Source organism: Ailuropoda melanoleuca, chromosome 7, assembly GCF_002007445.2.
Source record: "Ailuropoda melanoleuca isolate Jingjing chromosome 7, ASM200744v2, whole genome shotgun sequence".
NCBI classification, from domain to species: Eukaryota; Metazoa; Chordata; class Mammalia; order Carnivora; family Ursidae; genus Ailuropoda; species Ailuropoda melanoleuca.
This window is the reverse complement of record NC_048224.1, coordinates 5,007,354-5,151,532: the sequence shown is the minus strand read 5'-3', so window position 1 is coordinate 5,151,532 and position 144,179 is coordinate 5,007,354.

Below are 144,179 nucleotides of genomic sequence, written 5' to 3'. Positions count from 1 at the left end.
AGTTACTTATTTAACACTGTCAAACCTAGTTAAGAATTATTTACATTAAGTTATCTTCTTAAATAACTGAATTGTACAGGCACCTTCTGAGGAATAATACTGCTACATATTCTGTAAACATGGGCCCTGTGAGTTCATGTTCTTAAGCTAATCAGTACTAACTTGCTATCAGCCACCAAAAGCATAAAATCAGTAATCAGACCCAATCAGAAAATTTGAAATTGTCAATGCTTATGATCCTATTTGCCTTCTGTAGCTCCATATCTGAACACTCCAACAGAGAATATTAATATCATCACCTCTAAATTTTCCTGTCTGCAAAATCTTATCTTTTTAGCTTCATTGTTTTGGTAACTCTTTTAAAATTGTTCCTTGATCACTTTTGCCCTCTTTGAGGTCTTAATCACAAGCAAATATATAATCCCAGGAAAATAGATCCCATTGACAGGGCATTGGCTTTATCCACAATATCCACCTTCCTAATATCCAATATTTATTTTCTTTCTATTTTTACTCGTCATGCAGAATATAACAATTGCAATGGTAAATTTAATATAATAAATATATAGAACTGTAAGGCATTAACTGCTCTCATATTATGGTTTATTTCCAGATACCTTTCTATTTTAATTGGTAAAATCTATTGTTTCATCTAGTTCTTTTACCTAATATATCAAAAATAATTATCTATTTTCATATAAATCTCTACAATGATCACTTACATGACTAATAATAACTTGTTAATTTAGTTTGTAAATATTTATGTAAATATTTAGTATGTAAATATTTAGCTACAGTCCAGCTTCTGAGCATTTAGTTTAGTTTAGTTTCAGATTATTTTTTTAATGTTTTTTTATTATATTATGTTAGTCACCATACAGTACATCCCCGGTTTCTGATGTAAAGTTTGATGATTCTTTAGTTGCGTATAACACCCAGTGCACAATGCAATATGTGCCCTCCTTACTACCCATCACCAGTCTATCCCATTCCCCCATCCCCTCCCCTCTGAAGCCCTCACTTTGTTTCTCATAGTCCATAGTCGCTCATGCTTCATTCCCCCTTCTGATTACCCTGCTTTCTTTATCCCTTTCTTCCCCTACCGATCTTCCTAGTTCTTATGTTCCATAGATGAGAGAAATCATAGGATAATTGTCTTTCTCTGCTTGACTTATCTCACTTAGCATTATCTCCTCCAGTGCCGTCCATGTTGCAGCAAATGTTGAGAATTCGTTCTTTCTGATAGCTGAGTAATATTCCATTGTATAAATGGACCACAACTTCTTAATCCAGTCATCTGTTGAAGGGCATCTCGGCTCCTTCCACGATTTGGCTATTGTGAACAATGCTGTTATGAACTTTGGGGTGCATATGGCCCATTTCTTCACTATGCCTGCATCTTTGGGGTAAATACCCAGTAGTGCAATGGCTGGGTCATAGGGTAGTTCAATTTTTAACTTTTTAAGGGCCCTCCACACTGTTTTCCAGAGTGGCTGTACCAACTTGCATTCCCACCAACAATGTAGGAGGGATCCCCTTTCTCCACATCCTCTCCAACAATTGTTGTTTCTTGCCTTGTCTATCTTTGCCATTCTAACTGGCGTAAGGTGGTATCTCAGTGTGGTTTTGATTTGAATTTCCCTGATGGCTAATGATTTTGAACATTTTTTCATGTGTCTGTTAGCCATTTGTATGTCATCACTGGAAAAGTGTCTGTTCATATCTTCTGCCCATTTTATAATTGTTTGTTTCTCGCATATTGAATTTGAGAAGTTCTTCGTAGATCTTGGATGCCAGTCTTGTCCTTTATCTGTGGTGTCCTTTGCAAATATATTCTCCCATTCCGTGGGCTGTCTCTTAGTTTTTTTGACTGTTTCCTTGGCTGTGCAGAAGCTCTTTATCCTGATAAAGTCCCATAAGTTCATTTTATCTTTTATTTCTCTTGCCTTTGGAGATGTGTCGTGAAAAAGGTTGCTCTGGCCGATGTCATAGAAGTTGTTGCCTATGTTCTCCTCTAGAATTTTGATGGATTCCTGTCTCACATTGAGGTCTTTCATCCATTTGGAGTTTATTTTTGTGTATGGTGTGAGAGAGTGGTCAAGTTTCATTCTTTTGCATGTAGCTGTCCAATTTTCCCAGCACCATTTATTGAAGAGACTGTCTTTTTTCCACCGGATGTTTTTTCCTGCTTTATCAAAGATTAGTTGCCCAAAGAGCCGAGGGTCCATTTCTGGGTTCTCTATTCTGTTCCATTGGTCGATGTGTCTGTTTTTGTGCCAGTACCATGCNTTCTCCCATTCCGTGGGCTGCCTCTTAGTTTTTTTGACTGTTTCCTTGGCTGTGCAAAAGCTTTTTATCTTGATGAAGTACCACAAGTTCATTTTATATTTTGTTTCANTTTGTTTATTTGTTTCTCGCATATTGAATTTGAGAAGTTCTTCGTAGATCTTGGATGCCAGTCTTTGTAGCATCATTTGCAAATATCTTCTCCCATTCCGTGGGCTGCCTCTTAGTTTTTTTGACTGTTTCCTTGGCTGTGCAAAAGCTTTTTATCTTGATGAAGTACCACAAGTTCATTTTATATTTTGTTTCACTTGCCTTTGGAGATGTGTCATGAAAAAGGTTGCTTTGGCCGATATCGTAGAGGTTGCTGCCTATGTTCTCCTTTAAGATTTTGATGGATTCCTGTCTCACATCGAGGTCTTTCATCCATTTGGAGTTTATCTTTGTGTATGGTGTGAGAGAGTGGTCAAGTTTCATTGTTTTGCATGTAGCTGTCCAATTTTCCAGCACCATTTATTGAAGAGACTGTCTTTTTTCCACCAGATGTTTATTCCTGCTTTGTCAAAGATTAGTTGCCCAAAGAGCTGAGGGTCCATTTCTGGGTTCTCTATTCTGTTCCATTGGTCTATGTGTCTGTTTTTGTGCTAGTACCACGCTGTCTTTGTGATCACAGCTTTGTAATACAGCTTGAAATCCGACATTGTGATGCCCCCAGCTTTGTTTTTCCTTTTCAACAGTTCCTTGGAAATTCAGGGCCTTTTCTGGTTCCATACAAATTTAAGGACAATTTGTTCCAGTTCTTTGAAAAAAGTCATCAGTATTTTGATCGGGATGGCATTGAAAGTGTAGATTGCTCTGGGTAGCATGGACATTTGAACTATGTTAATTCTTCCGATCCATGATCATGGAATATTTTTCCATCTTTTGTGTCTTCCTCAATGTTTTTCAAGAGTGATTTATAGTTTCTAGAATATAGATCCTTTACATCTCTGGTGAAGTTAATTCCAAGGTAAGGTTTGGTTTTTGGTGCTATTGTAAATAGGATGGATTCCCTAATTTCTCTTTCTTCAGTCTCATTATTCATGTATAGAAATGCAACTTTTTTCTGAGCATTGATTTTGTATCCCAGCACATTACTGAATTGCTCTATAACTTCTAATAGTTTGGGAATGGATTCTTTTGGGTTTTCCATTTAGATTATCATGTCATCTGCGAAGAGAGACATTTTGACTTTTTCTTTGCCAATTTGGATACCTTTTATCCCTTTTTGTTGTCTGATTGCTGTTGCAAGGACTTCTAGTACTATGTTGAATAATAGTGGCGAAAGGGGGCATCCTTGTCGTGTTCCTGATCTTAAGGGAAAGGCTTCCAGCTTTTCACCATTAAGAATGATATTTCCTGTAGGCTTTTCATAGATGGTTTTTATGAGATTGAGGGATGTACCCTTTATCCCTACGCTCTGAAGGGTTTTAATCAGGAAAGGATGCTGTATTTTGTCAAATGCTTTTTCTGCATCAATTGAGAGGTTCATATGGTTCCTGAGTCTCTTCTTGTTGATATGATGTATCACGCTGATCGATTTGCGAATGTTGAACCACACTTGCATCCCCGGTATGAATCTACTTGGTCATGAAGGATGGTCCTTTTAAGGTACTGTTGGATTCTATTAGCAAGGATCTTGTTGAGGATTTTGGCATCCATATTCATTAGGGAAATCAGTCTGTAATTCTCCTTTTTGATGGGGTATTTGCCTGGTTTGGGGATCAAGGTAATATTGGCCTCATACAATGAGTTTGGTAGCTTTCCTTCTGTTTCATTTTTTGAAATAGCTTTAGGAGAATAGGTATTATTTCTTCTTTGAATGTTTGGTAGAATTCCCCAGGAAAACCATCTGGGCCTGTAGTTTTGTTATTTGGAAGGTTGTTTATCACTGACTTAATCTCTTCATAATTAATTGGCCTGTTGAAAAAATCAATATCTTCCTGTTTCAGTCTTGGTAGTGTATAGGTTTCCAGGAAGGCCTCCATCTCTTCCAGATTGCTTAATTTATTGGCATAAAGCTATTGATAAAAGTTTCTAATAATCCTTCCAATTTCATTGGTATTGGTTGTGACTTCTCCTTTTCATTCATAATTTTATTAATTTGGGTCCTTTCTCTATTCTTTTGGATAAGTCTTGCCAGCAGTTTGTCAATTTTATTGATTCTCTCAATGAACCAGCTTTTAGTTCTGTTGATCTGCTCTACTGTAGTCCTGGTTTCTAATTCACTGATTTCTGCTCTAATCTTGATCAACTGCTTTTTCGTGCATGGATTAGGCCTGTCCCTCTGTTGCTGTTCCAGCTTCTTGAGGTAAGAATATAAAAACTGCATTTTAGATTTTTCTATTCTTTTGAGTGAGGCTTGGATGGCTATATATTTCCCCCTTAGGAATGCCTTTGCAGTATTCCATAGGTTTTGGACCATTGTGTTTTCACTCTGGGTGGTCTCCAGAAATTGTTTAAATTGATTTTTGATTTCCTCGTTTATCAAGTCATTCCTGAGCCGGAGGGTTCTTAGTATCCAAGTGTTTGAGTTTCTTCCAAATTTTTCCTTGTGGTTGAGTTCCAATTTCAGAGCGTTGTGTTCTGAGAATATGCAGGGAATAATTTCAGTCTTTTGGTTTCAGTTGAGAACTCTTTTGTGACCCAGAACATGATCTATTTTTGAGAATGTTCCATGGGCATTAGAATAGAATGATTATTCTTTGGTTCTGGGGTGTAGTGTTCTATATATATCTATGAGGTCCAACTTGTGGTGTATGGCATTCAAAGCTCTTGTTTCTTTGCTGATTTCTTGCTTAGGTGACCTGTCTATTGCTGATAGTGGAGTGTTGAGGTCCCCTACTATTAATGTATTTTTATCTATATGTCTCTTTATTGTGGTTAAGAGTTGGCTTGTTTATCTTGCTGCTCCCCTGTTGGGGGCATATGTATTTATAATTGTCATATCCACTTGTTGGGTACATCCTTTAAGAATGATATAGTGCCCTTTGTGTCTCTAACTATAGTCTTTAGTTTAAAATCCAATCTGTCTGATATGAGAATTGCTATCCCAGCTTTCTTTTAGGTCCATTGGCGTGAAAGATGGTTTTCCATCCCTTTACTTTCAGTCTGAGTGTATCTTTAGGTTCAAAATGAGTCTCTTGTGGACAGCAAAAGGATGGGTCATGTCTTTTTATCCAATCTGCAACCTTGTGTTGTTTTATGGGAGTATTTAGGTCATTTACATTGAGACTGATTATTGAGAGATATGATTTTAATGATGCCATGTTGCCAGTAAAGTCTTTGTTTCTATCGATTGTGACTTTCTGTTCTGTATCACTCTTGGGGCCTTTTTACTTTTATAGAACCCCCCTTAATATCTCCTGTAGGGCTGATTTCGTGGTTACGAAATTTTTCAATGACTGGCAAGGTTGGAAGGTCTTTATCTCTCCATCAATTCTGAATGACAGCCTTGCTAGATAGAGGATCCTTAGCTGCGTGCTTTTCTCTGAAAGAGCTTTAAAAATAATCCCCCAGCCCTTTCTCTCATTGCAGGTCTGTGTAGACAGATCTGACGTAATTCTGATACCTTTGTCTTGGTACATGAGAAATTTCTTTGCCCTGGCCGCTTTCAATATTGTATACTTGGATCTAATATTTGCGAATTGCACTATGACGTGATGTGGCGTAGGTTTGTCGTGTTTGAGCTTGGGAGGGATCCTCTCTGTCTCTTGAACATGAATGCTTGTTTCCCTTGCTAGATTAGGGAAGTTTTCAGCTACAATTTGTTCAAATATCTCTTCTAGACCTCTGTTTTTCTCCACCCCCTCTGGATGCCGATGATTCTGACATTGGAAAGTTTCATTGAGTCAGTAATCTCCTGTAACATACATTCCTGAGCTTGGATTTTTTTGAGCCAAGATTCTATTTTAGCTTTTTCTTCTACTAACCCATCCTCCAATTCGCTGATACATTCTTCTGCCTCATTCACCCTGACCGTCAGAGCCTCTAGTTTTGACTGCATTTGGCTCATAGACTTTTTAATTTCTGCCAGATTCACTCTCATTTCTGCCCTTAGAGATTCTATATTCTCATTAACGTTTTTGTTAATACTTTTTTCAAGTCTACACATCATCTCGACCATTGTTACTCTGTTCCATTTCTGATAATTTGGTTATATCCATATCCATTAGTTCTGTGGCAGAGGCCACAGACTCATTGTCTTTTCTTGTGGGGGCGTTTTCTCCTTCTGTCATTCTGATAAGGAGAATTTGCAGTATTGTCCAGGGTCCAAATTATTGACCGGGACCCAGTCCCATTTTATAGGGTGCACCCTTGTTTTGTAGGGATCTTAGGGATGTCGGCTTCTTGATTTTTCAGCCTGCCTCTGGGGGAGGGGCCTGCCGCACCGATACTCAGGCAACCCTCTTTGGGTAGAGTCTCCGGGGTGAGAGCGGGGATGAGGATGGGCACACTGTGAGCCTGTATTTCCAGGCTTTAGTTCTCTGGTGGCTTTCTCTGGTAGTTTGCTGTGCCTCTTCTGAGAGTCAGAGCAGCAGTAGCCAAACGTCAACCTCTGTCTCAGAACAGAGGGATCGCGGACCGTTCTCCACTGATGTTCTGGCCATTTTAACTCTGTTTCTGTTGGTGCTGCTCAACCCGCAGCATCCCAGGATGTGCGCCCTACAGCTGGCGTCCCAGCCCTCACTTCCAAGGCTGGCGCCTCTCTGTCCTTTTTGTTTCTAATACTGCCAGCCGCCAGCCGCCCCCGTGCGCCCCGAAGCTCTGGCCCTCAGTCTTGTGGCGCGTGTTCCCCGGCTCATGGTCTCAGTCTGCACTCTTGCGGTGCCGGTCCACGAGTCTGCCTGCTCCCTGTGCAGGTAGCTACTGCTTCCTGGCGCCCGAACATGGTGACTCCCTCCCCCTTCCATTTATCTTCCAATATCTGTGCGCGGTTTCACGGCTCCCTGCTCCTACCCCAATACTCAGCGCTGGAGATGTTCATTTGTAGAGATCCTGATGTATCTTCCTGGGTCTCAGGCTGATTCCGTGGGTGTTCAGGCCGGTCTGGTGCCTATCCAGCTCGACTCAGGGGACCAGCTGAAAAAGGGTCCCCTACTCCTCTGCCATCCCAAGTCCACCACAAGGTAATGAAGAAAAAAACTTTTGAGAGGCATCACCTAGGAGTGTCCTGGGGTCCAGCTTCTGTCCATCCAAGGGGTTGGTGCCATACAACAGTGAGTTGTGTTCAGAATGAATAAGCTGTATTTCCTCCAGGCTGGCTTTTCAACCTTGAATTTGCTACCATTGGCTCACAGCTTCTAGAGGTCGGTGGATTGAAATCAGAAACTGGCTGCCACACACGGAGGGGAAGAAGTCTTTCAGGGTTGCATCCTGCTTGAAGTGGTCCCCGCTGTGGAAATGGTAAGCGGAGAGGTTCATTCCCTAGTTTCAGATTTTGTCCGTACTACACCATGATAAATTTATTTGCTGATATGTTTATATCTATTTTTACCTTGGAGTATGTCCTTAGTGAAAATACCTAGTTTTGGAAATACTGAGTTTGAGAGATGAAATCATATGCCTGTACTAAAGCAAGACAAAATCTGCTATCTTGATGGTTTACTTCTTTTTTTTTTTTAAGATTTTATTTATTTATTTATGTGACAGAGAGACAGCCAGCGAGAGAGGGAACACAGCAGGGGAGTGGGAGAGGAAGAAGCAGGCTCCCAGTGAAGGAGCCCGATGTGGGACTCAATCCCAGAACACTGGGATCATGCCCTGAGCCAAAGGCAGATGCTTAACGACTGCGCTACCCAGGCGCCCCACATCATTATATTCTTTTTTTTTTAATATTATGTTAGTCACCATACAGTGCATCCCCAGATTCCGATGCAAAGTTTGATGCTTCATTAGTTGTGTATAACACCCAATGCACCATGCAATACGTGCCCTCCTTACTACCCATCACCAGTCTATCCCATTCCCCCACCCCCCTCCCCTCTGAAGTCTTCAGTTTGTTTCTCATAGTCCATAGTTGATGGTTTACTTCTAGGCTCATCCACAACAGGGAAGTCAAAGCAGTCTTTTCCTAGGTGGCCGGAAGATTTTGCATCAAAACTAGTACTAAGAAATTGAGGACTATATTTTTCATGGAAAGCTTATTTGTTAGTATTGGTTTTTCAGGTGTTTGCTAAGTGGGAAAAGGAGACCAGTCATATAGTCTAGTAAGTTATTAAGTTATTTTTGACTCTGAATCTGCAAGTGCAAGAAGGTTGATGAGAGAAAAAGTTGAAGATTCTCAAAAACACTCTAATTTTACCATTCAGACTTAGACTTGATAGTCTATTGAGACAGGGTGCATTATTATCAGAGTGAAATTGTAGACACTCCATCTTCTGAGCACATTGCTGGTTTGGTCTTCCTCACTCCCCCTGAAATACAAGCAGAAATAATAGGTTCAAAAACTTAGGTCAGAACAGAGAAAGATGAAAATGTGCCTGGTGTGTGAAAATAAATTAGGAGGAAAAATAGAGGATGTAGAGAAGAGTAATTCAAAAAAGAGCAGAGGTTAGAAGAATTAAGTTGTAATGAAAAAGTAAAAAAGGAGCAGATCCAAAATATATATTCTTGAAAAATTAGTAAGGCAAAGCTGTTGGAAGAGAATTTTCAGTGGTGTGATGTGAATGAGAACTAGATTGGAGCAGGATTTGAGAACATGGTTATAGATGATTGGGACTGCTTTTTCCAGAAGTTTGTTCGTAAAGAAAATGAAAGAAATAAAGTAATAATTGCAAAGAGTAATGAGATCAATGGGAGGGGATTAAATTTTTTGTTTTATTTTTTGCCTTCAAGACAAGGTTACTTCTATATGTTTTACTGTTGATGAGACAACAATGTATAAGTGATTATTATTGCATTTGCAAACTGTGCAATTTTTTTAAGGATATCATGTGTAAGAAATTCATACATGCAACTAGTAGAATTGGTAGGAAAAACGGAAGCAGAATCTTCAATAAAACCCAGAGAGAGATGCAAGAAGCTGAATAAATGGTTTTATTTCATGAATAAATTTTGGGTTGAATATAAAGTGTTTTAAGTTGTGATTATATACATAGTAATAGCAATAATGGGGGTGGATAATACTGCCAAAAGAATATGCAGAGTAAGAAGAGAAGAGAAAGGAAGGGAAGAGAAAAAAACAGATGGAGAGAAATCAGGGACACTTTAGAAATATCCTTGAGTTTTTTACAGATTAGAATGCTTTTGTTTATAAATGGACATATTCATGAGATTTTCATATGTCATTACCTATATTCTATATATCTATATTTATATCTATATCGATGTATGTGTTTTTATTTGTCTATATATCTATATTCTGGAAACTACAAATATAGAAAAACAGAAAAACTTTGTCTTTGCACATCCACTGTTTGACAAAGATCTCAAATATATTCATAAAATTTTGAAATAGTTTATTGTGTGGTATTGTTAGAATTTGCTTTTGTGCTTTTCTTAATAGATTTTCAGTATCCAAATGTAAGCTCACTAAGATGAATAAACAGAGCATTGCCTGAAAATTATATTTGTAATTTTTATGGATAGCAAAAAACTACATGTAGCCAATAATAATATGATATTGAGGTTTTACTCCCCCCAAAGTAGGCTGCAGAAATACAGTGCCTGATTTTTTGTTAGCTATATAATTGCTGCTTAATTGTAATACATTATGAGAATCAAAATTAATTTATGTCTGGTAGTTGTGTATTTTACTAATTTTATTAATAATTTTGAACATTTTAAAATTAGAGCACTGCATAATCAGTCATTTTCCATCATAATTATTTGGAGTGGCCATTACTCCTACCCCAAAATATGAGAAAACATAATCAATGGGAATGAAGCAATGGGATCTTCATATGTAACAAGGATTTCAGAAAATCATTGTGTTGGCCTCTGAAATGCCTCTCAATGATTTCCATGGCCTTGTAATTCAACCTTTGTAGAATCATTTCCCTTCAAGTGTGGACTGGATCTAATGATTTGATTCTAACAAACAGAGTACTCCAATGTGATAAAAAGCCCTTCCAGGATTAGGTTGTAAATCATTGTGACTTCTTTCTTGTTCACATTCACTTTCTCTTTCTTGTTTGCTTCCACTTGCTCAAATTGATGAAACCAACTGCCATGTTCTAAGATGCCTTATGAACAGCCCTGTATTACAAGGAGTTGAGGACAGTCTCTGGTAAATAGCCCCCAAGGAACTGAAGTCCCCAATCCAAAAACTTGCAAGGAATTGAGTGCTGCCAACAACTACCAATTGAACTTGAGTGGATTTTGAATCCTATCAATATCAAATATTGACAAAACTACATCTTGGATGACACTTTGAAAACAGGTTTTTGAGAGTCCCTGAGTCTGAGAACCCAAATAAACCACATGCAGATATTATAACATGGTAAATATGTGTTGTTGTAAAATTCTAATTTTTGGACAATTTGTTATGCAGCAATCAGTAACTGTTAGAATAATACTGCACACTAAGACCAAGAACCACCATTAGAAAAATAAACAGTAGCAAAACCATGGTTAAGAAGGCAAAGGTTTTCTGCTTGAACACCTTAAATATTTACTATTAGAACTTGAATGTTCTAACATTATATACACACTAAAAAAAAAAATGCAGAAAAGAAATACTCTGGGAATCACTCATCCGATATAATGAAGAGATCTCAAAGTATAGTGTCCTAAATAAGATATATATTATTTCCTTTCACATACTTTTTAAAAATAAACAAGCTGTCCAGAGCTGAAACTCAGGCAGTACAAGCAATAACAATAGGACCCAGACACTATCTATTTTGTTCTCCTACCACACTGAGAGTGCTGACTTAATACACATGATTCAAATTGGCTTACCATCATTATATCTACATTTTTCACTGTTAGAAGAGAGAAGAGGATATATAGAATGAGTTTTCTTTTACTGAAATGGCACTGAAATTGTGTATACACATTTTTTTTCTTTTGACACCCCCTTAGCCAGAATTTATTCATGTGACACACAAAAGTTTTAAAGGAAGCCAGGAAAGGTAGTTTCTAGCAGACAAGCCATATGTCCAATAAAACGCTGAAAGCAGATTTGGATTTGGGGGATGCATGAGTATTATCAGTTACAGAAATCAATTTTGCATCAAAGACATTGGATATTCTTAAAGGAAAGAATAACATAGCACATTAGGCAAGCAAAACACATAAGCAAAATATGAGGTATGACAGAAGCTGGCATTTTCAAGAGGTTGAAGATGATACATTATGGCTTTAGTGTAGGATTCTAGAGGGGTTTGAATGAGTTTATTGAAAATGAACTTATTGAAAAAGGTAAGGGCAGAAAGGTAGCTTGGTATCTTAGCAGAAGGTCTAAAAGCCCTACCGAGGATTTTTTTTTTCCTAAGAAGAATGGAAACATGGGGCCCATGGGTATCTCAGTTGGTTGAGTGACCAACTCTTGATTTTGGCCCAGGTTATGTATGATCTCAGGATCCTGGGATCGAGCCACCCATCACGCTCCTTGCTCAGGAGGAAGTCTGCCAGAGATCTTTCTCTCCCTTTCCTTTTGCCCTTCCCCACCCAAAATAAATAAATAAATCTTTTTTAAAAAGAAGAAGAAGAAAAGTGGAAACATTTATTTATTTTGAGTAAAATAGTAAAAGAATGGTTTGTGTTAAGAAGCCTCTTAGGAAGCAGAGATTAGGGACAGCTGTACATAAAGAGACTTTTAACCCATGTTAATTTGTAGTTACATTTCAAAAGGCACATAAGAAATAGAGCAATGGAAGTGAGAAAGAAGAGATGATATTTTAAAGAATACACTTGAAATAGAATAAAGTAGGATAGATTAGGGTAGGATAGGATCAAATAGACCAGAACATCATAAATAAAATAATATAACATACAAATTGATAATAAATTGAATGTAAAGAATGAGCCAGAGTGAACATTTGATTATAACTTCAAAGTTCTCAGGCTAAAATTCTCCCTGAACAGCATCTCTTCTGGGAGGAAGTAGTACAGTAGAAATGATTGAGTTTTTTTGTTTTGTTTTGTTTTTTGGAAAAAAAATTAATGAATTCTGTTCTGCATATGTAGAGTTTCAAGTACCTATGAGATGATCTGATAGAAATTTGTGACTTACATCATAAGTTATATTTTAGTTTGCCCATGTTCACTGCCTTGGCTTTATTAGAACACAACGCTTTTGTTGTGCTGAGTTGATTGATCTAGTAGTTTGTCACCAAGCCAGTATTTCCAGAACCTATTACCCAGTTAATGCCTTTCACATGCTTTTTTTTTCTCTCCATCAGCATGTGTTGGGCAATGAAGCACAAAAAATTGCATATGGTGCCTTAATTTTAATACACAAATATATACTGCTTTACTAGTGCTTTATTGTCTTTCTTTTTCTTAAAAGGCTCTAATTGAGAAGACCGAAATAAATCAGTTTTTGCCTTGGATAGTGATTTTCCAGTACCTGTTCTTCTTTAATAATATGAGCTCTATACCTAATGAGAAAGAAATTAAATTTATTTGGGAGATTCTGAACAATACTGTTAGGATTTATTTTCTTTAAATAATAACTTTAAATACCAATAAAGAAAAAAACCAGAAAGAAAGTGTATATTGTAATAATAATGAGTTTCCTAAGAAATTACTTCAGATTTGTGACTTCTTGATTTATTCCATCAACAAACTCTTATACTGCCCTGTTAGACAAGGTCTTTAAACCAATTATATAAGGTTAATTGTATAAATTAGCATACCTAATATGATAGCAACAGCACTAAGCAGGTGAATAATGAGTGTTACTTAACTGAATGTATTAAATTCATCTGCGTTCATCTACTAACAAAAGCAATAATCTCTTAAACATTAAATGGACTAACCATTATTAACAAGTATTTGTTTTTAGAGAATGAGGGAAGTATATATGAATTATGCTACTTGCTTTTTATTTCTAATTTTGCGTACTATAATGATGTTCTCACAGATCACAATACTTGAATATATTTCAAAAATAAAATCACTATCCAATGATTAAATAGAGATGGAGAAAGTTAGCATAAAGGATTGCAAATTACATTTAGAAATCTCTTTATATAGTATATTGTGCCCTTAAAAATGGCTTGCTTGATTTTGGCAAACCTAACAGAACCATATTAAAATCTGTCAAATGCCACAAAAGGACATTCAAGATATTTCCCAGCTGGCCTCCAAAATTGTTTCTACTCTGTACCCCTTGTGGTCCAGCCACAGCTACTTCCCATTGGTTGAAAGTGCCTTGTTCTTTCAGGACTATGATTTGTTGATTTTCTTTTCTTTCCCAAGTTGCCGTTATCTCCATATCTCTCCTTTCTCCATGTTGAGTTCTTACCCTCTCCTCCTTTCCCATGCCATATCTCTATTACTTTTCTTCTTTTTTTCCTTCTCATCTTCATCCTTCTCCTCCTCTTTCTTCATCTCAACAGAGTTATTATCTTTTTTGCATACCTAATTCGTTTCCTAAAAGACCACCTCATCACAAATAATTTTGTACCTCTACATGCAAATGTAAGGCTGTGTTTGTATTTTTCTTATGGCATAAATCACGTCTTCCTTGTGTTATGATTTCTTAAATAGACATGTGCTTCTTGCACAAGATGATGAAGATTTGATATTTCACATTTTTCCCCTTAGTATCTAGTGTTGAAACTTACACATGTTTAACTCATAAAAATACATTCTGAAATACACTAAATATGCATGGTAGTTACTGGCAAGGTACCCATTGAATTAAAAATTGACACTTTTTAAATAAAATAAATGAATTTGAATGTTTCTATTTATAAAGAAAAGAAATTAAACAGGGAAATGGAAGTATTTGCTAAAATTATGTTTCCACAGTGGATTCTAAAAGCTTGGGAACTGCAGTGAATTTTTTTTTTTTTTTTTTTTGGACAAAGTGTGTTCAAAAGAGTCCAAGAGCTCCCAGGGAGAAAAAAAAAGTTTCCATATGGATAAAACAAAACAAATAAACAAACAAAAAACCTAACAGTGAAATTATTCGTAGATGTAGGAAGGGGGAAAACAACAACAACAACAGCAACAACAAAAACAGTGGAGAGAAGATCATAGTGGAAGATTACAAGTAAGAGGCAGAGTAATTATGTTAATAAAGGAAATCATAAAGACTACAAATTAAAAGGTAAGATGAAATGATATCACAAAGCATTGAGAGAAAGTAAATTAAAAAGCACAAAGGGAATGTTATATTGTTTTTAGTAAATGACTGAAATGAGACAAAATTATAAATATCCAATATTTTGTTTCTGTTCTTTTAGTCTACAATAAAAACTGCCTAATATAAGAGAAAGATAAGAACATAAATAGGAAGAAAGATTATTCATAATTATAGTGCCATATTTAAAATTTTTAATCTTGGTAGAAACATTAGAAACTGTGGGATAGAAGACTACTGGCCAACTAGTATCATTTGACTCACCATCATTCACTTTAGTATTTCCTTGCCCTTAACTATGATTTCCCAACTCACTCCACCAAAATACTCTTGGGCTGTATCTCTTGGAAGTGCCACTCTATGAGTAGCAAATTTTCTTTTATTCTAAAACCTTCTTGAAACAATATGATCACTTCCATGTCTTTTCTGAACCTGTCATTTCCATCATTTTCCTCTTAAATTGAAGCTTCTATTATCCAACACTTTTTATCCTTCAGAGTTAACAGAGGTGTCCTTGTTCCCCGTTGTTTTTATAATTTATTATTTCCCCCTTTTTACTGAAAATAATTTTGCTTCCTTTTATGCTCATGCTCATTCCTCTGACACCCATTCGGCTATACCAATCTTCCTCTTTCTAGCAATTAGTATTTGTATCTTGATTATTCTCTTTCATCAAAATCCTCACATTTGACTTTAAACATTTCAACCACACTTTTCATTTCTCAACTCAAGCCATATTTTTATCCTGGATACATTCAATGATCACATGGATAATTATCTAATATGCTTCCTATTGGATTATCTATCTCCTTAGTCCAAGGGATCTTTTCCAAGTAGAAGATATGTTTTGATCTTTAAATAAACATTGCTGGAATCCTAAACAATGGCTTCCCTTTACATATCTTTAGTTAAATGCATCACAAGATCACATTTAACAACAATAAAATCATGGGAGATGAGTACTTTAACTGGGAACATCATCATGCTGAAAAATCTAAGAATCTGGTTGTGTAGAAGAGAATGGATATTGGATAAGTAACGAGCAGAGTCTGCAAAACCATGCACTTTCATATCTCAAAGAGTTTATACTGCTGTTATTCTTTCCCTCTTACATTTACCTCAGCTGTCTAATTGAATCTTCCCATTGTCTTTTATTTTTTATATTTTTTAATTTGAGTATAGTTGATACACAATGTTACTTTCATTTTGTGTATACAACAGTGATTCAACATCTCTATACATTATGCTATGCTCACGATTGTGGCTGTAGCTACCATCTGTCACATGCAAAATTATTACAATATTATTGACTATAGTCCCTATGCAGTGTCTTTTATTCTCATGACCTAATCATTCCATAACTGTAAGCCTGCATCTCCCACTCCCCCTCACTCATTTTGTCCACCTACCATCCCCTCCCCTCTGGCAACCATCAGTTTGTTCTCTGTATTTATAGGTCTGATTCTGCTTTTTGTTTATTGTCTTATTTTTTGTGTTACACAAATGAATGAAATTATACGGTATTTGTCTTTCTTAGTCTGACTTATTTCACTCAGTGTAATACTCTCTAGATCCATCCATGTTGTCACAAGTGGCAAGTTCTCATCCTTGTTATGGGTGCATAATATTCCATTATACATGTGGAGAAAAAGGAACTCTCCTATACTGTTGGTGAGAGTGTAAACTGTTAAATTACTTTTGAAAATAGTATAGGGTTATTCAAAAATTTAAAAATAGAAATATCATATGATCCAGTAATTCCACCAGTGGGTATTTATCTAAAGAAACAAAAACACTAATACAAAAAAGAGATATGTATCACTAAGGTTATTGCAACATCATTTAGAATAGCCAAGATATGGAGGAGTCCCACTGTCTTTTAAATATTCCCATAACTGTCCCATTTGTATCAAATAAATCCCACACTCAGGCACTTACTCTTCTGAAGCTACATTTCTTGCCTCCATTTGAATTCAAACATCCCTGAAAGTTTTGTTGAATTTGAATCTCCACTTCTTGGACTCTCATTTATTCACAAGCCTAATTCATCATGTTTTACAACAGTTCTAAATACAGCAGCTCCCACTGAATTTTTCAGTGATATTGATGTCACAAATTCACACATGATATTTCATTAATGCTCTTTCTTGACACTTTTACCTCTTGACACTATTGACCTCTATCTTCTTAAAATAATCTCTTCCCTTGGCTTCCCTAACAGAATAATTCTCTGAGTTTTCAGCCCACATGCCTGACTTCTGTATCTCTTTTTTGGAAGCTGTTACTCTTTTATACAACCCTTATATTTCCTTTTCCTTAGAGGTTACACTTTTATTTCCAACTGTATTATCTTCCTAAGCCATCTAATACATTCACTTTTTCATTACACAAACACTTATTTAACTACCTATTCTGTACCAACCACTCTTTCAGGTGCTAGAGATTGAACTAAGCCTATTAAAATGCATGATCTCATGAGGTTTCATTTTAGTGTGGAAAATGGCCAATAAACAAAGTAAATAAATATATAGTCTATTACAAAGTGACAAGCACCAGGAAGTAAGAAGAAAGTAGAGATTTGGAATAGGTATTGTCAGGGTGGAAGAACTGAATTTCAAAGAGTAAAAAATGCCTCAAAGGAAAGGTGATACTTGAGAAATTTGAAGGAGGTAAGAGAATGTTGTTATGTGAATATCTAGGAGAAGATCATCTGGAAGGAGGAAACCTGGAGGACATATGAAAAAAAAAAACATATACAGAGCTTTAATTGTGTAAATACATGATTGACTAAATTAATACATTTATTCTTGAATGAATAAATGAAACTTGATGATTATTATCTTCATTAGAAGATATATATTTACTATTTTAAAATCAGTGAAATGTATTTTATTTATATTATTTTCAGTCCTTTCATTGCTAATAGTCATTCTCCTTTTGTGCTATAAATTGAATCTAAAATATAATTAGTAAGTATATTACTATGGCATAAATATGCATATAAATATGAAATAAATAAAATATAAAATACATATAAAATACTAATAAGTACTAAATATACTAATAAAACATAATTGATAATTCAGTTTATTAGCACTCTTCTATACTTCAGAATTAAAAGGAGAAAACTAGGAAAACCATAGTAGTTTATAGGATGTATCTAAATACTTGACCAAATGGTATAAATATACTCCAGAAATTTGGAAAAGTCATTTTGAATTCTTATTATGGTCTGGTCACTCTGTTTTCTCTATCCTCTCCCTTTACTATCTAGGAAGTATGTTTGGTGACCACAGAAATAACCTTAGCTTTTAAATTGAATGAGGTTATTGTTTTCTCAGATGTTCTGCTCTTAATAATAAATAATTTTAATCTCAACTTTATATGCTCCTGATGATTTCAGCCAATGCTAAGGTTGGAGCATGTTGGCCTAGACATATCTTGCTCCCTGAATCAAACAACAGCTTATTTTATCATCTCTTATTTACTAAATTCCAGATCAGTTGTGGCCTGATTAGTCAGTCAATGGCCTGGGTTATTTTTGTGAGAAACTTCTGTCATGAAACTAACAAAGTTGTGAGCCCTACCAGCTGGAAATCAATCTGGTCTTTTTCTGTCTTTTAACATATTTTCTATGTTTGATCCTTGATCCACAGTGACTGGGTAGTAGAAAGAGAATAGGGAACCCTCAGAGACTTATCTACTGAAAGCAAGACTAAGATCTCATCTGACATATAATTTTATTATTTTAGTTTAAAAGAAAATATATCTTCTTATTTAGGAGCAATGTTTTGTGATTTTGCCTATAGTTAAAAAGGAAACAGAAAAGTTGGTGGAAATGGATTAAATACATAAAACCACAAAAGTGGTAAGAGTTAGGGGAGAAGGTCTATACATTAAATAAAGTACACTTAAAGAAGAATATCAAGATAGATGTATACATACATACATATATATGTCATACTGCCACCTTCTCACATTCTCTAGACTGATAAAGCCACCAAATCTGCACACAGTTCACTTCTAATATCTTGTTCTGTGCATTCACATGATTTTTAACCATAGTTTTATGCTGGTATCAAGAACTAATTCTTGTTGGTATTAAGGGATTTTAAAATGTTTTTAAACTGTTATGTTTCAACATTCAAGAGGACTTTTTCTATTTCCATTGTAATATTCTGGACACATCTTCCTGAATGCTCTGAAAACTTTGCTAAAATATTCCCTCTTATTTGCCACAAGACACTTTGGACATATTGTTTCTGCTATGGTTTTATTGTTTCCATTCAGTGTTCTTAGTAACATGTGGTCCCGGTCCTTTCAATTCTTCTTCATATTGCATAGTTTCATTACCTTTTCCATAACTATTATGCCAATCTCATCTACTTTGCCATATATTAATTATCCTACACAACAGTTTGCAACTACCACAGTGCCAAAAGTACCCTAAAAAAAGATATATGGTGTATTGTAGACTGTAAGAAATATTGTTCATTGAAAATTATCACTATTTTGATAACTAAGTCACAGAAATAACAGGTTTGGGATTTGACAATCAAATCAAATCTTTCTGTTTAAAAAGTCAATTATGTTTCCTTTGTATTTCTGACTTCATGTTTGTTAATCCTCTATTTTCCCTTCCCTTTACTTTATTAGACTCCTACAGCTAATATAACAAATTACTGCCAGCATTCTTTGGCTTATCATTGCATAATTCTAATCTCTGCTTCCATAATCATATCACTGTAACCTCTTTTGCCTATGTCAAATCTCTCTTTGCCTCTGTCTTTTCTTCTAGTAATTCATATAACAGCATTTGATCCCCAACTTATCATCCAGGATAATCTCCCCATTTCAAGATCTTTACTTAATCACATCTCTAAAGTCCTTTTTGTCATATAAGATAACATCCATAGGTTCCAGGACTAAAAACACAGATATATTTTGGGGAAAGGGCATTATTTAGTCTCTTATACTCTCTATCCTTCTCCACTCTTCTCCTTCCCCAGCTTCTGGTAATCACACCTTTCCCTCATTCCTTCTTTTTTTTTTTATTAGTTTTTTATTTTGTTTTGTTAGTCACCATACAGTACATCATTAGTTTTTGATGTAGTGTTCCATGATTCATTTTTTGTGTATAACACCCAGTGCTCATGCAATACATGCCCTCCTTAATACCCATCACCAGACTAGCCCAATCCCCCACCCCCTCCCCTCTGAAACCCTCTGTTTGTTTCCCAGAGTCCAGTCTCCATGGTTCATTCCCCCTTCTGATTACCCCCCCATTCATTCTTCCCTTCCTTCTCCTACTGATCCCGCTGCTATTCCTTATGTTCCATAAATGAGTGAAACCATATGATAATTGTCTTTCTCTGACTTTATTTCACTTACCATAATCTCTTCCAGTCCTGTCCATGTTGCTGCAAATGTTGGGTAATCGTTCTTTCTGATGGCTGTGTAATATTCCCTTGTATATATGGACCACATCTTCTTAACCCAGTCATCTGTTGAAGGGCATCTCAGCTCCTTCCACAGTTTGGCTATTGTGGACATGGCTTCTATGAATATTGGGGTGCATATGGCCCTTCTCTTCACTACGTCTGCATCTTTGAGGTAAATACTCAGTACTGCAATTGCTGGATCATAGGGTAGCTTTATTTTTTATTTTTGAGGGACCTCCACACTGTTTTCCAAAGTGGCTGTACCAACTTGCATTCCAACCAATAGTGTGAGGGGGTTCCCCTTTCTCCACATCCTCTCCAAGATTTGTTGTTTCTTGCCTTGTCAATTTTTGCCATTCTAACTGGTGTATGTGGTATCTCAATGTGGTTTTGATTTGAATTTCCCTGATGGCTAATGATTTTGAACATTTTTTCATGTGTGTGTTAGCCATTTGTATGTCTTTATTGGAAAAGTGTTCATATCTTCTGCCTATTTTTTTGATTTGATTATTTGTTTCTTGGGTATTGAGTTTGAGAAGTTCTTTATACACCTTGGATACCAACCTTTTATCTGTAGTTTCATTTGCAAATATCTTCTCCCATTCTGTGGGTTGCCTCTTTGTTTTGATGACTGTTTCCTTTGCTGTGCAGAAACTTTTTATTTGGATGAAGTCCCAAAAGTTCATTTTTCCTTTTGTTTCTCTTGCTTTTGGAGATGTGTCATGAAAGAAGTTGCTGTGGCCAATGTTGAAGAAGTTATGGCCTATGTTCTCCTCTCATTTATTTTCTACATTCATACTGTAATTTTTGGTCTTCCCTTACATTCAAAGAGTCCATTTTAATATCCCTTGCAGAGCTGGTTTAGTAGTTATGAACTCTTTTATTTTTTGTTGTCCTGAGAACCACTTTTTCTCCTTCTATTCTTAATGAGAGACTTGCTATATAGAGTATTCTTGGCTGCAGATTTTTGTCTTTCAATTCTTTGTATATATCATGCCACTCTCTTCTGGCTTGCAAAGTTTCTGCTGAAAAAATCTCCTGGTAGCCTTATGGGTTTTCCCTTATAAGTTACTGTCTTCTTTTGTGTTACTGCTTTTAAATGTTTTTACCACTACATTTTATAAATTTAATTAACAATATATCTTGGCGAGGATCTGATTTTGTTGATTTTGATAGGACTTCTCTGTGCCTCCTGGATCTGAGTATCTGTTTCCTTCCCCAGATTAGGGAAGTTTTCAGCTATTGTTTCCTCAAATAAATTGCTGTCCCTTTTTCTCTCTCTTACTCTGGGACTCCTTTAATACAAATGTTATTACATTTGATGGAATCGCTGAGCTTCCTATGTCTATTCTCATTTTGAATAATTATTTTCTCTTTCTTTTGTTTAGCTTGATTACTTTTCAGAACTCTGTCTTTTTGGCCACTAATTTATTCCTCTGCTTCTTCGATTCTACTGTCTGTTCCATTAAGCTTGTTTCTCATTTCATTGTTTGAGCCCTTTATCTCTTCCATAGTATTCCTTATCTCTGCATTAAGGCTCTCACTAGTATCTTCCTCTCTGTTCTCAAGTCCAGTGAGTATTCATATGATCATTGACTTAAATTCTCCATCAGGCATGTTGTGTACATCTGTTTCACTTAGCTCTCTGGCAGTGGCCTTGTCCTGTTCTTTCATTTGTGATTAATTTCTCTCTCCTAATTTTGTCTGCATCTTTGAGTTGGTTTCTATGTGTTGGGAAAGTCAGCTATGTCTTCTGCTTTTGAAAATAGTGACTTTATGGAGAAGACTTCCTGTAGTGCCCTGCAGTGTAATGTCCCCTATTTACCAAAACCTGGCACTTTGGGTTAGTATCCTGTGTGTGCTGTTTATGCCTTCTATTGTGTCTAAGTCACTTTTCCATTTAGTGCAATTATCTACACTGACTCTCTGCCTGTTTTGGTTGGTGTTTGTTCTCTGTGGTGTTAGTGGAACCCAGACAGGCCAGCTCTGAAGGGGTGTGCCTGCAGGAGAACTTGGTAGCAAGGTGGAGGTGTTAGCAGAATTAGCACTGGGCCACTAGTCCCATGCCCAATCCCTCAAAGGGCTGTGCTGGCTGGGGGCTGTGCCCTGGTCAAAATTCATTTTAGAGTTAGTTTTTAAGCAATTATGAATGGAAACCTATTTCTAAAATTCAGAAGATAAAATTATAATTTTCCATAAAAATGTCTGCAAGATAAATTATATATTTTTGTAATCAAAATTTGTTTCTTACTTAAGATTACCTTATTATAATGATTTAAGACCATGCTATTTCTAAACATAATAACTGCCATGGTAGAAATGCTGGGGACTATCTGTATATGTAGATTATAAAATAACTATTTATTAAAGAAAACTCTTTGAATAACTAATGTTTGATGTCTGTATAAACAAAGGCACTATAGAACTTTTCAAATAGACCCAAAATTTGTGTTGGCCCAATATTCAGAAAGCCAAAGAAAAATGAAAGTAAGCTAAGTTTGAGATTTTTGAGTAAAGAATTTAATAATTAATATACTTTAACTAGAATTGATTGAACTTCATTTTTGTATGCATTTTCTGAAAAAAGATTTTTTTCAGATCTTGTTCACCTCTGCTGATTTTCCACTAGCCCCCAATAGTACTGCTATTATTTGAGATAATTATCTTCGGTTAAATAATAAGTGAGCTGCTGTGCATTAATCTCTATAAGTATAATGCAACACTGAAGTTTCCATTTTGGGGAAAGATTTATCTAATAATGTAGATTTGAGTTGCTGGTTATACATTTTCAATTGAAAAGTGAATAATCATTACATTCACATTTCTAATGTAAAGGTGAATAAATTGGTACTGTTGAGCTTCAAAGTCTGAACAGGAATGATTCTTCAGATACTAAATGGGAAAGACAAAAAAAATGGAGCTACAGATGTCTCAACTTTATCATAAGGAAGCCCTAATATTAGAATGCAACATATAAAATGTACATTATTGATTTTGAAAGTACTCCTTTTAGACCAGCCTGTGGGTTGATTTTCTAATCCAATTAAAAAATGGAAATATCATTTGAAAATGTAATTAACAAATAGCCTCTCTTAAGGGAAATATATTTGACAGTTCCTTAGGCTATTTTATTTCTGACTTATTGATCAATGAAATGTAAGTTTCTTAGAAACTAGACAATTTTAGAAACAGAGGGGAGAATTAAACCCGGAAGTTATCTTGTCTACCACATCTACCCAGAAGCCTAGCCATGTGAAGAAATATTCCTTGAGTGAAGAAACGTGTCTTATTAAACTGTTACTGCTCATATGAATGAATGTCTTCACAAAAGTCAATGACAAATGTAGAATATTTATCTTGAATTTATCCTCTTCTAACCTAACAGTTTAATTACTTTAAACACATGCCTTAATTTTGTGGGTCATTTTTGCCTTTAGCTTATAAATGTATGTTGTAAAGGGCTTAACTTGTCTTTCAATGTAAAGCCAAACTTTATAAATTACAGAGCTAATATAAATGCATAATAATATAATAAATATACATAAAGTTCAAACTGATCAAAAAGCTATATAGTGAAAATAGACCTCTCCTGGTAACCAAATTTCTTCAACAGTCCTCAGAGATAATCACTATTAACTGCATCTAATATGTTTTACTAAAAATAGTGTACAGATACATAGGTATACGTGTGGTCAATCTACCATGAAACTATTTTTTACTTAAAAGTTACTGCAAGGCTTTTCCTCTGTTAGGACATATTACTTGATTTCATTTTCTAACATAAAAATAATTCTATCAGAGAAATGAGGTTTCATATTGAAGCTATATTCTACTGGTAGACATATGTTCTTTTAATGTGCATACAATTGTAAGCTATTCTATATAGCACTCCTTTGTACTCCTGATTGTGTCTTCTATAACCTGTGATTGCACAAGATAAATTCCTATAAATGGAGCTGTTTAATCGAAAGTAATGTGAATTTGTTATATAATATATTGGCAATAGCCTTTAAAAATTACAATTTACAAAAATATCAATAGTATATGATAACCATTTTCCCATAATCTTGACAAACATATTATTAATCATTTTAATGTTTACTAATTTAATTTGTAATAAAAATAATCTAGTTTTATTACTGCCTTTTAAATAGTTGTGAAGCCCAAAGTATTTTCATATGTATGATATCCATTTTTATTTATTTTTCATGAACTGTCAGTTTATTTCTCTTTACCCTCATTTCTTTGGTTGTTTTTCACTTAATTCTTTTTGAGATATTAAGAAAAGTATCTTTTTTCTTTGAATTTTACAACTCAATGTTTTTACTTGATATTACATATTATTGATCCAACCTTACATTTCTTGAATTAACTCCATTAAATAATGTAGAATTACATTTATAATAGTTTTCAGATAATTTACTTATAATACCTGCATCACTACTTATAGTAAAAGTGGCCTCTTTCTTTAATTTTTATTTTTGTGCTTGTGCTACATCTCTCCACACGAGATGCAGCAAAAATCAGAGTTAAATCAGAGATCATGTGAGGTACAGCACAATAAACATCTGAAACACAAGATCCTTTATTGTTGAGATTATTTGTGTCCCATTATAAATCTTCTCTGTGACTGGGTTTTCACTGGGTTGCTACAACTGGTACTGAGTCCATAACTGATTGCATTGCTTTGATTGATTTTCATTATCTCCCTACTCTAGAACCCTTTCTAGGTTCCCTTCATTTCTGGTCAATTCTTCAGCATATCTAGTGAGTTTGCCTGATAGAGTGATCCATACCCATCATTCCAGAAGAGTCTGAGACTTTTTTTTTCTTGATATTTATTGGGAAATGGTTCCATAGAGTACACATTCAATAGTATCATGGATCATGAAAACACCAAGAGATTTCCCAGTGAAAATTGAGTTCTAGAGATGCTTGAGGTCCTTTTTTATAACACTATATATAGATACTCATAATAATGTAAATTTATTACCTATGCCAGTATTATAACTCATTTTTCTTCTTTTTAATATACCAGTTTATTATACTGAAAGTGACCAGAAAAAAAGGTCATTATTTTAGGTTTAGTACAAACTTTACTGTGTCTCTTGGGGGAAGTGTTCTGCCTAGAAAGTGGGACATCTAATTCATTAAGACTTAAAACACCAAGAATGGAAAACATGTAAGAAGAGAATCAATGTGAGTGAGAAGGAAGACAATCTTACTTCCATTTCCCCCCCAAATATACATCTTTAAGTTAAACATCACATATCTACACTTGACTGTGTTTACTACAAGAGAGTCCCAATCTCTCAAGGTGTTTTCCCTTGAGGTGGCAATTTAGGTGAGCCTTCAAGAAGCATTTCTACTTTTTTTTTTTTTTTTTTTTTTTTTTTTTTAGTATGATTGCTTCTAGTGATGTGTTATATGGTGGGAATAGTCATCCACAGCCATATGCTAATGGCAGCACTAGTTTTGTCATTAAATAAGCACATTGATCAGAGACAATATTATGTGACCTTCTATGTCAGTAAATGTAATTTTCAATAAGCCTTTAGCTACTGCTCTTGGCAAAGACACTGCAGGCAGGAAAGGCAAAACCATATTTGCAGTAGTTGTCAATTCTAGTGAATACAAAGAATTAACTTTGTCGAGGTAGAAGGGATATAATCAAATTAAACTGAAACCAAGGAACTCTCACCACCTGGAAGAATGATACAAAAAGAAGAATTTGTAGAAACTTTTCCAGTATAGACATCATATAAGTAGCTGTAAATACCATTTGACTAAGTTTACTGCATTTTTTTTTCAAGGAGGGGTGGACAACCAAGTGAAATAAAAGAAATGTAATGGGAATCACAAACCTCTGTATCTTTTAAATTCATAGATTGCATTGAAAATTTCAACAGTTTCTCCCAGGATGAAATATTACTTATGATTATTTATGATTTACTATGATTTAGTAAGGAGAGATGGGGAGCAGTTTTGGGGGCTTCAACTTGGTTTTTCCTTTTCCTTTTTTTTTTTTTTAAGATTTTATTTATTTACTTGAGAGAGAGAGACAGAACATAAGCTGGAGGAAGATGGATCTCAGGACTGTGAGATCATGACCTGAGCCTAAACCAAGAACCGGCTGCTTAACCAACTGAGCCACCCAGGCACCGCTCTACCTTGCTTTTTCTAATGTCATCTTTCTACATCTCAGGTTAGGAAACCACTGTGAGAACTATTCCACCAGGTAAGTATGTCCATTCTTTTTTTTTAATAATATATTTTTTTAAAGCTTTTATTCATTTATTTGACAGAGAGAGAGAGCCAGCGAGAGAGGGAACACAAGCAGGGGGAGTGGGAGAGAGAGAAGCAGCCTTCCAGCAGAGAAGCCTGATGTGGGGCTCAATCCCAGAACGCTGGGATCACATCCTGAGCCAAAGGCAGACGCTTAATGACTGCACTATTCAGGCGCCCCAATAATATTTTTTTATTATATTATGTTAGTCACCATACAGTACATCCCTGGTTTTTGATGTAAAGTTCGATGGTTCATTAGTTGCATGTAACACCCAGTGCACCATGCAATACATGCCCTCCTTACTACCCATCACCAGCCTTTCCCATTCCCCACCCCTCTCCCCTCTGAAGACTTCAGTTTGTTTTAATCATGCATTAAAATACCAAACAAATAAGCACAAACTGGGTCTGTATACCTATTGTATCCAATATGAGGGCTTTGTGCTAGAATTCCATATAGTATCTCAACCCATAAGGTGCCCTCTAACAAGGAGGCCATAATAGCAATTCAGGACATCTAGTATCAATGATTAGTGAGACTGCATTTAACAGAAAAAATATCTGGTATTCCTCTTTCCCCAGTGCTCTCCTTTGAGGAAAGATTGAAGGGCATTGTAATGTACCTCCAAAAAAAAAAAAAAAAGCAGTCTCCACCTTAATCAGTGTAGTTTGGGTCTGATTACAGAATTGGGTTTAAAAAGTAAAGAAGAGATTGAAATTTGTCCCTTGTAGCAGCTGACTACAGCTTTTATCACCTTTACTTAAAAATTTTTAATCACATAAATGAAGCAACATCCCAGATGACAGCCTATTTTGTCCTTAGCTCTTAAGTCTCTTATCTCTACTCTTTGTCCTCCTAAATAATCCTTGATTTACATGGCTAATTTCCAATGAAAATTTAAGATTGAGATCTCCTATGTTGTCTCCTTTGTTTTCTCACCTCCTCTAGTCCAAAATATTCCATTACATAATCTTTTTAGGTATGTTTAAATTGGATTCAGTTAAAGACCCCAAATAAACACACAGCAAATTTGTCATTGGCTCCTTTTACCTGCTTCCAATTTTCTGCCATTTTATCTTAACCTAAATCTTACACTATATTCTGCTTAAAGATAAGGCTCACACTACTACTTCACAATGATATTCAAATAGAGCATTCAACTAAAAAAATATAAAATTTTATTTGGAACAGCAAATAGTCATTAAAGTACATTCCTATTTTACCCTTGTAGATTGCATGTAGAATAATCCAATTAGGAACCAGGAGAATTTAGATGCAATTATTTTTTTCTTAAATTTTTTCCAAATGATAAATAATTTTAAATGCACAATTGTAATAAATCATTATCTATATACAGTAATGATGGCAAGTAGGTAATTTAAAACAGTTTTTTTTTAATTAATTAATCTATTTGAGAGAAAGAGACAGGAGGAGAGAACATGCAAGGGGGAGGGGCAGAAGGAGAGGGAGAGAGTCTTAAGCAAACTCCATGCTGAGTGTGGAGCCAGATGCGGGGCTCGATCTCATGACCCTGAGATCATGACCTGAAATGAAACCAAACATTGGATGCTTAACCTCTTACACCACCCAGGTGCCCCCAAAACACTTAGTTTTTAGGGTAAATTTTTCCTTTTACTCGAATATATTAGTGGGTGGTATAAATATCTAAATTTTCTTTATGTTAGGTTCACATCCATTTTTTTAAACCTCTTTTTAATAATGCTTCTTTTATTTTCTACTACTATAGCAAGTTCTTTCCATATGTTCACTCTCTGTGATTAATAAAATGTTCTAGAAAAATATAAGGTCCTGACAAATAAAATATCTTTTATTTTCTAAGCTAGAAACATGTTCTATATTAAGCACAGCCACTTGAGTTTTAACGTATACTTAGAGAAATATGACCCATTTATTTAATATTATCAGCTGAAAATGAAAGCTATTGCGGGAGGTCTTCAGCTACATAAAGAGGTATCAAAGTTCACATGTTAAGTGTAATCAGTGTGTACAATCAGTCACCATTTCCTGCAAGCTGAAGGAACCATACAGAGCACCTCTAGCCATTGAAAATAATTAAGTGTTCACCAGTTCATGTGCTATCATGACTCACATGTATTAAAAATATATTGATTGTTATTTTGTTTCAATTCTTAAAGGAACCCCTGTAATTTCTTCAGTATTATCCTCTGGCTCTGGGCAATGGTTGTCTGTTTTACTTTCTTCTATATTTAAGCAGAAAACTAAGAGATAGCCAAGTGTGTCAGAGCTGAGTACCTTTTTTCATATCAGATGTTTCTTGGAAATATGCAATGTGCAAGCAATCAGCAGTAATACTTTAACATACTTAATCTTAAGTATCAAGCTGCAGCCTACTTTTCCCTAATACACTTAAAACCATATGGTTGTTTCTGTTTTTGGTGTCAATTTGGTTGGGTGGGCAATACTTAGGCACAACATGAGACATTTTCATTGATTCTTAAAAGGTCTTTATTCACACTTGAGCTAAAGCAGCTGGTGGAGGGTTAGAGAGCACTCAAGTCACCAAATCTCTGGGTATTGCTTTCTGCTGCACCATCTGTGCCCTGTTAAATATTCTTGATTTTTGCCAAGTTTGGGCCAATTTATATGTTAAGTCAGTTACTGAAATCAGGATCCAAGAAGCTTCAGGGAGGAAAAAGTGATATTAAACTGCACAACTCTTATACATTAATCATTAGTATTGGAATGGGAAGTTCAAGTACTGCCACTCAAAAGACCATTACGAGAAATCAGGTTCCCTGGATTTTGGGAGGACTGTGAATGTGAATTATTTTTTCAGAACCATTCACGCCACAGAAATGTACCCTATCCTAATCTCTCCAGATAGAGAGTGAATTTTGTATGGGATGTTGCAGAGCAGCTGCAGATGCAAGTCTGTTCACAAATGCTTTTTAATCTTCTATGCACCATAGCCTAGTAAGGCCTAATATAGTGGCTAATTACTTTGGTAGCTTAACAATTTTACAGTCTTGTACCTGACAACAGATTCAAATAACACAGATTAGCCACGATGTAACTTCTCATTTTAAGAAGTATAGCATTCTAAATTGCCACATGGAACAAAGACTCAAATTAGGAATCTCGCACCAGCTATCCTGCTCTTGAGATATTGATTTTCAACAGTGAACAAGAATGTGTTGTTATTTCAAAATTAAAAGGAAGTCTTGGGATATAAAAATCAAATTACATTACATTTTTAGATTCCTTTGATTAAATTAGATATAAAGTTTCATTGAGACAAGTAGCCAGCCAGGTGTGGAAAACACTAAGATCTGAGTTTGGAAATTTTAGACACTGAATAAAGGAGAAAAACAAAAATGACCAGTGGATGATTAAGAAATACAGGAAAAAAAAAAAAAAAAAAAAAAAAAACCAAAAAAAAAATGTTTTCCTTGAATATTTAGCAAAACTGTATAACATGAAATAATACTTAATTTAATTGGAATTTTATGTAGTGAGAGATCAACATATTCTAATATAATTAATGAGACTGGTGTTAGCTAATATTTGCCAATTATCTTCTATGTGCCCAGTACTGTGTTGAATGTATTAATTCATCATCTCATTTTATCTACTCAAGCATATAGTGTATACACTCTTAAGTATGCATTAGAAGCCATATATTTCAGTCTTATACACAAAAGATAGTAACAATATATTTACTGACATCAAAGCCATTTCAAATTCATTCACTCCCAAAAGTGTCTATTAAATCATATGTAAATGTCTTAATCATGGGTTCAACAATCATCTCATTATCTGAGACTACAACTCACATCCCATATTATAAAGGACAGAGACTATATTTTATTTTTTCTTTGTGTTGCTCTGAAATGAGTGGTAACATATTCTGCAAAGAAATAACATTAAGTACCTTGTCCACATAAAAACAGAGTTATAAACTTTGGCCTACTGCCAAAATATCAAAGAAATTGGCAAAGCATATCATTAGAATTATTTAAAAGTCTTCCAAGTGTTCAATGCTTACAGCTAAAACAATATATTTTCTAGGATTTAATGTTTTATTTGCCACAAGCAAAGCGATGAATCACTTAGTCTCTACTGGGATGTCCTGGCATCTCTGTCATGATTGTCAAGGTGCAGATAATACTATTAAGTTTCAAAGTATTCCAGGAATCAGGGAGACTGTGTTAAATAAACTGAATAGCTCAAAGAGTAAAAGATTTTATTTATTTTGAAAAAGAGAAAGAGAAAGCGAGTGAGTGGGATGAGGGGCAGAGCAGAGGGTGAGAGAGAATCCCAAGTAGACTTCCTGCCCAGTGTGGAACTGGCAGCAAGGCTTGATCTCACAGACACTGAGATCACAACCTGAGCCAAAATCAAGAGTCAAACACTCAACTGACTGTGCCACCCAGGCATCCCAAAGAGATTGTGTTTTTTAAATTATTTTTAAATTTGGAAAGAGAAACAGATATTTTCTTAGAGGAAGTAAATATAATTTTCAAAATTCAATATGATCTAAAAGTTTCTGAGAAACTACCATAAATAACATTAAAATTGGGAAAATTTATTGAGTTTATGTAATTCCTCCAGGCTAGAATACCAAACTATAATTAAAATTACACACACACACACAAAGTGTTCCACACAGGATTTTTATTTAAATGCACAACCTTCCCAGTTTATGACTCATAAGAAGGAAAGTGAAGTAAAATAATGTACATTTTTAAGTAACAACTCAAGTATGGAATTACCCAAATTGCCTTCTATAAGACAAGCACAGTCAGTAGACACCATGCCCTTCCAGTAGTAAAGCAGGACCTAAATGAATGACAACTACTTCATCAATAAAAACCAATCATCTAACCATCATGGGTGTATTGAAGCAGATAGTGGTGATGAAAATATTATTTTACATAAAATCATAATATCATTTAATATTTTATCAAGAACTCATGAAGTATCAAAAAACTCATTAGGTATCATCTCTAAAAATCACATAAAAATTTAAAATAGTAAAAATTTATATTGTTTAACATAATACTATTAGTGGATAATTAATGGCCAACTTCCATAATATTTACTGAGGTTAGATGAATACAAAAGCAGTTTCAGTTTGGTTCTATATCATTATATAGGCAGCCACTGAACTTAATATGAAGAGACATTCCAATGCCCTTAACACTCCATAAATCCCTATGTTTCTATAAATTATTTATAAAAACTCAGATAAGTAATACAAAACTTACTCCATCTTAACTAGCTATAATTTTTTAAATTCAGATATTAAGATCCAGGCCAATAAAGAATATGTGTTTGGCATAAATATTATATAATTGATTAAAAATTAAGATGTATATTTAAATATTTGAAGTGAAAAAAATCTCCATATAAAAAGCCAAATTTCCTTTTTGCTCTTCACAATCTTTTCATTATTCCTTTCTTCTCCTCTACTCTCCCAGCTCTTTTTTTCTCTATTTCTTCTCTTTAAATTTTTGTATTTTTTTCTCCTAGTGCTGTTATGTTACTTAAAATATAAAACAAGGAACAACCATCCAAATAGACTAAATCTAAAAAGGGACTGAAAATGATCTATGTTCTATATCATCACGATAATAAGTTAATATGATTTTCATAGAGACTTTTCTTTATATCTGCCAGAATACCAATATTCATCACAATCTTTTTGCATTTTTATATCTCATGTAATTCTGAAAATAACCTTAGAATACTATTTTGATGTTTTAAGACTCTCGTTGTCTTAAAGCTACAGAATAGATCTTCAGTGATTTTGAAAAACAAAATAATTGCTAGTATTTAAAAGGTCTGTTCTCTAAAAACAGGAATAAACGCTGAGATTTAAGCAAAATAATATTTACAGATAGAATGGTTTATAATCTTCTGCATGAAAATGTAGACTTCCGGGTGACTTCCGGGTGGCTCAGTTGGTTAAGCATCCAACTCTTGATTTTAGCTCAGGTCTTGATCGCAGAGTGGCGAGTCCAAGCCCCATGTTAGGCTCTGGACTGGGCATGGAGCCTACTTTAAAAAAAAAAAAAAGAGGTAATAATAGACTCCTGAGAAAATTTGACTTAAGTTTAGGCATTAATTCTTTCTATATTACAGGAAAACCTGGAGTATTATTAAGGAAATTAATTTTCAATATTATACTATTCAAAATTTTGCTTTTTTTGTTGTTTTGGTATATAATTAATTTTTAAAGGAAGAAAATATTTCAAAAATATCATGGATGTAAAACTCTCAAAATTAAGGGTCACATTGTCTCAAAGGACATTTTGATCGAAAGAGGTGAATTAGTCAATACCATAATTTAATACTAATATGTGTGTCTTAAAAGAATCATTTTCTAAAGAAATAAAAATGATTTTCTGAATTCACAAGACCTAAGAGTAGGAGGAAATTGGTGCATCTACCTGGTAATTTCCACATAGGTTATAGATACTGATTAAGGTGGTGAGGTATAATGGATTTGTTCAAAGGTGACTTTAGATTACCAAGAAAAAGAAGTTAATAGCTCAAAATAAAAATTTAAAACCACCTTAAAACAAATGTCTTTCTTAATATAACTTACTTAGAGAGTAACAATGAAGTCTATTTTAAGTTACCTTTAAGTAAATAATCTTCATCTTCATTTAAATATCTGAACATGAGTGTTCAGGAATAGACTGATGTTTTCTTTTCCATAGTAATTAATATTCGTGCTGATATCTGAAACACAGAGTACCTGATAATGATAATAATCTGTTTAAAAACATAAATTGTTAAACTTCTCTTTATCTGAAATAATGGCTAGCTCTCCTACTGATATATGAGGCAAATTTTAAATGAATTAACTTCTGTGAAGCCTAAATCAGTGCAAACCACTATTTTCCAATAATAAAACTTTGTTTTGTTAGAATTTATTTTCAGAGTAAAACAAAAATATTTTGAAGAAATATAGACAAGTTCATTATCTCTAGAGTATTAAAAAGTACTGAAATGTTTCTCATTTAACAATACCAAGACCCAAAATATTTCCAATCATACTCATAATATTTCTAAATGCCACCGAGATTAAAAATAAAATGAGAGTTTCATGGCTTAATTCCTAAAGAAGTTAAAATATCTAAGAATTTTTATATAAACAAAGAAACAAGCAAAAACAAACAGACAAACAAACAAAAAACTTTTCCTAAATGTACTCAGGATCCTTTAAAATGATTTTTAAATTTTTCTATAGAGTCATAATGTGTCTTCGCAAGGAAGGTAAATAAACACATAATAAAAAGAGAGGAAGAGTATTTGGGGATATGTAAAAGAAATTTATGTTGTACCAAAAGGAGTATTGGAATGAAAGATGGAAGAATAAAATCTGACTCACAGGTCTCACTTCTGGATAATCAGAGGAATAGTACAAACATTATCTGTTAGGTGAAACTGGATAGAAGCAGTTTTTCCTGAAAGAACATGAGAATGTTTAATACCAGGAAATAAAAATTTAGATGCCGAGTGTGGAAGCAGCATCAGTATCAGAGATACAGATTCAAGAGAAATCAGAGTTAACATTTGAAGGCAATGTAGTGACATGGAAAGAACTAAACAAAAAGTTTCAAAAGGATAAGATCTTAGTTATATTTCTTTTTCCCAAATTTATCTTATGAAATAGGCGCAATCTCCCAACACACACACCATATATCATAGAAAACTAAGGCTCAGAGCAGTGAGCTCAATGTCTTGAGTTGTAAGAGAAAATCAACATTGAAGATTCCAAGACTTCAGCCATTGATAACACCTCATTACACTATGAAAGTGTTGTTTAAAAGTAAGGAAAAGAACTAAAGTAAAATATTGTTATTGAAAAGGTTCAACAAATACTATTCAAATGGATAAAAGAGCAAAGAAGTAATACAATTTAATGAGTCACTACTTGAAAAACTAGACTTAAAAAATCCAGACCTTATAAATAATCTGATTCAAAGGGAGGTTGGAAGATCATCAACATACATCTAAACAAGTGTTTAGAAATGAGAGGATATATAGATATTGATTCAAAGTTAATGAAAATCTGATTTTTATTTTGAAAAGAGTTATTTAAAAGTTGGCATATATAGGTTTAATGCAGCTACAGGTGATGGCATTTGTACAGTCGGACCTTAATGGAAATTTCCAACACGGTTGTTATGGAATACCAGGACACCAAATAGCCATGGGCAGATGCCAAGTCTGTCTCCAAATCCAGATGAAAGCTCCTTCTTGATAAGATTCAAGGTTTGTCCGTATAGACAAGTTATGTCGAAGAGTCCTGTAATGGATAAGTTCAATTTACTTATTTACCCTTTGAAAATGCTTTTAAAACAAGATTTTTTTTTCCTTTTAACTACCAGCTTTTTAATATAATGTTATTATATCATAGTGTGCTGATAATGTCAGTAACTAAATGGAAGACCAGAGTTTAACATGAATAACTGGTCTTCTTGTCTTCAGAATGTAAAAGACATACTTGCTTTGATCTGTGCTGCATCTGAAACATTCTGGCTCTGACTCTCTTCCCTCTCCTGGGATTTGGAAATCTTAGACATGTATTAGGATATGGGGGAATGTTCTTCCCATGTGATTCACTAGCCTGACAATGGGTAATAAAAATCTGATACAACCGTCTTACAGGACAACAGAAGTACAGTAACTAAAGCTTTTAGAAAGAGGAAAATGAGCTCCAATTAATATACTTAATATATTTGTGTGTGTTTGCAGAAGAGTGAGATGGGGAGGGAAGGGGGTTGCTTTGAAGGAGCAATGAAAGCAGGGAATTAATTTTATCATTAGTATACATATTTAGTGCAATTTTAATGAACACAAAGCAGATATTTTTATTGTGCAAAGTATAATAAAAACAATACAGCAAAGAAAACAACAGTAGCAAGAAAACCAACAAATTCCAATATCAAAAACTTAACAGTTACGGAGAATTAGGGAACGTAATAAGCTCTTTAGTTTTCATATGCAACTATAAATGGAGATTGAAAAATCAGTTAAGAATAAAAGAACTCTGAATGTAGACCAAAAGACTTAGAAAACTTATTAATGTGTTTAATTTTAAAAAATCATAAAAGCCCTTTTTGAATTATGGGTCAGAGTCTCACTTAGGCAATATTAAAATGTGTTTTAAGAGAGGCCAAGGTCTCTTAGCATAATAAAATAAAATTATTAAAAACCACAAAGATCAGCACAAAAGCTGAATCTTCTCCAAGAAACCTTGGCAAGACAAAGTAGATCAATTTATAAACTGAATCTACTTTGCTAGAATGCCAGCCAATTAGTCCTAACATTTTCTTGTATATACATTACAGTTTTAGAGAAGCAAAAATATGAAGCATTTATTTTATCAAAGAAGTTGAGAAATTTTTCTTGAAAATCTGATAACTACTAAAATCACATTTTGATATTTTCTAACCTATAAGATACTATGAGTCATAGTAGTTACACTGGTTCATTTCCTTGTGCCCTATTCTGTAAATATCAATGTACTCTTGTCCAAACGCATTTTCACATCAACATATCTCAAAGTAACTTTTTCTTAAATTTTAAAGTTTGATCAAAAATTACCAATTAATAGTTTTGAGAAAAAATGCAAAGTGCTAAAAAAAGACAAGTATCTTAAATATGACCAAATTGAAGCAAAAGGCCAGTTATAAAAGTGTTTATGTTATTTCCATTTAATTCAGTTATTTTGAGGACCTTCTATGCATCAGGAACAAATAGGATTGTGATAATGAATGAGGCCATATTTATTGTATTTACTTGAACTTTCATTCCAAACAGCTGTTTTTGAATTAGTCACAAAATTTGTTGGTAACTAAAAGCAAAGTTTACATAATTTTCCCTTATTTCTCTTATCCAAATTAAATTTGAGGAATTAACTCCCTTTTGAAATTTATATTTTTCATTTTTTTATTATAAAAGTTTCCAAAAATACAGAGTAGGTTAAAATAATAAAACTTTCATATAGACATCAATTAATATTTTTCACATTTCCTTTATTTATTTTTTTTAAAGATTTTATTTATTTATTTGACAGAGAGAGAGACAGCGAGAGAGGGAACACTAGCAGGGGGAGTGGGAGAGGGAGAAGCAGGCTTTCTGCTGAGCAGGGAGCCCAACCCGAGGCTCAATCCCAGGACCCTGGGATCATGACCCGAGCCGAAGGCAGACAATGACTGAGCCACCCAGGCGCCCCTTCACATTTCCTTTAACATCTATCTCTACCTCTCTATACATATCATCATCATCTATTTAAACTATCTATACTTATTTATCTGTCCATCTGCCTTTGCTTTTTTTATTTTATTGAATTGCAATTAAGTAGCATATTCAAATTTGTCGAACCATTATTCACTCAAAAACCACACGTTACATTTGTTTCTTAAAACTCTTTAAATTCTTTAAATGTAATATAAACATTTCTACAGTATTTTTTTGGAATGATTAAGATAGTTTTGTAGAATATACTAAAGTCTAGATTTGCCTGCTTTAATCTTTGTAGTGTTGTTCAATTTGTTCCTTCATACACTGTATTCTCTATGACCTGAATGTAGGTCTAAAGATGGGATCAGTACATTTTTTGTTGAAAACACATCATATTTCATTGGCTAGTTCACTGAACCTCATGAGGATCCATTTATGGTCAAATTGTCATATTACTAATCATGCTAAGTTAGATCACTTGATTTCTTTGGAGACAGTGTGATCTAAAGGTTCATTTTCCCCTCTGATATTAGTAACATTTAGGATGATGCCTAACCCAGTAATGACATGGGTCAGCATAATTATTGCTTTGAGGGCTAAGTCATAAAAATTTTCTTAATTCATCTTGCCCCCACACTATTTATAAGTGTTCTTTACAAAAGACTAGAGCTAATCTCATAGAGCTGATCTCATCAACTAAGGTAAACTGCAATGGTCTCTTTTTAAGTAAGATATAAGCTTGATTATTTTTCTTCAGTTAGAATTTGTATGAGTCACTTATTTTTAGTTTATTTCTTTATGAACATTAATATGCACTTACATATATTTATATATTTAGTGTATTACAATCAGTTAGAGTAATATGTTTTTTAATGGTTTAAATTTTCACTAAATTTGCCAGGAATCTCCTTCAATTTGACATCTGTGCCCAAATTAGTCTTTAAAAGCTTTTTGGTTTTTGATAGACAAAATACACCATGTTTTTCTTGCAATTTCCCTGCCTTACATCTAGAAATATCCATTTCTCCAAGAGACCCTATATCCTGTTAGTGAGGAATGCAGTCCTCCTTTTTCCTTTCGATGGTGGAAATACTTCAGCTTTCCCCATCAAGAAAGATGTTAGTCCAAAATAAAGTATATGTCCTTTTTCATGGTAAGAAAGATACTAAGATTTAATATATTATTTTGCATGTGTGTGTTAACCAGAAATGGGTATTGAAATTTGTTGAGGTTTTTTCAGCTTCTATGAAAATACCATAATATTTTCCCTTAGGTTTATTAGTAGAAAGACAACAACTTTTTAATCCTCTATTTTTTAGGTTGTAAAACCCTATAATTATGTTACTAGGTATTTTTTTTAAACAATTGCTTTTGGAGCAAAAGACAATACCCATATCACTTCTTAAAATATAAAAAAATCAAATTAATAAATTATGATATTTTGTGTTTAACAAATAAGATCCTTCAAGTCAGACCTCATTGGTAAATTACATTAACCCATTTTCTGATTAAACATCAGAACAATTTTCATTTGTATTTAACAGATATGGATCATAAAGCATCATTTTATATTACTAAAAACTATCATCTATTGCTTAACTATTGTTCTATACTTTGGAGTTCTGATTCTCAGTTCACAAATTTATATTTATTAAATATGTTAGTAAATCTGACTAAAGTTGTCATAGAATAACAGCAACTGAAACTAAATAAATCTTCTATACCTACAAAAATGTTACATGCATATGCCTTTTAACTCTGCAAGTTCACTTTACAAAATCATAAAATAAAATGTGTGCAAAAATATATAGACAATAATATTCATTATAACTTGTTTTTAATGTACCAAAAACTGGGGAGAATCAATTTGTTCATCCAGGAGCTCTCATATAAATTATAGTGTATGTAATATACTGTATGTAATGGAATATTATTAAAATCTTAGAAAGAAAGTGAAAATTAGTATGTGTTCACATGGAAGGATCTCAAAAATATGGTAAAAAGGAATGAATTTTTAAAAATGTAAATATTATCTCATTGGAAAATTAATATGTTCCCCCATAGAATTTCTGAGAGAGGGAATATGCAAGAAATTTCGCCCTAGAAAGAAGAACTTAAGTCAATAGGAAAGAAGTGTTTTGTTTTGTTTTGTTAATTTTAGGAATATTTTTAAGTGTAGATATATCGCTTCTATAATAAGCTGTTTAAGTAAAATAATACATGTGCAAAGATATGTCATTAAATGTGTCTAAATTTTTAAAAACATGCATAGAAAAGCCATAATTCACTTTTTATACTCAATTAAAAATTTGATTTTGTCCAAACAATTGGATTCAATACACATTCCAAATTGTATAAGGTTTAGAAATTTTTAGCATCAAATAGACAACTCATTTTTTTTTCTCTTTTGTCTTCGAATAGCCAATTCATTTTTTTTTTCTTTTTGGGTTGTTATTCCTTAATATCAGAGAATTCAAGTTAAAAATATTGGGTAGCTTGGAACTGCACCATGCAGTGGTGAACCTGTTTTTTTTTTCTTTCCATCCCTCTCGTTTCTGTATGAAATATATTGCTCTAGGAAACTAAATAGAGTAACTAAAGAGCCATGGGTATGTTCCCTCTATGCATTATAGCTGTATAGAAATCAGAAGTGTCACTGAGACCCCATTGGTTAGAAAATGTTAGATTCTATATCTAAATATCTAGAATTTTTCAGCACATTTCAGAATGACTGCTTACCAAAGAGCCAAATTAGGCTGTGAGGAGCCAAACTCAAGTTCAGAGGCAGAAACCACTGAGGCCCCAAATAAACTGCATCATAGATCCCAAAAGTAAAATGAAGCTAATAAAAAATATCCTCTGGTAATAATTTTCATTAGCTACTTTGGCTCTCAAACTTTTAAAAAAATGACAATCTCTTGCTCTTTCCTTTCTTCCCAGTGCAGAAGTCCTTAACCAAGTATCTTTTTTACTTAGAAAAGAAAGCTAATCTCTTAAATGCCTTTTAGAGTTTAGTTACTAGATACACACAATTGAAATCACTTTTAAATAATGTCTATATTTGCCAGTCCAAGGTGGGTGAAACGAGAACATGTTATGAATTTTAAACTATGAGATGTGTTCTTGGAGAAACAGATAGTTTTTGTGTGATGTGAGAATATGTCAAACCTAAATAAAAGCAAGTTAGTTTATATAGGTAGTATTAGGAAAAATAATTTTTTTTAATATCTAAGCTGTAATGCATTTTTGGTTTTAGATGGTACATTTGGGCACCATGGTGAATAATAAAAAATGCAAATTCTTCCTTTGGGAATGGGCTTCAGAGGCCACAGAGTGCTAGGCCAATTCTCCAAGTATCACTTATCCCTGAAGCATGCTGGAAGAAATGAGAATTTATTTTAAACATGAATATTTTCAGTGAGAATGTTACCATTTATAAGATTGGCATAATGATTAGAAACATCCTTTTAAAGCTAATTCTGTCTCTTTGTATTCATACTCAGTCTTTGGTTTTCCCCACTGAACAACATAGCACCAAGTCTCCCAATTACATGATACAACACATTTAATAGCTGAATATTTCTACCCTTCTAGATTCACTTCTATACCACAAGTTAATTGTCCTCTGTTCCTTAAATAACTCTCTCTTGAACATGATATCCAAACACTTCAATGCTTAAGTGTACAACTTTCTTTTAGACCTCCTTTTCTTCTCTTTTCCATAATCTTGGCCATTCTTAAGAATCAAGATATGCTATTTCTTACTCTGTTATAATAACCACGTTAAAATACAACTTTTTTTCCACTCTAGCATCATACAAATTTTATAACATCAAGAACTCTGTATCTAATTTAAAATTCATGCTTCACATGAGTTTTTCTTTACTTTCAAACAAATATTCTGTAACAATTGTTCTCAGTGTAGTTCGCAGGTGCATGAGCACACTTGGACACTTTCAGGGGATTTGCAATGTCAAAATTATTTTAAAATAATCCTAAGATGTTACTGGCCTTTTACTGCATTGACATTTGCACTGTTGGTACAAAAACAATAGGAGATAAATATGCTGACCTCATTCTGTGAATCATAGCAGTGGCATCAAACTATACTAGCCATCATTTTGGTTTTCACCACCATGCTCTTAAAAGAAAAAAAAAACGAATCTTTACCTTAACATTGTCTTTATAAAGTGGTAAAAAGTATTTTTTATTAAATCTCAATCTTTATTCTATGTAATGAAATGGGAAATAGATATAATCAGGAAATGATAAAAAAATAGATATGACTAATTCTAAGCTGTGATCATGACAGGGAGAGATGAAGTGGAGAAAAACATAATTCAAAGTAAATAGTTCAAGAAACTGAGGAGCGCATGTTTGTGGATCCCCATAAGAAGGTTGAGGTCATTGGGGTGGTGACAGAAGTAGAGAAAAAGAAGAAAAAAGTGAGGTAGAACACAAAATACCGTTCAGAGATTGAGAAGGGTGATGTAGATTCCTAAGGTGTTGGTAAATGGCAAATTAAAGAAAGGCTAATTTGCTTTTCTTGTTTTTGTTTTTGTTTTAGTGACTGGATGGCATGAAGTCCAAAGAAGCTGATGTTTTGAGAAGTAGCTAAGATAAATGGTTTGCATTTTAGATTGGAATAAAGGAAAATACCTATACTACCCCTGGTATATAGTTATAAGGAATAGAAGGAATAAAACATCTTCCACTAGGGAAGCCTACAAGGGAAACTGCTTGCCATGAAGCAAGAGAACTCTAGTTTTAGAGTGAGAAGATTAAGGAAACATCTAGAGAAGGACTTGAGGTCAGAAAGGACTTTTTAAAATCGCCTGTGTAAAGAGTTTGGAGGGAGGAGAGGAGTACGGCATTAGGTTTATAGAATATGAGTGTCCTCTGGATAACTGATGGTCTGAGATGAACAGGGATAAAAGAGATGATAATATAAGTCCTGAGCAATTTCTTGCTTTAAGGTAAGCAGGGTAGTCGATTCACTGTGGTCCTGAACAGTTAACATGGGGAGCTCACAGTAATTTCTCTCTCTGGAGATTATTGAAGATATGTCTGTGAAGGTAGGAAAGTAAAAGAGCACTTTTACTGATGGCAGGGGAAAACCACTTTCTTTCCTGTATCCTGTGTCTCACCTTCATGTGCTAGTGAAACACTGCAAGGTGACAACTGTTCGCTTGATGTGATGTAACAGAGTGGCTGATAAGAAAAGAAGTCTTTATGGCTCAGATCAGTATGGTAATTGAACACAGTTGGACAAATACGGCCATAATGCACTTGATTGGAGGCTGAAACTTCGGGCTTCTATGTGGTGGCTTACTTGAGAGATGCTGACTAAGAAGGATGAAATTGAAAGCAATGAAGTGATATTTAACAAGCATGGGAGCATGACTCAATGAAGAGTAGAAATCAATGAGGCAGAAACAGACTCCTCTTGGAAACAAATGAGGCAAAAATGGACCAACTCCCAGCCCTTTTCAGGATCTTTTTTCTGTTTGCAACTAAGTCAGCCAAGCTGAGTTCTAGTCATATTTCTTCCTGCTCTGAATTGCCTATATTTATGTCCAGTTATGGACATGAAAAATAGCCCACTAGAAGCATAATTGCCCATCCTCCTTACTCCTCAGCCACAATTGCTGTTTATACTGCACTAGTTCTAACTCACAATGTGCTTAAATGCCATCACTCAGTCAGTGTCTAGCTTAAACCAAATACATCATCCCATTTCTCTTTTCAGAATATTGAGTTTGGAGTAAACAAGGACATTAGAGAGGACACTGTGCTAATGGATAGGAGTAGAATGCACAAAAAATACCAGGATCTACAGGAAATCTTCAGACCAAAAGTTATGTTGTGTTCCCAGAAACAGTTTTGCAATTTCATAAAGCTGCTGAAAATGGTATTTGTAGTTTGGTTCAGTGTTAAGAGGCCGTCCCAAAAAATGATTGAGAAGCATGGGATGAATTCATTGTTTTGTGCCAAACATTCAAGCAGGGGTGAGGGACTTAGTGTCTTTAGAAACAAACTATGTTATTTGTAAGAAGGCAAGAATAATTCATCGTAAAGTTCAGGGTAAAAGTTCAAATTCTCTACCTGGTTTTCGAGGCTTTCCATGATCCACTGCCTGCTTCCTCCCCAGACTTATTTCTCACTGTAGGCACCAGCCATATATAGATAGTATGCGCTCCCCTTTGCAACTTTTCTCATGCTGTTCTCAGCATGTAATGCAAACTTCCACAGCTCAGGATATGAAACCTCTACTCCCCAAAGACCACCTCAAATATTACCTCTCTGTTCTCAGTCTTTATAAGATCATAAATCACTATAGGAAAAAGGCTGAAACTTTTTTTTTTTTTTGCCTCTGCACTGGATCTAGAACAGTGCTTTGAATTAACATGTATTGAGTACTTTCTATGTATTTTGAGATGATGTGTAACATAAGATGACATGTGGACTTGGAGACACAGGTCTGATAATTCTGCTTCCACTATGTGCAAACACTGACACTTGAGAAAAAATTAGATTTTCTGAGTTTATAAAAATGATAGCATGTCAGAGGTGTCTGTGGTGGAGTTAGTTAAGCGTCCAACTCTTGGTTTCATGTCAGGTCATGATCTCAGACTGATGAGATTGAGCCCTACGTTGGGCTCCATGCTTAGCACAGAGTCAACTTGAGATTCTCTCTCCCACTCCTCCCTCTGCCCTCTCACTCATGCTCTCTCTCTCTCTTTCTAAAATAAATAAGTAAATCTTTAAAAAATGATAGCAGGTCCACTGAAATATAACAAATAAAGGATTTTACCACAATATAACACTAAATGTTCAACTAATATTAATTCTTTTTATTTTACAGCCTAAAATAATGCCTCAAAAAAAAGAGGGGTGCCTGGGTGGCTCAGTTGGTTAAACATCTGCTTTCAGCTCAAGTCATGATCCTAGGGTCCTGGGATCAAGCCCCACTTTGAACTCCCTGCTCAGCGGGGAGTCTGCTTCTCCCTCTGCCTCTGCCCCTGCTTGTGCTCTCTCTCTCTCTGTGTGTCTCTCTTACTCTCTCAAATAAATAAATAATTTAAAAAGAAAAAAAGCAAAAGAGGAATTCAGTACTCTGAAAATAGATATCAAGTTTGGCTAAGTTTGGAGACAAAGTTGGAGAGACAGCATGTCTTTGAGAAAGATATTTCTTACTCTTTGAAAGCCCTTTCTTCCCCCTAGCATTGCAATAGGGAAAATAAAGACTGACCAGAGTATTTCTCTTTGTTTTGTTTTGTTTTTAGTATTTAATGTGCAAGCCCTATAACTTGCACACAACTTGGGGCAAAGATGGAATGCCACCATCTAGACTTCAGGGTCTTTTTAACATTAGATGAGGAATGGAGTGGTCCTATAATCCCTTAAAAGAAAAAGAATATAATTCTTTGTGACTGCAACATCCTTTATGATTTTGTTAGTGTCAGTGAGTAAAGAATATTGGGGTGACTTACAGAATCAGTTATGGAGTTGTAGATGCAGAGATAATGATGATGTTTCTTAGTGTATTTTATTACTTAAAGGATATTTTAGATAATTATAATCAGAATGAACTAGTTTGGAACTCAGAGACTACTAAGAAAGGGAGTAGCACTGCAATTTACCACCTAATATTCTCATTGATTTTAGCAGTGATTAATTTTGCCTGATTATTTGAAACACTAATTAGATCATTTTGTTTACATGAGTTGAATCAAAGTTTTTCAAACAATCTTGATCTTTAATGTCGATGGATAAATGAAATACGGTATCACCATTATCTCTTAATCTAAATATGTAAAAGTCTAATACCAGATTACTTTGACCTATGTGGTAGTTAGAAATACTTTCTACCAATCATCTTGACACATGATAGGATTGCACTGCCTAGAACCCTGAAGTTAAGTGTGATAAGGTGACTTACTTGGCTAATGGAATGTGGGTGGAAATAGCATACTTCTAGACAGAAGTCTTTTTAAGGTACATAAGTAACTAACTGTTCAAAGTTCTTCTCCCTTCTACTATAACTAGTCTGCATGTGTGAGTGAGGAGAACATAAAACGTAGTTCTAGTTACACAAGATGGACTTGTTTCATAAGCTAAAAATAAAGCTTCTTTTTAAGCCATTCATATGGCAAAGCTATTTTTAATCACAGCATTAGACTATCCTCAGTGGTCAAGAAACTGAAACCAGGGGTTGAGTGTCTTCATAATAAAATCATAAGATCTGTTGCATAGGATTAATGATTAGATGACTGACAACAAGGAAACTGTAATCCAGGGTGTGAAAGACACCCTGCAGGTTAGACAGTAGCATTTTTTTTTTTGGTAATACTGTTGCCTTTGTTAATTAAACAAGTACCCTGGGGGGAGAAGTCGGACAACAGAATATTAGATGTGTGTACTGTTGATTGGAGACTGGCATTGGTAAGATATAGGAAAGAGATGAGCTCAGGAAATAACTGGGCAATTTGAAAACAGGAATAAAAAGGGATTAGAAGAAATCTAATATTGGAAACTTTAAGGTTTGGGACATACAACAGATTCTCACTTTGAGATAATAAAATTACAAATAAAAAAACAGTTTAAGGTGGGGCACCAGCATGGCATGGTTGGTTAAGTGTCAGACCCTTGGTTTCAGCTTAGGTTGTGATCTCAGGGTCATGAGATTGAGTCCTGGGTCAGGCTCCATCTCAGTGTGGAGACTGCTTAAGACTCTCCCTCCCTCTTCCTCTGCCCATCCCTCTTTTCTCCCCCTCACCCCGTGCTACCACACTCTTTCTCTCTTTCTCTAAAATAAATAAATAAATCTTTAAAGAAATGTAGTCTAAAGAAACAAAGATCTATCAAGGCTGTCCTCAAAGGTCATTAGTCTATTGTGAAAACATGTGAATAAACTAAAGCATGGTAGAATAAATATCCAATCTATGGTGTGTTGCAAGTGAAACATTATCATTGCAAATGGGAAATACGGCTTATAGGAAATTAAGGAGCTGTGATTTCTACCATCACATGATGGGCTCAAGGTGTTCATAGTTACCTTGAGACAGACTGAGACATAGGGAAAAGAGAAAAAGGAAAGAAAGAGGGAAAAAGAAGAAAAAGAAAGAAAGAAAGAGAGAAAGAGAGAAAGAAAGAAGAAAGAGAAAGAAAGAAAGAAAGAAAGAAAGAAGAAAGAAAGAAAGAAAGAAAGAAAGAGAAAGAAGAAAGAGAAAGGGAGGGAGGAAGAGAGAAAGGAAGAGAGAAAGAGAGAGAGGAAGGGAGGGGAAGGAAGAAAGGAAGGAAGGAAGGAAGGAAGGAAGGAAGGAAGGAAGGAAGGAAGGAAGGAAAGGAGGAAGGAAATATGAGAACTGTAACTCAAAGGATACTTTGTAGATATTGGCACATGGTGCTGTTTGATATCAAGTAAGTTCATCCGATTTTTGAAAGAGATATAAGGCTAAATGAAGCATCAGTCTGGACTTAACATTATTTTAAATCTAAAAATGACCATTGGGCCCCCAACTATTTGGACAGTACGTAAGCTTTTAATAAGGGCAAATTTCTCACTATCTACTTGAGGATAGTAGGATTAGTTTCTAAAATAAAGAATGCTTGCTAATTTACTTTCTGGATTTCATGATTTTTTAAATGTAAATGAATTGGAAAATGTTTAATGGATTTTAATATCTTTCAATGCAATTAATTTTTAATTTAGCAACAGACTGTAAGTATCATTACCCACAGAATATACATATTATTTAGCATTTATCCAGAAACCAGGATAATATACTATAAATTTTGAGTAAAAACTATTCATAATTCTCAAGATCTCCCTTCCTTAGGCTTAGTCTCTTCCATCAATGGGTTTAATATGCATTTTAATTTTCCAAAACTCAGAGTCTCACTACTATTATTTGCCGTAAGATCACTAAAGCCTTTACACCAGAACTTTATTTTGGTGAAAATAAACCTTAGATTCCCGGGTTCCCTCTCATCTTCTACATTAAACTACCCATAAAGCTCTATTTATTCTTACTTTATTCCAATTTCACTATCTCTTCCCAAGTCCTGAAACTCTTCAATTTATCACATTCAAAATCATGGCCCACTATCAATAAATTCTTTCATATCTGCAATTTCTTTCTTAGGGTTCTCCACATAAACAGAACAAACAGGATGTATGTATAGATATATAGATACATATAAGAAGAAATTTATTATAGGAATTGACTTATATGATTATAGAGGCTGAGAAGTTCCATGATCTGCCACCTGCAAATCTGCAAGCTGGAGAGCGAGGAAAGCCAGTTGTGTAATTCAGTCCAAGTCAATAAAACTGAGAATGGTAGTGAGTGGTGGTGGCAAGGGGGAGTTAAAATAGTGTAAGTCCTGGTGCAAGTCCTAAGGCTCAAAAACTAGGAGCACTGATGTTCAAGAACAAGAAGATAAATGTCTCAGCTTGAGCACAAAGAGTGAATTGGCCTTTTCTCAGCCTTTTTGTTCTATTCAGGCCTTTAATGGTTTGGATCATGCCCACTCACATTGGTGATGGAAATCTTTACTCAGTCTACTAATTCAGATGCTAATCTCTTCCAGAGATACTTTCACAGATACAACCAGAAATAATGTTTTACCGGCTATCTGGGCATTCCTTAACCCAGTCAAAATGATACATAAAATTTACCACCCTACTGGTATATTCCCTACATGTCTTTATCTCAATATTAATCTGGATTTGTCCAGGAACTTAGCTTCCTCTGCATATTTCCTTGGTGATGATTTTTCTCTTCAACTATTCTTATACCACTGATCTCAGATGTAAAATAGGTATCACTGTCTTAATTATGGTTTCTAAACAGATAATTCTTTCTCCTCAGGTACTTCACCATTATTTCTTGGATAGTGTAGCTTCTGGGTCACTGTATTTCTAAAATTCCTTCTCTTAGTGTTATGTAAATTCAATATATATATATATATATATATTCTCAAAAAATGACTATATAAAAGTCGTATATTTAGACTAGATAGATATCTCATCTTCTGATAGTTTTTTTCCCCAAGATTTATTATTTATTTATTTATTTATTTAGCATGCACAAGTGTGGGGAGGGGCAGAGGGAGAGGGAGAAAGAGAATCTCAAGCAGACTCCCTGCTGAGCATGAAGTCTGGACGTGGGGCTGGATCATACAACCCTGAGATCTTGACATGAGCTGACGCCAAGAGTCAGACGCTCAACTGACTGAGCCACCAAGGCACCGCTTTCTGATACTTTCTCATGAATGATTTTCCTTAGACACTATATTATCAGCTAGCATCAAGGGCAGATTAGGAGGAGTAATAGGTCACCAATTATCATATTCATAATAACATACTGAATACAATATTGACTATATCATATAGACCTCCTTTAAGGCCATGCTTTCCTAAACTGGTTTGCTTTTTGTTCTAAACAGAGTAAGTTTTATAAATATTTATGATCCCTCTTTGTTTTCCTAACAAGTCCAAAGCTTATTTGGATCTATCTCTAAAAATTATGCTTTATTACATGGAGTCTTTGTTCCAGTTTCTTCTTTTCTATAGTATTATTTTTCCTATGTTCCAGTCCATCATCTATTTGCTTTCTTTCTTTAACAGTAGTGTGGCTATTTTCTCTGTAACTTGACATTTAAATAAATACAATCTATGGTGACAGTCCTCAAGAAGGGAAAAGTGAGATATTTAGGTAGGACAGATAGTGCTAAGAAGATTGTTGATGGAACTCAAGTAGTCAAGAAGTAAAATCCTGACATAAATTGAGTCTTCTTGTCTTAGGTGGGTTTCATATTATAAGATAACCCCTCCCCACCTTGAATGTAAATACAGGTGCCTTCTTCCTCACTTAAACCATCCTGAAACTGATAATGGTTCTCTAAATGTTTATTTTAGCTAGAGTCTCAAGACTATAAGCTCAAAACTTATCTGTAACTCCATGAGTAGGTAATCCCAGAATTTAAGTGGATTTTACCTTGTCTAATCACTATACTTACACAAGCAAGGAAACCCAATGCATCTTCATGTGTGCACTAATATATTCAAACTTGTATTCAAAATGCATAGTTTAATTTTATGCTCAGCAAGCACTGGGCATTTGCCATGATGTATGTTGATGACTCAGACTATTTATATCTACACAACTTAATTATTGTAACCAAGAATGGAAACAATCTCTCTCAACATCAGTTGACTATTCATTCCAAAATTATTTCTCAAGAAAATAAGACTATAAACTAACAAAATAATTTCATTTCTTGGTTTTGGAAAATTTTGTAGTTCAATTTCCCAGACAAAAATTTGCTCACTTGGGCAAACAGCTTGCTTATCAAACAACACATATCAAGTCTAACCTCAAGAAACTCTCATTGTGCCCATGAATTCTAAACTACTATTATTAAACTTGCCCAATTAATATTCAATAATATGCTAAACTGGTCCCCTTCAGAAAAGATGCACCTTAAGTTGCTTGAGGCCTGATCTTAAAGCCTATAGATACACCCCTCTGACCCTTCCTTCATAGACACTACCAACATTTTTTAAAGATTGTGCAAATCATTAGCAGTTTTAATCAACTTAACTTTTCTTGACTAGAATTTTTCTTAGTGGTTTTGGTGGGAGGCTGGCAGCTGACAATATAATGCCAGAAAGCACTGTATCCTTGTATACACACCAGAAAGCGTTGTCTCCAAATTTTTGAGTAGCACTAGGGAATGGATAGCTAGAAATTAATGAACATTGGAAAACAACAGGCTTGGTTTGAAGTGTATATTGTCCACTAAATACATAATATATTTTAGTATGATATATACTGCATATATCATTGTATATGTTGCTAGCATACAAATCCAGATTTTTTAGTTAAATAAAATAAAAGGTTATAGTTAAGATAATGGAGCAAGGAGTAGGAATAGACATCATTGGGAATGCTGGATCCGACAGGCAGCTAAAATAAACATCTAGGGAATGAGATAGGGAATCAGAATTTAGCCAAATTTATAGTACACACCAAAAGACACACCAACAAAGAAAAGTAATAGCTGTAAGTAGGACTGGTGGCAACAATCATCTTGAAACTGAGCTAACCTTTTAGAAGGGGATCTTTGTTATCTCCTTTATTCAGAAAAACAACTGGTGATAACAAACTTGCCATGGAAAACTATAAGTACTCTCAAAGGAGTTTAGGGCAGAAAGTCAAGTGGGTTCTGACAAATTCTCAAATCACATCCAGCTAAAGATTAGAAAAATGAGTCCTCTTAGTTAACATTAATTTAACATAGAGTCAGAAAAAAAGTTGTGGCTGAGAATGTATAATGATTTGCTCCCTTCTTTTCAAACATTTTACCAAATTGCATAAGGGGGGAAATTTTATAGCTTTTCTATGTGATCTTTAATCCTCTCTGTGAGGGGATTTAAAATAAATTGTTTTCTTTTTTAGCATCTTTACTTGCCTAGGCAAGTTAAACATTTCACATGACTGACATATCTGACAGACATTATATCAATGAGAGAGTACTTTTCCAAAAGCATTATTGTGAGTTTCTATTATGCCAGTTGTTATTTGAAAATACAATGCTTTCTCTTCCATCAACCTAGCTGTCAACTTTTTTTCTTTCATTCCATTTCCACAAAAGTAATGGGCATCACTGACAATTCCATTAGGAATGTTGAATAAGAGCTATTTATGCTTCTTAGCTGAGAAGTGTTAATGCTGTAAAGTTCATGTTTCATCTTATCACTTTAGTCAATGTGTTGAGATCATTTTTATCTGAAAAAACTGCACATTTCTAAAAAGAAACACTAATTGTAAAGCTATTTCTGCTTGTTTTATTAATAAAGTCTTAGTAGTGGCCACCTCGAAGGGTTTCTATTTTGAATAATTATTTTCCATTTTATCACACATTCTTGTAGAAGTACAGTTTATTTGTCCCAGCTACAATTTTAATGTTTTATTTAAGACAAATATAGGGCTGGGATGTCTAATTTACTCTGGTTAACCTTATAGACATCATTCTTTTAACCATAAAATATGGAAAATTAAAAATATATGAAGAATCAAAATGCAATTTTGAGCCAAACTATACATTTTTATATGAAAACAAATATGTCTTAAGTATTTAGAAAGTTTGAATTTTTCAAAAATTTCTTTCTCCCTATTATATTTTGTAAAAGTTTATTTTAAGGCTTTTGTACAAACTATTTCCATTCCTTGGAATACATTTCCTTCTATAAAATATGAATCCATTTTATAAATATACTAGAACTTATTTTCTCATTTTCTTTTCCATGGACCTCTACATTGTTTCCTGGTTTGTGCTATTATGAAGAAAGATGTTGCTTATTTTCTTTTTTTATATCTTCAGATCCACATTGGCCAGAGTAATTTTTTTTGTATAGTAGGAGTAGAATTGTTGAGTCATAGGCTAGGAGAAAGTTCTCCCTTTAAAGATAATGCCAAATTGTTTAATGAAGAGTTTAAAACAATTTACACATCCATCAGTGATGTATAAAATCTTTCAGTTTTCAGTCTTCTCTTTAAGTCATCTTTCAGCCTAAACTAAGAACGTCAGCTTGAGAACATGCTCAACACAGATGCTCCTCTGCTTCACATGTTATGTAGGATATTCAGGTTTAGTTGAGGCTTAACTTCTGTGTCAGATTTCCTTGAACTTTTTGTTTAATGGTAATTTATCAAATCATGTGATGTGACTACAAATGTACCACAACATCTCCAGATGTTGAGACTCCAGAAATTACATATACAAGCAGAGCAACACAGACAATTATTAAGAGAAGGATCATGATCATTGAGGGTAATTCACTTTTATGCCAGGATTACAGTGTGCCAAAATAAAACCAAGATTCTTGACCTTATTTCCAAACTAAAACTCTCAGAATTAGATATGGCTATATTAGACAGCCAAGAAAGTACAGAATATTAGCATCAAATTAAACTTGGTAATATGTGGTTCTGCATTTTGTTTCATTTTATCTAGGAAGTAACTACTTCATACACTGGGATCTGCTGGATCTGGACTGACTTGATCTGAAAGTTCCATAGAGGAAATTGCCTTGTCCTAAAAATCGTCTGATACTTTAAGTGTGAAAACCCTAGCTAGAATAGTATTTCAGTATTCAATGAATACTTGAAAAATATTCATTGAGGATCACTGCGTTATTATTTTATTGCTGTGCCTTTCTTGATAATACCGAATAATATCCTGTGTTGGCATTTGGTATCTTTCTCTTCATGTCTCTTCCAGAAGACACAGTCCCTAGATTTTAGATCTAAAAAACACAGAGTTTTTTTAAGGAGGGTGTTGAGGAAAATGTACCTGTATTAAGTGGTAATAGAATGTAGATTTCAGGGACACCTGGGTGGCACAGTCCATTAGGCATCTGACTCTTGGTTTCAGCTCAGGTCTTGATCTCAGGGTCATGGGATCCAGTCCCACATTGGGCTCCATGCTCAGTGCAGAGTCTACTTGAGATTCTCTCTCCCTCTCTCTCTCCCCCTCCCCCTGCTCTCTCTCTCTAAAAGAAATAAATCTTCAAAAAAATGTAGATTTCTTAAGCCACTTGTGTGTTCACATGCCAGCCTACAACAGAGCAGGGTCTAGTGTCAAAGATGGTATTCCTAGATGCATGGGTGGCTTGTTACTAAGTCATAAAGGGAAGAAAAAATTAAACAGAAGCAGTTGATCTCATTGTTCATAAAGCCATTGACACTACTTTTTGGACATGGAAGTTTGAGAGTTCTGAATGTTTTTTCTTCTTAATTCAGAATTCCATTTGTTCTACTGTTTCAGAAGATTGCTGTAATGTAAACAGTAAAGTTTCTGAGTCAAGGCTTTTAAAAGATTTTAAATGAAACTTCCAGTAAAATGGGCACACAGTCCTTGAAAAAATGGGTTGAAATTCTTCAGGATAAGAAGACAAAATCAGGGAATTTTGTTTTGGTTGCTACTATCAGAGCCAGGGCTTTCTTGCAAAGAACAGTTCTAATCCATTTGGAGAGCCAGAACGTAGTGGACAGAATATATTAAAAATCCAGTCCATGAGTATAGTTCTGTAAAATCTGCTTGGGAATATTCAAAGAAACCCTGAGTTGTGTTCAGTTTTCTTTTTTTTTTATAAGAATATTTTTTATTATATTATGTTAGTCACCATACAGTATATCCCCAAGTTTTGATGTAAAGTTCCATGATTCATCACTTGTGCATAACACCAAGTGCACCATGCAATACGTGCCCTCCTCAATACCCATCACCAGCCTATCCCACTCCCCCACCCCTGAGGCCCTCAGTTTGTTTCCCAGAGTCCAGTTTTCTATATCCAGACTTTATCATTTTACAATGCTTTATGTTGGTCACAGGTTGCTAAGAATGATGATAGAGTACATTGGCTATTTGTCTTGTTGTGTGATAAGTGATTCTATGCAAAATTTTTTCAGGGTTTCATGTGAGACCACCAGCACCCCATAAAGTGCCATCCTAAAACACCAGAGGTGATCATCAGATAATATTCAACGGTATTATTTCCTAATTATGGAGTCAATGGTGAACATCCCATTACAGCCTCTACAAAGTTCTTCACAGATTTAGCTCTTGGGGTAACATGGAGATAGGGCTGGGTCTTAGTTATAAACCTAGTTAATAAACTAGGACATTGCTTTAGCCTCCATGTTACTCCTTTGTAATAGTCACTTTCTTGCAGAACAATAGAGCAATTAAAAATCCTTTAACCTGATGATTTTTCTGAATTGGGGTTTCTGCTGAGGTCAAGAATACTTACTTTTTTTCAAAGCATTTAAAAATTATGTATTAACTTAAAGACATACTTGCTATCATTGTATATAACTCTGTTACTGTTATACAGTTAACTGGCAATCTTTAGTGAGGGCAATGTGTTCTGTCTTCTCACCTGATTTTGCCTCTGGTTCATTTTGATGGCCGATTTGAGGCCTTTTATAATTTATCTAGCCTGATAGTTTACTGTTTCAGTTGTATACAAACAAGAATATATTTGAATTTTTTTAGAAGTTGAGTGATGATTTTCTTTGGAATTTGGATAATTACCAGACAGAATAAAGTGTAAGTTTCTTCTGCCAGTAATGGAAGGAATGGAGCATAGTTTAGATTCTTACAAAGATGGGTAGAAATACATGAGTGACAAAGCAATATAATCTCATAAATGGTCATCCTAATTGCTGAGATATTGTATTTTTGTTGAGCATTAATTAGTATAAAACCTGAAGGAGCATCAAATCTGAGAAAGACCCTAAAATCATGTCAGTAGAGACTTTCATTAGTTTAACTTCAGCTTTTATCATCCTGAGACAAGATATATATATATAGGTTTTTGGTACTGATTAAGAAAATATCATGACAGTCTACCCACCTCTACTCTTTTGCATAAAATTGAATATAACACCAAGGACTGTCCACAACATTCATGTAAAACAGGTGGAAGGGTTTATGATAGTTAAGGACAAAGAGGAGAAATGGTCAAAGAGTTCATTTAAAAAAAAATTGCCTTCTTATCTATAGGTTGCAAAAGAAGAGTTTTGGAGACTAATGACTTGGTCACATCATATGGCATGACCATTTCTGGACAGTAGGAAACTCACTGTCTGCATTACTAGGAGAGTCTCAGGCATCTTTTAAATTGACAATTAGTCTCCCAGAAATGAAAGAATATCATCTTGGGACAGAGAGAAAGCCAGATTTTTACAAAAAAAAAGAAAAAAGAAAAAAAAGAAAGAATGAAAGAAAGAAAGAAAGAAAGAAAGAAAGAAAGAAAGAAAGAAAGAAAGAAAAAGGAGAAGAAAGAAAAGAAAGAAATTCTTTCTTATAACCAGTCATTGAAAGCATCCCTAATGAAGTGGTCTTCATTGATAGGTGTCAGTACAAACTCAGTCGGTGGAAAATAAATGAAACAAAAACAAAAACAAAAACAAACAAAAACAAAAACCACAGTTAAGATACAATCTGGGACCTACCTCACTGTCATGACCATAGAGAGCAGAGCCCTGAATAGGAGGCTCCTGGGACCTTAAGGGCATAGACCCAAATCAAAGGTCTTGACCTTTGGAAATGAATTACTCCTTGGGGGATGCTTTGAGAGACCCCAAGGAGGTAAAACTTCCACAAATACGTCCAGAAAAAATGATTGCTTTAGCAAAACTAAGACACTTAAATATACTGCGACAAGCGAAAGCACTACCATAAAAGAGTCTTGTAGTGTCTTGAGATTATGTTACAAAATATCTAAAAATTCATACTCTCTTAAAATGTGCTTTTTTATGCTCCTTCACAAATATTATTGTAAATTATTGCTAACATGATAATATAGAAAAATAATATGTTATGTATAATAAAAAACATAAAACAGTATAGCTAATACTAACCAAGTACCTAATATGTGCTGAGCAATATGTAAAATGGTTTTTTGTGTGCATATGTTTTTCTTTTAGTTCTTATAAAACCTCAACATGTTAAAAATAGTACAGATAAGAAAACTGAGATAGATCAAATTACAAAAAGTTGTTAGAACCAAGGTTGAAATTAAATCATATGCCTAATATGTACCAGGCAATGTTCTAAGCACCAGGGTTTCATTAGCTAATAGGAAAAACAAAAAATATTAGCTTTCTGGAGCTCATATTTTACTGGAGAAAGACAATACAAAACATAAGGAAGGGAGAGAGATAGAAAGTGATAGCCACAATGCCATTCTCTTTGCCTTCATTCAGTTATTCCTCTTCTAATTTTTTACTTGTATGCTTAAAACATTAATTTTCAGCCTCTTTTCCAAGTACTGTTCTTTAAAAGAGTACATTATGAGTATGCTTCATGTTTCTGTATGTGGCATTTTTATTTCATTGCATTCTCAATAAGATTTAAAATGTCATTTTTTGGATAATTTTATTTCTAAATACATGAGTGTTTAAGCTGGCTTTTGCTTTCTCCTTTTACTTACATTGTGCATAGGGAAGGCTGCCTGTGTGTCATGGTTATTTGAAATTTGTTGGCATTTGTGTCAGGACCTAATATGTATTATGACTTTTTCAAATGTTGAGAGTGTTTTTGAGAATAATGTGTATTCTGGAATTGTTCGGTGTAGTATTCTATAGGTTGTGCTTGTTAATTGTGCATTTTAAAATATTATAGCTTATCTATCCGTAATTGGGATATTTGTCTTGACAGCTCTCATAAGATAAAGATTTGTTGGTTTCTCTTTGAATTTCCGTCAATATTTCCTAGTTTGCATATATCGAGGCTCCCTTATTACATGCAGACAAGTATAAAATTGTTATTGCTTCGTGAGTAATTGCACTCTTCATCATTATATAGTGAATTCCATATGAAGATTTTGTATTAAAATGTTTTGTATCAAATTAACATAGCTTTATTTTGCTTAACATTGTGTGGTATTTTCTTCTCCATTCATTGAATTTCAAGCATTCAGTGTTTGAACTTTTTGGTAACTATCTTATACAAAGTTTAATTCTGCATTTTCATCCAGACTGATCATTTTTGTTTTTGTTTCTAATGCAGCATGCTTAATTTGTTTGCAGATGGCACTGTTACTGATAATATGCACTTCTTTCTGTATATTGTGTACTTCCAAATGATCTCTTTTTTTTATCCTTCCTTTGTTCACTTTTATTACCATATTATGAAATGATTAAGGGTAACCATTTTATTTACCCTTTATTTTTATTTACCATTTATTTACCCATGCTTATTTTTATTTCATTTTTTTTTAAGATTTTATTTATTTATTTAGTTGACAGAGAGACAGCCAGCGAGAGAAGGAACATAAGCAGGGGGAGTGGGAGAGGAGGAAGCAGGTTCCCAGCAGAGGAGCCTGATGCGGGGCTCGACCCAGGACTCTGGGATCACGCCCTGAGCCAAAGGAAAATGCTTAGCGACTGAGCCACCCAGGTGCCCCTTACCCATGCTTTAAAAAACCATGCCATTTTATTTCTTGCTATCAATTTGGATGTATTTAACTTTTAAAAAACTCTTTTAGTATTTAATATTTTTACATTGCATATTCTTAAATTCTAGAATAAGTTGATAGTTTAATCTTCTTTTCAAATAATAGATTTTAAAACATTGTAACACATGTCCCCCTCCAAAATTACATAATTTTAGTTGCTTTGTCTTTTTACTGACAGATATATAAGTGATATTCTTTAACCTTATAGTCTATTGACTGTTTTGCATTAATATCATATAAAATATACTGTAATGAATTTCTAAATATTTAGCTTAAGGTTTAATTAGAAAGTATTTTGTTAAAATTTATTTTACATATGAAAGACATAATTTCTTCTGAATTATGCACCTTTTATAGACTATGTGCATATGTTTCTCAAATCTTGTTTCCCATCTGAACCATCTTGGAGTATTTCAATCATAGCATTCTCGGTCTTTACCTTCAGATGATGGTGTTTTATTACTCTAGGTTGAAACCTGATCATCTGTATTTTATAGACAACCTCCCACTCCTACCAGGTGATTATAATAGTAACCAAGTTTAAAACAACTGGTTTGGCACTGGGCTCTTTGAAATCAGAACAGTCTTGCTGTGTTTGGTATTCCTAGTAATTTGTATATCAGGTACAGTAGCTGCATGTGACACAAATAAGTGAATAGCTACCTATCACAATGACATTCAAAGCTTATATCTAAATTTAACATGTTGACACAGTCTTCCAAATGAAATTAAAAATTAAAAAAGAAAGTAAGCAAAACCATCTCCATTTAATTTTCTCTTGAAGAAATTTTATGTTTAGGTTGTTTCAACAGTTTCATTTGCTTTTTGAGAATAGAATCGTGTCCATCAATTACAATCTTCCGTCTCTCTATTTTACCCATCATTTGAAACCATTAGCCATTAGTTTTTCACAATCACCTGCTTATACTCACTATACAAAATCAGACTCACTTATCTGCTTATTCTAACCCAACAGGTTTAAAGTTAGTGATATTTTTAAATGGAAGCAGCAGTTTTGACTTGCAGCTTATTCCACATGACAGCTGTGAACTAAGGTATTTTAGAACATCTAGATCTCTTGTGAGGTAGGTAGGCTTAATTAATGCCAAATGATGCTCACACCAGGCAAGAGACTTCCTGCAGTGCAAGAGGAAGCAGCACATTTAATTTGTTATCACTAAAGGTAATGTAATACTGGGACTGGATGATGGTGAGGGCAGAAAGGCCTATCTGGCAGACTTCCAATTTAGGCTCATTTGCATCAATCGATAAAAAAGCTATATTTAAATAAATATCTAAATACAAGCTGTATTTTGTGTTGAATTGATTGCTCTTAATTTCATTTCTAGCATTTTTTGAAAGTCAAATTCAATGTGGAGAGCTTCAGGGGAAATATTCAGTCACAACTCACCATTACGTTAGATTATTCTGAATCTTCTGTGATTGCAAGCTGAAGTATTAAATTTTCTATTTAATCACTAATTTATGTTCCCAGTTGAACACACATATGCATATATAATAAACAGAATACGTATATCTTTTTATAGGTGTGTGTATAATTCTTAAAAATACGGGTTTTTAATTCTTCTAGACACATTTTTTCTATTATATCTGTCTAATTATGAATGAGGCTTATAGAAGTCTACCAATAAAACCGAAATTTTCATGATTTCCTCGTAGTTTTTTTTTTTTTTTTTAGTATTTTGCTGCTTTGTTATTTGGAGCATATGATTTTATAACTATTGTGTTTTCTTTATAAATTATGTGCCTTCTCATGACCCAATGCCCTTTTAATCTCCTCAGTGATTTATCCTTTAGTCTCCATTTCTGTTATTATGATTATTTTAGTGTGCATGACACTTGTACTGCTCCCCTGAATGACACCCACAGAAAGATGGTAAGAAGACACTATCATGTAAGGGAGACATCTACCCACAGTAGAGGTCCAATAGGACCAGCTTACCCTGTCAGAGTGTTGAAGCTGAAATGACCCATCAGAGTTATTTTGTATTCACAAATGGCTGTACGTTTATACCTCTATCTTAAGCAATCATTGCACGTAAGCAATGTGTACCTTAGATACCACAGAGGATGTCAACTGAACACTGCAGACAGCACTTCTGCTTTGAAGGAGAACCAAAGTAGAATATCACCTTGTCCACCACAAAAAAAATACCAGTACCATTTCCTTTGTGCTTCACCTCTTATTGAAGAACCAACTTTCTACATGTTATCATTTCTGTGTAGTCTCAAGAATATCCGTTACGGGACTCAGGGTGGCTCAGTTGGTTAAGCAGCTGCCTTCAAATCAGGTCATGATCCTAGGGTCCTGGGATCAAGAGTCCCGCATCGGGCTCCTTGCTCAGCCTGCTTCTCCCTCCGCCTGCCTCTCCCCCTGCTTGTGTTCTCTGTCTCTCCCTCTCTCTGACAAATAAACAAAATCTGAAAAAAAAAATTAACATCCCTTAATATTCATTGTAGTGCCAAACTGCTGGTGAAACATTTCTTAGATTCCTTCCCCAGATATGTTTTTATTTTTCTTAATTCATGAGTATATTTCTGTTGGATATAGAATTTTTGGTTAAGAGTTTTTCTTTGTTTTAGTATTTGCATGGGGCTCCTTGCAGCATTCTTTTTTTTTTAATGTTTTTTTATTATATTATGTTAGTCGCCCTACAGTACATCCCTGGTTTCTGATGTAAAGTTTGATGATTCATTAGTTGCGTATAACACCCAGTGCACCATGCAATACATGCCCTCCTTACTACCCATCACCAGTCTATCCCATTCCACTACCCCCCTCCCCTCTGAAGCCCTCAGTTTGTTTCCCAGAGTCCATAGTCTCTCATGCTTCATTTCCCTGCATTCTAAAGCTGTTTCGTAATTTCATAGCTTCTATAATCTCTGATGAGGAGCCAGTGGTTAACCGTGTTGCTGTTCCCCTCTATATAATGTATCTTTTCCCTCTCACTGCTTTGAAGATTTTATCTTCATATTTGAATTTCATCAATTGATCTATGATGTGCATAGTTGTGGTTTTATTCGTGTATATCTTGCTTTGACTTCACTGAGCTTATTGAAACACTAAGTTTATTTCTTTCAACAAACTCCAGAAAATTTTGTCATTAATTCTTCAAATGCTTTTACTGCCCTATTCTCTCACTCCTCTCCTGAGAATAAATACTAGATTTTTTTATATTGCTCCACAGTCCCCTAGACCATTTATTTTCACAATTGTTTTTCTATTTTTCAAGGAAGGAAAATTTCAATTAATTTATCTCCAGGTTAATTGATACTTCCCTCTGCCTTTTCAATTCTGCTTTTTAGCACATCTAATGAGTTTTTAATTTCAGATATTGTATTATTCAACTTAAATGTTTTCCACTTTGTTTTTTTGTTCATATTTTATACGTCCTGCAAAGATTTTCTGACTTTTTTTCCATCGTGAGCATGTTTTACTATACATTTTTTAGCATGCTTGTAATTGTTGCTTTAAGATTACCGTCTGATAACTCCAACATCTATGTTATCTCAAATATTTGCTTTTGAGATTTAATCACATTTTTCTTATTTTCTATATGTAGACTTACTTTGGACTGTATTCTGGAAATCGTTAGTATTATAGAGACTCTGTACTCTGTTGTATGCTTTGAAGCATTTTAGTTTTTTGGTGTTTTTATAGTAAATAATTTTGTTGTATTCAAACTGCAATTAGCTAACTGGGATTTAGATTTGGTTTTTGGAAGTATTTTAAAAATTAAGAATCCATAGGTGGGAAGAAGCTAGGAGGTTTTTTACTTTTCTGGACTTGGCATGAGAGGCAGGTTTACTGTGGAAGCTCTGTTGAGGAGAAAGTTTCTTTGCTCACTGAGCTCCCTATCCTTTCAGAGGTGGGGTAAGACTCTACCTACATATATAGCTTTTTTCTGTTGTTGGAAATCAGAGTACTCTCCAACTAGCTAGTTATAGACCTCTGAAAGCCATACTTTGTCTCTTTTCTCAAACCTAGGCTCTGATGGAAATTCTCCTGATATTTTAACAGGTAATGAGAGGGAAAGCTCTGTCTTACCTGCCAGTTAATCTGCCAGTATCATAAGAGTGCTCCACTTCATTACACAATGTTGCTCTGTAAATTCAAGAAATCTTTTGGCTCTGAAGAGGCAAATAACTTGAAGCTGGTCATGGTTAAAACTGAACCATATTCAGAACAGCATGATTTTAGAATTCATAGATTTTGCCTTAATTTTTTACACTGAGACTGAAACACATACATATTTTGCCCAATGGGTGTCCATGGAAAGAAAAATTATAAAGATCTTTTATAATATAATTTAGATGCATATGTGGCAAGAATTTTAAGTCTAATAATTAGTAATGGTCTTCCAATATTTTTTTCATTAATAATCATTATTCAGGGAGATATGCCTATGGTTTTTCATGTCTTCCAATACATTGCTACTCAAAATGCGGTCTGTCAATCAGGGCCAATCTGAAAACTATTAGCTGTTATTCTGTCACAAGGTAAGTACAGATATTGTGAGTGTTTTTAAAAATAAATTTTAATAGAAATTTGTTGAACCTATTCTTATCTATGGGGTGTGAAAATACAAAATTACCTTGTATTATGTGTTTCTCTGACCTGTTTTCTAATGTTCCTTTTTATTATACTTTATGATCTTATTTGTCTGCAATAGATTGGAAAATTAAAAAGAAAAACATTGTCATTATTCAAAGTGTCTTTAACACTGCCTAGCAACTAAGGATATCACTGTACGTGTATTGATAAAAGCATGCCTATGCCTGTTGGAGGATAACTAAAGAACTTTAGCCAAGAAAAACATCTGAGACAGCAGAGTTTAAAAGGATTATTGTAGTGCAAAGTGAAGGACACCTGAAGACAAAAACAAAACAAAACAAAACAAAACAAAACAAAAACAAAACAAAACCAACAACTAATGCAAAGACTAGGATTTAAGGTCGGAGATGAGAGCCTGGTTCAAGATGATAGTGGAGTAGAAAGAGTGGAAATAAGACTTGAGAGATCTTATTAATTAAAAAAAAATACATTGGAATCCAGGGATGTACTGTATGGTAACTAACATAATATAATAATAAAATAAAATAAAAAATAAAAAAAAAATAAAAAAATATATATCAGTAGGCCTGGACCCATTTTCTCAAGGTGTATTGCCATATTGTTAAATAAACCAAATAATACAAAGGATTTTCCTCTAGGATATAATGAATTTTGTGATCCTTTAAGAGGCACAAGCCTTCAATGAAGTAAAATGAATAAATCTTACATGTATATGTAAGACCCATAATCTCAATAGTATAATGTTAGTATTCTTAAAATGTTCAACTTTGCTCTTATGAAGTTTTCTCAGGAAAAAAAATAAGTACATATTTTATGAGATACTTATAACCTGAATATCATTTTTAAAGAAAGAAAAATAATAGTTTTATTACTATATATTGTAGTAGAGAAGGAATAGTAACAGAAAGAAAAATATTGTTTTATATCTGAGGGAAAAAATGGATGGAAATGATTGTACAGAAATGTCGATTTTAGTTTTTATTTTCTTCTACTGATAATGACTTACCAATAATTATAGAAGCTAGCAAAAATTTTAACAATATTATTTTATATATCTAACCAAGCCGATTTTTAAAATAAATACAACTAACACGTCTACCAACAAAGTGATTGTCTTTCCCATAGTCTGTTAGTACATGTTTAGCACAAATTAAGTTCGTAACAAATAAATATATCAAAATCTAAATTAATGCAACTATTCCGGTACAGTATCAGAATATGAGATGATTACCATTATAAGTAGTATTTATCAATCAGCTTATTTGACAATATTTTCAAATTTATGAGCTAAAGTTCATCTAAGTAAAATTCTTCAGTAGTTACCCTGAAGGTCAGAATCAATTGAATTATTTTTTTCTACATCCTTTAATACAGACTGACAAATTAGTGACTTGATTGGGATAAGCAGAAATATGTGTGATTCCAGCTATTTTCAAAAATGACTTTATTATTGGATGATTTCATTCAGAGATGACATAGATAATTTGAGATATAAAGAAACGTTCATTAAAAAATAGAAATGAAAGGGGTGCCTGGGTGGCTCAGTCGGTTAAGTGTCTGCCTTCAGCTCAGGTCATGGTCTCAGGATCCCCAGATCAAGCCCCACGTGGGGCTCCCTGCTCAGCCAGGAGTCTGCTTCTCCCTCTGTGTATGTGTCTCTCTCTCTCAAAAAAATAAATAAAGTCTTTAGAAAAAAATAGAAATGAAAGGGGCACCTCCTGGGTTGCTCAGTTGGTCAAGCCTCTGACTCTTGATTTCAGCTCATTCCATGATCTTAGGGTCCTGAGAAAAGTGCCCTGTGATGGGCTCTGCACTCAGTGGGGAGTCGATTTGAAGATTCTCTCCTTCTGTTCCTCCCCCAAGTCATGCACCTCTCTCTCGCATGTGCTAAAATAAATAAATTTTTAAAAATAGGCATAACAATCTATTAAATAGATATGATGAAAATGGTAACAATAGTTTGAATTATGGATATGACTCTTTAGGTTCATTGTTTATCTAGGATGTTTTATTCCTGGCTTTCATATAGTCTTACATATTAAGGTAGATTATATGGAATTATGCCAGGTTTAATGAAATGGAGATTCTATTACTGTGAATGGTGTGTGTGTGTGTGTGTGTATGTGTGTGTGGTATGTTTAATGCCATTTTTTATTCATACTGTCATATAATTTTATTATACCATAGGCCTAGTTTGGATGAATATGCCTTTATTTTTTATTTTATTTTACTTTATTTTTTTAATTTGAGTATAGTTGACAGTTATTTTAATTCCAGGTGTACAACTGAAAGGAAGGAAAATTTCTGCTCCAGCCTCAAGATCTTCCAGATGGACTAAGAATTAAATTTACATGAGACACATTAACAGGAGAAGAAAAAAGTTTTTTGATGTGTGCATGGAGGCCCACTTACGAAATTGAGACTTAAAGAAATGACCAAGGCACCCAGTTTTTATGTTTTTTAGACAAAGAAACAATAATTCTGTGAATAATTGACAGGATAAGGGAAACTTAACTTTGGAAGCTTCACTTCATAAGGAATTCTAAAAAGAATTTGGGCTGGGGTAGTAAATTAGTAAAAAGTCATAAGGATTTTTTTATACAGCCCCCTCAGCTCTTAATTTCCCATATCTGGTGATAAGGATGGCACAGGAGGGTACATTTCACATGGGAGATTTATTTCTTGTTTTCAGGGGGATGAGCAAAGTTTGAGTGTCCTTCCCACATAGGCTATCACTTAAGTAACTTTTATTTAAAATAATCAGCATGCCAAAGTGGCACATTTTGGGGTAGCCTGCTTTTGGCTCCTACACAACATAGTGATTCAACGACTGTACAGGTTATGCTAAGATAACATATACCTTTAATGTACACTGTAGTTAGATTCAGTTCCCATAGTTTTGACCCCCAACTATAAAAATAAATTAATTAAATAAAGGAACACAGTTTCAGTAATTCATTTGAACCCATTTCCTCATAATTCACCTATATAAAGTTCAAATATGTTTGCGTGCCTAAGTAACTGTTCAATTTTACAGCCACTTTCTCTGACTGTCCAACGTCCTCAGTTAACACCATTTTCATACTTTTGAAATCTTCTAATAATATTGAATCCCCAAAGGGAACTGGTCAATCTCCTTTCTCCCAGGTAGCTCCATATTTTTCCACTAAGTTACACACAAGTAACTGCTTGGATAAGAGTTTTGATAAAACTGTCTTTGAAAGGGCACAGAAAACATTCTGTGACATCTTTCCCCTTTTACAAAACAGTGTATATTACTTGTCTTACATTCATGTAACTTACAGGGGCTCATAATTGGTTCTACTCCAAAGAAGCTGGCAGAATATCTAAACCTCTACATGTAAGACATAGCTAAAAGTTGGTGACAATCCAAAAGCAGAGCATTTTTCAATAAATAAATGAAACTTAAAACTTTAATTTTTCCCTCATCAGAACACTTAGCTACATTTACCTCCCAATGGATAAATTCTGGAGAATAGGCTAAAGATTCAAATATCAATTAGATCATTTTCAGATTATTTTGTTTTTAGGTCTGATTTGCCTTTTAATTCTAATGATGGAAAAGGACCCATATCAATGAAACGTCCTAGATAACTAAGTTTGGGAGAGGCGGTGGGGTGGGACATAAGGAAGAGAAACGTATGTGGGTAAGTTTACATTGTTTGATATATAACGATAGTTGATTTTTAGTCCATATACTGGTGGAATTTGCTTGCGCTAGGCTGGTTTCTGACACAGTGCCTCTTACATTATTGGGCCACAGTCAACAAGTATGTATTTTCTTTTATCTGTATTGTACCTAAGCCATTTGTATATTTTAGTCTACAGGCGAAAGGTAATTAACACCAATAAGACATAGTCTATAAACAAATCCATGCAAAAAAAAGTAAGGTGTCATTAAGTATGACATTTCTTTATATAGTGACCAAACCGCATAAAAGGAACAAAGCAACAAACCTAAAATCGCCAAAGGCAAAAAGAAAAATAAACTATTCAAATTTGTACATTCTAATTGCTGACACAAAAAGTTAGATGAATAAACATTCTCTTGGTCACAAACCACAACGCCCTTTGTTTTCAGCAAAATGTAAAATTTTGCTATTTATGCTACATTAGAATAAAACAAATTGCTAGTCTTCACAAAATTACACTTAGGACAAGCATTGAGTCAAATTTTTTCGTATTTTTCTTGTTTTTTTTAGTAGTAACTATTCCAGAACTTTTGATATCAATTCATTTCTATGATCCTTGTCTATAAGATGATATGTATGATTTATTTGGCTTATTTATTTTTCAAACTAATGTTTGACACCTCTTATTATTATGGCAATTTATCCTTTTTGTTTCTCTGATTTGCCAAAAACAGATAATTATACATCTTCTTTAATCTTTTTTTTTAATTTTATTTATTTATTTGACAGAGACAGAGACAGGCAGGGAGAAAGAGAACACAAGCAGGGGGAGTGGGAGGAGAAGAAGCAGGCTCCCAGTGGAGGAGCCTGATGTGGGGCTCGATCCCAGAACACAGGAATTACACCCTGAGCCAAAGGCAGACACTTAATGACTAAGCCACCCAAGCGCCCCATCTTCTTTAATCTTAGTTGCCATACACATATCATCATTCCCTTAGCCTTAGGTGTTAAGTCTTTCTAAAATGTCTTAGGGCCTGATTTGGTCCTACTACTTAAGATACACTCTTCAATGTTGACTCTTTTGCAGTAGACGCTGATATAATTCTTCCAATAAGAGATGAAACTTTCTGGACTTCTTCCTTAGTACTTAGACATTAGCAACCTTTGCAAGACCATATGGTGCAGATGGCCATCCCATTTCATCTGGCACCTTCCCAAATTCAGTTCAAATTTAATACCAAATTATTCAAAGTCAACTTATTGCAAGGAGTTAATCAGCTTTCTTTTAAATAAAACTGGTGCATAGCTATAGATAAATTTAGAAATGTGATTATTGAAAGATGAATATTTTTTGTTATATCTGAAGTAATATATTATTACTTTCTAAATTATTATATGTGGGAGCTATAATAATATTACATTTTTTTCTTTCCTTTTTAGGAAGTAACATTCATTATCACAAGCTAAAACCATAAGGCTTTACATCAAAAACAAATATCTAAAACCTTTAATAAAAAATATATATAAAATAACACTTGGCAAAGCCTATGGTAAAGTGACTGATTTGTGAAACTTAATTTTGGAAAAATACCAGAATGATGAAATTCTGGTATAAAATAAACATGTGCTGTTTCATTCAGATTTTGACAAACTTACTCAAACTATCATTATAAGTTATGCCCACAAATAGGCTCATCTTTGAAATATATTATATATATATACATATATATAGAGAGAGTTATATATATATTTAATAAATTACTAATAAAACAATAAATATTTATGTAGAGTTAAATTCTTAAACTATTAACAAAATCTGAAAATTTAATAGATATTGATTAAACACCTATTATGTTCAAAAAATTGTGCTAGATCTGGAAATACAATAATGACCAAAACTTTTTCATCTTTAAGGAAATCACAGTCTGATGGATAACACAGATGAATAAATGACTAATGACAAAATAATCCAATATACTAAGGGCTACAATAGCAATTTTAACAATATGTTGTAGATTTAGAGAAAAACAGCTTTTATTTCTAGCTAAAAGAACGAGGGAAGCCCTGACAAAACAGAGGACAAGAGCTAGTTTTCATTGAATCTAAATATCCTAACTGCCAAGAACATTAAATGAGAAAGAAAAGGTACAAAGAAAGTTATGAACAAATGATCCTTCCTTGCACATAGGTTAGCAGAGGACAGTAGAAATAATGTTGGTAAATGTCATAGTATCAAGAGTTTGACTAAGCTACCCCATGGTATTGCTGCCTCAGCATCCACTTTGTTTGGCCAAGTGGGCTGCTGGGAACCTAAAACTGACATTAGTTTTCATGTAAGTGCATGTCCTATATAACAATCCTCAGAATCACAAGTAAATATAAGTCCCTGCTATGACCAATTCATCAATGAACCTTGTGATAAACAGTCTCTCTCATCCCTCAAGGGCCTTCTCCTCATGTGTCCCTTAGATAAGACCTTGCCAAAGCAGAGCTTACCAAAACCCCACCTTTTGGGGGCTTGAATTGACCAATCTAGGCTTAGCCTAGGAATCCCAAAGAACTGTAACCAAAAGACCCTAATAAAGGCATGTGCCCCAGATCCTGTGGCTCTCTTCCTTGCACCCTGCCTTGACCTCCCCTTGTGGACCTTTGAGGCATGCTTTGTCTTTTCTCCAAAACATGTGAGTAATAAACATCTCTATTTCAATTTCTTTATGGTCTTTTATTCAACCTTGGCTTACCATCTGATTCTCTGGGCTCTACTTAACAAGTGTTAGCTTAATAGAGTCATAACACACAGAAAAGGAAGGTTGGGACATTTTGTGAAAGACCTTTTATCTCATTGTAGAGGGTTTATGTTTTATCTTTGAAAACAGCAATTGAGTTAAGGTCCTCAAACAATAGCATACGTGGTGAAATTCCATTTTTAACAAGAAAACTTTTGATGTTCTGTGGAAGAGGGAGAGAAGACAGAAAAAATACTTATAAGGACAAAGTAAAATAGTGATATAATAGAGAATGTTGGTGAAGTAGAGAAGTAATGCAAAATAGGAAACAAAGGTGAAGAGAAATATTCAAGAGCTTCCCTCCCCACCTTTGGTAAAAGACAGAATACTTGGGGCTTGTTGCATGTGAAAAGAGAGAAAAAGAAAGCATCTGTGTTATCCAGGTTGGGGGTGATCTGTGATAGAATTTATACTGGAAACATCTCTGACTTTATTTACTGCACTGGATAACTGATATATATTTTTTTCCCTCTGATAGTGTTCTAGTTAAAATAATGGTAAGTCATATAGAAACTGCATGCAGTTTCTATATTCTCACCTCAAGAAACTGGAACAGCAACAGAGGGACAGGCCTAACCCAATGACAAGGAAGGAGTTGACCCAAGATTAGAGCAGAAATCAATGAATTAGAGACCAGAACCACAGTAGAGCAGATCAACAGGACTAGAAGCTGGTTCTTTGAGAGAATCCATAAAATTGATAGACCACTGGCAAAACTTGTCCAAAAACAAAGAGAAAGGACTGAGATTATTAAAATTATGACTGAAAAGGGAGAGGTCACGACCAGCACCATTGAAATTGCAAGGATTATTAGAAACTTTTATCAACAGCTATATGCCAAAAAACTAAACAATCTGGAAGAGATGGAGGCCTTCCTGGAAACCTATAAACTACCAAGACTGAAACAGGAAGAAATAGATTTCTTAAATAGGCCAATTAACTATGAAGAAATTGAGTCAGTGATAAACAACCTTCCAAATAATAAAACTCCAGGCCCAGACGGTTTTCCTGGGGAATTCTACCAAACATTCAAAGAAGAAATAATACCTATTCTCCTAAAGCTATTTCAAAAAATAGAAACAGAAGGAAAGCTACCAAACTCATTCTATGAGGCTAATATTACCTTGATCCCCAAACCAGGCAAAGACCCCCTCAAAAAGGAGAATTACAGACCGATTTCTCTAATGAATATGGATGCCAAAATCCTCAACAAGATCCTTGCTAATAGAATCCAACAGTACATTAAAAGGATTATCCATCATGACCAAGTGGGATTCATACCTGGGATGCAAGCATGGTTCAACACTCGCAAATCAATCAATGTGATACATCATATCAACAAGAAAAGACTCAAGAACCATATGATCCTCTCAATTGATGCAGAAAAAGCATTTGACAAAATACAGCATCCTTTCCTGATTAAAACCCTTCAGAGTGTAGGAATAGAGGGTACATTTCTCAATCTCATAAAAGCCATCTATGAAAAGCCTACTGCAAGCATTATTCTCAATGGGGAAAAGCTGGAAGCCTTTCCCTTAAGATCAGGAACACGACAAGGATGCCCACTCTCGCCACTATTATTCAACATAGTACTAGAAGTCCTTGCAACAGCAATCAGAAGACAAAAAGGGATCAAAGGTATCCAAATCGGCAAAGAAGAAGTCAAACTGTCTCTCTTTGCAGATGACATGATACTCTATATGGAAAACCCAAAGGAATCCACTCCCAAACTATTAGAAGTTATAGAACAATTCAGTAAGGTGGCAGGATACAAAATCAATGCCCAGAAATCAGTTGCATTTCTATACACGAATAACGAGACTGAAGAAAGAGAAATTAGGGAATCCATCCCATTTACAATAACACCAAAAACCATACGTTACCTTGGAATTAACTTAACCAGAGACGTAAAGGACCTATATCCTAGAAACTATAGATCACTTTTGAAAGATATTGAGGAAGACATAAAAAGATGGAAAAATATTCCATGCTCATGGATTGGAAGAATTAACATAGTTAAAATGTCCATACTACCCAGAGCAATCTACACTTTCAATGCTATCCCGATCAAAATACCGAGGACATTTTTCAAAGAACTGGAACAAATAGTCCTTAAATTTGTATGGAACCAGAAAAGGCCCCGAATCTCCAAGGAACTGTTGAAAAGGAAAAACAAAGCTGGGGGCATCACAATGCCGGATTTCGAGCTGTACTACAAAGCTGTGATCACAAAGACAGCATGGTACTGGCACAAAAACAGACACATCGACCAATGGAACAGAATAGAGAACCCAGAAATGGACCCTCGGCTCTTTGGGCAACTAATCTTTGATAAAGCAGGAAAAAACATCCGGTGGAAAAAAGACAGTCTCTTCAATAAATGGTGCTGGGAAAATTGGACAGCTACATGCAAAAGAATGAAACTTGACCACTCTCTCACACCATACACAAAAATAAACTCCAAATGGATGAAAGACCTCAATGTGAGACAGGAATCCATCAAAATTCTAGAGGAGAACATAGGCAACAACTTCTATGACATCGGCCAGAGCAACCTTTTTCACGACACATCTCCAAAGGCAAGAGAAATAAAAGATAAAATGAACTTATGGGACTTTATCAGGATAAAGAGCTTCTGCACAGCCAAGGAAACAGTCAAAAAAACTAAGAGACAGCCCACGGAATGGGAGAATATATTTGCAAAGGACACCACAGATAAAGGACTGGTATCCAAGATCTACAAAGAACTTCTCAAACTCAATACACGAGAAACAAATAAACAAATCATAAAATGGGCAGAAGATATGAACAGACACTTTTCCAATGAAGACATACAAATGGCTAACAGACACATGAAAAAATGTTCAAAATCATTAGCCATCAGGGAAATTCAAATCAAAACCACACTGAGATACCACCTTACGCCAGTTAGAATGGCAAAGATAGACAAGGCAAGAAACAACAATTGTTGGAGAGGATGTGGAGAAAGGGGATCCCTCCTACATTGTTGGTGGGAATGCAAGTTGGTACAGCCACTCTGGAAAACAGTGTGGAGGTCCCTTAAAAAGTTAAAAATTGAACTACCCTATGACCCAGCCATTGCACTACTGGGTGTTTACCCCAAAGATACAGACGTAGTAAAGAGAAGGGCCATATGCACCCCAATGTTCATAGCTGCATTGTCCACAATAGCCAAATCATGGAAGGAGCCGAGATGCCCTTCAACAGATGACTGGATTAAGAAGCTGTGGTCCATATATACAATGGAATATTACTCAGCTATCAGAAAGAACGAATTCTCAACATTTGCTGCAACATGGACGGCACTGGAGGAGATAATGCTAAGTGAAATAAGTCAAGCAGAGAAAGACAATTATCATATGATTTCTCTCATCTATGGAACATAAGAACTAGGAGGATCGGTAGGGGAAGAAAGGGATAAAGAAAAGGGGGGTAATCAGAAGGGGGAATGAAACATGAGAGACTATGGACTATGAGAAACAAACTGAAGACTTCAGAGGGGAGGGGGTGGGGGAATGGGATAGACTGGTGATGGGTAGTAAGGAGGGCACGTATTGCATGGTGCACTGGGTGTTATACGCAACTAATGAAATCAAACTTTACATCGGAATCTGGGGATGTACTGTATGGTGATTAACATAATATAATAAAATAAAATTTAAAAAAAAATAATAATGGTAAGTCAAATCCTGATTTTCTGTAAATGTTCTCTCGTTGTCACTGCCGGAGAACTAGCCTTAGGTTGTATCATATATCTGATGAAGAATGATTTCCAAAATATATAACGTACTTCTACAACTCAATAGCAAAAAGAAAAAAAAAAACATGGACAAAGGACTTGAATGAACATTTCTCCATAGAAGACATACAAATGGCCAACACTTACATGAAAAGATGATCAACATTACTAATCATCAGGGAGATGTAAATCAAAACCACAATGAGATATTACCTCATACCTGTTAAGATGGCCATTAACAAAAACAAAAACAAAAAGATAGCAAATGTTGGTGAGGAAATGGAGAAATTGGAAAATTTACATACTATTGGTGGGAATATAAATGGTACAGCCATTATGGAAAATAGTACAGAAATTCCTCAAAAAATTAAAAGTAGAATTACCATGTGATACAGCAATCCCACTTCTGAGTATTTTTATAAAATAACAGGAATCAGGATCTCCAAGAGATATCTTCAGTCCTATGTTCACTGAAGCATTGCTCATAACTAAAATAAGGAACAACCTAAATGCTTATTGATGGATGAATGTATAAAAAATAATATGGCATTTACATACAATGGCATTATATTCAGCCTTAAAAAGGAAGGAAATCCTGCAACATGTAACAACACACATAAACCTGGAGGTCATTATGCTAGGTGAAATAAGCCAATCATGGGAGAACACATATTGTTTGGTTACACTTATATAAGATATCTAAAAGAACCAAATTCAAAGAAGCATATAATAGATTGGTGGTTGCCAGAGCTTGGGGGCAGGGGGAAATGGGAAGTTGCTAATTAAAAGGCATAAAATTTCAGTTATGCAAGATGATTAACTTCTAGAGATCTTCTGTATAACGTTGTGCCCAAAGTTAACAATATTGTATTGCACACTTAAAGATTTATTGAAAGGTTTAATCTCATGTTACATGTTCTTATACAATAAAATGACACTTTCCATTTAATCCTATATTTATCTTATAGTAATACAGAATTGGGTCTTTGCTCCTCCACCCCATTCATGCTCTCTCTCTCTCAAATAAATAAATAAATAAAATCTTAAAGAGAAAACACTTAAAACTTTTATCATCTTAAGTGACTTTCCCCTACAACTCTCAGTCCACATAATACTCTGATTTCAAGTGATAATTTAAAGATGAATTTTCAGTCTTGACAGAATCTATTAAAATTTTTCTTGAACTTTAAGAAAAATAACAACTCTATATAATTGTGCCAAAGGTTGTGACCACAGTCTTCACAATTTCTTTATGGTCAAAGAAGACCCTGACAGTTAACAAATTGCATTGCATTTGTTCTGGCTTAGATTCTACCAGTACTTATAAATATGAATATAAAATCTTTCTCTCTCACTGGCTATGTTGTCCCTATTATCTAAAATTAATCCTGTTAGACTAATGCTAATTTCTAAATGATATTAATTCTGCCTATTCATTGTAACTATCATCACCTAAACTACTATTACAAATGGATTTTAATTGCCAAAAAATAAAAGAAGAAAAAAGAAAAGATTGAAATGGGAGGAAATAAATCCATCGAATTTTGACTTTTTCCACTTTTAACTGAAATTTTGAAAGAGAGGAGGAGAGAAAGTTATAATATATTTTTCCATACTAAATGTAATATTTGAAAGAAGTATGACTTTTATTTTTATTTTTTTAAGATTTATTTATTTATTTATTTGAGAGAGACAGAGTGAGTAGGGGGAGGGGCAGAAGGAGAGGGAGACAAGTAGACTTCCCGCTGAGCAGGAAGCCCGATGCAAAGCTTGATTCCAGGACCCTGAGTTCATGATCTGAGTTGAAATTAAGAGTTTCATACTTAACTATGTGAGCCACCGAGGTGTCCCAAAGTAAAACTTTTATAAACACCACACTGATTATTAATAGAGAAATGTCTATTGTGGCTTGAACTTTTCCTTTGTAAGAGGCAGAGAGCCTATTATGAAAGAAAATACATATTTTTTAAAGTTTTTTTTTTTTATTTTAGAGAGATAGAGGGCACGAGAGTAGGAGGGGCAGAGGGAGAGAGAGACTCTCAAGCAGACTCCATGCTGCTGGTGGAGCCCAACATGGGGCCACCTAGGTGCCCCCTGGGGGAAAGAAAATATTTAAAGTGAGTGTAAAAACTTAATAATTTTGGCTTATATAGACCTGTTGTAAAATTTAAATGTAGAACTATGAAATGTTGTAAATAATATTGACTTCATGTAGTTCTAGAAACTTTTAACAGATACCAATATTTGGGGCTTTGTTTAGTATATTTTTTAATTAAAATTGTGATTTTTTAAAAACCATATCCACATCCCTTGGGAACTGTTTGCATGCAAGTAGATTTTAAAACCAAAGCTCATTTTGGGCCGTAACAACAGTGCTATTTCATCAGCATCAGCACAACCCCAGAGTCATTTCTATACGCAAACCAGGATCACTATTCACTCTTCCTGTGTAAGCACTATGGCAGCTAAATGCTTTAACTGCTCTCACAGACTCTACTGATGCTTGAGTGAGTGGGGCATCTGGATAGAGGTGGAAGTTCCAGATCCACACAAGACCTGTGTTGACCCAGTAGTATGGATGGTGACTCCTAGGCAATGGTGAAAGTGATGACTCGCCATAAGATCTCCTTTGTGAGCAGCACAGGGGTTAGAGTAGGAGTGCATTCTAATTGCTTGGTGCCAGTGGTATTTCAGGTTTATCTTGTATTCTCTACTGAAATCATGATGAGTGGAAGTTTTGTTACCAAAGGCAAACCTGGATATCTACCTCCCCTACTTTGCCCTCTCTGACAGCACTCTGGTGAAGTTCTGGAGAGTGTCATTCTTGCCTCATTTGTGTGAAAGGCCAGGCTCCCCATTAAGGTTTTGTTGGTGTGGATGAGGGTGGGGACATATTATTTTTTTGTGGTGTTTGGTTAGCATGATTATTGTCTAAAAGTTTTTTTGTCTTGCTGGATTCCCCAGTTTCCTGGTCATTTGACTAGAGAGAAAATGATTTTTGTGATTTGTGTGTGTGTGTGTGTGTGTGTGTGTGTGTGTGCAGGCATAAGCATTTTCATTTCGCCATATTTTTCAGCTCCAAGTCTGACGTACATGAGGCAAAAAGAAACCTGAGAACTCAACATACTTTGTTCCTTTGTAATAGAATTACTAGCTCATCTACTTTCACCTTTCTTAGATATATATCTATATATCTATATATCTATATATATATAGATATATATATCTTATCTTACATACATATAGATCTATATATATAGATATACAGATGTAAGATATATATATAGATATACAGACATAACAGTCTTGGTGTTTAGTTATATTCTGTGGGAAGATATGGAAAAGTGCATCTGTCCATCTTTGAGATGTAAAGAAGCTCCTCTTCACTGTTAAAGGATATTTTTTTTCCTGATATGGAATTGTTAACATTTTTTCTTTCCTTTCAGCACTTTTAATGCCACCTTTCCAAGTTTCTCTCCCTCTCTCTTTTTGGCTTTAGGAAGTTCAACAATGATGTGGGTAGGTATGGATATCTTCAGTTTTGTGCTATCTGGAAACTGTTGAGCTTATTGCATATGCAGATTAAAGTTTTTCATCAAAACTGAGAAATTTATGGCCATTATTCTGTCAAACATTTTTCTGCACCTTTTTTTATTGATACTTTCTGTTTGTTGAGACATTATACTCGTACTTTAATTCTTTAGGCATGGTTTCCTTTAGTTCTTTGAACATATTTTGAATTAGTTGACTTAAAGTCTTTGTCCAGTAAGTCCATATCTGGGCATATTCAGGAAGAGTTTCTACTGATGTTTTCTCACTTTCCAATTTCTTTGCATATCTTGTAATTTTTCTTTGTTTATAAACAGATAATTAAAACAATATAATGCAGCAATGCGAAATTAGATTTCTTCTGGTTCTCGGGGATTATTGTGGTTGTTTTTGTAACCACTGTTTGTGGTTTTCCTTAATTAATTTTGTAATGTATTATTTGCTGTGTATGACCATTGAGATATCTCCTTGACTATAGTAGTAAGTTACGATTGGACATTACTTTTTTTCTTTGTTTTTTCTTAAATACCTTAAACTAGAAAGTCTCTGAGCTTCTGCAATAGGTTTTGTGTTTATGTTTCAAAACATCTTCAACACTCTTACAATTAAAATTCTGCCTTCACTTTACTTTCCGCTTGCATGTATCCAAAAAAGCAGCCTGAGACTGTATATTAGGTGGCTCCTAATCAGGTCTTTCCTGGCTTATGTATAAAACTCCACATGCATCTGGCTTTTTAGATTCTCAGAAATAGTTTATATAGCTTTTCAAGCACACCTTTTGACATCTCATTTCCAGCTTTTCATTTTGAGTTTTTGGTCAGCTTTTAGTTTCTTCAAACTGTTACTGCTGTCTCAAATAGCTGCAACTATGAATAACTGCCACTGATTACTTTTGGTAAGGGTTCCAGGGGAAAGGTTGTTTGTCATGAGTGAGTTCTGAGTCAGATCAAATAAAGAGAAGCAATGCCAATGAATGTTTCCACAGAACTGCCAGACAAGTCAAATAATGAAAAATATCTAAAGTCGGGATTTTGGGGGAAGCTTGAAATACATTCTTCTCCCTTAGTGACTGCTAGTCTTTCAGGTTTCATGACTACTATGATTGTGAGGCTCCTGTTTTTCATATTTATTGTGGAGTGGGGTGAGGGATGAAATAGGAAAAACTAAATTGCCACAAATTTCATCATCCTTAACAAGATCCAGTCATTTTTATTAGCTAAATGTTCCTCAGTTTGTTTCAAGTTTGGTTAATTTCTTGCATTCTAAAAATCTGATTTTGACCATTGTTGCCACTGTTCTTGTGCTTTTATGAACCAGCAGGTTTTTGGAGGTTTTAACTCCATCACTACAGAAATCTCAATATTAATTCCTAAAAGTTTGATAGAATTTCTCTAAAAACACATCTGGACCAGAAATATTGTTTTCTTGTATATTTTTTTATTAAAATTACACTTCTTTATGGTGGCCAACATAATATAATAAAAAAATCATTAATAAAAAAAATTATACTTCTTTAATACATACAGACTACTCCTGTTTTCTATTGTTCTTTACTTTATATTCACAATTCGTTTTTTGTTTGCTTGTTTTTCTTTGTTTTAATTCTTTGTAGTACTCTATTATTTTGAAAATGTCTTTATGGTCTATAGCAATGCTTCTTTAATAACTGACATTTGTGATTTTGTGTTTGTTGTCATTACTTTCTTCACATTGGTCAGTGTAACAAGAGGATTTCCATTTTATTTATGTTTATCAGTAAGTAGTTACTTAATCATTTTTACTATTTTTTCTATCATTTTCTTGTTCTTAGCCTTAATTTTTGTCCTCCTATATTTATTATTACCTTTTTCCTGCTTCTTTTATGGAGGGTACTTGATTTTTTCTGCCTAGTTTCTTACAGGGAAACTTGGATTACTTATGCCTTAAATGTCCATGAAATACTGCTTTAGCAGCTTTCCTCAAATTTTGGCATGCACAGAATTGATTTTTATTCAAATCATTGTATTTTCCGGTTTCTCTTGGCACTTCTTCTTTGATACCATGGGTTATTTAGAAGACTGTTGTTTAATTTACAAAAAGGAGGAATATTCTGATAGCTTTTAATTATCACAGACATTAAAACAGTTATAGTTACTGTATTTAATCTGTTCAAAATTTTAAGGAGATGAATAAAAAGTATTAAAAAGGATAAAAACTCATTTTAAATGTTAAAAACTAAATATATATATACATTATATGTACACTTGAGATTAATAACAAACTAGATATTACAGAAAAAAGATTAATAAACTGTACAAGATAATAATAGAAAGTATCCAAAATGAAACCCCGGAGACAAAATATATTAAAGAGAATGTACAGAGCATCACTAAGCTGTATGACAATATTAGGTGGTATGATAAAAGTGGAAGTGGAATCCTAGGAAAGAGAAGAGATGGGATTAGAGAACAAATCTTTGAAGAACTTATGGTTGAATATTATTTGGAACTGATAATTCCCTTTTTATAATATCATCTAATTAAAATTTTTAACACTCAGAGAAGAGTAAGGTGGTGGCAGAGTAGGAGGGCCCTAAGTTTGGTTCCTCCCATGAACACAACTAGATAGGTATCAAATCAACCTAAATATATTAGAAATAGACCTGAAAACTGATGGACAAACTCAAAACTGAAGGGAGAGAACAGGCCACATTGAATAAAGTAGGAAGTGTGAAGACATGGTTTAAGAGAATGGGATCTCACTTTCTACAGAGGGGAAAGAGACATGATCACAAGAAAGGGCAAGAGACAGGAGCACATTCCTTAATCTGGGGAAGGAAACAGACATCCAGATCCAGGAGGCACAGAGAACTCCCATCAAAACCAACAAAAGCAGGCCAACACCAAGACATTGTAATTAAATTTACAAAATATAGTGGTAAGGGAAAAAAAAAAAAAAGCAGAAAGACAACAGAAGACAGTAACTTATAAGGGAAAATCCATAAGGCTAGCAAGAGATTTCTCAACAGAAACTTGGCAAGGCAGAAGGTTGTGGCATGATATATTCAAAGTGTTGAATGGGAAAAATCTGCAGCCAAGAATACTCTATCCAGCAAGACTGTCATTCAGCATAGAAGGAGAGATAGTTTCCCAGACAAGCAAAACCTAGAGTTCATGACCACTAAACTAGCCCTGCAAGAAATAATAAAGGGGACGAAAAGTGGCAAAGATAAGAAAGGATTGGGGAAAATCTCCAGAAACAATGAAAAACAAGTAATAAAATAGCAATAGATATATATCTATCAATAATTACTTTGAATGCAAATGGACTAAATGTTCCAATCAAAAGACATAGAGTGACAGAGTGATTAAAAAAAAAAAAAAGGCCCATCTATATGTTGCCAATAAGAGACTCATTTTGGACCTAATGACACCTACAGATTGAGAGTGAGGAGATGAATAAATATTTATCATGCAAGTGGATGTCAATGAAAGCTGGGGTCCAAAAAGTAAAATAAAATCAGTAATAAAGCTGGAGTAGCAATACTTATATTGGATGAAATAGGCATTAAAGCAAAGACTGTAACAAGAGAATAAAAAGGGCACTATATAATAAAGTGGACAATCCAACAAGGAGAAATAACAATTGTAAATATTTATGAACCCAAATTGGGAGCACCCAAATATATAAGACAATTAATAACAAACACAAAGGAACTAATTGATAATAATACAATAGTAGTAGAGGACTTAGCACCCCACTTACATCAATGGAGAGATCGCCTAAACAGAAAACAAACAAGAAAACAATTGCTTTGAATGTCATACTGGACAAGATGGTCTTAACAGATATATTCAAAACATTCCATCATGAAAAGCAGAATACACATTCTTTTCAAGTGTACACGGAACATCTGCCAGAATAGATCACATATTAGGTTACAAATCAGGCCTCAATTAATATAGAAAGATTGAAATCATAGCATGCATCCTTTATAGCCACAATGCTATGAAACCAGATATCAACCACAGGAAAAAATCTGGAAAAACCACAAATACATGGAGGTTAAACAACATGCTACTAACAAATGAACAGGTCAACCAGAAAACCATAGGAATTAAAAAACAAAAAAAACAAAAAACAAACAAACAAAAAAAAACATGGAGGGACACCTGGTGGCTCAGTCAGTTAAGTGTCTGCTTTTGGTTCAACTCATGGTCATAGACTCCTGGGATCGAGTCCCACATTGGGCTCCTTGCTCAGAGGAGAGCCTGCTTCTCCTTCTGCCTGCCACTCCCCCTGGTTGTGCCCTTGCTTTCTCTCTCTCTCTCACAAATAAATAAAATCTTTAAAAAAAATACATGGAAACTAATGAAAATGAAAACACAATGGTCCAAAATTGCTGGGATGCAGGAAAAGTGATCCTAAGAGGGAAATATGTAGCAATGCAGGCCTACCTTAAGAAGCAAGACAAATCTCAAATAAACAACTTAATTTTATACCTAAAGGGGCTAGAAAAAGAACAACAAATGAAGCCTAAGGCCAGCAGAAGGAAAGAAACAATAAAGAATAGAGCAGAAATAAATGACACAGAAACTAAAAAAAATAACAAAAACACAGATAAATGAAACCAGAAGCAGTTTCTTCAAAAAAAATTAATACAATTCATAAACCTCTAGCCAGGCTTATTAAAAGGAAAAAGAAAAAAAAAGGGAGAGGAAAGACTCAAATAAATAAAATCACAAATGAGAGAGGAGAAATAACCAAGACCACAGAAATACAAACAATTATTGAGAAAATATTTTGAAAACCTATATGCTAACAAACTGGACAACCTGGAGAAATTAGATAAATCCTTGAAATATATAAATTACCAAAACTGAAACAGGAAGAAATAAAAAACTGAACACCTATAACTAGCCAAGAAATTGTATCAGTAATCAAAAAGCTCCCAACAAACAAAAGTTGAGGACCAGATGACTTCACAGGCAAATTTTATTAAACATAAAGAGGAGTTAATGTCTATTTTTCTCAAACTATTCCAAATAATAGAAAAGGAAAGAAAACTTTCAAATTCATTCCACAAGGTCATCTTACCCTGATACCAAAACCAGATAAAGACACCACTAAAAAAGAACTACAGGCCAATATTCCTCATGAGTATAGATGCAAAAATCCTCAACAAAATACTGGCAAACCAAATCCAACAATACATTTAAAAAAATCATTCACCATGATCAAGTGGGATTCTTTCCTGGGTTGGGAGAGTGGTTCAACATTTTCAAATCAATCAATGTGATACATCACATTAATAAAAGGATAAGAACCATATGATCCTTTCAATAGATGCAGAAAAAGCATGTGACAAAGTACAACACCCATTCATCTTAGAAAACCTCAATAAAGTAGGTTTAGAGGGAACATTCCTCAACTTAATAAAGGTCATATATGAAAAACCCAAAGCTAATATCATCCTCAATGAAGAAAAACTGAGAGCTTTTCCTCTACACTGAAGAACAAGATGGGGATGTCCACTCATGTCTCTATTATTCAACACAGTACTGGAAGTCCTAGCCTCAGCTGACAACAAAAAGAAATACAAGGTATCCAAATTGGCAAGGAAGAAGCCAAACTTTCATTATTTGCATATGACATGATACTATGTATATATAGAAAAACCTAAAGACTCCACCAAAAACTGCTAGAACTGACACACAAGGTCAGTAAAGCCACAGGATACAAAATCAACGTACAGAAATCCTTTGCATTTCTATACACCAATAATGATGCAGCAGAAAGAGAAATTAAGGAATAAATCCCATTAGAATTTGTACCACAAACAATAAGATACCTAAGGGTAAACCTAACCAAGGAGGTAAAAGATCTGTACTCTTAAAACTATAAAACCCTGATGAAAGAAACTGAAGATGATACAAAGAAATGTAAAAACTTTCTATAACCATGGATTGGAAAAAACAAATATTGTTAAAATGTCTATACTATCCAAAGCAAGCTACATATTTAATGCAATCCTTGTCAGAATTCCAACAGCATTATCACAGAACTAGAGCAAACAATCTAAAAATGTGTATGGAATTACAAACAACCCCAAACAGCCAAAGCAATCTTGAAGAAAAGCAAAACTGGAAGCATCACAATTCCAGACTTCAATTTTATATTATCAAGCTGTAGTGACCAAAGCAGTATTGTAGAGGCACAAAAATAGACACACAAATCAATGAAACAGAACAGAAAACCCAGAAACAGACCCACAACTATACGCTCAATTAATCTTCAATGAAGGAGGAAAGAATATCTACTGGGAAAAAGAATATCTCTTCAACAAACGGTGCGGGGAAAACTGGACAGCAACATATAAAAAAATAAAACTGGACCACTTTCTCACACCGTGCACAAAAATAAACACAAAATGGGGTCAAGACAGTAATATGAGACCTGAAACCATACAAATCTTAGAGAACACAGGAAGTAACCTTTTTGACATTAGCCATAGCAACTTCTTTCTAGGTATGTGTCCTGAAAACAAAAGCAAAAATAAACTATTAGGACTTCATCAAGATAAAAAGCTTTTGCACAGTGAAGGAAACAATCAATAAAACTTAAAGGCAACCTACTGCATGGGAGAAGATATTTGCAAATGACATATCTGATAATGGGTTATATCCAACATACATAAAGAACTTATAAAACTCAACATTCATAAAATAAATTATTAATCCAATTAAAAAATGGGCAGGAGGGGCGCCTGGGTAGCACGGTCGTTAAGCGTCTGCCTTTGGCTCAGGACGTGATCCTGGCATTCTGGGATCGAGTCCCACATCGGGCTCCTCCTCTGGGAGCCTGCTTCTTCCTCTCCCACTCCCCCTGCTGTGTTCTCTCTGTAGCTGGCTGTCTCTCTGTCACATAAAAAAATGAAAAATCTTTAAAAAAAATGGGCAGGAGACATGAATAGACATTTTTCCAAATAAAATATACTGATGGCAAACAGACACATGAAGAGATGCTCAACATCACTGATCATTGGGTTAATGCAAACCAAAAGTACAATGAGATATCACCTCACAACTATCAGAGTGGCTAAAATAAAAAGCACAAGAAACATCAGGTGTTGGTGAGGATGTGGAGAAACGGAACCCTCTTGCACTGTTGCTGGGAATGCAAACTGGTGCAGCCACTCCCGAAAACATTATGAGGTTCCTCAGAAAGTTAAAAATAGAACTACTTTCTGATCTAGCAATTGTACTATTAAGTATTTACCCAAATAATACAAAACTACTAATTCAAAGGGATGCATGCACACTTTCTGATTCTTTTCCCTCTATAATCAGAGATAGAAGGGATAGGCAGACATTCCCATATACTATTCCAGTCCTTAATGTCATCATGAAATTTACCAAAATTTAGAGCTTCTTCATGCTCATATTAAATCAGTCTTCTAATACTACAGTCCAAATTTATATCTTCCTTGTACGCTTTCTCCCTCATAGATTTTTCAGTATTTTTTCAAGGCTTAGCCAATGACAGATACTTAAATTCCTAATACTTACGACAGATACTTAAATTCCAAAGCAAAAGTTTCAGGAAATCTCTCCAATACTTTCACTTCTTAAACTCTATTTCTCTGTGATTTGCAGCACCACCCTTAATAAACAAGTTAAGGGAGAGGAAGAGAAACTGGAGTCAAAAACATTAGGTCAGATTATATCCAACCAGAAGATCCTTTCCACTGTTTGCCAAGTATAAACAAGCATTTTTGTGTCTACTGCACAACTGATTTTGTCTTTGTTCTGTCAATCGCTGAAGTGAAAGAATTCACACATTTGTACTTTCCCCAGTAGGTAATAGTTTTTGTTGTTGTTGTTGTTTCTTTAGCAATATGGGTTCAAGACCACACACACAAGTTAATAAAGTAGACACCATTTATACTGATATATTTTAATATCTATTTGAGAGATTACAATTATCTATAAGCCTAGCTTTCATCATCAAACAATAGGGAAGTGATAAAGATCACAGATAGGGAGGTAACATACAAAAATAATGGAAAATATCTGTACTCCAAGAAACACCTTTAAGATAAAAACAAAGCAACAAACAAATAAGCCACCTTTTCTATGGTATAGTACTGTGGTTAGCTGATAGACACTAAAAATTCCTTACTCTATAATTTCTCTTGCCCTCAAAAGACATTATGTAAACAATGACCCATATATAATTGTTTCCCTTTTTTTCTTTATGTGATTTTAATATGTGGTCCTTCCCTAAAGGAACATTCTCACTAGTTGTGGAAACAACACACACATACTGGAAACATTTAAATGACAGAAAGCAGTGTAAGTCTCTGTGAAAGGTTTGGACAAAATCACTACTGAATTCTGCATGTTGGGTGATAAATATGACACACTTATGGATGTTAGGATTAACATAAAGGTCTCTGCATTTCCTTAAAGCACTGAGCTAACCCAGAACTTCAGAGTTACTGTTATAATTGGTGGGAATGGGATTGGAAACCAGGTCTACAGGAGAAAGGTATGACAAGGAAATCTGGAGGTGAGCATAGGTAGCCTATTGCTAATGAGAGCATGAGACCAGGACTCCAACTATATATTAACCACCTGTGTAACCCTAGACAAGGAATTACATCTCTCTAGGCCTCAGCTTTATCATGTGTAAACTGGAAGACTGAATTAGACCAGATGTCTTCACTTTATATTTATGCAGCTTTAGGAGTATAGAGTATCAGGTGGGGGACACAAGTGCAGGCCTCACATCCCCAACACTGATAATACCAGTAAAGAAGGTCTATTGTTATGTTTTATGTATATAAAAATATACATCTCTTTGAGGTTAAACACGTAATTGTGTTTGAAAAATGGTATATTAAAAAAAAAAAGATTGAGAACAATTGGCTTAGTTTAATCTCTTCCAGTCTACATTTTACTGAAATGTCACTGAAAACACTTGCTGTTCAGGGCAAAAGTGTATTCTTCGCACCATTAGAAAATTCTGGAGACAAATTAACTGCAGGTCCACGTTAATAGCTTGTATTTCCCTTAGTAAAGCCGAAGTCATACTCTTACTCATACCAACAGATAGCATTCATGACCACAAGGGAATTGTGCCAGAGAAAAGTTAACCAATTGAGCTAAAACCTTTGAAAGGAAGAAAAGCACATATCTCTCTTGCACTCTTTTCCTCACTTTTACCTCATGGTTTAAGCCTCTACCTGTTGGCAACACATGCATTCTTAGGCAGTCTTTGCATCCTTCTCTTACACTGTGGCTTCTGATGCTATCAACCCCTGCACATCACTGTCGCCAATGTTCATTTGCGAATCTGCCAACGTTTTTCTTGAGGCTGAAGACTGTTTTCTCACCAGGTTAAACACCTTTTAAGCCATAAATTAAGGTAGACTTGTACTGTGTTAAAACTTCTATTTTGCTATTTATTTTTTAATTTGGCACAGAATTCTCTGATGCTAGGTAAGATAATACCTGAAATTTTCTTTCTTCAATACTGAATCAACAAATGTAACTCTCAATTTCTCAAATTTCAAGAAAATTTCTTAACACTGTATTAGAAACAGAATAGACTAGGTAGCTTAAAAGTCTTGAGTTCATACCCTAATTTTCAATTTTCTAACTACAGCCTTGGGGAAATTACTGAATGACTTACAATGTCCTCACCTTAAAATAGTGATTTAATTTTGTTTCACAAGATGGTGTGAAAACTAATTCCCTGGTGAGATGCTGAGATCATGGTAGGAATTAACAAGTTAAACTTTCCATTTCTTCCCTGCCAATACATTATTTTTGAGTTTAAGAGGCCATATATGTTTCTTTAATTTCCTCCAATAGTCTGGCCAAGGTGCATTCTGGTCATTGTGTAGCCCTGCAGGCCCAAGGAGGCATTATGTAAATTTCTGTGGTAGGCATAGAAAGAGCCCCTTGTGGTACCCTGCCCTTCATATATTAAGGTTTGACTTGTACTATCACTCAAATAAATATGTGACATTTTTATATACAGATTTCATTCTTTTTCTAGAAAATGTTTTAGAGTTTCTAATATCATCTTGCTCCTACAGGAATAAATAATAAATACTATTTCCAATTGTTTGTAGTACATTTCTTAGGCTGTTATTCTAAGCTTCCCATAACACTACTGTAAACCTCTCTATTAGACCAGGAATCCATGAAAGCTGGCTTTGAGTTTTCTAAGTGAGTCAAGCATCACCTAGTTATTCATTCTTCCAAAGAATATTGTGGAGTATATCCTATGTGCTAGGGATGATAATAAGCACTTGAAATACAATGTTGAAAAAGGTACACAGAGCTTCTTTTATTAAAGTGGGTGTACCGAGGGTAAACAAATGCTTAAATACTATAAATTAGAGCTCTTAGACAGATGAATACTGCATAGGGGTCAGCAGTAACTAGCAAAGGACTTTCTGGGCATAAGATACTTAAACTAAAACCTGAATGATGAAAAAGAGCTGACTTAGCAAAGACCTAGAAAAGTGTTGTGCAGGGGCAGTATGAAGTTCTAAAATAGTTTGTAACTATGTCGTTAGTTTGATAGATAGATCTATTGTCCTTTAAAAATTTAGAAATTTTTACATCAAAATGTCCATTAATATTCTATTATTCTATGCTATTTTTGTTTTCCTTATAAAAGAATGCTATGAGCATTGGTTTTCATTTTGAGAATATATTTTGTGTGGTTCAATACTAAATATTTTATCTAAATTTACATTTGTTTTTATATATTTTCAATATTATGATTTTAAAGAAAATCATTAGTAAAATCATAAAAACTTATTTTTTGTGGTTTTGTTGTCTTGCACTTTTCTAATATCCCCATATATTCAAATATAAAATCTATGTTAGTTGGAGTAAATTATTTTCACAGGAAAAAAATACATTCCTCATTCATTTACTGTGCATTGTCATGTATTGAATCTCTTCTGAAAATTACTGTTTCAACTTTTCAACAACAGTATTCCATCAATATGGTACTGGAAAAAACATTAAGTATAATTAAAGTCAAGTGGTTTATAATTTGTTGGTAGAATTGATTTTTCTCTGAAAACTTAGGCATCTAAAATCAAGTGTGCTTTCCTGGAACTGGAAAGTATGTTCTTGACCCTATGTTTTCTCCTCTTTAATAAATGCTTGCATGTCTAGTAATTGAGCAGTGTGTAAGCAACACAATCAGGATGGTAGAAGTTTCCTTAGATTTGTATAGGTTTGATGGGGAGCAAATGTTTCAGTTTAAATCACGTTTGTTGTTTTTTATTTTGATTTATTTTAATCCGAGGTGACAAGAAATAATTGGTTTTAATAATTCAAACTGTTGTTACATAGAATGATGTCACTGTCAAAAAGACAGATAGTAGAAAACTTAGCAGAGGCATTTTGTTCCTTAGGGATAAGGTTATCAGAGACCACACTGAGAAATTAAAGGGAGAGAGAGGGAGTAGAAGGAGAGGCAGAGAGAGAATCTTAAGCAGGCTCCATACCCAACACAGAACCTGACATAGGGCTCAATCTCATAACCTGAGATCATGATCTGAGCTGAAATCAAGAGTCTGACACTAACTGACTAAGCCACCCAAGTGCCTTGATTACAAAGGTTTTAATAAATTCCTGTGACCACTTCCTAATCAAAAAAATACCTGACCAACAGGCTGCTGGCCAGCAGTATAAAGTGGCCCCAAAGTATGACTTAGAGGAGACAGTGTTTTGAGAGTTATATCCCTATCTCCTTACTTGTAAGAAGTAATAAAAAGTTCTTTGCTTTCAACACTTCCTTGGGCTGTATTCAATTTAATGCACCCCAAGTGGCAAACCAGTTCGGTTCTATTACAATAAGAAACAATTTGGATACACCAACTAACTCTACTAAGGAGTGGTATTTGTATATCTAGAACAGCAATTCCCAATGTATGAACTATTGCAGATTCCTGAGTCACTTTCCAGGAGACTTGGAAGTCCAAATTTTTTAAAAGTAATTGTATCAGATTTTTTGGTTTTGGGATTTTTTTATTGCTACCATAACAAATTACTACAAACTTAAAACAGCAGAAAATAACTAACATTCTATAGATCGGAAGTCTGATACAGGTCTCACCAGACCAAAATCAAAATGATTGGCATGACTGTGATCCCTTTTGGAGGCTCTATGGGAAAACCTGTTTCCTTACTAATTCAGATTGATGTAGGAGAAGTTCCATTTCCTTGCTGTCAACTAAGGGCCATTTTCGGTTTCCAGAGACTACGTATATTCCCAGGCTCATGGCTCTCTCACTCAATCTTCAAGTCAGTAATAGTAGGTTGAGTGTCATTCTCACAATGCAAATCCTCTGCTGTTTTTGGTTTTTTTTTGTCATCTCTCTTTCTCTCTCACGGCAGCTAGGTATGGTTCTCTACTTTTAAGGGTTCAGGTGATTATATTGGGCTAACCCAATAGGATAATCTCTCTAGCTCAAGGGCCATTAACTTTAACACATTTGCAATCTCCAGTTGTCATGTAATGTCACATTTTCATAGGTTCTGAGGATTAGACATACATATCTTTATTATTCTGCCTACCACAAGGATATTTTTCTGCCTACCACACTAAGACTTTGTCTTTTAACTTTGTTGACATTTTCACTGAGGGTGTATAAGCTGCTGGCATTTTGGCACAATCAAGGCATTGGCACCAAACTGCATTTGAAGTTAATATATTTTTCACTTCCTGTTACTTGCAGTAAGATTAAAAAATAAAGAACATAAAGAATGTCCTGATGAAACATTGACATTTTAGTTTTATTAACTATTAATTCTTCAGTACATCTCTGTAATATTGTCATGAAAAGAGAAGTGTTCATAAATATTTTTGTTGTATTCTGAAGTATGATGGCTAACTTGAGGAAAACATTTCTACAATTGTTTGAATTGTACACATAACTAGACTGTCTTTTCATGAAGCTACATTTTTGAATGAATAGCAGACAAATTATGGTTATTTAGATTTGTGTTTTTGGCTGATAGTCTTGCACATGACATTTCAAGAAACCAACTCATATCATTTGTGACAAACAATAAAATATAAGATTTCAGGCCAAAATACAAATTTGGAAAATTTCTATGTGTCACCATGAATTTGACAACTAACTTCAGTGGTGATAATGATGAATGTTGTTTTTCCTTACATATTTTATGATAAAATGTGACACCACTTGGAGTATCTGCGTAACTCAATGATTTTTCAAATCACAAGGTACAATGTAACAAAATTGTGAACAAGTTTTAAAAAATTGTGAACAAGTTAAAAAAAATTGTGAACAAGTTAAAAAAAAATCCATCCCCAAGTTAAGGGGTTCCTGGGTGGCTCAGTTAGTTAAGCATCTGACTCTCGGTTTCAGCTCAGGTCATGATCTCAGATCATGTCCTCCATCGGGCTCTGTGCTGGGCATGAAACCTGCTTAAGATTCTCTCTCTTCTCTCTTCTTTCTCCCTCTTTCTCTGCCCCACCTCTCTCTCTCTCTCAAAGAAAAAAAAGAACAAGAGTTAAGATAGACTTTAGTAGGCAGTGATACAGTTTCATATATTAATGTCTGTTGATATGATTTCAGATTTCACAGTACAACTAGTCTTTTAGAAACTACCACTTAATCTAAAAAAGAGTATCAAATTACTTTTCCCTTTCCCAAATATATCTTTGTGAAGCTGTATTTCCTTCATATGCTTCAACCAAATTGACATAGCAATAAAATAAAAGTAGAAGCATATTGTAAATCCAGCTATCTTGAGAGGGGAAATACAGGTTTTTTCATAAACATTTTACTAAAGTGTGTGAAGGGTTTATTATTGTCACTTATAAATGAATTAATAAATATTTTTAAAATCTCTCAGTTTTAATGTCAATATGAAAATAGGAAAATAAGATAATCCTGAGATAAAAAGTTTTCACTGGAAATTAGTTAAAATATTTTATTTTAGTAACTGTTAAGTCTATTATTAACAGCATTGTTAGATATTAAAGATAAAAGTCCAAATTTATGATGTTCCATGACAGAAATATATTATGTAGGTAATAAATAAGCAAAAAATATCATTTGCTTTGTAAAGGTATAATCACATTTTATATATATTTGGAAATATGATTTTTGCTTTGTTAGAGCACATATAACTAGTAGGTTTAAGAATATTATTTTTATTTTCAGTTCCATCAGTTTTTTCCTCAGGTATTTTAAGATGTCTGTGTTAAGTGCATACATATTTGGAATTGTTTTTTTAACGTTTTAATTTTTTTTATTTTTTAAAGCATTTTTTTGATATTTTATTTATTTATCTGAGATAGAGTAAGAGCAAGCAAGAGAGAAAGAGAGCACAAGTGGGGGAGAGGGGCAGGAGAAGGAGAAACAGGCTCTCCACTGAGCAGGGAGCCTGATGCTGGGCTCAATCCCAGGACCCTGGGGTCATGACATGGCCAAAGGCAGACGCTTAGCCCACTGAGTCACCCAGGCACCCCCGTACTTGGAATTGTTACATCTTGGAGACCTAACTCTTAACCATTCCATATCATTATGTAATGGCCTTCTTTATTCCTGGCAATCTTTGTTTAGAAGTTGCTTTATCTGAAATTGATATAGCTCTTTCAGCTTTCTTTGATTCATCATATTATTGCATTATCTTTCATCATATTATCTCATACCTTTACTTTTAACCTGTATCATTATATTTAAAGTCAGTTTCTTATAGACAATATATAATTGTTTTTGTATCCATTCTAATGGTTTCTGGTATATTTAAACCATTCAAACATTTAGAGTGGTTGTTAACAGGTGGGTTAATATTCATCATGTTTACAATTTTCTAATTATATATTTCTATATATATGTATACCATATATGTAATGATATATATAATGTAATGTGTTATAAGTAAGGGTTCAGTGAAAAGGTTTAGTGGAAAGATACAAATAAATCTACCCCATTAGACCATGAATAGGAATATTAAAAATATAGTTTATAGGGTCTACTCAATAGGAAGTAATTATTTTGTATAGTCATTAAAATAGTTACAATACAAAATTCCAATTCTGGGCTATTATTTTGTTTGATATTTAAGTCCATATCAGAACTTGGTAATAACACATAATTGCTTATACATGATAAATAAAACAGAATATATGTGTTGATAGGCATTCTCTCACTTATTGCATGAAAAAATTGAAATACTAAGTTTACAAATGTATATATTTGTAACTTTACTGGAAACAGCTTTTTTTAAGCTTCTGATATCAACAGAAATCAAGATGGTATCAGATTATAAAAGAAATTTAATTGGTTCTTCATTTCAAAGAAACATGTTTATTGAATTTTGATGCTGATTTGCTTGTTTACCAGGCTAGGAGAGACATCTTAAATATAAAACAGATATTCTAGTTTTAATGCCTAATTGACAACAGAGTCCTAATTTATTCTATTCTGTATCACTACCACTAAAAGAAAAACTGTCATAATGAAAAGATTGTATTTAAGACTAATTACTCAGCAAAATGTTATTGTCAGTAACCGTCATCCATGTAGTTAGAATATGTAGAGACCTCTGTATCAGTAGGCAGTACAGTATCATGGTTAAAATGCAGTTTCTAGAGTCAAAATGGTGAAGATTGACTTTTAAGGCTACATATCTTTACTATGGGACTTGGATAAATCACACAATTTTTTTTTAAGATTTTATTTATCTACTTGAGAGAGCAAGAATGTATGCACACGAACAGGGGGAGGGGCAGAGGGAGAAGGAGAAAGAGAATCTCAAGCAGACTCCATGCTGAGTGAGCCCCATGCGGGGCTTGATCTCACATCATGACCTGAGCTGAAATCAATAGATGCTTACCCAACTGAGCCACCCAGGTGCCCCAAATTACAGTGTTTTATCTTTAGTTTTCTCATGTGCCTAAATGGGAAAAATATTTACTATAGATTTGCTTTAATGATTAAATACAAGAATCTTTGTGAATGACTCATCAAATGTGCTTTCACATAGTGAATTCCATAATAGGTATTAGCTACATATAAATGTATGATTGCTACATCCCTGGAAAACCTATGCCAAATTGTTATATCCCTTCCAGTGTCTTAAATTGCACTATTATAATAAGAGAAGTTTATGAGTTAGAAGGGACATCAAAGGTCAGAAGGGCACTGCTTGACTTAGTAGGTTGTAAAGATTTCCTAAGATAGCTTATTGTTAGAGATAAATGTTTTTGTGTTCCTCCCAAGGTGATCTTACCTTAAAATGTAAATTCTCCAGGGAAGAGTAACTTCCTGAATTGGTTCTTACAAAGTGATTAGCTGTTGATGAGGGCAACAATCTTTCATGGAAGGGCATATTTGCATAGTAGTTTTAAGAACATGGGACCTGAAATTGAATATTGGCTTGAATAATTACTACTAATCTTGGGCAAATTATTAGATTTTCATTTGTCTCAGTTACCTCTTAGTAAAATGTAAATTTTTTTTTACCTACCTCATAGGACTGTTGTTAAACAAGTTAATATTTCTAGAGCACTGAGAAGTGTACCTAGGACATATAACGACCTCCACAAAAGCCTTTTATTATTATTATCATGTAATTATTATTCCAAAAGATATATTAGGGAACATGAAAAAAAAAATTAAAAACAGAGGAAACCACCTTTAAAGAACTGCAACTCCAAAATTACCAGCAATCCCAATCACCTAGCAGAAAAATATGTAAATTCTCTTTGGAAGAGAATAGCCTCAAAATATTTCCACAATTAATACCATAAACACACTGTCTGATACAAAGTAAAAAATAATTATGAATATTAGGAAAAGATAGCATAAAAGAAAATCAACACAGCCAACAGATAGTAGAAACACAAAAGTTAAAATTATTCTTGCTAATAAATACATACTTTAAAATATATGTTGAGTGATATAAACAAAATTGAAAACTTCAGAAAACTGGAAATTACGTAACTCAAATACACAATGTAGAAATTTAAAAATCAACAGGTAAATTTAGCAGGAGATCAGAAAGACCTGAAGAGAGAGTCAGTATACTTCTGTTACCAAACAATCTATCACAGATACTAACTCAGAAATGAACAGGTAAGTCTTGGCACACTGCCACAGCCAACTGCTCTGCACTGGGAACCTGGAGGGGACTGGACACATCAAAAGCATGGCTCCTGGCTGAGTTTGTCAACACTGTTGTCAAACAAACTCGGGTAAACTCATCACAGGAGAAGCCAGTAACTCAAGAGATAAATAAGGGTTGGGAAGAGATAAAGGGAGAAATTTATTTCAGGTTCTGGCAGCTAGGGGAAGTGGCCAGCTCAAGGCTAACAACCCATCTCTCTCCTGACAAGATGGATGCCTGGAGTTTTATAGGGAGAGGTTCAGGGGGTTATAGTGTTAGAGGGCAAACAGGAAGCATGTGATCATGAGTGGGGCTGGTATGTGTTCAGCCCATGATCAGGCAAGGAAAGGGACCTGTGGGGTATCTTCTAGGCATTCTGTTGCTATCAGGGCTTTTCTTGTCTGGAAGTTGGAATGTTCCAGCCATTGTCAATGACTCAAGAAAGTGGGATAAGAAACAACTGTTGGGGTCGATAGTTGAGCAAGAGGGCTCACTGACATTTGAAGATAGACTGCAATAAATATCCAGAAGGAAGCATAAGGGACAGAATATTAATAATATCAAAGCAGGGGACAGGAGAGGGAGAAAGAGGAACAGTCATATTTGGAAAAGAACGAACTGAGAACTTTCTAAACCAATGACCTTAAGCGATTGATTTAATACATTCTAAAAACCACAAACAGTATAAACAAAAAGTAATCTACAATTAGATATGAATAATTATTTTACAGAAAAGCAAAGTTAAAAAGAACCTTAAAAGGAGGCAGAAAAATAAGGCAGATTACCTCCAATAGATCAAAAATTGGACTGATAGCCAACTTGTAAATAATCCTAAGGGAAGCTGAATTGCATCCTCAAAAGTACTGATAGAAAATGACTTCCAAGTGAGAATTCACTAGGATAACTTAATCTATTTTAAGACAAAAGTATACTAAAAGAATGACCATGAAATACTGACATTCTCAGAAAAGTATTTAAAAAAACCTCATCTACCAAAAGTACAACAGGGTGGTATAGGGTATTTTTTACCCAGAAGGAAAATGATCCCAAATGGGAAATGGAAAATTGAGATGGGACACAAAAAGATTTCAAAGTAACTGTACTATTTCACACAGAAAGTTTTAGAATTCCATGTGTTCCACATGTGGGAGAATATCTGATGCTTTAAATTGTTTTCATTTTAGTTATTTTTGTGGTTATGTAACTTAATCATTTTTGTATTTATTTTTATTTACCTGCTGACTAATGAAGTTGAGAACTTATTTATATACTTACTGGATTTTTTATATCTTCTTTTAAGAAGTGCTTATTCAAGTATGTTGCCAATTACTTTACTCACCTGTTTGTTACTAGAGTCCAGATGTTTAGTTTTTAAAATATATTGTGGATGTAATTCCTTTACAATAATACATACAACTTAGAAATATTTTCTACTAGACTGCATGTTGATTTTTTTTGATAAGCATGAATTTTTATTTTTTATAAATTCTAATTTATCAGTGTTTTATATGGTTCATACATTGGTATCCTAAGATATCTAGCCTAACTCAGAATTGTGAGGATATACCCATTTTCTTCTGATTTTGATCTGAAGTTAGACTTATCATCTCAAACTGATTTTGGTCTAAGCTGTGACATAAGAGTCAAGAGCAGCTGCTGCTTCTTCTCCTCCTCCACTATGCACAGCTGACACTTAAGAAGTGGTGAGGTATGATCCCTCTTCTTGAGGACACAGCTTGAGGACAATTTTAAATTGTTTAAAATTCTCCTTGGAAGATTTGTTTATTCTCCCCCATCTTTTAAATTCACTCAGTCATTTACTTATACCACTATGGATTCATAGTTATTTATTTTATAGATGGAATTTAATCCAAATCTATTTATTTTGCTGCTCACATCGTTTATATTCATGAAAGGAGAAGCCAAAATGTTTGGTGGCTTTGTATTACAAAGTTATTAAGGATTCACTTTTAAACAAATTCTAGATTATAAAAAGAAATACTGAAAGTGGCTTTAAAGGAGACAGAGAACCCTTTGTGCAAATGATTTAGTTAAAATATTAATTAATGAATATAGCACTTGACATGAAAGAACTAAGTTCAATCATTAATGCTTTCAATAATAATTAGAATTTATCTAAGCATAAATTCTTCAAATATTGTATGTATAGCATACTTTAAAAGGAAAAATAACTGCCTCTGTTTTTCAGAAACTACATTCTAACAATCAAAATCATGTTAAAAATAAATTTAAAATAATGCCTAGCTCTCTGAAATAAGAAAAATTAAATCAATGTACACTTTTATGAATGGCTGAAGAAAACACCACCAACAAAAGTGAAGCATATCCTTAATATGTATCATACGTTTCTGAAAAAACAAAAACAAAAATAACTGTTTCATTCTGTGGGACAATAATATAACACGAGACACAATAGAAACATATTTGGCCCATCTATCCTAAAAACACTGTAGAGAGCCTGGGTGGCTCAGTTGGTTAAGTGTCTGCCTTAGCTCAGGTCATGATCCGGGGTCCTGGGACAGAGCGCCACATTGGACTCCCTGCTCAGTGGGGAGTCTGCTTCTCCCTCTCTCTCTGCTACTCCCCCCGCCATGCGCTCATGCGCTCTTTCTCTCCCAAAAAACAACACACACACACACACACACACAAAACACTATAGTCTACATTGGATTATGTACACAACACACATAAACTTTATGAAGCTGTATGCAAAGTCTGCAATGCTTAAAGGGTCCATAAGTCAGTAAAAGATGACTTACTGTTAAAACATTCCTATGCATTCTAAGTGACATGAATAGATGTTTGATGTACACTCTTAAAATGAAAAATTTATTTCCTTAAAAGTGTTCTAAATTTTCTCCAAGGAGTGATGATAAATAACTTGTATGTATTGTGAGAAGCTGATACAGAAGACAGGAATATTTAGACTTTCCAAATAACATCATATTTAGCAACTAAGGGGAGTAATGTCAGTGTTTTGTGTCTTATTTGCATTTATTATATTACCACAGTACATATTCTAAATGTAACTTTTAATTTGAAGAGCCACCCATATTACCTCCATACACTTTATTATTTTTTAAAGACTTTAAATAATTCAACTACACAGAGATATTTCAGGTACAACGCATAGAAACAGTACATTTGCCTTAGAAATTTCCAAATCAAAATTTTTTTCCCCTATATCTGGGGAGAAATAGACACTACAATTAGCCACATGAATAAATTTATTTTATAGGTTAAAATATTAGTACTCAAAAAAATTGTTGTGACTTCTGCAGCTTTTCATACAGGTGAATCAGAATGAAAATTCAAGAGCCTTCCCTTACTCACACTTTCATTTTTTTTATTCAAATGTAAAATAGACATTTTAAAAAGCTAGAGAATTCATACATTTTAAAAATGAAAATGCAATAGGAGTGCATGAGTGGCATGGTAGGTTAAGCATCTTTGGCTCAGGTCATGATCTCAGGGTCTTAGGATCAAGCCCCTTATCAAGCCCCTGTCGAGTCTCAGGGTTATCCGGGAGGCTTCTTGTCCCTCTGCCCCTCTCCTTCACCCATGATCTCTCTCTCTCTCTCTCTCTCCCTCAAATAAAATCTTTGAAAAAAAGAGAATGTATTAATAGAAATTTTCTGAAGTTATCACAAATATTTAAAATTGTGTCTAAACAACCAAATTTTCTTCCAATTATTACAGAAAAAAATAGCATTTTCATTCTTGTGTGTATGTATCAACATGTACACAAATATCTTAATAATTTTGTGATACATTCGTATTAGGAGGAAAATATTGTTCCATGCAATTCTGTATAGTGTTTTTCTGATATTTAAGTAAAAACGTTAATATCTTAAAAGTTACATCAAATATGTAATTTGCAATATTTATAAAATTCAATTAACCTGCATGTATAAGTTTAAGTGAAATTTTTCATATATTAAAAAAAACATTAGGTAGAATCACCAAGACTGGTGTAATAGAGGCTATTATGTATTCTGGACTTATGTAATTTTAGAATTCAACAGAAAGTTATAAAAATATCCGAAATTTAGAGAGCAATTTTATGAACCAGTTAAGCACAACACATGTTTACCAACAGACTCAAAATATTCTTAGTTTTTTGCAATAAGTAGTCAAAAGCACAAACCTACATTCAGTATACAATGCTTTATTACTTTATCCTATTTGGCAAAGGCCTAGATGTGCAATGCATTTAATCCCATTTATCATCCAAGAAAAACTTTTAAAGTTTCAGGTTTCCAAAGACTTTGAAAACTATCTTAACAATTACCCATGAAAACCTTGAATCAGACAAGATTAACCATCATTTTAAGTCATCTTCTTGCTAGCAAATTGCGACAGAGATGTGACAGTTCACAATTAGTTCTACTTAGTCTTCACTGGAGACTAAGGTTTCGAAGAATGCAAAATTCTACTAAATGTAATTAAGACTGATGGGAATAAGGGAAGCAATGGTATATGGAAGAAAGATATAAGGAATGGGAATGCATTTTGTTGAAGGTAAAATAAGGTGATTTTGTCTTAAATAAGATGGTTGCTTGGAAAGAAATGGCTTGGGACAAAATCTGAATGCAAAGGAAAGTTGTAAAAGGTTTGTGATAGGAAAACTTTGGAAAGGAATTTTAGGTGTGGTCAGAACAGACTAAGATTAAAATAAAAGAATTTTAAAAGTACAGAGGTATAAGATTGAAATTTTCTCTCCATTCAAAAGATGAAGTTTTCTTGAATCGTTGGTCTGCTCTTAATAAACATGTAAACATAGTTTCTTTTTTCTCTCTTTTGTCTGCCCAGAAAACCAATTTCTATGTTTTTGCCTTTATCAGGTCTTTGATGATCCCTAATCTTATTTAGGCATGTGTTTTAAAACCTTCTAAGGTTTTAATAAACTTCCCTAAGATTTAAATCATGAACAAATTCTCACTGACTATTAGGCTTGTTTGTTTGGTATGTTACATTCTGGTGTAACGTCATCATCACTCGATATTCTGATTATTGAAGTGTGTCTCAGAAATAACTGAGTTTCCTTGTCAACTGCATCATAAAGAACTCTATCAGTTCATTAACAATGTCCATTTCTGAGTTCTAGTTATTTATAATTGTTCTTATTCTCTTGCAAAATGAGTTTCATCTTCAAGGAGGTTCATAAAAAGGACTTTTAGGACAAATACAGGCATTCAATATCTTTAAGATCAAAACTAAAATGGGTAAAAACTTCCAAAACCAAAGTTGCATTTTAAATAATAGTAACATGGGACTAAATGAACTAAAAGTTGATTATAGTTTTGTGACTCTTTTTTGAAATACTGCTGGTTCTCTAATGTTTGTTCTCTCAGATTAAGAAAACTTTCCCTTAAATATCTATGACTTGCAAAAATGTGATAAAGTATTCATTTGTGAACAAATTGAAGCATTTAACTTTTCTCTCTACCTGAACCCTCCAAAATTTAAAAGGTCTCTGGAAGGATTCTTCCTTAGCAATCATAGTCATTTGCATAAGTTCAATAAGAATCTGTTCTCTTTGCAACAAGACACCATTGGAAACATTGGTTATTTTCCCAAGACTTTGACTGGAATGTCGTATTTGAGAGGTATGCATAGACTCAGACATGACCAGACAGCTTTAAGGAACCAAGGTTGACTTTATGAAATCTGGAGCCATTAAGCCCACTGGGAATTTGGCCTGATATCTTGCACACATGATTCCCAGCAGCCTCACCAGGTGAGTAAAGAATGTCACCTCCTGACAGGTGCAGGAACACCAGGATACATTGGGGACCTCAGGAAGAGGAATCTTCCCATTGCAGGCATGTCAGATGGCAAGTACTGGGCTTGGCTTCTGGCAGTTCAACCTAGAGATTCTTATAAAAGTTCCAGCAAAGCAGATTCTAAAAGATCTATCTGATCAATTGTTTTTGCTGAACTTATGTAAATAATTAAGCCATTTGTTAAAACCGGACTTGTTTTTCAAACAAATTAGTCTTATTTGGCTATCTCTGGAAATGAGGGTTATTATAGAGAGAAAAATTATGTTTCTATAACTCATCTTTGTGGATGCTAAATTTTAGTTCTGATTGTCTTTGAATGTTGTTTGCGCAAGCTAGACAACTTGAGGTAAACTTCAGAGAAATTGCCACAATAGCTCATGAATAGACAATGTCCTTGCTTGTTATTCTGCGGGGACAACAGGACTCCATGGGCATATGATTACTTGAACAACTGGGAAATGGGATAGATTTTCCCAACATTATATAATTCTGCTATCACCTTGACCAATTCTAAGTCGTTGGGATGACAAAATTGCTCTTTAAAAGCCAGAGCGTACCCCATGGAGAAAACGGATGGGCCCACTTTCTTTATGATTAGATTCGATGATGCACTTGGGGATGCCCTTATCTCCTGAGACAAGTCTTCTCCCACTTGCCAATGATTCCTTGTAATTAGGATGTTGTTAAGGCTGGACTTCAAACAAAAAGAGCTTCTTGATGGTTTCAATCCCCATAGTCATTTATCCTAGAATCCACCTCTACTGACAAACAAATTGCAAACAAAGGCTTTAACTAAGCATACTGACAGCCCTCCTAGTAAAAAGAGCCTCAAAGCTCACTATTGGATTTACAGAACTTTAGGACTGCAATATAAAATAAGCAAAACAGTGTGTCTCCTCAGTGGGACTCTAAATGATACTTCCCAGGCACTGGATGCAATCAGCCAAGAATTAAGTGATGTCAGAGAAGGACTTCTCGAGAACCACACCACTATTGACTGTCTACTATTGCCACATGATTTGAGGTGTGAAAAATTTCCTCACGTGTTGTTTTAACATTATAGTTAACTCCTGCAAGGTGTCGCAATTAATAGGGGTCATCTGTGATCAATTAAATAAGATCATGATATCCACTGATCTATTTGACAAAGTTGGCAATTGGGGATCTTAGCTAAAGGATGTGACCATAATTTGGGGCCTAATACTTGTTTTATGTTCATCCTTTTGCATGTGCTGATGCATGTACTGTTTATTGCTCATCATGGCCCCCTGGAGCCATGCCACAAACCCCTGGACCAAACCCTGGATAGATTCTAACTGCCACACAGTCTGCCACCCCATTTCAGCAGGAAGCAGCCACAGCAGTCATTGTCCCATTCCCTAACAGCAGTTAGAGTTACTATTCCAGGGGAAGGAATAAGTAAGGGATGGGGGGGCTATTTAGGAAGAGACAGATAGGGGGCTGTGTGATCAGGCTCACAGAAATCCCAAAAATGTAGAAGTGTGGGGAAACCACAAATAAGGGAACAAATCAGACCACTCTGCCCTAGGTGTGTGGGGTGGGTGATGTGGGGTGGGTGCCTTTATGATAATTACCTGTGACCAACAAAGAATGACCAGACCCTAAAAAGGAAGTAAATCACCGAAGGTGTTATCATTAGAGATGTTAAAAGGATTCAAGTTCCCTGGTTAGCTTTCTATAAAAGACCAAACCTAAAGGCCCTCACTGGCAACCATGTTGGGACCCCTCTCACTCTTGACAGCTTTTTGTGTATCTTCACTTAATACACTTCTATCACTTTACTCACACATAAAAAAAGTCTGAAACTTAGATTCTATATATGTTGTTTTTGGAAAGCCATTTAGTTCAATAATTCTCTATTAATTGCATGCTGTCATTAATGTGATATGCTTAAAAAGATAATCTAATAACTTATATAACTGGATTTTAAATGAATTTATGTAAATTTTTGAAAGACATTAAAAGTAGATAGTTATTATTCCTATATGAAGATTTTTTTAAACTCAAAGGACACAAAAATTCTTTAAAAATGTGAAAAAAAAGTCATGACTAATAAAACTGGATTCCTTAAAATTATGTACCATATTAAATTCAGGGGAAATGATATAGGTCATTTCTATTTTCCTCTTATAATCATGTTTTCTTCTGTATATACCTTTCCTCTCTTTCACTTCTTCAAAGGAAAAATGTATAACAATGCACACTGACAGATCTATCCTTTAATCAAATTTTATAAAAGTATGGGGAATATTTAGAATTTATATGGCTGTCTGATTTAAAGAGGTGCTTTGCATTAGTTGTCTAGGGAGTTATGAACTCTCTCTAATAATGCAAAAGTAATGCTGAAACATCAAGACAGAATAAACATTTGTCATCTAACTACATAAAGATGAACAGAAGTATCTCTCAACATCATTCACAGGAACTACTAGAGGTATAATGTAATGATTGAGTTGAAAATATATGGAATTTATTTTCTAGAAATAGAAATACCTTTATATGCAAATTATCAGTTTGATAAATGACTGATTATTTTAATAAAACTTTAAAATACTTTCATGTCTCAGAAAAAATACCAAGCCACTGTTGTTTTTCATATTATGCTCAAAGTGCAAATTGATTAATTTTTTAATATCTTTGCAATGAAACCAGAGAAAATCAAGAAATGATCTATTATCAATTTTGTGGGCAGGTCATATAAGATTCTCTGGGATATATTCATATTAAGTGAAAACTCAATTTTATTTCTTCATTGTTTTTTCCCTAATAAACTGCTTTTCTTGATCCTGAAAGTGACTTCATTTATTCTGGACAATGTCCTTCAATGTAACCACTTGCATGTACCTTTCAGTATGTCAGGAGTAAGGAATGAAAAAAAAAATTCCCAGACTCCCTTGCAGCTAGCATGCTGATTCAACAATGTCATACACCAGCTTGAGATATTGAAGCATAAGACATCCTCCAGCTGCTGTTGATGATAATGAGTGAAGTTATAGAAATGAAGATGTAGCTAGATTATGGAGTTCTGTGTTCAAGAGAGAGCAGCATAGTAGTTAAACATAGTGTTTGCTGTCCTTATTTGTATTAGTTATCAGTTTTGTGGGTATGAAACACAATTCTGATGATACTAGCTATGGGAGAAGCAAGAGTAAATTTCTTATATCTCATTGATAGTTACAGTGTTAGTTCTTGAAATCTACCATCCAGCTTTAACTCCACTTACTCCAGTCCTCTCAGCCTGTCCAAAAAGTTTTATGTACATGATTCCATCTACTAGCCTATTTTTTAGTTAAAATATCTGTGCTAAAACTTGAGAAATTATATCAATAAATCTTGATAGTAAAAATGTACCATTACATGACTAAGCTTAAAGTCCCCCCCATTTTTTGGATAGAAAATAAAACACCACTGAAACTCTCATTGAATCATTAGAATAACAACATGAAGCAACTATTGTGTGATCCTCAAATTATAATTAGGAAAATATTGTAACTCATTTGTTAGGAGAACTTCATATGCTGTGAATTTTATATTTCATAACCTGTAAGTCAAGTCTGATGTTATAAAAACTGAGGTTTGCAAAGAATACTCCAACTTCTTTCTTCCTTGTCCACACAGATTTTAGAAGTAGGAAAAGACAACTAATTTTTTATCTCCCTTGAGACTGAGATGACAATGTACTCAGCTTTCATCAGTGAGGTAGAAAGACAAATCAGCAAATCTGCTAAAGAACTTAGGTGAAATTTATTTCTAATTTAAAAACTAAAAAAAAAAAAAAAGGTTGGTATTTCCCCCCATTCTCCCTTCATTGAATGGTGCTATGATATTTAGAGGTGTTGAAGTCACATTGTATCCAAAGGCAGTAAGCACAAAGAATCAAAACCAACACACAAAATAATAGCTGAGCAAAAAGATAAAAAGAGAATATGAACTTCATAATATCAATGAACTACTAAATAAATCTTATGTTCAGTTTTCTTATGAAGTAATGCCATCTTATATGTTCTTTAAGACACTTGTCGTCAAGTGTTCTGTTACTTGTGGCTAACTGTATCATTTACTAGTTTTGTCAGCTGAGGCCTTCTCTAAGGTTCTAGCAGCCCTACCCAAAATTGAGATATAGTTCCAAAGATACAAATTATATTTAAATGAAAGTGAAACTATACATAGAGAATACCATGCTTAAACAAATGAAACCTCTGGACTCAATTTTTCAAATAAGAAGTGAGTTCACCATGATTATATACAACTTTGGGGCCAGGGATAACATTTATTTTTTTCTGTGCTTCTAGACTTGCAGATAAACACTGAAGGAAGGCTCCTGACCTCAGAATTAAAATAAAAAATCTCAGAAAAATCTGAGAAATTAATCATTTTGAGTGACATAAAATAAATCAAATAGTATATGGGAAAAGTACCACTGGCTTAAATAAATTTAAAGAATGAAATACTAGAGCATGGGTTCAAGATGGCGACGTGAGAGGATCGTGAACTGATCACCCTCCATGCACACCCCAAGCTACAGCTACAGACAGAACAACTTTCTCAGAAAAAAACCCAAAAACCTGGCTGAGCAACTGCTCTGCATTGGCTAGAGATGGCTACAACAAAGCAGATTTTCCCTGAAGCTGGTTTCATTATAATTTTTAAAATACCATCTGGTGTTCCAAGATGGCAGAGGAGCAGGAGACCTAAAGTTCATCTGGTCCCAGGAATTCAGCTAGAGAGCTACCAAACCATTCTGAATACCTATGAACGCAACTGGAGAATGAAGAAAAGAGTAGCAGAAACTCTATGAACAGAAAAGAGACCATTTTCTGCAAGGAGGAGAAAAGATGGCGGAGGAGTAGGACACCCTTTCTCAGCAGGCCCCGAGTCGAGCTGGATATCTACCAGACCATCCTGAACACCCACGGAATCAGCCTGAGATGCAGGAAGATACATCTGGATTTCTAAAAATGAACATCTCCAGTGCTGAATATTGAGGTACGAAAGAGGGAGCCGTGAATCTGCACACAGATATTGGAAGATAAATGGAAGGGGGAAGGAGCCAATGCACTCAGGCACCAGGAAGCAGTAGCCATTTACACTGGGGAGTGGGCCGGACTAGAGGACTGGCACCCGCAAGAGAGCAGACTGAGACCATGAGCCCAGGAACGCATGCGACCAGACTGAAAACCGGGGCTCCAGAGTGCTCACTGGAACTGGACTGATACCGGGAGCTTGGGAGTGCTTGTGCTACCGACCAGACAGAAATCTGGTGCTCCAGGGTGCCCGTGAACCACACTGAAACAGAGAGCTCGGGAGTGGGCACAGGAACCAGGGGCGGCTGGCAGTGTCAGAAGCACAAAGGACAGAGGCACACCAGCCCCGGAAGTGAGGGCTGGGACACAGGCTGTGGGAGGCATATCCTGGGACGCTGCAGGGTTTTTAGCAGCACTGACAGAAACAGAGTTAAAGCGACCAGGAGAGCTCAGTGGAGAGCGGACTGCCATCTCTCTGTTCTGAGACAGGATACGGCCACTGCTGCTCTGGCTCTCAGAAAAGCCACAGAAAAACGCCAGGAAAAGCCACCATAGAACAAAAGCCCAGGAATACCGGCTCACATTGTGCCCATCCCCATCCCCCCTCACAGGGGATGGGGCAATGCTACCCAAACGCGTTGCCTGAATATCAGCGTGGCAGGCCCCTCCCCCAGAAGGCAGGCTGAAAAATCAAGAAGCCCACATCCCTAAGGTTCCTATAAAACAAGTGCACACTGCCCTGTATCCTGGTCAATAATTTGGGCTCTGGGCATCCCCACGACCTCTCCTCATCAGAATGACAAGGAGGAGAAATCCCCCCCCAGCAAAGAAAAGATAATGAGTCTGTGGCCTCTGCCACAGAATTGATGGATATGGATATAACCAAATTGTCAGAAATGGAGTTCAGAGTAACAATGGTCAAGATGATGTGTAGGCTTGAAAAACTATTAATGGAAATATTAATGAGAATATAGAATCTCTAAGGGCAGAAATGAGAGTGAGTCTGGCAGAAATTAAAAATGCTATGAATCAAATGCAGTCTAACTAGACGCTCTGACAGCCATGGTAAATGAGGCAGAAGAACGAATTAGTGAACTGGAGGATGGGATGGTAGAAGAGAAAGTTAAAACAGAAACGTCCCTCAAAAAAATCCAATCTCAAGAATGTAGATTACAGGAGATTACTGACTCAATGAAACTTTTCAATATCAGAATCATTGACATCCCCACGGGAATGGAGAAAGAGAGAGGTCTAGAAGAGATATTTGAACAAATTGTAGCTGAGAACTTCCCTAATCTGGGAAAGGAAACAAGCATTCGTGTCCAAGAAGCAGAGAGGACCCCTCCCAAGGTCAATGAGAATAGACCTACACCACGTCACGTCATAGCACAATTCACAACTACTAGATTCAAGGATACAGTATTAAAAGCAGCCAGGGGGAAGAAAATCCTTATGTACAGAGGGAAGAATAACAGAATAACGTCAGACCTGTCCACAGAGACCTGGCAGGCTAAGAAGGGTTGGCAGGGTATTTTCAAAGCTCTCTCTGAGAAGAACATGCAGCCAAGGATCCTTTATCCAGCAAGGCTGTCATTCAGAATTGATGGAGAGATAAGGACCTTCCAGGATCGGCAGAAACTGAAAGAATTCATAACCAACAAACCAGCCCTACCTGAGCTATTAAGGGGGGGATCTATAAAAGAAAAAGGCCCCAAGAGTGATACAGAACAGAAATTTACAATCTATAGAAACAAAGACTTCACAGACAACATGACATCATTAAAATCATATCTCTCAATAATCACTCTCAATGTGAATGGCCTAAATGATCCCATAAAACACCACAGGGTTGCAGATTGGATAAAAAGACATGACCCATCTATTTGCTGTCTATAAGAGACTCATTTGAACCTAAAGATACATCCAGACTGAAAATGAAGGGATGGAAAACCATTTATCATGCCAATGGACCTCCAAAGAAAGCTGGGATAGCAATTCTCATATCAGACAGATTAGATTTTAAACTAAAGACTGTGGTTAGAGATAGAGAAGGACACTATATTATTCTTAAAGGATGTATCCAACAAGTGGATATGACAAATATAAATATCTATGCCCCCAACAGGAGAGCAGCTAGATACACAAGCCAACTCTTAACCAGAATAAAGAGACATATAGATAATAATACGTTAACAGTAGGAGACCTCAACACTCCACTCTCAGCAATAGAAAGATCACCTAGCAGAAAAGCAACAAAGAAACAAGAGCTTTGAATGACATACTGGACCAGATGGACCTCATAGATACATATAGAACACTACACCCCAGAACAAAAGAATACTCATTCTTTTCGAATGCACATGGAACTTTCTCCAGAATAGACCATATACTGGGTCACAAAACAGGTCTCAAATGATACCGAAACTGATATTATTCCCTGCATATTATCAGACCACAATGCTTTGAAACTGGAACTCAATCACAAAGAAAAATTTGGAAGAAACTCAAACACTTGGAAACTAAGAACCATCCTGCTCAAGAATGATTGGGTAAACCAGGAAATTAAAAATCAGTTTAAACAATTTCTGGATACCAATGAGAATGAAAACACATCAGTCCAAAACCTGTGGGACACTGCAAAGGCGTCCTAAGGAGAAAACACATAACCATCCAAGCCTCACTCAAAAGAATAAAAAATCTTAAATGCAGTTTTTATAGTCTCACCACAAGAAGCCGGTGCTGGAACAGAAAAACAGGCCTAACCCACGCATGAGAAGGTAGGTGATTAAGATTAGAGTAGAGATCAATGAATTAGAAGCCAGAAGCACAGTAGAGCAGATCAACAGAACTAGAAGCTGGTTCTTTGAAAGAATAAATAAGATCAATAAGCCACTGGCCAGACTCATTCAAAAGAATAGAGAAAGGACCCAAATTAATAAAAGTATGAATGAAAGGGAAGAGATCACAACTAACACCAATGAAATAGGAAGGATCATTAGAAACTTCTATGAACAGGTTTATGCCAATAAATTAAACAACCTGGAAGAAATGGATGCCTTCCTGGAAACCTATAAACTACCAAGACTGAAACAGGAAGAAATTGATTATTTAAACAAACCAATTAATTATGAAGAGATTGAAGCAGTGATCAAAAACCTCCCCAAAAACAAGAGTCCAGGGCCTGACAGATTCCCTGGGGAATTCTACCAAACATTCAAAGAAGAAATAATACCTGTTCTCCTGAAGCTGTTTCAAAAAATAAAAACAGAAGGAAAACTACCAAACTCATTCTATGCGGCCAGTATTACCTTGATTCCCAAACCAGGCAAAGACCCCATCAAAAAGGAGAATTACAGACCGATTTCCCTGATGAATATGGATGCCAAAATTCTCAACAAGATCCTAGCTAATAGGATCCAACAGTACATTAAAAGCATTATCCATCAAGATGAAGTGGAATTCATCCCTGGGATGCAAAGGTGGTTCAACATTTGTGAATCAATCAATGTGATAGATCATATCAACAACAAAAGAGTCAAGAACCATATGACCCTCTCAAATTGATTCAGAAAAAGCATTTGACAAAATATAGCATTCTTTCCTGATTAAAATGCTTCAGAGTGTAGGGATAGAGGGTACATTCCTCAATTTCATAAAAACCATCTATGAAAAGCCTACAGCGAATATCATTCTGAATGGGGGAAAAGCTGAAAGACTTTCCCTTAAGATCAGGAATACGACAAGGATGCCCACTCTGGCCATTATTATTCAACATAGTACTAGAAGTCTTGCAACAGCAATCAGAGAACAAAAAGGGAAATAATGTATCCATATTGGCAGAGAAGAAGTCAAAGTGTCTCTCTTTGCAGATGACATGATACTCTATATAGAAAACCCAAAAGACTCCACCCCCAAACTACTAGAACTTATAGAACAATTCAGTAATGTGGCGGGATGCAAAAGCAATGCTCAGAAATCAGTTGCATTTCTATACACAAACAATGAGACTGAAGAAAGAGAAATTAGGGAATCCATCCCATTTACAATAGCACCAAAAATCATACGTTATCTCGGAATTAACTTAACCAGAGACTTAAAGGATCTATATTCTAGAAACTACAAATCAGTCTTGAAAGACATGAAGAATATACAAAAATATGGAAAAATATTCCATGCTCATGGATCGGAAGAATAAATATAGTTAAAATGTCAATGCTACCCAGAGCAATCTACACTTTCAATGCCATCCTGATCAAAGTACCAATGACATTTTTCAAAGAACTGGAACAAACAGCCCTTAAATCTGTGTGGAACCAGAAAAGACCCCAAATTGCCAAGGAACTGTTGAAAAGTAAAAACAAAGCTGGGGGTCACAATGCTGGATTTCAAGCTATACTACAAAGCTGTGATCACAAAGACAGCATGGTACTGGCACAAAAACAGACAGACAGACCAATGGAACAGAATAGAGAATCCAGAAATGGACCCTCGGCTCTTTGGGCAACTCATCTTTGACAAAGCAGAAAAAAACATCCAGTGGGAAAAAGACAGTCTCTTCAATAAATGGTGCTGGGAAAATTGGACAGCTATATGCAAACGAATGAAACTTGACCACTGTCTCACACCATACACAAAGATAAACTCCAAATGGTTGAAAGATCTCAATGTGAGACAGGAATCCATCAAAATCCTAGAGGAGAACATAGGCTGTAATCTCTTTGACATCGGCCACAGCAGCTTTTTTTCATGACACATCTCCAAGGGCAAGAGAAACAAAAGCAAAAATGAACTTGTGGGACGTCATCAGGATAAGAAGCTTCTGCACAGCCAAGGAAACAGTCAAAAAAACTAAGAGGCAGCCCACGGAATGGGAGAAGATATTTGCAAATGGCACTACAGATAAAAGACACTACAGAGATCCAAGATCTACATAGAACTTCTCAAACTCAATACACGGGAAACAAATAATCAAATCAAGAAATGGGCAGAAGATATGAACAGACACTTTTCCAATGAAGACATACAAATGGCTAACAGACACATGAAAATATGTGCCATCAGGGAAATTCAAATCAAAACAACCTTGAGATACCACCTTACGCCAGTTAGAATGGCAAAAATTGACAAGGCAGGAAACAACAAATGTTGGAGAGGATGTGGAGAAAGGGGATTCCTCTTACACGGTGGGAATGCCAATTGGTACAGCCACTTTGGAAAACAGTATGGGGGTCCTTTAAAAAGTTAAAAATTGAGCTACCCTATGACCCAGCCATTGCACTACTGGGTATTTACCCCAAAGATACAGACATAGTGAAGAGAACTGCCATATGCACCCCAAAGTTCATAACAGCATTGTTCACAATAGCTAAATCATGGAAGGAGCCGAGATGCCCTTCATCAGATGACTGGATTAAGAAGATGTGGTCCATATATACAATGGAATATTACTCAGCCATCAGAAAGGACGATTACACAACATTTACGGCAACATGGATGGGACTGGAGGAAATAATGCTAAGTGAAATAAGTCAACCAGAGAAAGACAATTATCATATGGTTTCACTCATTTATGGAACATAAGAAATAGGAAGATCGGCAGAAGGAAGGGAAGAATGAAGGGGGGCAAACTGAAGGGGGAATGAAGCATTAGAGACTGTGGACTCTGGGAAACAAACTGAGGGCTTCAGGGGGGAAGAGGGTGGGGGATTGGGATAGGCCAGTGATGGTTATTAAGGAGGGCACATATTGCATGGTGCCCTGGGTGTTATATGCAAATAATGAATCATGGAACATCACATCAAAAACTGGGGATGTCCTTTATGGTGACTAATATAACAAAATAAATACTATTTTTAAAAAAAGACTGAAATGCTACTCTAGAGTATATGTTAAATTCTTAGAATTAATTTCCAGAAATTATAATTATTCATCCAGTTCCATTTAGCATATACTTAAACCAAAATTATTAAGCATGGTGCTTCTGGATTAGCTAACAATTCAAATGTTCACATGAAAATTATATCTCCATAAGTATAAAAAATGCAGAGAGTAATAATGTAGATGATGTTTTATGTAAAATAAAAATATGAGAGTTTAAAGTTTTAAAATATAAGAGAGTTTAAAGTTTTCTTTAAATAAGTAGCAATATTTCAACTTTGGGTGCCATTTTACAAGAGATTCTTAAATGAGTAACTTCAAGTAACATTCTCACTCTTAAAGCAGTTGTGATAGCTTTAGTACCTACACTTGGCAACAGTGACTGAATGGAAACTTTTAGATCAAACCTATAAAGTATTAATTTGGAATAACTAGATTCACTAACTAGAGCATATTTTGCATGTAACATTTAGCATGAACATAATTATGTTATTATGCCTGTGTATACATACAATCTATCCAGCCTTGTAGAATGCTACTTATAATGTTATAAATTGGATATGTTTATTGGTTTTAATACTATCTTCCTAGGACTCAACTAGATTCAGTCCCTTGATGTGTAAGCAGTGAATATAGATCCTGGTTCATATGTGATTATTCTAAATGGATCACTTCACTGCTTCAGGTTTGTTAGGTTAATTGCTATGATAGCCCAATCACTCTCTTTAAAAATTTTTCTTCCTAGGGTACTGGTTTATTTGTAATTTATTTGTTTGCTATTTTCATATTTTTTCCTTTGATATCCCTTTCCTAATTAACAATAGTAAAAGTAATTATAATATTGCACATTGCTTTCTTCTGAGCCTATTTCTACATTGAGGGGCATTTTTAGAAATTATCTTTTTCTTTTTAGGTGGAAATAATTTTACCTTGTTGGTTAAATGATGTGAGGTAGTTCACACATTTCTGTGTCTATTGTTTTCTGTTAGTCAAAACAGCTTTTCTCCTACCCTCCCCCATTTCACTGACTGTAGATTACATGTACCTACTATTGCCAAAATGATATAAAAAGAGTGACATGATGCTTAACCAGTGCAATATGTATTATGGCTAATCATATATATGCACAGAAGTGACAGACTTATACCCTGCATTTACTGTTGAAATGTTTAAAAATATTGCTTCTTTCTTTAAAATAAAACTTAAAAATAGTTTTAAAACAATGGGATTAAAAGAGTGTAAAAGATTACAAAGTTAGTAGGGACTCAGATAAGGATAACAATTCAGCCAATACAGTTTAGATGCATGGCCTTGAGAAAGTCATTTTATCACTTATCTCTAAATAGGCACTATTAAATAAATACCTCTAAGGAATAGTTTGAGTAAAGTAGCAAATGTACATGAAGCAAAGGCCTTGGATACAGTAGTCACACAGTGTCTGTGTACATGAACTATTTATTGTCATAAATCAAATACTGATGCCCATACACAAGCAAAAGTCTATGTATCACTATCTTAGTCTCTTTCTTCCTATTGTTTACTAATGATCTTGATGATTAGTGATAGAAGACCAATAATGATTGGTGGGACTAATAAGGATTAATAATATAATAAGGATTAATAATAATAATAGTCTTATAACTAAATTAATTTCTTCATGGTAATTTTACTTGAAAACATACTTTTACCCCATATTCAGATAAAAGTTTAATAAACGGAAAATCAGTTTTCTCCCATATGACTTTATAATGTTTTAGTTTCGTTAAGAAAGGGTTAAATAGATAAAGCTGGCTTTGATTATAAATATACAAGTATCTAATTCTGATCTCAGTTTTGAAAAAAATACCTAGATTATTTGTATATTAAGTGGCCTCAGAGTCAATATGCTGCCAGTGTTAGGGTAAAGATACTGAAAATACATATATATTTAATTGAAAATATTTAGGTAAATGTTTGGTACTGGTTTACATTTAAAAGTATATTATTAATTAAAAAAAAACCATAATGGTCTGCCTCAAAATAAGAATAAATAGGTAGATATCCTTGACTGAATATACTTATTCTTTTCATAAACTAATTTGTATTCTATAGATGACTGAAATGGCTGATAGAACACAGTAGGTTTTGCATGTGCCTCTTCTAATCCTGGTAATTAACATGGTCATAAAAATATCCATATAGCCATGAGGCTAATTTAAAATATGAGGGCCCTATTTTAATATAGAAAAACAACCAAAAAATCTAAACAAATAATCAACATGGACCAAAAAGAAAAAAAAAGACCACAGTGGATAAACCATTATCTACATATAGGTGGAAGAATACAAATATTTTTATACTGTTAGATGATCATGCTTTAAAACCTGTAAACAGAAAGCATATTCAAATCATAAGAAATCCCTTTACTACCAGGGAAGAACATATAATTTGATGTTGAATTCTTTTGAAGAGGGCTCTTGATACAAATCTAGAAACACAGGCAAAGGTTGCTTTGATGGTTTTTCAAGTTTTGTTTGCTTGCTTGTTTCCTTGATCAAAAGCACTACTCACTATATCTGAAACCTCGTATATTATTCTGAAACCATGTTAAGAATAGAGGCAGAGGTGCCTGGGTGGCTCATTTAGTTAAGTGTCCAACTCTTGATTTCGGCTCAGGTCATGATCTCAGCATCAGGTAGCTCAGCAGGGAGTCTGCTTGAGGATTCTGCCTCCCCTCTCCCTTTGCTCCTCCCCCTGCTTGCATGCTTGTGTGTGTGTGTGCACGTGCTCTCACTCTCTAAAATAAATAAATAAATAAATAAATAAATAAATAAATAAAATCTTTAAAAAAAAAGAAAGAGGCAAAAGGTAGGGTTTGAGGGTAACAGAATAGCAGCACATTGTATCAATCCATACTAGAACACAGGGTGCTGTCTATACTACTCTAGCTTGCTCCTAATCAAGACACTGACCGAAACCCAGGAAGAATGAGCAAGCTCACTGTTTTCATTCCTTACAGACAAAATGCAACAAGCAACATATGTTCCTGTTCACACTAACACAAAAGTCCCATTTTGGTTATTAATACTGAAAATACTCAGAGTGAGTTCAGCCATTAATTATAGTGACAGCATTTATTCTCCCAGTGGCTTATATATGATTAGCTATAACATATGTTGCACTGCTTAAAAAAAAAAAGTAAAACAAAGGAAGGATCAGTGAAGAAAAATTGCAATTTTTCTGTAGAAGTGATGAAAAGCACACCTGTACTCTTTCCATTTGTCTCTTTTACTCTAGCCTCTTGCTCATCTCTTAATTTGTATGTTAAGAAGATTTGAAAACAGCTCAACTGCTTCTGCTTTAAAAAGAGAACTTACATTTTAGCAAGATTTTGACATCTGCATGCTGAAAATTCAGGAAAAGATAAATATGTTGAATTCAAGTATTAGTTCAAATCTCAAAGGCAGCACATTCATCAGAAAAATGAATTAAGGAGCAACATTTTGCTTTAGGGGTGAAGTTTTGTTTACATTCTTTAAGGGGTGATGTTTTGCATCCTTTTAAATATCAACACTGAGTATATTTAATATATGATTTAGTTTATCTATGAAAATCAATTGATGGATCCTTATTCATAGGAAAAATATTAGGGAAAAGTGCAAGTTCATGAAATAAGAAAGGCACATGTATATCTTAACCTACAAACTGTAGTTTATATTAGTATCCTGGGCTTCTGTAATTATTAGTTTGCCAAGGGAACTTATGACTATTGTAAGCTGTATGTAGAAACAGATCTTAATTGGAAATAACTCCTCTTTTTTATGAGACTTATTTTATATAATGACATTTACAAAGTGAGTAGCTATGGCAAAACTTTAGAGTCAAGTGATGCTTCTGTATAATTTTTATAGGATCTTATTGCTCTAAAGATGTATCTGTGATTACTAATGGGCAAACAATGAGGTTACTGACCTATTTTGGCAAATTTTAAGTTACTTCCTTCTGACTCTGCTAATTGCATCTGGTGAATACTGGAACAGAAACTGCTGGGCTGGAAGGCATTGCTGTCATCCAGCCAATCAAGTGTACAACAGCCAATGGGAGTTATCTTCCCATAGCCTATAGCCCTGAGGTGGTTCCAAGCAGCTGGTGCCCTACCAGAGCCATGTGTCACGTGGCTCAGCACACAGCGATTCCCTGCAGTAAGCAGGGCTTCCCTGCAGCTTTCTTATTTCTGTGCAAAATACCCTCTTCTTATTGAGAGAGTGCTGTTAAATGTCTATGACTGCAAAGCTATTGAGAATTGAGGAAGCAGAGAAAAATTGCTCTTAGTTCCTGGTACCCTGAACTTTGAGCAATGTTAATGTGAGTTATGTGAACATAAAGGAAATGCAAGGGCAGCAGGATTGCACCCTCAGTGGTTTCCAAAGAGCAGCCTGAGCTGCAAGACACATTACAAGTTAGTTGAGCAGTATCACAGGCTATTTCAGGGCTGAATACATTTACCATGTGGCTCTTCACTTACACCAGCTGTCTCCAAAGTAGTTCTACTACCATGAAATGAAGATTTTTTTGTTATTTAAAATAGCTCCCCTTCATTCAGAAATTAATCTTAAATTACTATGATAGCATTTGTCCTTTCTGGATTATTGTGCCATGATGAAAAGGTGCATTTTTTGCTAATTATTATTTTCCCTCAAAGAGAAAATGGCTGTTTGCAATAGATTACATGAGAACTGGAACCACAGGGCCTGCCATTTGTCATGTATGTCCTGTGAGAAAAATCACTTAACCTTTTTGAATGTGCTTCCTCATCTTTAAACATAAGGCAATACCATATAAATGTATAAAATAATTTTAAGATCTTAAAAATAAATAAGGCATTTTATAACTATAAAATATCATCTATTATTATTCTTATTAGCTTAGTCACTTTCAAACCAACCACAATAACAACAAAGGGATATTTAGACACTATTTTGCTGAAAGATTTATCTCGTATGTTTAATATAAATCCCTGCATGTTTAATATAAATCCTATTGTAAGTTTTGGTTTCTTACAGGTTTTTTTAGTTACCCAACACTTATCACAAAACAGATTCTTGTAACTCAAGATTTCACAGATAAACACAAGGTCTAGAAAAGAAAAGGGGAATCCACATCCTCCTTTATAAATATGTTTATAGGGTAAAAATACACACAGCATAAATTATGAAGTTTTCCAGGATGTAACTATGTATGGCTCTTGTACTTTTAAGCAGTTTTCCTACATGAGTGTATTGGTGAAATGGCCAAAGAATAGCTCATTAACGGGTCGGCTTGACCTTTGCAGTGCAGTGTGTTTCCAGCTCCCACAGTGCCAAACACTCCTATTTGTTATTATGGTCTTTATACTTACTGTCCAACACTCTCTCAAACTTGCTAGTTGATCCAAGTTCAGTCTCCTTCAAGTGGGAATTTCTATTTTCTAACTTTTCCTCTTTCTACTCTAAGAAAATCCAAGGACACGCCATGAAGTTAGAAGGCACCATTCTTTTTAACAGTATTTTTTCTCTGAAAATACTTTCTACAAATTGCCTGAAATAAAATGTCTCTCTGAGAGGACATTAATTTCTGCAGTCAAACGTTATTACCTGTTCAGCAGGTGACTTCCGTCTTGTACTCCGCTCTTCCCCGACTTTGGAAAACTCATTCCGTGCACGGTGTAGCAGAGCCACAACCATAGGAGTTAGCTCTTCCACGGTCTGGTTTTGTGAATTTGGGCAAGTTACTTAAAATCTCTGAGCCTCATTTCTGTATCCTTTTAAGGACCTAATTATACATAATTAATTGAAAATAAATTATATTCAAAGGGCACGTGGGACCACCCTTCAAATAGTAATTGTAGCAGTTGTTGTTTTTGTTACACTCCTGCTATTAAGACAATGCCTCCAGGGCTTGGCAGAGGGGGTTTAAAAAGACTGCTGCCTCTTTGGGTTTTTGCTGTTTTGCTGCTTAGTACACGTTTTACAGAAGAGTCTATATCTTCACAGAAAGACACCTTAGGAAAATCTCATACTTTTAGTCCATGTCTAGTGGTTATAAATACTCATCTTCTAAGCAATATTTTCTTATTTATGTGATAGAGTTTGTTGTTGAAATGATAGTTAAAAAAAAAATGCCTGCTGCTCCCCCTGCTTTTGCGCGTGCGCTCTCTCTCTCTCTGTCAAATAAATAAAAATTCTCAAAAAAAAAAAGAAAGAAAGAAAGAAAGAAAGAAAGAAAGAAAGAAAGAAAAGAAACACTGTGGCCCCTAGGTGGCTTAGTCGGTTAAGTGTCTGCCCTCAGCTCAGGTCATTACCCCGGAGTCCTGGGATCAAGCCCTACATTGGGTTCCCTGGTCAGGGAAGGAGCCTACTTCTCCCTCTCTCTCTGCCCCTCCCCCTGCTTGTGCTTTCTCACTCTCTCTCTCAAATAAATAAATAAACATCTTTTAAAAAACAAAAATAAACAAATAGAAACCAAACATTATATTAGAGTAGGTGCTAGATTTGCATTGTTTGGATTTTTGATAAACAGTAAATGACAAATGCTAAGATTAGTGAATGATTAATGTTAGGCTAAATATGGAACTTAAGAAATGTTAATTTTCTCCAGCAATTTCAAGGTTCTTCCCCAGTCACCATCCACAGAAGTGCCCAGGGTAGTAAATACCAATAATAGACAATACACATAGAGTATGGATGTTTGATCTTTAATCCAAATATATTTGCATTTTTATATTAGGTTTTCTCCTCTCCTCCTCCTTCCCCTCTTTCTCCTCTTCCTCCACTTCTCATGGAGAGATTTTGACAAAATTATGTCTCATCATTCTCTGTTCTCCTCAAATGCTACTATGGTATGAAATAGTAAATAATACATGAATAGCATATATGAGATACTGACTTTTCAGGGGTAGTCATGACAAGTGAGTAGAAACTAATTATGTATTGTCTTTACAAATGTGACATATTTGTGTCACTGTTCTTTTTAAATGCATTAAACTGCCACTTGCCCTGCTTCTTATCAGGCCATGAAAGCTCCAAACAGGGAGTTATTGTAAAAGTTAAAGAAGATATCAACTGTGATATGCCATAGAATATATCTCTCAAGAAAGCTTTGGTAATATATTTCATATATGGTACACCAATTATGTTTTAACACAATTGTAGCCTGCTGATTTTTCCAGCAGCAGAGAATGGGTGAACTTTGGCATGCAAGATATTTATTAGAAATCAATATCTCTAACTTGCAACTGTGTTGCAGGATAACTCTTCAAGGACCTCTGGAATATAATGGTTCTTCAGGGTGCCCTATGAGTCTTGTTGAATCCTCTGATGAAAGTATGCAAATGTGGGGACCCGGGCCTTGAGCATGGCAGAGACAGAATTGTAGGGATCCAAGTATTTTTTGTATTGGGGACACGGCAGCATATAAAGGTTTTGATTCAGTATATACACTGCATCCTAAGGATGGTGACTGATCCTTCCATAAGATCATAAGATCCTTCCATATTTTCAAGTTGATATTTCAATTCCATATTCAGGAGACTATACCAATGCTCTACCAGGCTAACAAAAAATGGGTGGTATAGTATCTGATACAACCAATAGGTTCCAGGTAACTTGACTCACTCTCATACCTTCTTTGCTATAAATTGGTTCCCCTTGTCTGGTACAGTATAAATATTCCTCCATGGTGATGGCTGAAAGCTTGTTGGGCCAACAGTGCTATAGGACTTTTCAGTATACTCAGTATTCATTTGTTCCCCTCCTTAATCAGATGGTGATCCCTAATTAATAGTCTGCATACCAAATTCCATCTTATTCTTTCCCTAGGGACAACACAACTGCAACAGCTGTTACTAGGAGTACTACGAGGAAGCAGGCTATTAGATAGGGTTTTGAGGTGTAGCATTTGTTACTCGGTTGGAAATAAGGACCCTGTGATTAGTAACAGGACTTCAGAAAGCCCTGGCGTAAGTTCCAATTCTTCAAGTCCTTATCAGTGGTAAATTGTGATAGCAAATAAAGAGGAGGGCCTGCCCTAGTTGGTGCCACTTATCTGGTGTTTTGGAGTCCAGGGAAATAATAACTATAAGGAAAATGGAATTGGTTGGCTAAACACCACTGATAAACACCAAAATGTAGCAACAAGCTGTTAGCCAATAATAGACAATTGAAAGTTAATTCTGAAAGCTAAAAGAGCACCCTGGCAGACTACAAAGAGGCTTTTATCTTTTGTTGCTGAAAGGCAGAGAGAGGTGAAGACTAGAGGGACTTAATAGTCAGAAAGGGCAAACTCCCAAGAATGGTGGACACTCAGCCAAGACATTGTCTGTTAAGCAATCATTAAGGCGCCAGTTAAAACAAATAAGGACCCTGGAATTTATTAAGTAGACATCATGACTTATTTGTAGGGTTACTATTTTGAGTTCGGATTCTCAGCTTACACACACGACTTTTTGTTCTGATTTATTTCTTATTCTGATCCAAAGTTTTCCACCTAACCCTAAGGATTTGCCTCCTGCCCAAGTATCTTTAATCATTGCAGGTGATGTGTTAACACTTGTTTTATCCACAGTTGTGATCATAGCAGATCTGAGATGAGCAAGGAGACAGAGTAAGACATAGGGGATGTAGAGCTCTAGGCTAAAACATCCTGATTGTTTGAACATCACAGGCAATCTGGAAAGGGTGAGAGAAGACAAAGAAAAACAATTCTGCTTGCTTTATTTTTGATATTTGATCCGTGTACATTGGTGTGGGGCTGAGGCATTTATGTAGATAACTCTAATTATGTTTCTTTCCCCCAAAACAACTGCCCCGCAGAGTCAGCGACATGAGTCATCCAATAGGTGGTACCGGGGCCTGGGGCACCATTTTGGTACATCCATTGTCCCCCTGGGATGGTGTTTATTATTCATCTGGCTTCCCTATGACTAGGGAAGGAGGCTACTATTTGGAAAGGCCCATGGCAAAAATCAGATTGATAGGAATGAATTCATATAAAATGACTTGTTTTGTCTGGATAAAAAAGCAAAAGAAGTGTTAATATCCATGTTCATTCAAAGAAAAGAAATAAAAAACTAAACATACCAGAAAAAGAAGGGGAAAAAAAAGACAAAGAAGAAGATATCTGTGAGAATTCCTCACAGCATGTTGAAACACATGATTTCTGTTCACTTTGAGCCTGCTTATTAAGAGCTAGCACTCGAACATGACTAAAGAAAAGAGAGAGGACTCTCCCATACAAGGCATGTGTTGCCTTAACATATTCATCACCTCTGCTTCTGACTACTGGACATATAACTAAGATTACATTGTATCATAGCCCAGTTGGGCAAGTGTTGGGCGTGATAGAGGAGGTGTAGGGCTATACGCCAATGCAGCTGCAAGTCCTGCCTGCACGTAACTACAGAAAGTGAAGGAGCACATACAGGCTGTTATCTGAGATTCTTGATCAAGGGAGATAATACATTAAATTGGAATAAGGGAGGGATTATTGATTTGGAAGCACTATTTCAAGTTATAGGATGTGACAACCTGGCAAGGATCTCAAGAAAGCTCTGAGAAGCATGGACAATTCTATGTGGATTTAAAATGCCAGAACTTCCATGCCTAATGGCTTTGAAAGGATTAAAAGGCTCAGTGGAAGACACACTACAAAATTATGTCCATGAGATGGCTCATGATGTACCATTTACTGAGACTTTAAGGACTGTGCTGGTGAGAGGGGCACTGGCATAACTCAAAAGTCAGTGGTCACTATCCTTCCTCAGTGCAAAAGGTCATTATAGAACTAGACTAGCTGATAAGAATGGTCACAGTAGGGGGGCACCTGGGTAGCTCAGTCATTAAGGGTCTGCCTTTGCCTGGGATCGAGTCCCGCATCGGGCTCCCTGCCCCACTGGGAGCCTGTTTCTTCCTGTCCCACTCCCCCTGCTTGTGTTCCCTCTCTCGCTGGCTGTCTCTCTTTCTGTCAAATAAATAAATAAAATCTAAAAAAAAAAAAAAAAAAGAATGGTCACAGTAGGATCTCAAAACAATAAAGGTAAAAGTACAGTGCTTGGCTGCCAGAATACAAGAACAATAAAATTTCATGAGTAACAGATTAATTTATTTTTTATTTTTTAAAAAATATTTTATTTATTTGACAGAAACAGCAAGAGAGGAACACAAGCTGGGGAGTGGGAGAGGGAGAAGCAGGCTTCTGGCTGAACAGGGAGCCCAATGCAGGGCTCAGTGTGGGGTGCAATGTGGGGCACGATGCGGGGTGTGATCCCAAGACCCTGGGATCATGACCTAGCCAAAGGCAGATGCTTAATGACTGAGCCACCCAGGCACCCTGAGTAACAGGTTTAAAGTGCAGTTGAGGAGGATTGACCTACAGAGAATTGTGGAGATGGTTAACATAACTTAGTGCTCCTATGGGAAAAATAAATGGGTAACCAACAAAGATACTACTCAGCTTGTACAATCAGAAAAAGAATAAAGACTGGATGACAGAGTAGCTGAGGGGAGTTAACCCCCACCCCCAGGGGAAAAAGAAGTTCACAAACTCTTGCCAGTTTTCAGACACAGACCCATTGCCTGAATATTCAGCTGGGCCTTTTGGAGAAAGAACCCTGCAACACCACAGAAAATACTTTGATAATAATTCTATGTGTTTCCCCAAAGTTTCCTATAGTCATCCACTTAGATAAATGTACACTGGTGAATGGGAAACAACCAAACATATTGAAGGATGTTACATAAAAGATTACATTAGTGCCCATTAATTTGATGCATCATTATGCCCCTCTCCTTACCCCTGTCTGCTCTGCCAAGAGAGTGGCAGCATGTGAGAGGCAGGTAAGAAAATGGAGTCCTGGTTAAGATCTGGATTATTTCAGTTCCAGTGAATCCAGAAATCTATCAAACTTTAATTTTTTTGTTCCCCAAATGTATAATTGTAGTTGGCATGCATTATAGTTTGTGCAAGCAACACACTGGGTCGTGGGCCTGCAGGGTAACAGCTATTATGTAGAAGGCCAGATGGCAACCGTTAAAACCCACCCCTATCCCAGCCAAGAATATAATTCAAAAAATAATATCACATCTCAGGTGATAAGAAAAATTAGTTCCATTCTCAAGAATCTAAAATATATAGGAGCAGTGGTTCCATTTAATTCAAAAACCAAATTGGGCCCTATGAGCACAAAGTGGCTGGTTCACTGGAGGTATTGGTCAAACACATGCACTTCAACAGATGGAGATGGATCCTACGAAGATTTAGGGGTTTTCCATTTCAGTAAAATTTTTAGGGATTTTGTGATCACCGGCATGCCAGAGTATATGTTCCAAAGTAAAAGACAAATCACTGCAGCTCGTACCTTCAAACATGACGAAGGAAACGTATCACCAGGTAGACGTCTTCAGGTTCCAGAGGAGTACGCTCCACATCTGGGAATTCTGTCCAGGCCCGTGTTACTGTGTGACACAAAATTCTCTTAGCTTTGGGTGGTGCCCAGAATGGAAAGGGCTCTGCAGTTGATCCAGCCTGTAGTGCCAGTAGCTCTGTTATACGTTCTGGCAGACCTTATGGTATGAGAAGTGGGATAAAATGGAATGTGTTGTGCTACTGGGAGAATCACAATAAAGGCCTCTGGGGTTCTGGAGTAAGGCCATGACATCGAAACATGAATTGTAAGCCATTTGAGGAAAAAGTTTCTGGCTTGCGTCTGGTGAAGGGATAGCAAGGGACCATGAGATTGAACAATCCCCATGATCTGGGTCCTGTCAGATGTCTTAAGATTTTCAGATCCGCCCATCAGCAATCCATCATATTAAACTTGTTCCTCTACGATCAGATGTAATTAGAACCACAGGTCATGAGCAAGCTGCATGAGCAAATAGCCCAGATCTGCATATCACCTATGCTGTTCAGCAGTGCTGTTCTCTCAGGTCACACCTTTGGTCTATAAGAGATATTGTGTGAACAGTGATGGAGGAAGTGAAAGCTAAAGCTTTCTTTATGGATGTGCCAAGTATGAGTGGCATGTCCACTGTAGCTTTCTTCAGGAGCGGATTTGATAATTAATGACAAAGGCAAATTCCCCAAACGGACAGCTTCATATTGTCCATCTGGTCATCCATTCTGTTGTAAAAAAGAAAAGTGGCTTAAAGTTGGAATATATATGGTCTCATGGACAGTGGCAAAAGGCTGGCTGATCAGGACCCTGGGAAAAGAATGTTTGGAATGGGTCCACAGCATGTACATATGGCAGACATCAGCGACTGAGCACAAAGTGTGAAGAACTTTGTGTGGATGCACATCATAAAGCATGTACCACAGGAGAAAAAAAAAAAAGCATGTAACAAATAGGACTCGGCTAGTTGCTGTCAAGCAACCTCAGTCATCAACCACAGTGGTATTGGCATGTTGGGTGCATAAACAGAGTGGTCATCTTGGGATAAGCAGAGACTATTCATGAGACAAACAACATGAGCTCCCACTTACTAAGGGTCACTTATATAATTCTTTTTTTTTTAAAGATTTTATTTATTTATTCAACAGAGATAAAGACAGCCAGCGAGAGAGGGAACACAAGCAGGGGGAGTGGGAGAGGAAGAAGCAGGCTCACAGCGGAGGAGCCTGATGTGGGGCTCGATCCCATAATGCCGGGATCACGCCCTGAGCCGAAGGCAGACGCTTAACCGCTGTGCCACCCAGGCGCCCCACTTATATAATTCTGATACTGCATGCTCACTCTGTCAGCAATAGAAACTAATGCTTAGATTCCAGTATGACACTATTGCTCAAAGACACCAGCTGGCCACTTGATGGAAAATTATGTGTTGTAGTCCTTTGATCTTGGAGGGGCCAAATATTTGTTCTGACAGAAGAGACAAATACTGAGGGCATGGGTTTTTCCAACTGTTGGACCTCAGTCAGTACCAATTTATGGATTGGTTGGTTCACTGGTATGAAACCCCATGGAATATACACGGTCCATCAGGTACCTTGCATTAGGTCAAATGGTCAGACCTCTATATCAACAGCTCTATTATTCTTTGCATAAAGGCCACACTCAGAAAGATATGCCCTTGGGTGAGGTTCCTCTCTGTGATGAAGGCAAGCTCTGAACGACGTGTTAGCTGGATACTATTTGCTTACAGCTGTGTAGCAGTTACTTTCACAAAGGCAGATCTCTATGGCTACCACACCGCGCGTGAATCATTCAACAAATACTTACCAAGTACCGTACTAGGTATCATTTGCTGTATCAGAAACTCAGATTACAAAAAAGGAGGAGGAAAACAGATGTGGGCCTCAATTCCAAAGACCATAACGTGAAAATTGATAGGCAAACCAGTGCTTCTAAGAGCATCTAAAGATGTCAATGAAAATGATATGCTTTGGTAGTCTAGGAGTACCAAGCATGGGCACTTCACTCAGACCGTGACAGCTCTTAAAATAGAATAGTGACAGTTTCTAAAAATGGAATATTTGAAATGAATATTAGAGTAAATTTTAATGTAGATAAGAATTAGGTAGATTATTCAAAGGAATGTATAATCCTATAGAAGTGGAAAAGGATCTGATCTGTTTCAGAAAATATTTCAGCATAATTGGAGCATAATACGGCAATGAGAAATTGATAACAGGTAAAACTGAAAAGGTAGGCCAGATTTGGATAATGAAGGAGAAACCATGACATGCAAGGGAATATAGCCTTCAGAGGGGAGGGGGTGGGGGAAGGGGATAGCCTGGTGATGGGTAATAGGGAGGGCACGTATTGCATGGTGCACTGGGTGTTATACGCAACTAATGAAGCATCAAACTTTACATCGGAATCTGGGGATGTACTGTATGGTGATTAACACAATATAATAAAATAAAATTAAAAAAAAAAAAAGGGAATATAGCCTGTAGGCAACACAGAGCCACTAAAAAGTTTTATTCTGGGGAGTGAAATGATCAGAATTATACTTTAGGATATTTACTCTGGCAACAATATACAGAATTATAGTAAAACAAGCCAAGGTACAAGTAAGACAGGTGAGAGAAAATGGAGAAACATTTAAACAATGTTAGCTTTTACTACATAAAATTGTCTTTTAAGATATTTCAAGTAAAAAATACTTTAATTTTAAGATTAAAAGTATATAATATAGGATCTCTACATATCCCCAGACTACCAATGCCTCAGGGAAGGTTGCTACAGATGCTAACCACAGATAGCTGGTAACATTGTGACTGTGCTGACTGAAGATGACAAGGGGAAGGGACATGGTTTTGTTTAGGTCACTGGTGTCAAGTCTGCCCCCATATCTGATGTATCTAAGTTGTTTCATGAATATTTTCCATGGTGAGGAGACTCCATAAGGAAACTCCTTTCTTCTCTGTGTCTATTCAGGTCAGGAGAATTTTGTATCCCCTGCCATCCACGTTATTTTGAAATTCTTTCAAAAGATTACTTTTCTTTAAAAAAAATGATTACTTTTTATCCTTTTTAAACTCTTCTCATCATTTCACATACTCTTTCTGGAATATCGGATGGTTCCTTTTTTTAGCCAAAGTGTTCAAGTTCAACTAAAAATACTGATTTTCACAAATAAGGTATACTTGTTCTATTCACTGCTTATGAAATCCTATGCTATCTTATCTTTGTCTATCTTGAATCATCACCAGTCTGTAAGTGTGCCCTCCTTGTTTTAAATTAGTGCTTGACCCCAAGAGCCTCTTCAGAGGTCACTAGATGAAAGGGTCCTTTGGAGAAATGTTTTAAAAGATCTATATACTGCACTTTAAGCAAATACTTGACTGAAAATCCTCCTTTTTCTAAGTACAGCAAGGTTAGAGCTATCAAGCTTTTTCCAGTTTATTGCTACCAACTTCACATATATATCTTTAACATTCCATGTTTAATTTTCAACAATTAGCACATTAATCATGCCATATTTTGAATAGGAAGTGATAGATCTTTTTTTCAAGTGTCTTTAAGACATTTGGATTTGAGCTGTGCCCTATTACTTCTTCTTCTGGGCATACATAAAGAATGCATTCTCTAGTCTACTTTGTAATTGGTGTGACATCCAGACTATATTCAACTCAGTGGAAGTGATCTGTGTCAGTTCCTGACTGGACATTTTAGGAGATAATGTGTGACTTCTTCATATTCTCTTTCTGCTTGCACCAGCTGGATGCAGATGAGAACAAGGTCTCAGAAGATGGCAGAGCCCCAAGATAGAGCCTAAGCCTGTACATGGTAGTTTGAAGGAGACTGTCCTGTTGACTTAAACTCCTACCCTCAGCATGTTATATGAGCCAGAAATAAAATTCTGTCCCTTAATCCACTGAATTTTTGAGGGCTATTTATATATTTTTGGCTTAGCTGATCAATAAAATGCTTAAGCATACTTTTGGGTAAAGCTTATTTCTATAACATTATTCCATTCTTACACTTAAAACTTCAGTGGTCCAAGAGTAAGACCCAAACTTCCTTGCCTGATCCCTGAGCACCTACATAAACTGGTTTCAGCCTATTTCCAACATCACCTTTTACCACCAGTTCCTATTGATACTAAATTGTTTTCTACTTCCTTGAAGCATCATGGTTCTATAGGCTTCTTTACTCTTGGCACACATTATTCCCCCTGAATCAAAAGTCTTCCTCTCTACTTGCTTAGGAATTCCCATTCGGGGTGCCTGGGTGGCTCAGTCATTAAGCATCTGCCTTCAGCTCCAGGGTGTGATCTTGGAGTTCTAGGATAGAGCCCCACGTTGGGTTTTTCCCCTGGGAGCGTGCTTCTTCCTCTCCCACTCCCCCTGCTTGTGTTCCTTCTCTTGCTGGTTGTCCTCTTTCTGTTCAAATAAGTAAATAAAATCTTAAAAAAAAAAGAATTCCCATTTCTCCTTCAAAGCTATAATGTGAATGGTTCATTGGCAGCTCAATGCAACATGAGTTGCTCTTTCTTTTGTAATTCCAAGTCCTACATATGCATCATTACTGCAAGACTTAGAACTTTTTATTGTAATTATTTGTTTATGTACCTATTTTTTATTCTGTACAGTGAGTTGCTTAATGGGATCCAGTCCATATTCATCTCTATATGCAATATATATTGAAAACATAAATTAGCAGAGCCTATTTAAAAGAAAATATATGTACTTACAAATTAATCATTTAAATTTTCTTTTATGTGAATGTTTAATTTAATTGACTCAAACCCACTTATATTTAAACTTCACTTTCTTAAGCCCTTATCAGCCATCTACATAGAGTCTCCTTAGAGAGTAGTAAATAAACTTACATTCTGCAATTTCCACCTAGGTACTCAACTCGTAAAATTTGATTTTTCTCTTACCATTTAAAATTTTTTTAACAATAGCAATAAAAAATATTTCTAAGGTGGGTCATAAAAATATAGCTGATATGTCTTTCTTCCCAGTAACCTCAAACCCTTCCAGCTACCTAAAGTCATCCTTTAGTTAAAATTGGTGTGGCCGTTATTCCTTCTATGGTGGAAAGCACAATATCCCTCCTAATATCTCCAGGGGAAACTTTGGAAAGTGGACACAAAACAGTATTTCTCTTAAGGATATTTGTCTCAAAATCCATGTTGAGATTCTTTTTTATCTCAGACATATCCCGTGTCCTTTCTGGATCATGACAGCCTGTTGAACATTACTTTGGTCCCCTCCTTCTTCAAAATATGGCTTAAATCAAGGCTAGCTTGAAGACCTCAAAATTAGAAAGATAGGTATTGCCACATAAAGCTTTAATATGAAAATTAGACATACTGATGTTAATAGTTTACTAATCATTCCTGCCCCTAAAATTAAAATTGACAATTTTTGTCTATACAGGTTTCATCTCTCAATATGTTCTTGCATCATGCCCTTCCCTTTTAACCTTCTCCCTTTTTCAATCTAGACACTTGCCTGTAAAACTCTAAATTCCAGCTTTTGACTTTTTTCAGGAAAGTGGTATACATTTTTCCACAAAATATGATTAAAAATTTAGTGATGCACTGTATCTCTCATTTATCTTATTAGCATGAAGTCTGGTATCTCTTAAGACTGTTAACTCCCTGCAAAATGGCTAAGAAATAATAGGTCTCTCAAACTAAAGGATCGGTGGTTCAGTTCACTTCTGAAGGTAGTCATGGAAGAAACTGGAGTATGTTCAGTTTATGTTGTGACTGGCTATTGAAGCCGTATAGCTTCACTACTTCAGTTTAGTCCTTGGCAGTCAGTGAACGCTTCTTCAAGCTGAATGATGTCGAGCCCAAATCCATGTAGAAGCTCAAAGGAAACCCATGCTTGGGCTCTAAGAATATATTACTTTTAAGCCCACTCAGATTTCCCGTTGTTCCTCAGAACATTTCACTGTGCCAGAGTCTTTGCCTATTTATAGGTTTTGAGATCTACGTGAGAGAGAGACAGACCAGAGTCAGCTGTATTACACATTGTTAGTCATAGATACATTGTTCAGTAATTAAACTCCCTCTTCTCTTGAGGTAATATTATTCAGGGACCTATTTACCTTTCCTGTCATTTGACCTTTGCCATCTCTAGTATGTTGGAATCTTTCAAGAGCAAATTTATTTTGTTTTTGCTTCCTAAAACTTTCCTGCCCTTGTTACACAAATTGCCCATATATCTTGCCCAGTGACAGGATTAGATATTTTCTCACAGTCTGACACCCTGAGTAAGGTCTAACTAGTCCAGTGGTGCCAAAAAATTTAGAGAGAAATTAGTTGCTTCAAATATCACTAGTAACCCAAGTCAATTAAAAGAAATCAATAGACTGGTTTAATTCCAGTTTACTTCACTTGGTGCTGTCAGAAATATATAATTCAATAAGTGGGAGGTTTATTTTATCTGGCTACAAATTTCACACACAATGATTTTCATTTTATCTTCAAATCAAACACTTTTTCATTGTGCTCTGCATAAGCACCTCTTAAATGCCATTTCTGTTCTTCCTTAATTCTTAAGCAGTCAGAGTGTCAAAACTGTACATTCTTTCCCTTGTTATCATTCCATTGTATTCAAAGAACCAGTAATGTAGCCATGTTCTTGGACTGAGTCATGTGTATTTAGTTCTACTCATATGGTTAAATTCTAAATACAGTAGTCTCCCATTATCTATGGGGGATACATTCCAAGACCACCAGTGGATGCCTGAAACCATGAAGAGTACCAAACCCTATAATCTCTTTTTTCCTGTACATACCTATGATACAGTTTAATTTATAAATTAGGCATAGGAAAAGTTTAACAACAGTTAACTAGTAATATAGGGCAATTGTAACAATATACTGTAATAGAAATTATGTGAATGTGGTCTCTCTCTTTCTCACTCTCAAATATCTCATTGTACTGTGCTCACCCCTTTTCTTATGATGATAGGAGATGATAAAATGCCTATGTGATGAGATGAAGTGAGGTGAATGACATAGGCACTATGACATAGCACTAGGCTACTACTGACCTTTTGATGATATGTCAGAAGAAAGATCATCTGCTTCCAGACCGTAGTTGACCATGTGTAGCTGAAACCAGAGAAAGCAAACTGTAGATAAGGAAGGGACTACTGTATCTCCCAAATTTTTACATACAACATTTCCTCTAAAGATAAATCACAAATGTGTTGATTGGTGGAGTTTATTGCTTATTTAACACACTTCCTCATAATCAGCACTTCAAGTAGCTTATTTAAATAGCAAACTTGATCATATACCCAGTTCTGTAGATCAAGCTATCCATTGACCCTTATTTTGAATAGTTCAACCAAACGGGGCCCTGGAGTGATTTCTTAATACAATGTATTCTACTTGACCTATTGTTTCCAACCCTAAACAGAAGTCTCTTCCATCCCCAAAAGAAACAAAAAAGAGAAGAAAATGCCTAGAGTTAGATGGTCTTCATCTTTTACTGTGGGTGCTATAATCCGCAAAGGCCTTACAATAATATTCTTGTATAATTAACAAATCATAGTATGTAAATAGCATCTCTAATATATTGTCAGGATGGTAGGAAGCTCATTCCACTTCTGGGCCTAAAGGGACAAGAAAAGAGAGGGTCTGATTGAGTACCAGGGATAATAACTGTTGGAGAGAGCTGCCTAATTAAGAGTTGTTGTCTTTGATAGAGAAGGCAGCAGACCTACAGTGACCTTACAGGGAGGAAGAGAGATTAACACCTTCAAACTCTCCTCCAGCTCTCCAGTCTCCTGACGAGATTCCATTGGCTAAATCAACTCAAAGTCAGAGATCTGTGGAAGCCATTAATGTTGTCCGTGTTGGTCAGCCTCCCAGACTCAAAAGTGAGGGGGATGGGTGAAAAATACATCTTGAAGTCAAACAGTGAATAGTCAATACAACACATTTACTAGGCGTCCCAAAAAAAGCACTGGTGAGGGATGTTTCTGAATTTTGTGTCATTGAAAATTTCTAAATGTATTCTCTACCCATTCATGAGATCATCTTTTTCAAGCAGAAACAAGGGTTTGTTGTCCAACCTTAGTCTCCAGTTATGCCCTCTTACAATGCCTTACCCTGTGATTTCGTTCCCTTTAGGAAAGAGTTGCCTTTAATTTAAAACTCCTCTGATGTTTTATTTTAGGGTAATAGGGCACAAACTACGGCATACATTGCTTCTTTTTCGAAGACTAGTAGTGAGAAAGATCATATATTGACTCTCTTTAGAAAACCAAATGTGAAAAAGCAAAAATTACTTTGTACTTCTTTCCATCTTCTGTAATCTCCTATGTATGTATATATATGTATATATGTATATATATGTATATGTATACATATGTATATGTATATGTATATATGTACACATATATATGTATATATATGTATATATATATGTATGTATATGTATACTCATATGTATATGAGTAGTCTCAGCTACTCCAGGAGAAAAGGATTTTACATTTATGATAAGTCCTCTTCTAATGTCTTCACCAGGTAGTAATGTCTTCACCAGGTAGTATATATATATGTATATATGTATACGTATATATATGTATATACATATATATACATATGTATATATGTATATATGTATATATATGTATATGTATATATATGTATATGTATATATACATATGCATATATATGTATATGTATATGTGTGTATATATATGTATATGTACATACATATATGTATGTATATATGTATATATGTATATGTATATACATATACATATATGTATATGTATATATATGTATGTATATATATGTATATATGTATATATATGTATATGTATATGTATATGCATATATGTATATGTATATGCATATATATGTATGTGTATGTATGTACATATATATGTATATGTATATATATGTATATATATGTATATATATGTATATATATATGTATACATATATATATACTTCTTTATCCATTTATCCACCAAAAGAGACAGGTTTTTTCCATGTCTTAGGTATTTTTAATAACCTGCTAAATAATCTGCTACCTCTGAGTTAGTGTTTTCCCTTCTTTGGATATATTCCCAGAGGTGGAATTACCAAATCATATGGTAGTTCTGATTTTAATTTTTTGAGGACCCCCCATACTCTTTTTCCATAGTGGCAATACAATTTACAATCCCACCCACAGTGCACAAAGTTTCCCTTTTCTCCACACCCACACCGATAATTTTTTTATCTTTTATCTTTTTGATGATGGCCATTCTACCAAGCATGAGGTACTAACTCATTGTTGTTTTAATTTGCATTTTCCTGATGACTAGTTATTTTGAGATTTTGCGTATCTGTTGATTTTTCTGTATCTTCTTTGGAGGAATGTTTATTCAGGTCCTTTGCCCATTTTTTATTTGGATTATTTGTGGGTTTTGCTATTGAGTTGCATGGTTTGCAAATATATTTTCCCATTCATAGGGGCCTGTGGTTATGGTCTATTTCTGGGCAAGGCAATTGTTGGTGATTTGAGGACAGGGATGAGGGTGGTGGTGGCTGAGAACAGGTTGTATAGGATGGCTGGCTTGGTTCTGTACCCAGGTGAGACTGTAATTTCTCTGGTTAGGACTAGGTACAATATTCAGTAGTAAATGCACTGTGAATTAGCTTCCCTTTTCTGGCTTGTATGGTATCCAGGGCCCCAGGGCCCATACAGCTCATTGTTTGGAAGCTGAATCAGGCAGAATGGGCACTGAATCCCTTGGTCAGGTGAGGCCACAGATTTTGGTCTGTAAGGGGAGGAAGGCATGGCTGTGCTCTTTGCTCAAGTGCCCCTGTGTCTAGGGTTGTTGAATGGGCTGTGCAGCTTCCTATGTGCCCTGATTAGGCTCCCTGGTCAGACAGTCTGAAGGCTGTATTCATTGGTAAGAGGGACTTCAGATTAGATGCCCTAACCTGGTGCAGCAGGAGAAGCCACTCTAAAGCCAATAGAGCTTTTTGCTTGCTGTTTTGACTCAAGCCAACCTGTGCCCTAAGTTACCTGACTGAACAGGGCCATTGGCTTTGCTCTGCAAACTATCAGGTCTGCCTGCTGACCTCTGGGCTTTAGCACCACTAGGCTCCACTGTTTCCAAGGGTTCATACCAGCCTTTCTGGTCAGACGGGTTTGAGAAGACACCCTAAAGAAGGCAGAGCTGTGATTCAGTTTCTTGCTGAGGCATGGGCAAACCAGACTCTAGGGCTGACAGAATTCCTTATTTGAGGATCTTAATCAGACAGGTCTATACCCCACTGATTTCCTGGTCCAACTGTGCCCCTGACTTGGTTCAGCAAGTAAGCAAAGAGACTGTTTGGGATTACCACTTGGGCACTGCAGGTGTGAATTCAGTCGGCCAAGATCCCTGGGCTGATTGTTGCAAGCTTCCCTCCCCGCTGCTTCATCACAGTCAGATTCAAAGTGGTTGAGCCCTGTACATTCACCTGCAATCCTCATGGCGCAAGATCTGAGTATGGGTTGCTGCAAAGTGGCCCACAATGCTGGGAAGAGTCTTGGTATCCCCCCCACCCTGGGTTCTTTTTTTACCACTGGAAGACCCAGAGTCTCAGGAGAGACTTGTTCACATGGTGTTGTGTGGGCCTGGGGATGGTCAGTGTGGTCAATTTGCAGCTGCTTTTCTCACCCTTCTAAAGCATTCCATTCCTCTCAAGTGCAGGGGAGGTGTTTCAGCCTCATCCTCATGTCCAGGATTCTCTCAGTGATGTCTTGTTTTTGAATAACTGTTAGCTTTTCTCTTTGTGAGGAGGAATGAAGTCAGGAACAACTTATGTCATCATCTTGGTGATGTCATTCTCAACTTTTTTTTTTTAATTGAAGTATAGTTGATACACAATGTTACATTAGTGTTACGGGTACAACATGATGATATGACAAGTCCATACGTTATGCTATGCTCACCACAAGTGTAGCTACCATCTGTACCACACTATTACAATATAAATTGGCTCTATTCCCTATGCTGTTTCTTTTACTCCTGTCACTTATTCATTCTGTAACTGGAAGCTTGTATCTCCCACTCCCCTTCCAGCATTCTACCTATCTCCCACCCCTCTTCTCTTTGGCAACCATCAGTTTGTTTTCTGCATTTTTAGGTTTGCTTTTGCTTTCTGTTTGTTTTGTGTTTTTAGATTCCACATATAAGTGAATTCCTATGATATTTGTCTCTCTCATTCCACTTAGCATATTACACTTTAGGTCCATCCATGTTGTCGCAAGTGGCAAGATCTCATCATTTTTATGTCTGAATAATAGTCCATTGTATGTATATACCACATCTTCTTTATTCATTTATCAATGGACACTTGGGTTACTTCCATATCTAAGCTATTGTAAAAAATGCTGCAATGAATACACTGAATGCATAGATCTTTTTAAATTAGTGTTTTCATTTTCTTTGGGTAAATACTCAGTTGTGGAATTGTTGGATCATATGATATTTCTATTGTAAATTTTTTAAGGTAGCTCCACACTATTTCCCACAGTGGCTACACCAATTTATATCTTCACCAACAGTGCACAGGTGTTGTTATTCTCAACTTTTTAATTTAATAATATTTTTTCATTTTCTATAAGAAATATAGAAATAGTAATTTCATCGCATTTAGTATTCAATTGAAGAATAAATACTTTATTTTATAAATGCTTTTCCTAAATAAAAACTAGATTCTCAATAAATATTTGTCAAATCAATAAGCTCCTGATAGACTTGTGGTTGGGTTTCTATATTATTTTCATAAGCTCTGGTACTGGGAAAGTAATGTTTTAACATTTCTTCTTTTGACACCACTCCAAAATAATTGACCTAAAATCGGGGTTAGGAACTTCATTTTATTTCAACTTTCTTTTCATTTTATGATGAAGAGCAGTCTAGGTCATCATAGATACCTTATTAGATCATTGCTGGATATCTATTTTTAAAACCTGCTGTGTTCCTGTTTTAATTCTTCTAAGTTTTTGCTAAAATTTGTTACCAGTTATTGTTCAAAGAATTGATTCAAAGTAAAAAATAATTAGATTATGTTTGTAATCTCAGAAATTCAAAATTGCTGTTCTCTCCCTCTGCTCCTCCTCCAGCTGTCTCTCTTTCTCTCTCTCTAAAATAAATATATAAAATCCTTAAAAATTCAGAATTCTTAGTGAAAGGTTAGTTGAGAAATAATCATATAATCCATCCTTGAACTTCTTTCTTGCTGGTGGTTAAGAGTGGTGATGATGGTAGGATGGGGCAACAAAATTGGCAAAAAATATGTAATAGAATTTAATTCCTCTTTTCCTGTATTGTGTCATCAGGGGGATATAGAAGATAATGGGACAGAGACATGTCAATGACTTAGAAATGCAGGTGAAGTGTGAGACTACCTTAATAGAAGGAATGTATCATCTTAAATGTAGTTCTGGTAGGAAAATGGCAGCTCTCATATAAAAGACCTTTAAAATGGCTCTCATGCTAATAGAATATTGCAAAATGTTATAGTGCAAACAAGGGAAGGGTGGTTATCTTGTGCTGTCAGGAAAGATTTCTCAGAACTGAGTTTTAAAGAATAAATAGGAATCCATCATTTTTAAGTTTCTCGGAAAGAATTTGCACATGTAGAGATAACAACATACACACAAAAATACATGGAATTATGGAAATGCATGAAGTATTGGTTGATTCTAAATGTATGACATAGTAAAAGGCTATGTGTGAAAAGAAAGTGGTAGTAAACCAATCCAAATAGTAGATTGGCCACAGATTGTGAAGGATCCTGTAGCTATGTGCTCAAGTTTTAGGACTTGATTCTACTCATAATATTAAGAATTCAGTATTTGTTAAGATTGTTCTTTCTAATTTCAGTGAAAACAACATAAAAAGAGTTTTTCAAATGATAAATTTGAGATCCTATGTGATTGCTTCTAATGTAACCCCTGGCAACTGAGAATAATTACTATTTAGATCATTATTCAGTAGTTTTCACAACTGACAGAATTTGTTTCAAAATAAGCCTTTAGGGTTCATCTTCAGAGAGTTATGCCAAAAGTTGTATCAGTGGGCTTCATTCTTTGCTTAACATCTATGTAAATCTATGGAAAGTCTTAAGGATACAGAATATTAAGAGCTTACATCATTATCAGTAAGATTCTCTTTTGCATTTCATGTTCTTATTCAGTATTTTGTGTCTTTCAGGACACAAAAGAAATAACCTTCCTATTTCCTTGCTGTATGACCTACAGTACAATTTTTTGTAAGTGTTTAATTTGCAGCAAGTGTTAGATTAATGGATTAGAGACAGATGTGTGGTAGTGTAGTTTTACTACAGATCCATTAATTTACCTATGTTTCATTTTACATCCTAACACTTTAGAGTAGTTTCAGTACCATGGTATTAACTGTTTTCACTCTTCTTAACAAGACATTTAATATTGAACTACCTACAGGATCTAACCAGGAACTGTGCTGCTAACAGAAAATAACTTTCATGGGATCCAAATGTCAATCATTTTCCAGTTTGCAAACTGAGTCTAAAAGATTGCAATGATAATGTCATCGCCATTTTTATCCATGCAAGTACCTATGCCATAGTCAATATCTAAATATCTAAAGCTGTTATAAAATTGGACCAGGGGATTGCATTAATGAAAGTCTTCCTAGGACAGGAGCCACACTTCTACTACCTTCCCCATGGTGATGACATTCCTGAAAATAGCCTGTCAAAAAAAAGACAAAGAGTTGGGAAAACTTTATGGCAAATTTAACTGTGAAATAACTGTTTTCTCCATCAAGAGAATTGCGATAAATGTTTTGCAGAATTTAGAAGTCATTCCAAAATTAGTTTCAAAGAATTGACTGCAAATGACAGTCCCCAAATGTGTTTTTTCCTTCTTCTTTTTCTCCTTGTCATTGCCAACTCAGAGCATTAAGAAAATCTAACACTGAAAGGACTACTCCTGTGAGATGTGAAAATAATTATATGTTCTGCCTGAACTGATAGGCAGAGAAGCTTTCCATCTCAGATTCTGCAAAGCATGTCAATTTCAAGTTTGCATGTTTTCCGTTTCTACTGCCCACAAGTCGTAGAAGCAGTGATTGGAAAACAAAAGCATTATCCCTACAGCAAGGAACCTTGAAAATTGGATAGATGACATACTCTCCCACATTTAGTGTAAAATAAATGGAAAGTGCTGTTATTTCCTGCTGTAGGTTTTGGGATAGATAATAGAAACAGTTTTACAAATTTGAGCCTCAATAATTTTCCTATAACGAGTGGGTTCTGTTCCATTAAGGATAGAATATTAAGAATACATATTTATGGAGTTAATGTGATTTAGAAAAATTGTCTCTAGAGTAGAATTGCATGAAATGAATCTAGTTTTTCATGGACTTCAACTTTTAAATCCAAGTTTATTTCCTATTTAAAAGAAATGTCTAATAGAATAAATTAGAAGCATTTGAAAAGAAATCGTTCCCCCCCTTTTTTTAGATTATTTGATGCTGTAATACAACTAGTGATTTTGTAAAATTCTCATTAATTTGCAACATTCCAATACCTCATTCTCTGCTGTTGACAATCCCCAGGTCCCACTATGATTTTTACCATATGTAAAATACCAAAGACATTTTTGTCAACCTGAAATCAACTCTTATTCTCAGACTTTTTTTTCTCTTGGTTTTGTACAGTGTAACAGTGAAATTAAATAAATAAATAAATAAATAAATAAATAAAGCAAGTGTTAACAAAAATCAAACCAAACCAAACCCAAAAAAAAAAAAAAAAAATCTGTCTTTGGCCATGGGATGAGAATATATTGATGAATATGATTTTTTAGATAACATTTTCTGATTATAGCAGGAATACATCTATCCTATAGAAAAGGAAGAAGAATTCAGATAAGCATTAAAAATTTCTGTTATAATGCCTCATTAAAATTTTTGTACATTTTAATAGTCTTTTTTTAAAAAAGGTGATGTCTGTACAACGTATTATCAGATAAGATAAATTTTTCCCCCACTGGTGACTTTTTAAGCTTTCCTTATTATTACCTAGATACAAATACATGAATGCCTATTATTAGAACTTATGAAACACTTCTAATTGCTTTTATAATTTTCAAATATTTTCATATTTAGGTTGTTTTTCAAATTGTTATTAGTATAAGGAAAATATAGATAACTCTGGATTTCACATCAATATTAGAAACAAATGAACAACAAAAACAAACAATAGAATAGAAATAGAAAAAAATGGAAATAACAAAAAATGAAGCTACCCTAAGTCTCTATTTCAAATACTATGCTCAATCTCTTAAGATATTTGTTTATGCTTGAAGTTTTATTGACATACTTTCTCATGTTCTAGTATCTTTCCCCTCAGTCTCTCAATGTTATTAATATCATGCCTTCAATGACTAACATTACCCATCCTCATGTATCCCCTAATTTAGAGAAAATTGTTTCATTCTTCAGAGCAGCACTATCAGAAGATTGTTCTGTTTGGGTGATTTTTATTAAAAGAGGGAAATGGAGATTACATATAGCACAGCAAATTATTTAAAATTGAACATCATATATTGCTACAATTATATTTCTTAGGAATTCCCACAACGTAGACTTTTTTGCTTGTCTACAATTTTTCCCAGGCTCCGTAGCATCCACCCTTGGACTGAATGTTACCACCTCCCCATCCTCACCTCCTCTTTCCAGCCCTTTACTCCCCCACCCTTTTTTTTTTATTACCAACTACATGATTTCTCTCTGGCTATGCCTGACACTTCAAACGCTCACATTTCATTACACAGGACAATTAAGTAATAATCACATGCCATTTGTATACGGAGTCCTTGTCTTTCATAACTAAAGGCCCACCAAGTTCCATTAAAGTATTGCATTTTGTTTTGTTGAAGGAACCATTTATTGTACCAGAGAGATTAATTATAATGCTATCCAGAAGGCCAGCTAACCCAGAGTCACCTATTTATTTAATAATATTTATTTTCATAGCATGGGTAAAGCAAAATAATTTTATCAATACACAAAAGGATGACAAAATCTTTAATCACTTCCTTAAGAGAGGTTAAGGTGAAATTACTGTATCAAAATAGATTCTGTACATCAAGGAATTTTGTCAGACGTTGTAATATTTATATTTCTACCAATAGTCCACAGTTGAGTAATTATAAAACATTATTATTAAAATATGTATCAATGTGATAGGCCAAAAATGAAATGATTCATGAATTTACATTTCTATTTCACTACTGAGAAACATAAATTTATGTGTTTTTTGTCTTTTGTTAATTTTTCACCTGTTTCTAATACTGGTATATTCATCGAGAATGCCAGTACATTATTTTAATTACTCTGAGTTTGACTGGACATATTCTTAGAAGAACATTGAGCTGGAAAGCAAATTGTGTCTTGTGGATAAAATGAATACAGATATTTCTGTACTGTTTAGTAATTTCCCCATTTTCCTTTATCTCTGAAGTCCTAAACTTTCTCCCTGAGAATGCAAATAAGGGAAGCTCCGACAAATCTATCCTTTCTACCAGCTCTGCGCATGGACAGTGTAATTAAATGAGCAACTCCTACCCATGAAGGCAAAGTCAACTTGAGACAGATAATATGGATGGAGCAAGGGAAGAATTATGGCAAACGGGAGAAGACACATGAATAGATAATAATGACACAGAAATATATCATAAGTTTTTTCCCAAAGAATGTTTCAATTAAAGAGAATAATACTTTTAGCTATTTCTCCCAGATAGGGTGTCAATACTAGGAAAACAAGCAGTTACCCTACCTCCCAAGAAAATATATCGGATTGAAGTTAAGATACAAAGTTTAGCAGAGTATTGTATCTGTGAATTTTGGAGGAAAAGAACAATAAATGGCACCCTTGATGAACTGACTGCATAATAGTAACCTGGAACTAATCTTTAAGTCATGTTATGGTGATTATATTTATTATATTCGTTCTTTTATATCCTTGAGGGAACTTTCATTTATCTGTGAGAAACATCTAGCAACTGATAGACTGAAAACTTTCAACTAGGATGAAGTTCTTTGGTGACACTTTCTTGGATATGAAGGGTAATACATTGCCCCTATTTGACTACAGCAGATACAAATGTGAATAGAATACTCTACAAGCAAGCATTCACAGACTCAGAACAGTGCCCAAGAGTGTAAATCTTAGCATCATGCAATATTGCCACATTGCCTCACTGATGCTGAAAAATGAATGATATGTAAGCTTCATGCCTGCTTAGACTGAACTGCATCCAGGAGTTGAATATGCTCAATTGAGACTGAGTCCTAGGGGTACTATGATTTCCAGGTAAGTACAGTGTACTCAGATTGCATCCATGTCACATGTAATCAATGGCAATGATACTTGTGGTGACTTAATCTATGCTGATTCCTGAGTAGGGGGCAATATAATTAGCAAGGTCTGAAAGCTGAAGAGACTCCAAGAGAATGTCTGAGCTGAAATATACCATACTTACTCAGCAATGTACCTTGTAACTACACATGTCCTAAGCACACATATAAAGCATTTTATTAAAGTCTGCTATTACCATCTATGGAAAGATAATTTTCTGCATCTTCATATTTTATCCACAGCATCTCTTGTCCAACCTTTATAAATATTTTTATTAAACAAATTTATGTGATTCTTATGATATGCAAGAAACTTTTAAATTACTTTTTAAGTATTAACACATAGTTAACCCTCATAGAAACCCTGATAAACAGGTACTCTTATCATCCCTGTTTTACAGTTCAGGAAATTAGGGCATATTAAAAAACAAAATTCAACTGAGTAAATTTTAAAGATCTTCTTGGCTTTATTTAACAATTCATGATTTGGTCAGCATCCAATCTAGCAGAAAGAAGCTTCAAGGAGATGTACAAAATGAAAGACTTTTACAGGCAGGAAAGACTGGGAAAAGGCAAAAAAGAGCTGATTGGTTATTGCTAGGTCACTGTTCTTTAGAGGATGGCAGAGGTCTATCAAGCAGATTACCTAACTAGTGCTGATTATGCAATTCCTGATTGACTGGTTTAAGATTCCATTTCTGGAAGAGCTGAAACTGTAATTAAGTCTTGGTTTGGTGGTGTGGGGCTTAGCATAAGTGACTCAACTTATTTTTGTCTTCTTTACCAGGCACTAAGAGGTTAAAGGCTATGCCTAAGTCTTCCCACTATTGAGTGGCTAATCTAGCTTTAAACCCAGGACATTTGCCTCCAGAATCTGATTTCAATCATTGTCTCCTTATCAACTGCTTTTCCATTTTGTCCTCCCTTTGACTTCCTATCTCCATTTAGCTTCTTATACAGTTCTCATTGCTAAATTCACATATTCCTTCTTTTAATATTCCGCTTGAACAGGCATGATATTGTATCTATTTTCCTATTTCCTATACCCTCACAGCTGCATGTCTAATTTTCCAACCAAAGGAGAGGTTTGTTGTGACAAAACACACAACCCAAGGCATAAAAGAAAAAAAATCCTCACTGAGATATAAAATGATGTGGAGGTTGTCCTAGAATATTAAGGTTATTTTTTTCTGTAAAAAAGGGAAGCTGTGTATTTTTGCCAGAACTCCTGCTTTAAGTGCTATAACTGGGCCATTTCTCTACATGGCAGGCATTGAAGAATTTTTACATTTGTAAATGCAGTACAGAAGGATGGGTAATGATCCTTCTTTAAACACGTAACTTTTCTGATATTTGAACACCTGCTAACACTAAGTATAGATTTGAAAGTTTAAACAGACCTTTATCTGCTTAAACTTCACTCCTAGAATATCTCTTAAACACCATCACAATGACCAATACTTTTTTCCCAATAACTGATAGTCACACTGGAGGATACACATGGCACTCTTCTTTCACAGAATCAATCTCCTACTAACACCAGTGGATAACTCTGTGATACAGATTTTTCACTTACTGAGGTTACCAACCACACCTTCAATTAGAATGTAAAAGGCCACAAAGTCTCTATTTACTTTTTCTCACCTGAGTACCCAATAAAATGTATCAGTCTTACAGTAGGGAAATGCATTTGCTGCAAAGCTTCTTCTGACAAATCCTATTTAAGAATTATCTATCCTTATCCACTTGTAACACCTCTTCCCTTTTAGAATAACCGCGGCTTGTAAACCAAAAATTCATATTCTTCTTGATCTTATCAATATTCTGGCAGCCAGTCTGTAATCCACAGAGTTATACAACCCCTGAGAGAATGTCCAGGACACTGTTTGTATATGAGTTAGCAGTGTCAGAGAAATGGTAGCCAGTGGTAAAACCATAGGAAGATATACTCAAGTAGAAAATGTACTTTTGCTCAATTTCTGATGTATCATTCCCACGCATGGGAAAATTATTAGAGATTTAGGGCCTGGTCTCTTTCAAAGCAATGGCATAGTCAACCTGATGGTTATTTTGCCTTTTTAGAGATTCACCCTGTGTCATCATTTCCGGTAACTCCAGGCCTGCCCTTCACCATGGATATTTTCCCTTGTTCCACATTTTTGTCATACCCATTCTATGTAGAATCTTCCTGATGCTCATGACCTACCAGGGACTATGAACAAGTATCTTAAGTGTGCTGTAGAAGTGCTTCCATATTTCTCATGTGATTACATCATTCTATAGTAACCTGAGAGGGATATGAACCAGGAGAGTAACCACAGAATTATGCATATTATGGTGGGAAAATAATAGAGCATATCAGAACCTCATGAAAAGTATGCATAAACCCAAATCCCACCATAGTAGTACTGGTATGGGGCAGAATATAGTCTGTTCTGCTTCTTAAAATGGAGCAAGCATTTAAAAACTAGGTGTGTTAAATAACTTCTTTGTCTTTGGATATCAAGTAGGCCACCACTTGTATCAAACCACTCTCCCTTTTTCTCTTGTTATCTGGCCCATAATTTTACTTCTCCCTATTTGTGGAAATACATCTTAAATATGCTATTAACTCTCAACCAAGAATTAATAAAAAATTATACTTCCTCTCCAATTTAAGAATTGAAAATATGAACAAGAGACTCTGCCAGAAGAAGGAGATGAAACAGCTATAGCTGACATGACAGTGTGTGTTTAGGTGGGCAGTCACTAACAGGGGGCTTGGCTGTGTCCTAGCAGAGCTGCGATTAGCAGGTCAGGATTCAAGGCAGACGTTCAAGTACTAATATAAGAAATAAAATGGCAGATCACTTTAATTATTGAAAATTAAGAGGATCAACTTCCATCGTCATTTTAGGGAGAAAACTAGGTGTGCATGTATAAAATAAAAGGAAACTGTCTGCCATTATCATTTTTCTCCTTTTTTAGAAAGGCCATATGACCAATATGGAGGCAAAATATACATGCTATTATATACAATGATATAGTGGCATATTTTACTTTCATTCTCCTGGTCTTCTTTAATCCTCCCATAATATACTTAGCGCCTTAATGCCCTTATGTTAAAAATGAAAAAAAAAAAAATCCTCAGGCACAAATACTAAACTCCTTTCACAATTTTAAATGTTAGATGTCATTACTGGATCTTGAACTCTGATTTTCTGGCTCCAGAACCAAGGTTGCTCCCCCTACGGAACATTTGCTTCAATTCTAAGTGCCTTGTAGGTAAGGGCTGCTTCGTACTTCCTTATTCATCATGTCTGAATACCATGAAGCATCTTGTTTGACTGGGTTCCGTTCATACAAGCTGATTTAATTTAAAATGGGTCAGAGAGGGGTTTGATTAAAACAAGTGTATGAAGTCTTAGAAGTATTACCCAGCACCATTTATTAATGTGCTATAGTATGATTTGAAAAACAATGTCTAAAGATTATTATAAAATATATATCAACACATATTTTTTGAGTATTAGAAAGCTGAACTATTTGTCCATCTACATTTATAATTAGAAACAAGAATTTTTTCTGTATTATAAATAAGAACTATACATTTATAACCTGCACAATAAAAGTTTGTCTGAACTTGGACATATTACAGTCAAACTTCTTTAAAATTCATAATGCAGGAACTTGTAGGCCCTATACCATAAATTTTAGTCTAGAGAAATATTATTTCAGTGTAATCATATGTTTCTCCTTTACCATATCAGTATTCGCTTTTTACAATTTTTGTGTAGTAAGAGGAAAACATCAATGTTACCCTGGTGCCACTTTTCTAGGCCTCTCTACCATTTCATAAATTCATTTCATGAAAACTATCCTCCTTGAGCTTTTAGAATCAAATATCTTTGTTATTGTTTTTTTTCCCCTGTCATAGTCCCTTCAGTTGCAAACATTACTCATTCACTCTTAATATTTTGCCTTCTTTCTTAAAAAAAAAAAGTATATTTTCAGAACATATCTTCTGGGTTTAACTATTTTTACCTTATTGTCAAAAGCTTATATTTTTTCTTATTTTACCTGGCTTCACTTATGATTCTTCTAACACCCTTAAAAATATCCATTTTTTTTTCTCTTGCTAAGAATTTACTTTGCAAGTGAAGTTGAAACCTGGTCCACTGTATTCTAAAAATTAACCTGAAAAATTCTGATCATAGAAGAGAGCAAAGTAAACATTATTGTAATCCTCATTTGGTCATTGGGAAGCAAAACATTTGAAGAAAGATTGAGTCTATAAATTGGTCTCCTTCTGCATTTCATCCAGGGCTTAAGAAAACTTGATGTGCTTGTGCTATTGATTTAGACCTGCAAGCCCTATGACCTCATCATCTGGGAAAAAAAAATCTTCAAAATAGAGTAGACCAAACAGGTTTTTCTGTCTTAAAACAAAATAAAACAAAACAAAAAGATGGAGAAAGTGTTTGAAATATTTTCTTGAAGAAAGAAAGTAAGAAAAAAGTAGATAGTGTTATGAAGGCATCCAAAGTTCCTTTACTACTGTTCAGTGTTAAGTTTAGACCAAAGAGATTTTCAAAGGCGTACCCATAGCAATCTAATTAAGACACAAGCTATTTCCAAAGGATGTAAATCCCTTCTTACTGGAGTCTGTGTGAACAATAGTCACAATTGTAAATGAACCATACAAAGGGTGGCTTAACAACAGCAACAACAACAAAAATCAAATGTATGAATCAGTAAAGCAAGGCTAAAGAATTATAGCATTATCCTTAAACTAGGAGATTTTAACACATCAATGATGAAATTAATCAGCAAAAGATCCTAGGCAAAAATCACTTCAATAACAACCCCAATAGTTTCAAATTACATTTCTTACCAAGTCTTGTTAAGTCCTTCCCTCAAACTAGCTCTTTTTCCTTCCAAGTCACACTTCTTCCTCCTGTCCTTCAGATTGGAAATTAATAGCCTTTTTTCTATCTTGGTGTTTTTTTTTTTATTTTTATTTATTTATTTTTTTTACTACCTTTCCAAACTCTGGACAATTTTATCTTGGACACATGTCTCTCGTTCATCCTTTTCTTCCTCACATGGTCTACCACTATTTTTTCCTGGCCTCTCGCCATCCTAGAAGTGAGTTCTGAGTATGAATTGACACCTAAGCCATCCCTCATATTACTCCCAGTTAAGTCTTCTAAAGATACTGTTTTCCACATGCTAGTTCCCGCACTATGACTTTTTAATCACTGGCTGTCTGGTGTGCCATATCAAATACATATTTCCTTTTCTTTCTTTGGGGATTTCCTGAAGCCTCATGCATGCTATGTGTCAGGAACTGTGCTAAGCAGGAAAGGACAAGACATAGCCTTTGCAATTTCTGATTTTGCAGTCTAGTAGAAAAGACAGCCACTGAACAAGTAATTACAAGGAGATTGAGTTTTATAAAAGAGAAGTGCAGCAAGCCATGTGAATATTTAAAGGGAACCTTATTATTTTTATTTCACTTTGCATACTACTCCTCCTCCCAGCACACTTTACCCTAGCATAAGCATTCCCTTGCAGTAAGGCTTTTTAAACTACTTAACATTCACTAAACACATCCTGCTATTTTGTAATTGTGTGTTACTCTCTACCCTTCTGCTATACCAAATCCTTAAAAACTTGGAGAAGACAGCATCCCCAGATACAACACTTTCTTTTGAGGTTCCTGTGTATCCTTTGCATACTTCTATTATGGTACTTATCACATTATATGTAATTATAGTTTTATGTGTCTGTCTCTTCTCCCAGGTTGTTAGTATCTTGAGGGGAGCAACTATGTTTTATAAATGTTTGTACTATTCCAGCATCTAGCATAATGCTAGTAATTTTATTATCCCTTAATAAACGATATGTTGGATTGCATTGAATTGTTTTTATAGATTGATTGTTTTCTATTCTCTTTTAAATAAATTGGCAGATAATTAATTAAAAGGAATTACTATAACTCATGCTTTCTATGGTTCCACCCTAGTGAATCCAGCCCAGGTTCATGTGTACCTTATTTCTCACCTACATGGAAACCCCTTTACCTTGTCAAGCCAGTTTTGTCCCCATGGCCCTGTTCATTCCATTTACTTCTTATATTGTGCTGTTGCGTGCTTCTCAAACTTATATACATATTCTCTGTAATCTTGTAAGTGCAAATCTCTGTATAATTATTGGGTAAAGTAACAGAATAAACATAATGTAACACCTGGGAGCATCAATTTATCTCTCATTGTAATTTTAAATTTTTTTTAAAACAACTGTAAATGTATCATATATTGTAATACAAAATGTAAATAATTTCCAAGGTGAAGCATGAGACTTCCATAAAATTTTAAACTGGCAGGAAGCTATTTGAGCTAAACTTTGACATCTGTGCATGATTAAGGTACTCAGGTGGAAGACTGTAAAGAGCTCTGAAATTTAGTGGAATGAGCATGTGGACTTTTATCCAGGTCTTTGTAAAAAATTAAGAGTCTATTTCTTAGTAGCTG